Source organism: Dryas octopetala, chromosome 7 (assembly GCF_963921425.1).
Source record: "Dryas octopetala chromosome 7, drDryOcto1.1, whole genome shotgun sequence".
NCBI classification, from domain to species: domain Eukaryota; kingdom Viridiplantae; phylum Streptophyta; class Magnoliopsida; order Rosales; family Rosaceae; genus Dryas; species Dryas octopetala.
The window spans coordinates 2795349-2930775 of record NC_141372.1 but is presented as its reverse complement, the minus strand read 5'-3'; the positions used below and the strand labels follow the sequence as shown (position 1 = coordinate 2930775).

General features: G+C 36.6%; 25 protein-coding genes across 27 annotated transcripts in view; 11 read left to right on the top strand and 14 right to left on the bottom strand.

The window, feature by feature from the left end:
- The window catches only part of LOC147278473 (hybrid signal transduction histidine kinase M-like protein), a 1511-nt gene extending 528 nt beyond the window's left edge, over window positions 1-983 (bottom strand). Inside the window, exons 1-2 of the mRNA XM_086250052.1 lie at window positions 504-983; window positions 1-59 (exon numbers count right to left, since the gene is read on the bottom strand). The exon at window positions 1-59 is cut by the window's left edge and continues 528 nt beyond it. Of these exons, the coding sequence (XP_086106178.1) occupies window positions 1-59; window positions 504-781 (337 nt within the window). The 5' untranslated portion in view covers window positions 782-983. The remainder of the gene's footprint in view (window positions 60-503) is intronic.
- A 1933-nt stretch (window positions 984-2916) lies between these two features.
- Window positions 2917-5135, bottom strand: GH9A4 (glycosyl hydrolase 9A4). The gene is made up of 7 exons (XM_086250181.1): window positions 4923-5135; window positions 4583-4795; window positions 4267-4467; window positions 3982-4059; window positions 3718-3867; window positions 3510-3618; window positions 2917-3407 (listed from the first exon to the last, which is right to left on the bottom strand). The coding sequence occupies exons 1-7, from the start codon at window positions 5133-5135 to the stop codon at window positions 2917-2919; spliced, it is 1455 nt and encodes a 484-aa protein (XP_086106307.1).
- A 1085-nt stretch (window positions 5136-6220) lies between these two features.
- Window positions 6221-10669, bottom strand: FAP2 (Chalcone-flavanone isomerase family protein). Of its 2 annotated transcripts, XM_086250433.1 has the most exons (11): window positions 10399-10669; window positions 9172-9786; window positions 8855-9062; window positions 8588-8663; window positions 8389-8491; window positions 8038-8106; window positions 7434-7470; window positions 7270-7344; window positions 7139-7190; window positions 6838-6882; window positions 6221-6695 (listed from the first exon to the last, which is right to left on the bottom strand). In XM_086250433.1, exons 2-11 carry the CDS (start codon window positions 9687-9689, stop codon window positions 6598-6600), a joined length of 1281 nt encoding a protein of 426 aa, XP_086106559.1. In that variant the 5' UTR covers window positions 9690-9786; window positions 10399-10669; the 3' UTR covers window positions 6221-6597. The 2 variants fall into 2 exon arrangements, with proteins under 2 accessions (XP_086106559.1, XP_086106560.1); XM_086250434.1 differs by lacking the exon at window positions 8038-8106.
- A 3248-nt stretch (window positions 10670-13917) lies between these two features.
- LOC147278470 (G protein alpha subunit 1) lies at window positions 13918-19490 on the bottom strand. The gene is made up of 14 exons (XM_086249546.1): window positions 19044-19490; window positions 18275-18449; window positions 18091-18163; window positions 17708-17745; window positions 17537-17626; window positions 17291-17362; window positions 16962-17069; window positions 16714-16815; window positions 16513-16568; window positions 16195-16329; window positions 15505-15598; window positions 15317-15376; window positions 15152-15231; window positions 13918-14261 (listed from the first exon to the last, which is right to left on the bottom strand). Exons 2-14 carry the CDS (start codon window positions 18359-18361, stop codon window positions 14084-14086), a joined length of 1173 nt encoding a protein of 390 aa, XP_086105672.1. The 5' UTR covers window positions 18362-18449; window positions 19044-19490; the 3' UTR covers window positions 13918-14083.
- Window positions 19491-20477: 987 nt separating this feature from the next.
- Window positions 20478-22397, bottom strand: LOC147278469 (uncharacterized). The gene is made up of 4 exons (XM_086251535.1): window positions 21497-22397; window positions 21147-21242; window positions 20970-21037; window positions 20478-20769 (listed from the first exon to the last, which is right to left on the bottom strand). Exons 1-4 carry the CDS (start codon window positions 22124-22126, stop codon window positions 20652-20654), a joined length of 912 nt encoding a protein of 303 aa, XP_086107661.1. The 5' UTR covers window positions 22127-22397; the 3' UTR covers window positions 20478-20651.
- A 3157-nt stretch (window positions 22398-25554) lies between these two features.
- Window positions 25555-27617, top strand: ARSK1 (root-specific kinase 1). Its single transcript, XM_086249767.1, has 5 exons — window positions 25555-25962; window positions 26180-26315; window positions 26414-26553; window positions 26691-26814; window positions 27054-27617. The coding sequence occupies exons 1-5, from the start codon at window positions 25555-25557 to the stop codon at window positions 27503-27505; spliced, it is 1260 nt and encodes a 419-aa protein (XP_086105893.1). The 3' UTR covers window positions 27506-27617.
- Window positions 27618-28665: 1048 nt separating this feature from the next.
- GCR1 (G-protein-coupled receptor 1) lies at window positions 28666-32054 on the top strand. The gene is made up of 9 exons (XM_086249768.1): window positions 28666-28894; window positions 29324-29355; window positions 29450-29619; window positions 29887-29981; window positions 30469-30570; window positions 30665-30721; window positions 31078-31221; window positions 31353-31423; window positions 31584-32054. The coding sequence occupies exons 1-9, from the start codon at window positions 28712-28714 to the stop codon at window positions 31687-31689; spliced, it is 960 nt and encodes a 319-aa protein (XP_086105894.1). The 5' UTR covers window positions 28666-28711; the 3' UTR covers window positions 31690-32054.
- Window positions 32055-32116: 62 nt separating this feature from the next.
- Window positions 32117-33095, bottom strand: COPT5 (copper transporter 5). Its single transcript, XM_086249770.1, has one exon. The coding sequence runs from the start codon at window positions 32716-32718 to the stop codon at window positions 32269-32271; it is 450 nt and encodes a 149-aa protein (XP_086105896.1). The 5' UTR covers window positions 32719-33095; the 3' UTR covers window positions 32117-32268.
- Window positions 33096-36657: 3562 nt separating this feature from the next.
- LOC147278465 (uncharacterized) lies at window positions 36658-37645 on the bottom strand. Its single transcript, XM_086251812.1, has one exon. The coding sequence runs from the start codon at window positions 37407-37409 to the stop codon at window positions 37023-37025; it is 387 nt and encodes a 128-aa protein (XP_086107938.1). The 5' UTR covers window positions 37410-37645; the 3' UTR covers window positions 36658-37022.
- A 5158-nt stretch (window positions 37646-42803) lies between these two features.
- CID7 (CTC-interacting domain 7) lies at window positions 42804-47646 on the top strand. Its single transcript, XM_086250684.1, has 6 exons — window positions 42804-42996; window positions 43883-44731; window positions 45100-45553; window positions 45657-45727; window positions 46230-46354; window positions 46938-47646. Exons 2-6 carry the CDS (start codon window positions 43961-43963, stop codon window positions 47239-47241), a joined length of 1725 nt encoding a protein of 574 aa, XP_086106810.1. The 5' UTR covers window positions 42804-42996; window positions 43883-43960; the 3' UTR covers window positions 47242-47646.
- A 480-nt stretch (window positions 47647-48126) lies between these two features.
- On the top strand, window positions 48127-51293 carry LOC147278463 (Tetratricopeptide repeat (TPR)-like superfamily protein). The gene has a single exon (XM_086250683.1). It carries the CDS (start codon window positions 48149-48151, stop codon window positions 51200-51202), a length of 3054 nt encoding a protein of 1017 aa, XP_086106809.1. The 5' UTR covers window positions 48127-48148; the 3' UTR covers window positions 51203-51293.
- A 653-nt stretch (window positions 51294-51946) lies between these two features.
- DCL3 (dicer-like 3) lies at window positions 51947-61898 on the top strand. The gene is made up of 25 exons (XM_086251392.1): window positions 51947-52204; window positions 52327-52507; window positions 52695-52808; window positions 53563-53697; window positions 53809-53878; window positions 54036-54100; window positions 54194-54325; window positions 54427-54579; window positions 54963-55092; window positions 55576-55681; window positions 55760-55952; window positions 56048-56208; window positions 56391-56609; window positions 56707-57011; window positions 57389-57660; window positions 57738-58270; window positions 58348-58436; window positions 58557-58783; window positions 58875-59084; window positions 59185-59661; window positions 59914-60183; window positions 60344-60670; window positions 60760-61006; window positions 61151-61262; window positions 61355-61898. The coding sequence occupies exons 1-25, from the start codon at window positions 52086-52088 to the stop codon at window positions 61554-61556; spliced, it is 5049 nt and encodes a 1682-aa protein (XP_086107518.1). The 5' UTR covers window positions 51947-52085; the 3' UTR covers window positions 61557-61898.
- A 246-nt stretch (window positions 61899-62144) lies between these two features.
- On the bottom strand, window positions 62145-66917 carry LOC147278461 (uncharacterized). Its single transcript, XM_086250739.1, has 10 exons — window positions 66017-66917; window positions 65808-65899; window positions 65607-65709; window positions 65121-65383; window positions 64835-64966; window positions 64434-64556; window positions 64111-64239; window positions 63432-63649; window positions 63138-63291; window positions 62145-63060 (listed from the first exon to the last, which is right to left on the bottom strand). Exons 1-10 carry the CDS (start codon window positions 66228-66230, stop codon window positions 62842-62844), a joined length of 1647 nt encoding a protein of 548 aa, XP_086106865.1. The 5' UTR covers window positions 66231-66917; the 3' UTR covers window positions 62145-62841.
- A 4124-nt stretch (window positions 66918-71041) lies between these two features.
- On the top strand, window positions 71042-73269 carry LOC147278460 (uncharacterized). Its single transcript, XM_086250180.1, has 4 exons — window positions 71042-72170; window positions 72364-72667; window positions 72872-72993; window positions 73262-73269. The coding sequence occupies exons 1-4, from the start codon at window positions 71042-71044 to the stop codon at window positions 73267-73269; spliced, it is 1563 nt and encodes a 520-aa protein (XP_086106306.1).
- A 1364-nt stretch (window positions 73270-74633) lies between these two features.
- On the top strand, window positions 74634-75265 carry LOC147278459 (uncharacterized). Its single transcript, XM_086250179.1, has 2 exons — window positions 74634-75147; window positions 75258-75265. The coding sequence occupies exons 1-2, from the start codon at window positions 74637-74639 to the stop codon at window positions 75263-75265; spliced, it is 519 nt and encodes a 172-aa protein (XP_086106305.1). The 5' UTR covers window positions 74634-74636.
- Window positions 75266-75269: 4 nt separating this feature from the next.
- LOC147278458 (replication protein A 70 kDa DNA-binding subunit B-like) lies at window positions 75270-80582 on the top strand. Its single transcript, XM_086250178.1, has 10 exons — window positions 75270-75413; window positions 76236-76509; window positions 76646-76745; window positions 76829-76953; window positions 77043-77124; window positions 77212-77344; window positions 78468-78631; window positions 79092-79592; window positions 79714-79842; window positions 80432-80582. Exons 1-10 carry the CDS (start codon window positions 75270-75272, stop codon window positions 80580-80582), a joined length of 1803 nt encoding a protein of 600 aa, XP_086106304.1.
- Window positions 80583-81302: 720 nt separating this feature from the next.
- On the bottom strand, window positions 81303-85468 carry LOC147278457 (3beta-hydroxysteroid-dehydrogenase/decarboxylase). The gene is made up of 12 exons (XM_086250741.1): window positions 85063-85468; window positions 84870-84959; window positions 84652-84785; window positions 84345-84515; window positions 83786-83911; window positions 83504-83583; window positions 83015-83213; window positions 82719-82824; window positions 82379-82553; window positions 82102-82258; window positions 81848-81914; window positions 81303-81743 (listed from the first exon to the last, which is right to left on the bottom strand). Exons 1-12 carry the CDS (start codon window positions 85292-85294, stop codon window positions 81598-81600), a joined length of 1683 nt encoding a protein of 560 aa, XP_086106867.1. The 5' UTR covers window positions 85295-85468; the 3' UTR covers window positions 81303-81597.
- A 1058-nt stretch (window positions 85469-86526) lies between these two features.
- Window positions 86527-90408, top strand: LOC147278456 (sterile alpha motif (SAM) domain-containing protein). The gene is made up of 10 exons (XM_086250176.1): window positions 86527-87240; window positions 87328-87474; window positions 87573-87959; window positions 88127-88190; window positions 88351-88568; window positions 88673-88786; window positions 88930-89035; window positions 89269-89480; window positions 89784-89887; window positions 90241-90408. Exons 1-10 carry the CDS (start codon window positions 86527-86529, stop codon window positions 90383-90385), a joined length of 2211 nt encoding a protein of 736 aa, XP_086106302.1. The 3' UTR covers window positions 90386-90408.
- Window positions 90409-91606: 1198 nt separating this feature from the next.
- Window positions 91607-94386, top strand: KCS10 (3-ketoacyl-CoA synthase 10). The gene is made up of 3 exons (XM_086250071.1): window positions 91607-92059; window positions 92631-93259; window positions 93583-94386. Exons 1-3 carry the CDS (start codon window positions 91628-91630, stop codon window positions 94148-94150), a joined length of 1629 nt encoding a protein of 542 aa, XP_086106197.1. The 5' UTR covers window positions 91607-91627; the 3' UTR covers window positions 94151-94386.
- A 5281-nt stretch (window positions 94387-99667) lies between these two features.
- On the top strand, window positions 99668-102650 carry LOC147278454 (putative flavin-containing monooxygenase 1). The gene is made up of 5 exons (XM_086250580.1): window positions 99668-100153; window positions 100478-100718; window positions 101085-101263; window positions 101370-101719; window positions 101959-102650. The coding sequence occupies exons 1-5, from the start codon at window positions 99668-99670 to the stop codon at window positions 102302-102304; spliced, it is 1602 nt and encodes a 533-aa protein (XP_086106706.1). The 3' UTR covers window positions 102305-102650.
- Window positions 102651-102787: 137 nt separating this feature from the next.
- On the bottom strand, window positions 102788-108762 carry LOC147278453 (hydroxyproline-rich glycoprotein family protein). The gene is made up of 2 exons (XM_086250581.1): window positions 103669-108762; window positions 102788-103041 (listed from the first exon to the last, which is right to left on the bottom strand). Exons 1-2 carry the CDS (start codon window positions 104976-104978, stop codon window positions 102993-102995), a joined length of 1359 nt encoding a protein of 452 aa, XP_086106707.1. The 5' UTR covers window positions 104979-108762; the 3' UTR covers window positions 102788-102992.
- Window positions 108763-115518: 6756 nt separating this feature from the next.
- LOC147278452 (initiation factor 4F subunit (DUF1350)) lies at window positions 115519-118753 on the bottom strand. Its single transcript, XM_086250762.1, has 9 exons — window positions 118350-118753; window positions 118067-118270; window positions 117903-117960; window positions 117719-117781; window positions 117554-117629; window positions 116892-117007; window positions 116463-116552; window positions 116245-116376; window positions 115519-115961 (listed from the first exon to the last, which is right to left on the bottom strand). The coding sequence occupies exons 1-9, from the start codon at window positions 118697-118699 to the stop codon at window positions 115827-115829; spliced, it is 1224 nt and encodes a 407-aa protein (XP_086106888.1). The 5' UTR covers window positions 118700-118753; the 3' UTR covers window positions 115519-115826.
- A 460-nt stretch (window positions 118754-119213) lies between these two features.
- AIP2 (RING/U-box superfamily protein) lies at window positions 119214-120608 on the bottom strand. Its single transcript, XM_086251067.1, has 3 exons — window positions 120149-120608; window positions 119631-120064; window positions 119214-119558 (listed from the first exon to the last, which is right to left on the bottom strand). The coding sequence occupies exons 1-3, from the start codon at window positions 120516-120518 to the stop codon at window positions 119409-119411; spliced, it is 954 nt and encodes a 317-aa protein (XP_086107193.1). The 5' UTR covers window positions 120519-120608; the 3' UTR covers window positions 119214-119408.
- Window positions 120609-121258: 650 nt separating this feature from the next.
- Window positions 121259-123895, bottom strand: LOC147278450 (F-box family protein). 2 transcript variants are annotated; one of them, XM_086251773.1, is made up of 3 exons: window positions 123272-123895; window positions 122822-122900; window positions 121259-122616 (listed from the first exon to the last, which is right to left on the bottom strand). In XM_086251773.1, exon 3 carries the CDS (start codon window positions 122586-122588, stop codon window positions 121344-121346), a length of 1245 nt encoding a protein of 414 aa, XP_086107899.1. In that variant the 5' UTR covers window positions 122589-122616; window positions 122822-122900; window positions 123272-123895; the 3' UTR covers window positions 121259-121343. The 2 variants fall into 2 exon arrangements, with proteins under 2 accessions (XP_086107899.1, XP_086107898.1); XM_086251772.1 differs by lacking the exon at window positions 122822-122900 and having other exon boundaries at window positions 121260-122616; window positions 123272-123893.
- Window positions 123896-124688: 793 nt separating this feature from the next.
- LOC147278449 (ubiquitin carboxyl-terminal hydrolase 18-like) lies at window positions 124689-129574 on the bottom strand. The gene is made up of 11 exons (XM_086250840.1): window positions 128877-129574; window positions 128369-128522; window positions 128188-128276; window positions 127939-128024; window positions 127677-127839; window positions 127435-127558; window positions 127042-127199; window positions 126711-126795; window positions 125930-126142; window positions 125692-125753; window positions 124689-125526 (listed from the first exon to the last, which is right to left on the bottom strand). The coding sequence occupies exons 1-11, from the start codon at window positions 129134-129136 to the stop codon at window positions 124929-124931; spliced, it is 1992 nt and encodes a 663-aa protein (XP_086106966.1). The 5' UTR covers window positions 129137-129574; the 3' UTR covers window positions 124689-124928.
- Between the last annotated feature and the right edge of the window lie 5853 nt (window positions 129575-135427).

Sequence of the window (135427 nt, the reverse complement as noted above, 5' to 3'; positions counted from 1 at the left end):
CCTCTGCCAGACTTGTGAAGGACTTGGATTTGTAGTTGTAGAATTTCGAGATGCCTCTCCTGCATTAACCCATTTAATTTTCATTTCATCAGTCAATTGGCCCAATACAATAATCTTCATCTTCATGTTCATCCACGATATATGCCCTTTAGTAATGGCATACCAGCTCATATTACGTAATCAGTAATACAACAGGCCCCCATCTCATAAAAAAAAAATATATATATATATGTAGAAATTAATAAGTTATTCAACCTATGCAAATTCGAGGATTTAATTTGAAACAATATTGATTTCAAAACCAATCTTCGCTCGTATTTAATTAAGAGAATCAATACCTAATAAGTAATAACCCAAATTAAGCAATTATTTTAATGAATTATATCGTTTTCTTTGCTGTGATCCGGAGAAAACCCAGGAGAGAAATGAAAAAAAAAAAAAAAAAAAAAAACGAAATCTGAAAAGATTGGAGAATGGAGATGACTCTGGTTTTAAGTTGTAACCTCATAGGTAAGACCTCCTCCAAGGCGTTCATCATTTCCAAAGAACCTTTATACGAGCTCTGAGCCTCGTCCCCACAAACCTCGCCGTCATCCGAAGACGGTGTCCCCGACACATCGCTGTTGTTCCCGATCGACGACGACGACGAAGAAGAGACCGCCTCCTCGCCGACGGGGACTCTTCGGTCGTCGGGCGACTCGAAAAGCATCCCAAATCCGTGTGCGAAGCCAGAGGAGGATACGATGCCGATCCTGGTGTTGCCATCCAATGCGATCGACATGATCGCTGCTAAAAGGTTGTAGACAGAGAGAGGGAGAGAGAGAGAGGTCGGTAAGTTGGTATTGTAATGGAGGATCGATCAAGATGAGCCGCAGATCTTTTGGTGTTGTCCAGAGAACACAACTAGATTTGCCGGAGGAGAGATATATCGTATGGTATTTATGTTTATTTATTCGTCCATCTATTCTTTGTTTATTTCTTCTAATTGTAGCTTTAGGTGATTCAGTGGATAATAATTGATTAATTAGTATTGATTACAGGATAATGGACTTAAATAATCTGTTCTACACTTCTACTTTATTAGTGAATATATGACGGTACTGCGAAGCCAGCAAAGACTCGGCCTTATCCTTATTGCTTCCCCCGCTGGACGTACCTTACAATATTTGCAATGAGCTGTTATCTGCTGCACCCTTCCCATCATATTTAACTTACAACCTTTTTTGTTTTGGTTTTTTGGAAAGTCTACTTAAAATGGTATCCTCATTCCAATTAGATGAATGTTAGTAATAGTGAGTCGTGACACACATCATACCTGCACGAATGAATAACCATTTTACGTGATATGTGATATATGCAGTATGCTATAGTAGTATATAATTAATGGTTAATTTGATCATAAAACAATTTTAATTTTCATAGATACTATGATAGAGAGACTCTTTCATAAGATATACCCCAATAAAATATGTCTCATAAAAGATTTAATCTGTTATAATAGGATGATGTATAAAAACTAAAAAGAATAAAAAACCAAAAATTAAAATTAACATGTATAAAATAGTAATTGATTTATAAGAAAACTAGCTCCAATATATATGTAAAAAAACCAAACATTTTTCTTAAGAAGAAGGCATTTTCAACATTACAAGAACATTGGTGTGCCATGAAGAATACCATTGAGTTGCTATGTACACGGGTTTTTAAAATTTTTTTAAATAATGGGTGAATTGATTTTTCATTACATTAGAAAAAATTGAACACCTTATTAATTATAGATTCTAACTCACTTTTCTTTACATAAGAATGCCAACCTCGACAAAAAAAGAACTGCCTAACGGCCCTAACAGTTTTTACCGCGTGCATGGGCATTAAAGGATACACGTGGAATAATCTAGAGGGTTAGAGGGAGGAGATATGACACGTGGCATTATTGGAAGAAAGTTTTTAGGCCTCGTGAGTGGGAGGGCTTATCCGGATGAGTGGGAACCACCCACCATCTTGAACCCACTTTGGAATTTCGGATAAGATCATTGTCTGCCCATCTCTGGCTTTTGGCCGGGTATTTCTCTTTATGACTAGGCATCACTCAGCCGACCTAATTAACTGGTTTAATTGGAGTCAAAGCTAGCTGATAAAGGATCGGCGAACACGTGGCAAGCAGATAATCCAATGATCAGAAAGCAAGCCGTGCTTTTTCTCATAAACCTAAAACAAACATGATAAATATCAATCCGCCACATGCATCTTGCTACTTGTTTAAGTCATTATCCCCACCGACCACTCACATTGTCTCTGACTCTCTAGGCTAATCGTTTTCAAATCACATTGTTGAATCCACAAGTAAATTTGATTCGATCACACTCCAGCTAACACGTTCTTTTTCATCAAATTAAGAACGAAAATGCCACGTTGATAAAAAACGAGTTCCACAAATAGTTCATATACAGTTTACAACATTACACACATAAAAGCAAATAAAAAAAATTAAATTATCAATTAATTATTGATTTAGTAATATATTCTTTAAAAATATTAAAATGGTTGTCGAATTTGAGACCCCTCTCACGTTATAAAAAGAAATACACTTAATCAATAACTAGTTTCTATCATGTATGTAATTTCATATTTGACATTTCATTTTATACTATAGCAACAAAATTTTGTGCTTTAAAACTTTTTTTCATCTTAGTGAATAAGTTAGTTTATATTAATACATAGGACAAAATAATGATATGTATCCATACATAGAAATGATATTCCTTCCATTAACTAATGAATCAAAGCTATACACATCTCATTGAGAGAGAGAGAGAGGCTGACATGCATTCCATGCATAAAGCCCATTATTACGAAGCAATTAAGCAAATGTCATATACGTACACAATTACACATATATGCATGCAGTAGTTGCAGTTAGGCAGTATGCTTGGCTGCAAGCTTTGCCAGGGGTGCAACTGCGAGTGAATTGATGTACGTGCATGGCTCAGTGTACTCCCCTAACCAACGCTTGTCCTTGAAGTTATCGAACCTGTCCGGTCCACCCATAATGGCACCAGTCAGCTCATTAGGGTTCGGTGCATCCTTGTGGAAAAACCCGAAGCTCATGGGGCAGCTCACCGACTTGCCTGCTTGGTCCATCGGGATCGAAGCGCCTCTGTGGTGCGGTTGTTGCGGCGGGTTGACTCCGAACCCGACCATGTACGACCTTCCATTAGGGTTTGCCCCTAACAAGTAATCCATCTGTTGCTTTGCAAAGTTAAGTAGGTGAGCCGAATCATAGACTTTGCCTCCACAATTAATTTTCTGGTTGTGTTGGGCCAGCAAGTCGCCGTAGACGAGGAACAACATAGCCGTTCCAGTGACGTATTGGCTGTTGGCTCCATTTCTTATGTGAATCATACCAGCTGATCGATTATTATGTTGTCAGATTATTCATTTCAATAACAAGTAAAATCCACCAACTATTTAAAAATGTATAATTTTAGAGTGACAATATAATATTTTACCTGGAGTGGTTTTAATTTGGTTGTAAGGGCTGTCAGGAATGTTTGAGCAGATATAATTGTCAGCCTGAGTCTTGAAGTTTACTAAGCTCTTTTCTCCTTCAAAATACAGCTTCAATATTGGGAAAAATATATGTATTAATTTCTATAACCAAGTAATTAAGACTAATTAATTAATTAAGTTAATTAGGTAAATGTACGTATTTTATACCTTGGTGAGAAGGATTTGAGCACCAGCATATTTAAGGTCCCAGCTAAACTCAGCAACAGGAGCGCTGATGGCTTCTTCTTCAATGTACTTCAAATACATGGGCTTCCTTGTGGCATAATATAACCATGTGGCGGCCCACAATAGCTCATCCTATACATGCATTTGATCCAACCCAACAACCATTAACGTACGTACTAATTTCAAATTAATAAATTCTACTTTAACGTATATAATAAATCAAATTATTAGACACAAGAAAATTACATTGAAGCCCGAGCATGAGCAGTAGAAAGGGCATTCTCCGTCGAAAGTTCCTTTATGCGCTTTAGCCAATTGAAAAAGCTACATACAAAACAAAAATATGAAAAGAATAATTAGAAGATATATATATTTCACCTAGCTAAGCACACAAGAAATCAATTAATAAATGAAATCAAAATTAACATATACAGGGATGCTTTAATTGAGGATGTTCTAGTTTAAAAAATAATAATAGTAATATCGACAACGTAATTTAATGATGAGGAGAGTTGATATATGTATAATTACGAGTTTGGCTTTGTTGAGGAGACTACGAGCATAGGCACGGTCTGTGCCTCTAAATACAATTGAAGAAGCAGCCATGGCTGCTGCAGTTTCGGCAGCAAGTTCTGTCCCGGGTGTTTTGTCATCGATCTGCAACACAGTTCTCGGTGTCTGCATATCTTCTGGTCTCGCCCAACATACATGGTCCTGCTGAGGGTCTCCCACCTTCAAATAAATACAATATGCATCAGCACGTACTAAATTACTAATTATATATATATAGTTCAAAATTAAATATATATTAATTGAGTAAATTAATACCATATTGGTAATTTTGTACCTGAACGTACAATCGGTTCTTTTTGGAACTGGCTTTCAAGAAATAATCCGTGCCCCATTTGATGGCAGCTCGAACGTTTTCCAATTCTCCAGTCGCCGCCAGCTCGTTGTTGTAAAAGAGGGCGGCCCATGAAAGAGTTGTAACCGTGAAAGCCATCGGAAAACCATACTTCACGTTGTCGCCGGCATCATAATATCCTCCGGCAAGGTCCACCTGCATGCATTAATTAACTATCACAAACATGTACGTACGTTTATATACATTCATTATTCAAATACCTTACATGTTACATGTAAGGTAACATGTGACATATATATATATATATTTCATAGTTTCATACGTTTGCGAGTTTTCCATCGTCAAGTGCCGAGTCTCCTCTCCAAGCAGGTCTATGATTGGGAGGGAGTTTTCCGGATCTCTGTGCCTCGAGGAAAATAATGGACTTTGTGAGGGCTTCTTGGTAATTAAAATTGTGACCGTGAACGGCAACCAGAAGACCTTGAAAGAGAGCAAGCCATGCCACGATGGCGGCAGCTTTTACATGCGTGCCCATGTATTATCGACCAAGCTGGATCGATCAAAAGGAAGATCAATTTCTAAATTGATTCAAACCCAATTAATCAAACCTATTAATGAAAACCTAATGATCGATATCTGCATTTGCATGCATGCGCTGCATTAATAATCATATAAATTTAGCAAAGGGAGAAAAATTAAGTGGTTGTGTTTAATTTTCTGTTTGGAGGTTTACTTGTTTTAGAAAGCACGTATAATTAGATATGAGGTGGTGGATATAGCTATAGTTTTGTGTTGATGGCGGGTAAACGTGGGGTTGGAAACCATTTTGATATGAGTTTTACTGTAATCACAAGTTGATGTACATATAACATGATGGACGGCAAATGTTTACCAAAAAAAAAAAAAGAGATGTCCTCGCGAACTCTAAACTTATCATAGTTAATCCGAACTCTTGGTCCCTTTTCCTCTGTAAAACACCTTGAGTAGTGATTACAGTCTTGCTTGGTAACCATATAACCAAGAATCGGCAGAGGCCAAGCAATTTCAAGCAGTTGACGAAGTTAATGTATTTCCAACTTGGATCTCAAAGTTGTTTCTTATTTCTAATTGACCCATGTAGTGGTGATTCAAATAAGAATGATATTCTTGAAAACAGGATCATTCGTAAACTCACTGAATTAAGGAAGATCAGTGGGTTCACGAATCCCACATCAAAAACTTGAGGAAACAATGAGTGGAGAGCTTAAAAACAATCTACAGCAGTGGCCTGGCCCACCCTCCGAACTTATGTTAAAGGATTTATTTAAGTTCTTCAGCCCAATTTTTGGCCCAAAAAAAATAAAAGTTCTTAGGCCCAATTGACTTTGGGTCACAAGCTTTGTTTAGGTTTTGGGCCACAAACTGTTTTATTTATTGGTAACAAATGATGTTGTGACAATTGGTAACAAATGTGTTGTGAATATATTAGACAAGTGAAACTGAATTGGAGAATTTGGAGGGATGTCAAAACTAGTGAATAGATAGATCTACACGCTCTTGCAAAGAAAACCATTTGGGGATAGTATGCCTTTTTTCAATTTTTAATGCCAAAATATTCGTATGCTATTTATACAATTGTACTTTTAAGTAGCTACATTTGGAATATAATTATATAAGGGAATGAGAGAACCACACTTTCCCGTGTTGAAAGATTACAAAAGAAATCTGATAGGGACTACCATCTCTAACATATGCAAATCCCCAGCAAATAGCTACAACAAATTGCAGACTGGTATGCTAATAATGTCCTAATATCCCGTGAGACCCCAACCAAGGCCTTAAAATGTTTGCAGCAGACTCACTGTAATGCTTTCCGGTCACATTGACATCTTTGGCGGCCGACGCTGTTGAGCTTAAGTGCATGCAAACTGAAAATACAGCTAAATAATCAGCAGTTCAACACATCAGTGACCACTTGGCCATTGAAAAAGTGAGGCAATGGAGACAAATGAACCATTTCAGCAACTTCTAATAATATTAACAACGTTTCTGCCAATCTCTTCTTTCGTTTGCTCTGACACGGGAACATCTCCAAGGTACATATCAAAGAAAGCCCCTGAAAGTACAATTGTCCATTAGATATTTATCCCCAGAAAAGTATATGATTCGATCCTACTTCACGTTTCATGGAGAGATATAAAACTGTAACAAGGAGAACAATGAAATAAACAAATGGATAAAAAGGAGAATTCACTTACTGCACAGATCCTTGCTGTGGACTGCTCCAATCTGATTACCTCCAACTGCAAAATCAATGTTGCACCATTAATATATGAAATCCAAAATTTCATACAAAATGCTAAGCATAATTTTGAACTGGTAAATTCGAGCATTAGCAGCAAAGTAGAAAAGAAAGGGAATAGAACTGGGAAGCAGGGGAGGGCTCTGGGGTCTTTTCAAGCTGTATACTTTACGCTTGAATTGAAGTCATCATGGTTACTTCATGACACAAGTATTGGTATCAAGCATATATAAACGTTCAAAGCAATCACCACTCACTTTTAGTAATTAATTTTCCATCAGCTGTTCGTTGGAAATCAATTGTTGTTCCCTGAAATATTTCAAAGAGTTATATGTAATTCAGTGATCACTTGATATAGAAAAGAAATGCAAGAGTACTATAGTATCACCGCTGGCAACGGAATATCTTGTGTGAAGTTTGAACTAAAAGTTCTTAGGCAATGATAGTCGGTCACTGGGTTTGTCTGGCAAAAGAGTCAACAAAAATGACAAGAATTAGCAAATACCAGATCAGAAACACAAATAAGAGATTCTAGAAAGGGAGATGATTTACCTTTGCTAATCGGGCTCGAAGGGATTTCTCAAAGGCACTGCATCAAGTATCATTAAAAGCACATAAATGAGAATCACTAAATTTCAATTTTCAGCATTGTTGTAACATGTATATTAACCATAGCAAGGAAGGAACAAATCTAACTCAGCTGAAGCTCAGTTAGGTACCATGGTAAATTAACTTGCAGTATCAGTCTTTGGCTTCGGATAGTGAATGAGATAAGAACTTGTAAAAATTCTAGCCCATACATCTAATGCCTATATTTATCCCACAGTACAGCAGGCTAAGCCATTCAAATTCAACTCAACTCACAAATTTTCTCAGACACCACCCATTTCATGATTTCCAGTTAAGCTCATCCAAGGCACTATGAAATATGGAGCTAGCACAATGCTAACCAAAATGGTATCATAACAATGATGATCTGGGACAGGAGAAGCTATGCACACTCAGCTAACCGAGCTATTAATGTTTAATAACAGAAATAAGTTTTTGAGGAATTATAGTGACAAATCTCAAGATAGTTCTATGTCTCGATTATAATAAAGGCATCCAAACCCATGTAAGTACCCACGGCTAAGTCGTGAACAGAAATATAACTTACTCTTTCACAGTATTGATTTTCATCCCATTGCAGTTTACCACAAGCCTAACTGTCATGTCAATATCCTCTCTGTAGGCCAAAAGAAAAGGCAAAAGTGACAAAAAGTTTAACCAAATCCAGGAAACTGAGTAGCAGAGCCATGAAAATCAATTGAATAAATTGACCATTAGCATGACTCCTTATATGCCAACTCAGGTTTGGAAAGAAATTAGAAAAAAAAAAAAAATATATATATATATAGTAATAATTGGAAACTCCTCTTCTCTCTAGTTGATAATTCTTATCAACCTTAAAAAATGTACATGAAAAATAGACAAAAATACGTGGGGTTTAGCATGACAGTGTAAGTACCTGAGAAGATCCTCATAAAAATCTTGGCGTTTGTTTAGTTCATCAGCTGAAATAGAAGAATATTTTGGACCCAATTTCTTGCAGACAGAGTAAGGATGAATATCTATATAAAAAGAATAAATAAATAATACACCGAGTAAGATAATGGATGTGAAAAATATTGCAGATTTGAAAGTGATAAGAAATACTAATAACTTACAAAAACCAAACGCATAGACCTTCAGAGATTTTATTTTAATTATTGTCATTGTTCTGGATCCAGTTCCCACAAGGACCTGATATGGATTTACACAATGTCAATAATATATTACATAATTGAGATTATGTGAACATTAAACACATAGCTGGCTCTGCCTATTGCACAAAACTGCAAAGCTAGCTCTATAAGTTATGCTTCCATGATAGTTTTTGCACATGCACACACACTCACACAAATAGAAACAAAGATAGGGTTCCATGTGATAACCTCTGAATTTAAACTGGAATTATTCACTCCAGTTAAAATATTGTCCAAAACTGTAGGAAACTCGATGCCAGTTCTAGGCTCCACTGCATGCCTTCTCCAGTTCAAGTTAGTAAGAGGTAGACCTGCACATCCTTGACTGCCAACCTCACAAGGCCTTTGATCCATGACACCAGCATTATCCAATGGAACAGCCAGCACCTTTGAAGATCTGGTGGAAGATAACAAAGAATAGAGTTTTCTAGTCAATATCAAAAACAGAACCCGGGAAAAATTTTGCACTTTAATCTGCTTACTTTGTGAAAGATTTAATAACTTACAAGTTTTCTATAGGTGGTACAAGTGCAGCAGCTAAGGAGAGCATGTGATATGAATGTAGCTTTTCAGATTCTCTGTTTAGGAGTTGCATTACAAAAGCCGAAATCTTTCCAAAAACCACCGGGTTGGTGGCAGATTCTCCTTTTGATCCAAAACTGAAGTGAAATCCTTTAAGCTTTTGTCTACTAGAAGTAATATGTTTAACTTGGGAAGAAGATTTGGAGCTTCCAGGTTTAGAACCATGCACATTACCCGCTATCTCCCTAGTAACATTTGTAGTGGGTCCACTAGTGAGGAAAAATAGAAAAGCACCAGCAAGCTTAGAAATGCGATTAAATGCTCCTTCAAGAGCTAAGCTTCCAGGGACGTGAAAGTGTCTACACTGGTGGAATGAATTGTCCATAAATGAACTGATCTGTGAAAACACATGACCCCCAAAACTATGCAAAATGAGAGGCTCCACAGGGAAGTTGTGCGGAGACCCTTCATCAAGATCAATACCAAACCAATTATTCTTCATGTTTTGTTATGTCCTACAATTGTACCAGAACTGGCACTTAAAACGTCCCCAACAGGAAATTGAGTGAAAGATATCAATCAAGACACATACGTTACACCTGCACAAAGTCACAATGAAAAAATTCTATCATTTCAGATTATTGAAAAGCATTTACAGGGCAGGTCAGAAAAGAAAACATCCGTACATAACAATGCTATAAGATACAGTATGAATACAACATTAAAAAGAAACGTTACGTCCAGTTTAGAAATGTTGTTTTGGGGGTTAATATAGCTTAAAAATACTTTACATCAACTTCATATTGATTCGTATATGATGCAAAGAATTCGATATGAAATGGGTCCAATTCGTAATTCAAGACCCCTTAAAAAATCGACTTTGCTCCTCATGACAACAATTTGAAATCCAGCTGAAACCCAAAATTATATGAAAATGCAACGTAAATATCACAGCTTTTCTTTTAAATAAATTTCTGTGATCCCATAGACGAAACGAAACAAACTCTACCAATTCACCTCTTTTTTATCCTTCAAAATAATTAAAGAAAATTGAAAAGAAAAGGGAATGCATGAAAATGGATTTGGAAAGCACTTTTTTTTGGCATTCCCTTTTGCTTCCTGTTCTGTTTCCTTTTCCTCATTATTCTCAAGAACCAAACAGAAAGTAAAAGCCCGGGAAAGAAAAAAGAAAAAGGAAACGAGAAAATTACCTGAGATTGCAATAAGCGAACTTCGAGGGCCAGATCAATTGGCTTCAATCTGATCTTTTGAGCTTTATGCATTAGAATGCTGGGTTTTTGTTTTTCTGTGTAATTTCCTGAATGTAGTTTAGAATTTCGGAGAGAGAAAGGAATATGCTTCGGGTATGAAACGGGAACAAGTCACAGTTGTTTCAAAAGCTTTCTTGGGTCAAAAATGGAAAACAAGAAAAGAGAGAAAATATTTTTGGCATATTAAATTGGCCTTTCCCAGTTTATTTGGGTAAAGCCACAAGGCTCTTTTCACGCTTTTTATATATATATAAACAAAACAATTTGCGCAAGTTTTCAGGTGGACGGCAAATAATAAACTAGACCTGGCAAAACTTCTCACGACCCGTTAATACGACCCGAAACGACCCGCAAATTTGCGGGTTTGGGTTGGAGCTTAATGGGTCGTGTCAAAATCGTGTTGACCCGATAACAACCCGTTAAGATAACGGGTCGTGTCAGTGCCAACCCGCGAAATCCATTAGACCCGTTAAGAATAAAGGGTATTTAAGTAATTTTATACACTTAACTAAAAAAAGCCCTAACCTAATTCAGCAATCACTAATCTATCTGATCAACACTCAGCCGCCCCTCCTCCCTGACTCACTCACTCTCTCTCTCTCTCTCACACACACACAAACTCTCAATCTCTCTTTTGGTAACTCTCAATCTCTCTTTCAGTATCTCGACAAACCCATAAGGCACTCAGGCCTCAAGCTCTCAGCCTCTCACTAATCTCTCACTAGAGCTCGGATCGAAGGCTTCGTAACCCGTCGAAGGTCTGGAGGTGACAGTTTGAGAAGAAGAGCGTGGGCTTGAAACAGAGCAGCTGTGAGTCTGGAGGCAACATCATCTGATATGTAGCAGATTCAAACTGAGCTACAAACGCCACAGTGACCCAAGGTGGGAGCTAGAGAGCATGACTTGAATTGCTTAATCGATCTACAATTAATTTGATGTGAAGTATGAGCAGCATGTGGATTATGGTCGATCGTTCTCAAGTAAAAGGTGTGTGAAAAAATTAAAGTTCCATACACTGACATCTTCCTCCAAACTAGATTGCTCATTAATTATATATAATTAAAGGCCTTGCTAGTTGCCAGCTCCTTTCCTCTGATGGATTGTACCAATGAGTTCATTCGTTTGGTAGCAATTAAATATTGCATATCTATTATTTTGGGATGTAATTTCTTGCTTTTTGAAATATATATTAATTATAATTTTATTTAAAAAATATTAATTTTCTTAACGGGTTGAATGGGTCGGGTCGTGTTCACCCGTTCTAATTCGTGTCGTGTTCGTGTTGGGATTTTTGTCACCCATTGCTTAACGGGTCGTATCGTGTCAACCGTTAAGCTTAATGGGTCGTGTTGTGTTTGACCCGAACCCGCCAAACACGACCCGTTTGCCAGGTCTAAAATAAACTATGAGATTGTGAAATGACGATTGTATCCTTTAGTTTAGGTGTCAAAGTTGTCTTCAACCTTTTCGTCTTTTCGTACACGGGTGTTCAAATCCCAGTCGGCAGAGGACTTGGGGTAGGCCAGTTGGCCAAGCAGTTGTGCTGCCCCCCCCACCTCACCGGGTTTCGATCCCCCCCTCCCCCCTCTAGACTTCTTTCCTTGCCTCCCTTTGTAACCAAAAAAAAAAATCCCAGTCGGCAGGGTTGACGGAGATCCTTTATAATAAAAAAGGGAATACAAATAGTATTATATATAGAGACGCTTGGATTTCACAGAAATATCTTCAAGAATCAAAACTTAGGTTTATTTGCCAAAAAATATATATATACAAGAGAGAGAGGAATTTGCATGTGCCGGGGATACCCTCTCTCTCTCTCTCCCTTTCTCTCTCTCTCTTCTCCTTCTTCTTTCTTTGTGACACCCTGTGTGTCACAGTGACACACAGGGAGGCAAGTTATTTTCATATACAAGAAAAGTCTTTTTCGATTGTTTTACCTGAAATTTTGGTTATTTTTTCAAGAGCTAATTAGGCTCGGAGACTGAAGGTATTTTAAAATCTATAAAAAAATAAATTTTTTAAATTATAATAAAATTATTTTAATTTATAATAAAGTCTTTTTAATTTACAAGAAAATCTTTATAATTCATAATAAAATCATTCCTTGATTTGAAGGATATTTTCACTGATTTGAAAGGTATTTTCTTTTCTAAGGTGTAGAATAGGCTTTGTAGAGACTACATGTTAGCCCAAAATTTCGGAATTAAAACATAACATAAAGCCGTCAAAAAAGAAAAATAAAATGAGTTGATTAAAAATCCTAAATTACTACCAGTTTTAGTCTAAAACATACTTATAAAATGAACTGAAATCTAAATATCTATTGTTTCAATTAGTCATGTGTCTTGCACATGTCTTATAATCATAGTTAATTTATTCTACTCACCAAGTTGAGTTGACTAAAATACTCATAACTTCAAGCCATATATTAATATTATTTGTGGAAGTCACATTATATACAAATTTGAAATAAAATAAATATACAGATATGATATTGCAACAAATAATAGTTTGGAGCACCTAATTAGAACAATAGCCAAAGTTCAGATACCAAAGTCAAAACAAATCCACAAAATAGGTTAACCTCTAAGATTTTTTAATTAAATAAGTGTAATGACAAATAGTGAGTATGAAACGGACCATGAATTCAAACATTTTAAGGGATTGTTTGAGAGTGCTTATGTAAAAAACATTTTCTCTCAATAGTGCTTTTATTAGAAGTACTTTCGTTAATAGCACATAGATTTTTTAATTAAAAATCAAAGCACTTCTTAATTGTACTTGGAAGCGTTTTTTGAGAAAGGTATGTGATTTTTTAAGTGATAGCTTCTACATAAAACGCTTCTATGTGTTTTTTATAACTCAAAAGCATACTTTTAACTTATTTTGTCGGATCCAAAAGCAAAGTTAAACAATTTTTTATTTTTTTTAGATTTAGGAAGAAGGAGAATCAAACTTGGGTGCAGAGGGACAAACTCTACGACCCTTCCAACTGTACTCCCATCAACTGAAAAATTAAACAATCCCTTAAATTGAATTCATTCTTTATGCTCAAGTACTAACAATATAAGTCAAAAAAAATTAATGACGTTTCTCATTATTTTGTTGAAGAAATTTTATAAAAATCTGGAAAGTTTGATGGTTAATTTGTAGTTCCAGCTTCTCAGGATTTCTCTGGTGGGTTTTTCTTTTGGGTCTTTTGGCCAACTAATTAGAATCAATTTGGTCGGAATCTACCTACAATGTGCTAGAATCTTATTACTTTTGACAAGTACCACATATGACACCGACCGACTTTTTCTTGTTTTATTAATGACATGGACCGACTTATTAGGTCATTCACTAACTTATTAGGTCTATGTCATACACTAATGTCGTGATAACTAAAAAAGAACATTTTTCAAAACAAAAGAACACCCATGAATATTGAATCATATCATTCATATGATATCATTTCTTGAAAGGCTCAACAATCATTTTTATATATTTTAACATGTGTCTGACACTCATAAATGGGACAGGATTTAATTGAAAATTAAATGCTAAAAATCAAGGAATCTGAGTGTTCAAAATGTGATGTTCTTCAAAATACAAACTGTCTCCCCCAGAAAAACTGGTCCCCTGGTCACAATAAACCGGCCTCGAACAGATTTCTACGTCTCAAGGTCTCATCCACAAGCTTGAATGTCTTCTTCACAAGCTTTTGATCAAGGGCAGTGGTTCTGTAGATCTTGAACACCCGGTCTACACGGTCTGGGGCAGTGCTCTGAAAATACAATTCCTCGAATTTTTTCTTCACAAACCTGAATACAAACATTTACGATGTTTATATATAACTTTTTATGACAGATTTCCAATGCTTATATATAAAGACAAAGAAATTCCAGGAAACCAACCAAGCATTCTGTAAACATTGCCATCTAGTTTCACAAACTTCTCCCACTAAATACTTTTAACTAGCCCAGCAAACCATGAGGCTGTCACCCTCACGTAGAATTATTTGGAACCCCATGCAAATTTCGTACATAGAATTTTTTAACGTGGCTTTTTTACATTTTATCTACAACTTTGGGCTCGATCTCACTTCACCACAAAAAAAAAAAGTTGTGCCAATTTACCACATAAATTAAAAATTTGTTGCAATGTACCACTTCTAACTCATTTTGTCTTGATTTTTATTAAAAATACGGGTGTTTTGGTCTGTTTCAAGTTCTTACTGTTAGAAAAAAAAAATTTTTTTTTTATACTTTACCCACTTTGACACAATAGAAAATTAACTTGAAAAGACCAAAACACCTTTATTTTCAAGGGAAATTTAGATGAAATGAGCCCAAAGTGATACATTGAACAAATTTTTAATTCAGGTGGTAAATTGACACAATGTTTTTTTTAGGTGGTGAAGTGAAATCGAGTTCAAAATTCAGGTGGGTAAAGTGTAATAAATCCTTTTAAGTTTGGGAAAAATAAAAGTAGGTCCAGGCTTGGAACACTAATAATTGAGTAGATTTGTCCATTATATTGTGTGCATCAACTACAGTCTCTATAGAATGAAATCAGTTGCAGTATGGTGAAGCTTTCAGCCAGCTATAGAGGCCACATTTTGGCAACAATTTGGAAAAAGGACAAATAGGTGGCGTTTAGTAGTTTTCTTCCTTTCATTTAAGCAAAGAACCATAAAGATGTAGATGCTTACTCGTATGCATGCTCAATTTCTTGTTTTCCTGTCGAAACTGGCTGGTAATCTTTGAACCACTCACACACGTTAAGTGGCACCTACATAATGAAAAAATATCAGCGACCCATACAAATGTTAGTTTGTTGCCAATGAATAACAGTACACTGATCTACTGATTCTTACTTTTAGAACCTTCTTCTCGAATATATCAAACTTGTTTAAAAACAGCATGAAGGACGTTTTCTGCACCCAAAAGGAAAGGGGAAAAGAGAGCACGAAATGTAAAAGAGCCAACTTGGGTTAGAGAAAAAGATGTCTCCGCAGCCACACATACGACACACGAGCATAAAGAACGTAGAAGAAAAGAAAACCTCAAAACACGGTTGCTTCAGGACCCAGTCAAAAAGTTCCTTTGTCTCCATCATTCGATTCTTGCTTTCATCCTCAAAGAGTGTTTGATCGTACCTGAAATGCAATTGTCAATGCAAGACTACTTCGGCTAGACAGGTATTTGACATTCTTATGCTGTCATGCTAGATGCTAACAGATAGCAGTGGCAATTTGTGCATTGTCAAGACTGTTAACAATTGTGAGAGTCATTCCTTTTATTTTCCCCACCCCCATTAATGGACTAGTAAAAAACTAGAAACAAAACAACCTTTACCGCCAGCATTGGCAGTTACTATGACTAATTTCATTATTGTCAATGGTTTATTCGTGGTACAAAGGAACTTTCTTAAGAGGTTTAACATTTTGACAATCCCTTGAAATAGCAGATAGTTCTTCAATGCACTTAGTAAGTTTATTCAAGAACTTGACATCCAAACAAAAATTGTTATCCCAAGGCAGCCAAAAATTCAGTCCTCCCTTGACCCTTTCCTCCCTACACCCTAAAAAGTTTTAAAAATAAAAATAAATGGCATCCACAATCAAGACATGGTCAGATATCTCTGAAAAGAATGATCATTGATTAATCAAAGATCAGGATCAATTACTACCATTCTGCACACATATGATGAAATAGTAGGTAATAGAAATTTTGAAAGCAATGATGATCTTACTCGCTAACAGCAGCACAAAATATTACAGCCGTCACACCTTCAAATAGATGGATCCATTTCCTCCTCTCGTTTCTCTGGCCTCCAACATCAAAGAGTCTATATACTTCACCACTTTTCTTATTTTCACCAACAGGGCTGCCAATCATAACCATTACTGAGTTATTTCTTTATGCATCATACTAAAACATGCACAGGTTACAAGAAAATCATGAACTAAATTGTGTTCTAAGGACATCCTTAAGTTGAATTTTGTATTAGTTCAAAAATCAGCTGATTTAGGACAGATGAGTGGCAAGGTTAGAAATAATAAATAATTACCTGAACTGGATCTCTACAACACCAGTTGTACGAACTCTTGCATAAAGAACATCCTCCTGCAATACCGAAACATGATATACAGTTTTAACTTTTCCACATTAGTGTATTTAGAAGTTCACATAGGAACCAACATATGTATTAATTTTTCTTGGACCTTCTTCATTAAGGAAACAATCAGTTACTATTTTGAACTTTAAGTACCTTGGTTGGAATGTAATTTACATCAGCTAATCTTTGGAGATTTTCCATAAAATAGTGGGCACAATCAGGAACTTGGAGTTCATTACCACGAGCATATGTTTCCTACAATTACAGAGTAGGGGTGCGTCACTTAGAAAATTGGACAAAAGACAAAAGCATATGTGCTAAATAAATGCCTTTAAAGAACTGGGAATCTAGGATTGATGTCAAACAATTGGCATATGTCATTTACATGAAGTAACAGCTACCTGAATTGCATCATCTTTCCAAAGAGTCTCTATGTCCTGTGCAAGCTCTTTAGTGAGATGCGGATAATCCAATCTGCCACCAATCTTTGACAGTTTCTCTCCAATTTCCTGATAAAGAATGCAAATTCTACTCAACATACAAGCAGTTCTATTCAAGCACAAGATTGAGCAAGCAAGAATCTTGAAAGAACAGCAAATGCATATATTGATCCTAGAGATAATCATATGTTAAAAATGCTTAAACCAAATTCCTTCAACTATTGTTAACTAAATAAAAAGACAAACCCTAGGGAGGCAATGTAATAAAAAATGAAAGGAAGAGCTCAAACCTTATTTTCACTGGATATTTCATATTTTTCTTTTTCATTCAGAGCGAGCTCCTTTGACCCATCATACAATATCTATTCAACCAGAAAATGCATACATTAAACAGAAGAATTACATTCATCTTCTTTTGCTCTGAATATAGGGGTTTGCAAGGACACTATGTTTTCTGCTATAAAGAGCTGACAGTAATACTCCTTGTATTATGCAGAAAGGGAAATAACCAACACACCCTTTCAAGTATTGCGTACTTTTATGGTCTGATACACATTGGCATGGATGACTGAGATGTAGCTCTTGAGCTCTGCCTCATCAAATCCAGTTTGAAACAAAAGCTTTATCTGAAAATAGGTCACGTGTTAATAAAAATATAATACTTTTAATGTTAGTACACAGGATGAGAAACATATACAATGTCTTGCCTGCTTAAAAATTGTGGACTTCCCTGACTCCCCAGCACCTAAAAACAAAAACAAAAAACGATCATGTTACTTGTAGAATTGAGAAATCTTTTATTATTGATAAAATAGAATTAAAATTAAAATGTGTGAAATGAACAAGGTGTAAACACAGCTGGTGCTATGCAAACCTTTTAATGCATAACAAGAAATACATAAGAAATTATATATGTTACTTCCCTTAAATTGGGAAGCATCAGCACATCATTGGTACAAGACACCTCTATGCTGCCCTCAGTTGTAAAAATGCAAGTTTTCACCCATAACAAGCTCAAACTAGTAAGCACGTCATTGCTGTGCATGTAAAATCATAACACATAAAAAGAACCCCATTAAATTATGTGTACCTAGTAAGAGAAGTTTCTGGACATGTTTTTCAGCCTTCGTTTCTTGTTCAATTCGCCTTTCAATTTCTGCAGTCTGGAAATGCATGCATTGATAGATTAGAGCCTAATAGAAAAGTGCAAAGTTACACTGATAACACTTGGTTAACAGTCGAACGAAGTTTGTATTCTATCATGCAGAATCCACCTGTTCATTCTCTTCATTGTCTGCTTCATTGTAATGCCGGTTTCTGCTACAGAGTAAGCCCATATTTTCTATTACAATAGACAGCATAGAAGATGCACAAGTCAAGCTCCACAACGTCTTAAATGTATCTTCAATTCCCTTCTGAAATGCTCATGCATAATGAGTTCAAATGAACCTAATCACAAAGCTAGATGTCAGGGAGTAATAAAGATGAGCTCGACCTCCCTGAATATACAAAACATGGGCTGAATGACCCAAAACACAACATGACAATTAGGAGACAATGCCGCATCAACACAGACAATAATAGGACATAATTTCTAGTGAAACTAAGTTAGTCTAAACTAGAAAAACATGATGTAAAGTTGCAAACCACAATGTTGTAGATGATTAGTGGGCAAATATAAAACGCCCAGATTTGTATTTGGTCTTTCACACTTCCCATAAATTAATAGACATTTTTCTTTTAAGAATTTAGCTGGACACCACTGCCTACTCGAACAAATAAAGAATGAAACTCACATTTCCAACAAATGAAAGAAAAAAAGGTAACCCATTAAAAAAACTCACTACAAAAACAACCCAAAATGTTATTCAATCAAACCCAGTTACTAACTTAAGAAATAAAAAAAAGAATTAAGCTCTCGATCTAGTGCTGTGAGATCAAAAACAGAGATCTGTTCCCAAAAACTTACCCACGGAAAAAAAAAAAAAAAAAAAAAAAAAAAAGGAAACAGAAGACAAATTAGTAAGAGCTCAAGTGAGTTACCTGAAAAGAAAAGGCCTTTCTGGGCTATGGTGTAGTCAGTGATAGCAGGAGATTCAGCTGAATCGCTGAATAAGAAGCTTTTGTATTGTTGTTAAACGAAGATAATAAATAGTGTGTTTTGGTGTGTAATTGTCAAGTATTTAATAAAAAAGTATAATTGAAGGAAACCAATGTGGGTTTGTGCAAAATTGTGGATGTATACAAATGTATGAATAGTTATGACAAAGCGAAATGGGTATCGAAGTGTTGGCTAAATCTGGAAACAGAAAAAAAAAAAAAAAAAGAAAAGAAACAGCGCCGAAAGCTGCAAAGCCTGGTGTTGATTCTTCTCTCTTCTTCACTTTCAGTCAAAGTTTAGAAAAGACAGACCCAATAAACAAAAAATATTAATTTATATATTTATATGTTATAATTTGTATAGAATATTGGTATTATCGTCTTGGGACAATACACGGTCTGTGTCTGTGACCATGGACTACATACGCTGTTGACTGGCCGTACTACTAACTCTGCTCTCTCTATATTTTAGGAGTTTAGAAAGGAAGGACTGATAAGCAAAGCAAGCTTTGCCAGTTGCCCCCAAATGGTGGGTCATAAATCCATGGATGCTACTCTGTACTTGTCGTTAGATTGGTAGTCATGTTTGGAAAATGCTTTAGAATCTAATTATTTTTCCAACTTTCCAACTCATAGTCATTTGTGAGATGCATAATTTTGTACTTCGGTTTAGAACCTATGAAAGATACATCTCATACCATGCCTTAAAGTTTTTTTTTTTTTTTTTTTTGGCCAATGGGTAAAATTCATTAATGCCTTAAAGTATTTGAAAAAGAAAAAAAGTTGGATTTTATATTATCTCCCGTCAATTTGCTTATTTTTACTTCCATTTATAAAATGCGACCGAGACATTGATGAACTTGTCTAGTTCACCCATGGCATTGGTGTACCGTCATCATATTATGTAATGAGTCTCATGTAATTGTTATTAAAACACGGGTTTGGAATTTTCAGATTCTTTTTGTTATTTTAATAATGCATTTATAAATCTCAATCCAATTTCTATCATCTGAATGTATTATAAAAATAATATTGATGAAATTATAAATAATGTAGCCCAAACTGTAATTGGATTCTTTGGATGGTAGAGACTACATACAAGTGAGCCCGTAGTGGGGAAGGTACAAGTCCATTGGGGTCACATAAAGGGTTACTAATTGGGCTTTGGTTTTTTGGGCCTCTATAATTTTTTATTCTTTTGGTGATCAGGAATAAAGGTTTGCGGGCTTTGGGTTTTGGAGACTTCTACAACCTCTATAAAGTTTGTTAGAAAAAATCTACTTAAAATACTGGCTATCAATTGAGAGAGAAGCCTATATGTGAACAAAAGATATACAAAATATTGTGGGAATCACAATCTATGAGAAAGAAATTAAGAAAAATAAGTTAGGAAAAGAGTTGATTGCATAGCATCTTCTATGTATGCAATAATGCATCACATATAATCTCAGCCTCCAGGATGATTGCAAAAAAAAAAAAAAAACAACACACACACACACACTCAAATTAATATAGCACAACAACAGTTTCAAGTACTCAAGATAATCATGATCATGAGGACTTGCATAAGAAATTTTTTACAATGTTGTTGAACTCTATGGGATTTTCAACTTGGGGTACATGCGATGTCTTCTTTATCACTTCCAGTCTTGCTTTTGTTCCAAGAAGCCTGCAATCAGAAGCTAATTAATTAAGAACCTTGATCATTTTAATTGCTCACCATAGCAACTAATTAAGTACGTAATATTTCACGCTACGTAATTCCGATATTATCAAATAACTAATTAAGAAGATCTCTAAATAATTCAAATGGTTATTCCTCAAAAGAAAAGAAAATAAATTGAGGTTGATGGAAGGGGGGGAACGTACTCCTTGAGTTCAGTAGCCATCTCCAAAGGAAATATCTTGTCACTCTCTCCCCATACTATGAAGACCTCCTACACCCAAATCGCAATTAATACAAAAATAAAAATAAGAAATAAAAATGAGTTCATTTCTAACCATAATATATAATATTAAAGCACATAATGGATTGATAGATAATACCTTAGGAAGAGGAGAAATGTTTGGCGTGTCTTCTCTGCCAATCGTTATTCCCTTTAGAAGTTCCATCTTCTCCTTCCTTTTATCTGAGTACAATTTCTGCATCCATATATAATAAACCATCTCCTATATCATCATTGTTATCTTCATCAAATTAATGAGTTTGTAAAAAGATGTTATCACAAGCTACCACTTTCTTAACAAAATATTATACATCTATCCACACCTTTGGAATTATGTACCATGAAAATATCTAGAGGCTTGGCTATCCAAGAATCGAATCATTGGCGTCCTTAAAAGTTGATAACAAATTAACAATGACTATAAATAAATCTTAATTAATGAAGTTTTACCTGTACGACGTGTTTCATGAAAATATCGGGAACCCTGTGAAGTGGCCTGAACATGGCGAGAGCGATCAACGTATGCAACTGTTTGGCGGTTGCAGGCAGCATAAGGTCCTCAATTTTGTCCAAGCCGGCTCTCTTCAACAGCGCCGCCGAATCCTTGAGCCTCATATTAACCCCCGAGCTCGCAATCACCACCTTCTCCACTCTCTCCGGCCACAACCTCGCCACGTGGTACGCCACGAACCCTCCATAACTGGTCCCCACCACGCTGAACCTCTCCGCCCCCAGCTTCTCCAGAAGCTTCGCGACCGACACCGCCTGGAAAACCTCCGACCGCTCCGAGGATTTGGTGGTGGACTCGCCGAAGAAGACGAGGTCGGGGACGTAGACGTTGAAGTGAGGGGCGAAGAATAGGACCTGCTTGCGCCACTGCCACATGGCAAGTGGGCCGAAGCCGTGGATTAGGACCAGAGAGGGTTTTTGGGGGTTGGGCTTGGTGGGCCCCCAGAAATGGATGGTGGTTTCGTCGTCATCGTCCACTCGGAGGGATTGCTGTGAGAGGCCGCAGGCGGCGAAGCAACGACGGATGTAGATGGCGTACAAGGAGATCGGGCTCAGAAACGACGGTAGCATTTTGGTTCTCTAGTTGGGTTGTTGTGGAATAGAGTCTAGAGAGTAGGCATGGAATGAGACCTTGCTTTTGATGATGAAAGAGACTTGAGACTTCAGTTTTTTCTGTTTTGAGGTTTGTTTGGTGCGAGGCGTATGACCTGGGTTTTTACACATATGCCAATTATTGAGGTACGTCTCACATTATTATTACCTAACAAAAATAATTATTGAGGTACGTCTCACATCATATGTTAATTTTTGACGAAAATTCTAAATTGCAATATGAGATCGACCCAATTAATAGTTAATTTGGAGGAATAGGTGTAAAGAGTATTCCAAAATTAAATTAAGAAGGTGAATAATGCGTGTGGATGTGCTGGGTTGGTTTGGTTGGTTCTTTTGGAGATGGTGATGACCCACTCGACCAAACTTTCACCAACCGCGTATGCTTAATTGTTTAAATTAAATGATTTCTCAAGCCATTAAAATGTACGTGTAGTGAGCCAGCGGTGCATCTTGGCATGGCCTATATATATATATAATATGGTCACATATTTACATCCAACTGTCCTTGTATGATCATCTGTGATGACTGTAGTTTCCAATTAAATTGGGAGGCCGGACAACAAGCTTCCTCGTGATCATCTGTGATGACACTGCTTTTTATAAGTGTTTATAATCAGTAATGTTTTTGTTGGAAGAAGCGTTTTTGCTCATAAGTACATATAAATTTTTATATAAAATTCAAATGCTTCATGCAAAATCACTTGTAAGTACTTTTTGAGAAAATACATATTCACTTACAAATGTTTTTATAATCCATAAATATTTTTATTTATTTATGTCAAACACAACTAAAAGTACTTTTACTAACTCCATATATAGTACTACTGTTGCATGCATTTAATCAAATTAAAGACCAACACGCAATGCATATATTACGCATGCATTCACTATACCTTATACTAACTCTCCTTCCTCAAAAATTAATTCATGTATAACTTTTTTTTTTTTGAGAAAAATTCATGTATAACTTAAAAATAATTAATTAAATCCAATCAATATATACAAGTAGATCGAATTGGTGCATTGCATGCATTCATTGCTCAAAATCTCTTTGGTGGTTTGCAAGGGCCGGCCCTTCAATATTAATGTTGAGTATATCTTTTCAACGACTTCTATTAAGACCCGGAAGCTAGCTCCTCTCGATCTGCAACACCACAAATTATATATATGCACTAGTGCTTCGTTCAAGTTGAAGTCAAAGAAAGGGCTACGTAGTTTTTTTTGTTTTTTGGCCAAGAAAGGGATACGTAGTTTAATTAATCAGCATTTCAAAAAATATCAAGAATTAATGTGAGGTCATGCATAGCTAGTGTGGTAGTGTGTACAAAAATATAAGAACCCTGCCAGTTAGCTCAGCCTCTATGGCTCTATCTGAATTAATACTTTATTTCTCGCCAATTAATAAATATAGAATGGAATGAAAGAGAATTAATATTGATAAATTAAAGGAGTATTTTGGTCGTGATAGGCGTACGTGTAAGCAAATAATTTTGAACTCGATCTCATCAGTCATCACCTAGGCTAGCTCCTCTATATCTCATAAGTCATAACATGATGTACATTAGCTTATAAAAAAGTCAAAAAGTTAGATGATCTTTAGTATTCCGATCTGCCCAACCATTGATTTTCTTCCGAACATCGAGGAAGGAGACATTATTTCTACTTAAAAACAAGTCACTAAATTAAGCCTCACCAAAAAAAAAAGTCACTAAACATGACAAACTAAAAGTTTGGTTTGTCTTCGACCAAAAAAAAAGTTGTGTTTGTTTGACACGTGGCAATCGTCCAGTTATGAGTAATTTATCAAAATGAGAGATGATTTAAACTTATGATCTCTTTTAATAAAGGAAAACATCAATTAATTAGTTGGTTCTCATTAATTGATGAGTTTTTCTTATTTATTGTTATTTAAAAAAAAAAAAGAATCAAACTTAAGACATCTTTAAAATTGTAAAAGAAATATTAATACATCAATAACTAGTTAATCCACCTAGTAGCTAGGTTACTTACTACTTAAAAGAAATAAAAGATCAAGCAAAATGCTACTCATAATTTTAGAAGAAAATGCTACTCAAATGCACATAAGAGAAGGGGTTGGGGGAAAGTTTTTTTATTTTTATTTTTTTACTACAAAGTACAAACCCATGTTTCATATTTTCAACCCAAGTAGTTGTTGACCACCTGAACGCCAACCGCAATGGTCAAAGGAAAAAAGAAGAGTTGAGATATTAATTACACTGCATATGCATCATGCATGATATGCTACACCATGTCACGTACGTTTCATGAATAACTATCATTTTCCAAACTATGCAAGCGTACGTGGTGTTTGATAAAATTTCCATGAGTTAAGTACGCAGTTTTAGCTAGCTAGGTAGATTGATTTGTCCACCCCCTCCTCCCTTTTGACCTGCAATCAACTCTTGGGTGCCCTCTCGCTTTCACATGCTTTATCATTCAACATTGAACATACTATGAGATCAGTACGTGGCTTGGAGTATAATTAACATAATCCATATATATAACGTATTCAGAGTTGGTTTATATATATCTAGTGAAAAATCCGAGTTCTCAAATTTGAATTCTCCTTCTAAAAAAAACAGATTTCAATTCTAGCTCTGGCCAAAAAAGAAATCATATTTTAATTCCTTTCATGTTTACCACTATACAACTTGGTTACGTTTTATATATATCGTTATATATATGTGCGTTTCCAGTTAAGCCAAAAGACAGGTTCAAGTCCTAGTTAGAGAAATTTTCCTTGTATGCCATTGACGATATACATACTTGGGATGAATTGTACATTGATATCAACAGGTCGATGTCTACTTGTCCAGTTGGCAAAACCTGATATTGACCTTTTAATTAATCAAAATAATTCAGCACAGGCAGACTTACCTACCCTAAAACAGATAATTATAAGTGAATAAAAAACTATAGTCATATTCTTAGTAAATCATATGATATATCCTCTTTTCTTTCTTAGTGGATTGCCTCAATTTTACACATTTAAGGGTTTTCTAAAAAAAAAAATTCTTTTCTAAAGTATTGGAAATTTAAAAGGAGCTTTAATTTAGAAATTAATCTACAGCTGGTTTGGTGACTTGGTCTTGTACGTAGTTTGTATAGTTAATAAAGTCAAGAGGTAGGCAAGATATAGAACTTCTTAATAGAACTGTTGTAGTGTTGTATATAAGAATATTATCCCTGTGTATATACAAGCACAAATACAGAAGCATCTGCAGGACCACTTTACATAGTTGGTGAGGTAAATTATGAAGTATGAGGTCTCTCAGCAGCCTTTAATTCATACATAAGTACTTCCTGATCATCAGAAGAGACATATTAATTAATTTCTACATTAATCCTGTCGTCTTCTCATGATGACTCTTGAGAAGATGACATGGAAATGTATCATCCCAGGGTGTTACAGAGCTGCAGAGAGCCGGTTGCAGCAGCCAGAATATTCTACAAGACAAGTCCTGAAACAAACCCCTTCGCTGCAGAAAAGGCTATCCATCTCAGATGTAAGCTTAAGTGATCCCAGCTCGGCACTCTTTGCCGATGAGCTCTCCAATTCTCTCGTCGGCCTCAACCTTCATGTATTTTCATTAGCAGAGCTTGGAGTTGTGACCAGTAGTTTCTCATGGAGTAATATGCTTGGTGAAGGTGGGTTTGGACCAGTGTACAAGGGGTTTGTTGATGACAAGCTTAGGCCTGGATTGAAGGCTCAGCCTGTAGCTGTCAAACTTTTAGACTTGGATGGCTTGCAAGGCCATAGGGAGTGGCTGGTTTGTACATGTTTCCTATCTACTGCACAACCACTTGTACACGTTTCAAATGACCAACACATACATGTTACATTTTTTTATATATATACATGTTACTAGACACTGATTCAAGACCCGACATTCATACATGCATGATTCCATCTAATCAACGGTCCTGATTCAAAGTTTGGTGAAAATTATATGTCATATTTTAATTGTATTGAGTCTCTTATTGTAGGCAGAACTTATCTTTCTTGGACAGCTGAGGCATCCCAATCTTGTTAAGCTGATTGGATATTGTTGTGAAGAGGAGCACAGGCTTCTGGTCTATGAATACATGGCAAGAGGAAGCTTAGAAAACCAACTCTTCAGAAGTGAGTTACTTTCCATTTTTCTTGAAAATTTGTTTTAATCATCAGCTGCCAAGTTTATTCAAGGAGTTAATTGGAGTGCTTTCTCTCCCAATAATCAGGTTATTCTGCTTCTCTGCCGTGGTCAACAAGAATGAAAATTGCTGTTGGAGCTGCTAAAGGCCTAGCCTTCCTCCATGAAGCAGATCACAAACCTGTCATATTCAGAGATTTCAAAACTTCAAATATTCTGCTGGACTCTGTAAGTAACAGTGCGCAAAACTTCATATTTTGCAGATTGATATATGAATAATATGATCTGTGTCACTGAATTCTGTGATCCAAAGCAAACCCAGTATGAAATTGGGAAAATTAAATTTGAATTTATTTCCCTTTCAGGATTATACAGCTAAACTTTCAGATTTTGGGTTAGCAAAGGATGGTCCAGAAGGAGAAGACACACATGTAACCACACGTATAATAGGAACACAGGGGTATGTAGCTCCTGAATACATCATGTCAGGTAATTAAACCAATTCAAATTCAAGCTTGTTGGGCAGAGATATATAGACTCTCTTAATTAAGTTCATAACTAAGAGTACACTTATAGCACGTACATCATGTAACATATATACAAACAGTAAGATACTAATTAAGATGCTATACTCTAATAGTACGTGGAAAAGTGACCAGTGAAGATTTAGGGCTTAAATGTGTGTTTATATAACATATAGTGTCTCACAATTCAACACCTAAATTCAGGTCACTTGACAACCAAGAGTGATGTGTACAGCTTTGGGGTGGTTCTGTTGGAGCTGCTGACGGGTAAACGGTCAATGGATAGGAACCGCCCGGTTCGTGAACAGAGCCTTGTAGAATGGGCAAGGCCTCTCTTGAAAGACCCAAGAAAGCTGGACAGGATTATAGACCCGAGACTGGAGGGACAATATTCCACCAGGGGAGCTCGCAAGGCAGCTGCATTGGCTTACACTTGCTTGAGCTACCAGCCAAAAGCTAGGCCCATAATGAGTCATGTGGTCAACATCTTGGAGACTCTTCAGGACTTCAATGAAGGCTTAATTGTTGGACCATTTGTTTACGTAGTCCCAAATGAGGATAGTAGTAGTAGTAGTAGCATACAATTTGAACAAACCAGCACAAGAAATAAGGATCAAGAAAATGCAGACTACTATTGTGGATACAGTCCCCTATAAGGTGAAATTTTTTTTAATAAGACGGTCATATATGTTATATGACTATATCTCTTTCTTCATGTGTCAAAATATAGAAATAGAGCCTGGCCAAAAAAAAAAAATATAGAAATAGATACATTACACGTATAATACCTCCATGTAATTCTGTGGGTTCGGGTTTCATAATGGTGTTGTGCCATTGTATTTTGCAAACTAGTATTACAATAAGGAAAAAGCATATGTGATCATATCATGGTGATTAATGATTGATTTGACCTGAGAATAGACAGAAACCAACCATATATCTTAATCAAGGCAGAATTCCAAGTTCCGACACCAATATATAAATCAAGAACGCAGCCCCAATAATATTAGGAACTTCAACAACCACCAGAAAGAAATTTTTTCCCCCAACTTCATTGACTTTAAAGTGTTCACTATAATATAAAAATGCTCATGTCCATTCATGACATGTATTAAATGAACAATGAAAACAAAATGAACAACCAAGAATTGTTTAGAACTAATGGGTTTCTTCTAAAAGGAGAGGATAATCAGGAGAAAGTGAAAAATGGGTTAACAACCATTTAGTGACATTGGCAATACATTTGCTAAAGTTTTCCATAAAGTAACTTTAACAAAGAGAGGTCACACCAAAGTTGGTATTCCCCTTTATCCCATAAAAAGAAAAAGACAAAAAAAAGAAATTGGTATATATTCTCATTAAGTATAAAATTGTAATTACCTCATGACTAGGAAAATAGATTGTAATACATAATGTGAGTAGCTTTTAGTTTTAAAAAAATGTCATGTGCATGGTTTTTGAAAGCAAAAGTAATTGTTGCAAGAAAATTGAAATTGACACATGCACTAATTAGCAACATGAAACATGCAGGATGCAAATTGATAGCACTCTAACAAATAAAATTAAAAACGTTGTTAAATTCGTGAACTCTTCGCCTGTAAGATTCGAACCCAGGCGGAGAAATAACTTTACTAAAGCAAAGCAGACGATTGCCTTAACCACTCGACCAAAGCGACTACTGGTCCGGCACGCGGTTTGATTCAGAGATAATATACGCGAAGTTTTGAAATTGTATATTCAATTATTCACACACTGGTGCTGACTGCCGAGTATTGACTGTATTGGCGCGATTCAATCACAACGATTACAATTTACAAGCAAAGCATAGAGAGTCAGAGAGAGAGAAAGAGAGACATATAAAAATGGCGGCGACGGGACAAGTCGCCGGAGGTCTGACGGCGTACGATCGCCGCGTGTTGACGGCGGTCAATGCCGGAGCGGCGAGCCTCTCCTTTGTCGGCTCGGGCTTCATAGTTCTCTGCTACGTCCTCTTCAAAGAGCTCCGCAAGTTCTCCTTCAAGCTCGTCTTCTATCTCGCCCTCTCCGTACGCCTCTCTCGAACTTTGCCTGTAAATTTAAAATTGCGTGTAGTCTTAGATCTAATTGCTCGCTTGTTTGGTGCCCTGTGGTGCTTTTCATTTTTGGAAACTTGAGCTTTGCTGAATGTGAGGAAATTGAATCAAACTTGTAGCAATTTGCATTAAATTACTTAAAATTGTTAGAAAACATGTACAATGTCTTAGCGTTCTTGTGCTTTGGTAACTTGAGCTTGAAGGATTTAATATAGCTTTTCCAAACACTTAGGGCTTTGATCTTACCAAGATTCGATTCGTTCTAGTGTTCGACATGGTTGGGTTTGCTTCCAATACATGAGTGCAGTCAGATAGTAAATTGGCAGCAGAAGGAAACCATTCTATTGTTATTGTTATTGTTAAGAATATATATGCTCATGTGTTGCATATTTTGGACTGCAGGATATGCTTTGTAGCTTCTTCAGCATGGTTGGGTATGCTTCCAATACATGAGTGCAGTCAGATAATAGATTATTTTATCTGATTCTGGCTTTTAAGTTGCAGAGAGTGAATTGCTCTTTTGTGCAGGGATCCATCCAGAGGATTTTTCTGTTACTCGCATGGTTTTACCACTCATTTCTTCTGTGTAGCATCTTTCCTATGGACTACGACGATTGCTTTTACCCTTCACCGTACTGTTGTTAAACACAAAACAGATGTTGAAGATTTGGAGGCAATGTTTCATTTGTATGTTTGGGGTATGACCTTTTCATGTGTTGCAAGAAAATCTCTCTTTTACTTCCAGTGCTATAGAAAAGTTAGCTTCTTCTTCTGTTCCTGCTGTAAGAGAGAGCTCAAGGGTTTTAGAGCAAAGGAGTTATTTTGTCAATGATAGGTTCTGTTTTCATGCTCAAATTTCTGTCTTTACGCATTCATGCTATTAGCTATATAATTTGTGAAGCTCTCGATAAGAAAAAGAATAATTTGGGAAGCTCATTTGTATTTGGTTGCTTTATTTTTTGCAGGGACGTCACTCGTTATGACTGTCCTGCGCTCTATCGGTAATAATCACGGCCACGTAGCTTCATGGTGTTGGTCACAATCAGGGCGTACAGGAAAGGTAAGTACATAGTACCTATTGACTGCAGGAATGTTGCCTGGAGGTTGTATGTTTGTTTAGTTTTCCAGACTATGGCAATTTCTAGAGTTATTCTGCGCAATTAGTTGGTTCCACAAGAACTCCTTGAACTCATAGAGTAGTTACATATTTTACTAGTGTAGTGCACCTTGCTTATATGCCTAATCATGTATTATATAAATGAAGTAGAGTGGAAGTGAGGAATTCTTGATGATGTCTGGGAGAACATTTTAATGTTTACATTACTGCTGGTAGATTCTAAAACAAGCTATGCAACTTTCAGCATCATTTGTATAATATGAAACCAACAGTCCATTTATATAATACTATGCAAATTTCAGCATCATTTGTATCTAATATAGGTCGAGTCATTATTGCGCAGTTGGCCTAGTTGGAGTTCTGTCTATAGCTGCCTGATGTTATTGATTTCTTGCTTGCTGTTCTCTAATATTTCCATTCATTCTTACAGGCAGTTCACTTTATAACATTTTATATGCCACTCTGGGGTGCAATTCTTTACAATGGTTTTACATACTTTCAAGTGATACGCATGCTGAACAACGCAAGGCGTGTATGTATTCCAGTTATCATTTGTTTTTTCAGACAAATAATTTCCACTCACTTGTACACTTGTTGAAATCATAGTTCTTCTGTGGATATTATAGATGGCAGTTGGCATGTCAGACCGGGCTTACCAATCAGACTCCAGAGCAGAAATGAAGGTATACTGCTTTGCAACTGGTTTGCTAGGGTCAGACTAGGAAGTTCCCAAATATATAGGCATAGAAATGAGGAAATAGATTGTGCGAAATGGATATCTATTTCTGTTTCTGTAGCTTCTGTTGTTAGTAGTCCTATGTAAATGTATGTTATATCATTTACATGATGTCCTATGGCAGTTGGCATGCTATATCATTCTTTTCTTAATTTGTGTCAGCTTAAGTAGTATTTTGCTTTTGTGGATGATGATTGTTATGTCTAAATGAAACGGATTCCGGTTGGAAATGCATTTTTAATAATAAAGATGTTGTACTTCCTATCTTAATTCATGGCCATTGCTTTTATTTTCATCCAACAGGCTTTGAACCGGTGGGGATACTATCCGCTCATCCTGATAGGATCATGGGCTTTTGGCACAATCAACCGCATTCATGACTTTATTGAACCAGGCCATAAAATATTTTGGCTCACAGTTCTTGATGTTGGGACAGCTGCACTTATGGTAATTTACTAATTTTCAGTGGCAATAAATGTAATTTTCAATGGTAATTTACAACTTAATGAGGTCTAATTTACTAAATTTTTTGCTTATTCTTGATTCTGAATTTAATTATGTTTATCTACTTGCCAAAGGGCTTGTTCAACTCAATAGCCTATGGCTTGAACTCCTCTGTGCGGCGGGCAATATATGAAAGATTGGATCTGTAAGTCACAATTGCATTTTGTTGTTGTCCATTTTATTAATTTGTCAAAGCCAGTAGGAAATATTTGGCTTTATTTGTCATGACTGCTCAGTCTCTGATTTCGGGTTCAGGATCCATTATTCTTATGTGAATGGTTGTGTTTGCGAATTTCTTTTACTAGGTTTTTGCCAGACAGGCTTCAAAGATGGTTCCTCAACAGTTCAAAGTTTGGAAACCAACAGCAAGAGAGTGAATTAGTGGCACTGAACATTGAAGATCAGCACTAGCAAGTAGGACATATTTTACTGCCGTTGACAATTTTTTCAACATTTTCTCATTGAATTTGACCAGGGATGATACTAAGAAACAAAAGAGGACACACACAGCGATGTACATCAGTGCAAGCTGCAAAGTCCATTGCGCTCGTTCGTTTCTCCATGGCAATGCCAATGTGACTAACATCTTCAAACTCTACTTAGATGGGTTGTTTTGAATAGGCTCTTGTGTAGAAGTTGTGACTATGCGAATATGGATCTGTTAAGCTGTACAATTTACCTGTAGAGAAAAGACTGGACTGATCTTTGATTAGGAATTTTTTGTTGTCCCGAATTTTTGATTGCTATGTATAATCTGATTCATTTTCGGAGTTTTAATCATTATTAGTTCTTAAAGGCTGAGAGACCAAAAAGAAGCCCAACAAAAAGGAGTAGAAGCTATCGCGAACACAAAGCAAAGCAATTCAAATTGTCGAGCGAACAATTACAGATTCACAGATTCATGCATGGTAAATCAGCAATGCAACATTAAATTCACATATCACAGCAGCAAATATTATATCTGATTCTATAAAATCTAATTCGAAGAATTCAAGCACAAGCGCAAGGATTGTCAACCGCAAGCGCCACTTCCTCATCTCCACTCCTAAAAAGCAAGTAACCAATCGCCAGCCCCAAAACGGTAGCCACGAACACGCCTCCGTTGAACGACATGATCGCCAGCATCAGCAGGTACCCGATCGCCGCGTTCACGCCGAAAAGCACGGCTCCGGCGAGCTTACCGGCTGAAAACTTGCCTCCGGCGCCGGCAAGCTTCGATTGCAGTAGAGGAGTCTCGATCGGCGCCGCCGCGGACGAGGAGGACTTTCCGGCCGAGGCGGCGCGCTTGAGGCGCACGCGCAGGTCCTCCAGGTACTGGTAGAAGGCCGAGGCGAGGAGGCAGGCGAGTAGCGTGAGGGAGTAGCTCGTCCACGAGGTGGTGCGCCACGAGTTGATCAGGAGAGTCACCTCCGTGCTCCAGTAGAAAGTCATGTGCATCATCTTCGCTGCTCCGCCGAGATTTTGACGAGAATTTCAGACTCTGGTGGATGGAGATTGAGGATGGCGTTGGAGAAGATGACTTGCGAAGACGGGTAGGAATAATATTTTCTCTTTTCTCTTAGGTATTCTATTCTTTGTCTATAGTCGATTGGTGAATTTGGTGTACTGCAACAACCTTTTTTTGAGTACGATGGTGATGTACTTCACGGGAACGCCCTCGAATGTTGTCGTTTTTACGGTTTTGTCTCGCTGGAAATCTGTGGGCCGTTTTATTTCTTGCCTGTTTATTGGTCTTGATTCATTCTGATTAACAGTGTTTGAAAGGGGTTCGTTTTGGAATTTAGAAGATATGAGCCAGCCAGCTTCGTTTGGAACCAAATTAGTTGGACGATTCCACGGAAAACCAGTGAAGCTGATTTTGACTAGTTGTTGCTTGTTGGTAGACGGCTTTAAAAAAAATCAGTAAATAATTAATTAGTCCAATTTTTTAAGTTTATTTTAATATAACAATTATTTCATATATTTAGCGTTTTATTTATTGATTTATTGTCTCCTACATGATATTTAAAATCATGACTTACTTCAATAAAAAAGATTGGATAAGTCTATTGTTTTTGTTAAATCCGTCCACATTATAAAATTAAGGCATAAATTTAATTTAGACACATAACTATATATGTTATTTCAACGGGGTCCACGAATTTTCAAATATTTCAAATATACACCTGATTTATTATATAAATTAAAAAATAAAATTTCGTCCATCAATTTATTGAGATATCAGTTAAATGTCAGCTTGCTTTTTGCTAACGGGGATTAATTGGCGACGTGGCACCAACTCAGCATACATTTCCCGCCAAATGAGCAACACATGTCCACTTGACACGGGCCCACACACCCATCACCTCTTTTCCGCTCGTCGAACGCTCTCCTGACTATTTAGTCTCCAAAAAATTTCACATTTTCTCCCAAATTCGAATATAAATCTCTTACTTGTGTTCAACGAGCGAGAAAGAGATGATGAGTTTGTGGACCAGTGTCAGGGGTTAGGTGGACCTGTGTCGCTCATTTGGCGGGAAATGAGCGACACAGGTCCACCTAACCCCTGACACGGGTCCACATAACCTCTGACACGGGCCCACAAACTCTCTCTCTCTCTATTATTATTAAATTGTGGACCCGTGTCGCTCATTTGGCGGGAAATGTTTGCTGAGATAGCGCCACGTCGCCAATTAATCCCGGTCAGCAAAAGTCAAGCTATCATTTAACTGATCTCTCAACGAATCAATGAACATAAATTCATTTTTCAATTTAGATAATAGATCGGATGTATATTTGAAATATTTTAAGTTCATGGACCTCGTTGAAATAGCTTATATAGTTATGTATCTAAATTGAATTTATGCCTAAAATTAAAGGTTTTATTTTATAAGACCAAACTCTTGGCAGCTGAACCCATCGCTCATTCAAAATTGAAGCCAAATTATATTAACAACCTCCATTTGAACCGTTTTGTGCATAAAATTTTCATTTGGCCTTAAAAAAAATCTCATTTTGGTGAGGAAAGATTTTTATTATACAAAATCGTTGATGGCAGTTTTGTGGATATGCGGAATATGGGACCTTTACAACGGTGATGATGGAGAATGCAGTACAAGGATTAAGGATGGTAAAGATGTACTGCATTATGCATGCAGTAGACAGTACGCACGCAATAATACAATGCAGCATGCAAAAGCCAATTGCCAATTTGCCATGTGCCTTCCAGTCTAAACCGAAACAAGGTCCAAAACCAAACAAATAAAAATTTGGGTGCATAGTAGGCAATTCTACTACTCTTCTAACTACCCTACCAATTTTTAAAAATAGCAAACATTTTTTTATAAACCAAATTAGAGAAAATTGAGAAAATATTTTTTTGCCATAAGCAAATGGCATTATGGCAACATGAAATGCGAAGGAAACTACCAAAGCTCAATTAGGTAAACTCATGATAACTGATGGAACTAATAAAGTCTTAAAGTAGAAATTTCACAAGTGGTCCACTTATTATTTACTTTGTCCCATGTTGGTTAACGGTTTTTTTGTGCCACATTCATTTACGAACTAACTGGCGTTGCTACTATAGTCTATTATGTCAAAATATCTCAAACAAACATCAATTTTGGTCACGTGGGGCACACATGGAGGGGCAAAATGGTGATTTCATATCCCCTTCTATCTACTCTCTCTCCCTAGTGGCAAATATCAACTAATTTGTGGATGAAGATGGCAAAAATAAAAAAATTGTGGACCAACACAGAACAAAATGAATAATATGGACCATTTTTGAAATTTCCTCAAATCATAATGTCCTATGTCCACATTGTGTTTATGTATATATCATTTTAGCATCCATCGTTATCATGCAACCACTCATCAATATTTATTTTTCATTATTAAGTGAAATGGCATGGCCCATTTGTCAATAGTGGAATGCCATAATTTATAATAACAATAATGTTATTCTCATATTTAGACGTTCGAATGTTATAAATTCTTTAATTTACTCGAGACCTAATCCCTTAGTCATAAGCTTCAGAATCTTAATTCTAAACGCTAAACTAAACCTTATTTATAAACCCTAAATCTTATTTATATACTATGCACTCCATTTATGTACTATAAATCTCATTTTTATACTTTAAACTAAATCAAGAACAACGTTGTAATTTTACGCTCATTAGTAATAAAAAAAAAAAGAATAGACAAATTGGTATTTTTCAATACGCCAAAATACATGATATCATCAAGTGGTTGGGCTTAGTGACTAAAGTGGGATATAATTTCAAAAGTCATTAACCTTTATGAAAAAAAAAATTTACATTAACCATTATGTAATATTAAAATATTTTATTAATTTAAATATAATTTACTATATTTTAAAATATATAATCATTGTTTACAATTTAGATTTTACGACATAAAATGTAAGCAATAATCAAAGTTACTTCGACCTTGATTTTAGCATTTTATTATATTTTTGGCGGGGCATGAAAACCATGGTCCATTCTCATGCTAAAACCATCAAAGTGACAACTCGCGTATACGGTATGCCTATCTTAATATAATTTCTATTTTTTTTTTTTCAAACCTAAGTTTTCCATGCTTTGATCATGGTAATAAGCTCCATGAAGCACCAATTACCCTTTCGGATAAATCATACACCCTGCCCCCAAACAATTTGCAATATATTCTGTAATCGAATCCAATAATTTAAAACCAAATAAATAACTTAAACAACAAAGTGCAGACAAGGACAAGAATATTTCAACATTTTAGAGTGTCATTACTCATTCGGAGTTTAAAAACCATCTTACTATGGCACTGAAACACTAATATTGCAATTAATTAAGATGAGAAGTGGGTCCCTGGAATGGGATATATGAAGGTGACGTGGTACTTTTCTACTGTCAAGAAGTGGCATGGGTAGTATACTGTCAATGTTATGCGTCTCTGAGTTTCTCATACATGTCGTTCCCCCTTAACCTTTTGTCTCCACATCAACCACGTTTAGTTGTTTCAATTCTTCATCAAATAATGCTCTACAAGCCTACAAACCACCATTTATCGACAGGACCCACATCGAAAAGCTCAACCATCCTACTCAGATATTTTTTTCATTTTAAGATTTTTCCTGTTCCATAATGTTACATAATCAGTGATTATGAAAGTGACATTCTATGTTTTGAAATATTTTTCTAACACATCGGTGGACATTTATGTGGAGTGTGGAGTGAGAAATTCTTAAGCACAACTAATGCATGTGCTACACGTATACCTGTTACATCTAAGAATTTCTCTATCATCTTAATAATCATGAAACAAAAATACACAAAGTGATAGTATTCACATTGGCGCCAAACTCTTTGTAATTGCCTGAACAACTTCAAGGAAGTGAATAATGATCACTAGAATGCTAGCTTTTTCATTTAGTGCATATAAGCCTCATTATTTACCAAAACCCAATAAACAAATTATGCAATTTAACACTTGATTGAAGTTCCACCATTCAAAATAGAGAAGAAGAAGAAGAAGGAGAAGAAGAAGAAAAAAAGAATTTGTACATTTAGATTGATGTCAAGGGGAAAAGGAAAACTCTTCAACTATCATCCACTCAATCACAACGTCAAATAAACCAAGAATTAATATTAACCCAGTAATTAATCAAGTTAAATATAACTTAATCACCTATTCCAACCCGCAAACTAACTTAATTTCCTTACTCTGAGTCCACCTCCATCTCCATGTCCACCATCTGAATCTCAATCCCCCTGCGCTTCTGCTATAGTCACGAAGCAGCTCTTCGATCTCCCAAGTGGGCGACAAGCAGCGCCCAAAGCCTCCTTCCTCGGCGAGTCCAGAGTCCGCCGCAAAAGCTGCTTCATCGCCGATATCAAATCCTCCGTCGGATTGGTCGGCGGGCTCGACTTCCGAAACTGCTGGCAAAACTTGACGTGGCGCTTCATGGCCTCGTCGTCGCTGATATCCTCCCTCGCCGCCGACCTCGACGTCTCGTCCTTGACCGCCTCCGCGCAGAGCCCGCAAATCCACCGCCCCTGGTGCCTCTCCTTCACGCGAGCTATATAGCCCCGCGTGCACTCCTCCGTCAATCCGCAGCAGAAGCATTTCACCAACTCCACGGTCTCCATTTTCACACAAAATTGGGAATTTGAAGACTTTACCGTTTGGGTTTTGCACTCTTAAAACCCAATGGAATTTGAATTTTGAAGAACCAGAGATGTAATAATGTTTACGGTTACACAATTGATGCGATTTTCTCTTCTTTCTCTAAATTTATGGCCGCCGATTGATCGATTCTTAACAGCAAAAACCAAAGCATCCAAGAATTTGGAGAATTCAGAGCCGTGATTGCCTCTCGGTTTTCCTAAACCAAATCCTACACGATATAGAATTTTTGTGTATATTCCCTAAACATTGGCGCTTTGGAGGCGCTGTAATGTTCCAGTGCTTCTCTCCCCACCCGACATCTTCACACGTGTGTTGTTTTGATTAGGTGTTGCGCTGAGCGCTTGATTGTGGGCATTCGATTCAGTGCTCCATTTAGTGTTACTACCTCTGCCAGCTGTCATCGAGATAACCTGTTGCGGGTCGTCCAAGCCAAACGTGGTGTTTTGCGGCTTCCGCCACGCGCTCTCGCATGCGTGTGTGGCGAGATTGAGTTTGCTCGGTTATTGGCATGGCTTCCAGGCCCTCCACCATGTTCAGTGGGCCACATTTGCGTAAAGGTGCGGGCCCGATAAATTGATTGCTCTCTCTCTCCCTAATTACTGTGATTAAGCAAATCACGGTTCAAATTTAAAAACCAAAAATAAAAAAGCAAAACACAGTTTTCACGTGCGAGATAATGGAGGAGGATTCCATATTCATTTGTTTATTCATTATTTTATTATATTTTAATTTTGATCATCAAATAGAAAGTAAATAGAGAAAAAAAAGAAAAGAAATAGGAGAGTTAATGACCAAGATTAAAAATATGGTAAGAAAATGAGATTTCTCATCTATTTGCTTACTCATTTTTTTATAATACTTTAATTTTAGTTTTCAAAGAGAGAATAAAAAAAGAAAAAATAAGAAAGTTAATAACCAAAATTAAAAACATGCTAAAAAAATGAATAAACAAATGAGTATAGAATCCTAGTTCCGAGATAATTATGTCTCTTGAGCCAGTATTGGTATATTGGTATCTCCCCAACTTGTCTATATTTAGAGTTTAAGTATTTCAGACAAAACAAAAAAAATCAAGCATTTTTCACGAATATTCACAATTTGAGTAAAAACTTGTATATTGTGTAGTTTTCTTTGGGTAATACTAGAGAGCAAATTTGCTCACCACATAGTTAGCATCATCACCCTACTCAAAATCCGACACGTGTCTAATTGAATGATCATTGTTAAGTTTTTATAATAAATGCATTTAAGCAATAATTATGATCAAATGGAAAGAGTTAATTACACTTATACCCCTGAGGTTTATCGTTTTTACATATACACTTTTTGGGATTTTAACAATTACACATACACCCCTTGAGATTTCAAAACTATTGCATATAACCCCCTATAGTGAGACGAAAAATGATAAGAAATTATGCAAAAAGGCATACTAAGGGATGAAATGGCTTAATAAGATTACTCAAAATGTAAGGTCCAACCTCAATACAAATATTTTCTTTTTTATTTATTTTTTTTTCTTATAGGGGGTTATATGTAATAATTTTGAAACCTCAGGGGGTGTATGTATAATTTTTAAAACCTCAGGGAGTGTATGTGAAAAGACGATAAACTTCAGAAAGTGTAAGTGTAATTAACTCTCAAATAAAAATACCTATAATAATATATATAAAATAAATAAAAAGAACCCCACCCCCACACAGTTACCACCCAAGTTGACCCAACCTAGCTGGCGGGTTCAACATTTAACCGCCGGCGCCGGAAAACCTCCCTTATATTTCTCTCTCTCTTTTCGTCTCTCTTTCCTTCTCTTTCTCTATGGCATTACTTTGATATTGTAAAACCCATATTCTGTATGCATATCAATTCATTAACTGCTAGTTAATTTGAGGGTTGTGTATGTATAAACTCTTAAAAAGAGATATAGCAGCAACCATTTTAAGTGATTGAGAGAGAGGGAAAGAGACGAAAAGCAGAGAAAGAGAGAGAGATGAAGGTTGGTTTTATGTGCCGTCGCCGAGAGGCGGTAGGGGGTCGCCGGTGTTTGATTGGTCGGCTGTGAGGGGGGTGGGGCGGTTGGCTGGCGTGGGTGGGTGACTGTGTGGGGTGGGGTTTTTCGTGTGGGAGATGAGTGGTCGCTGAAAAGAGAGGAGGGAGGGCTGGGGTTGCAGAATGGGTATGAGATTTTTTTTTTTAACTTTAAATCAATTGAATAAGTTTTTGGGAAGACAAATAAAACTTTTTCTATTATTTAATTCTTTATTTTTCTCATAATTAACTATGGTTAATTGATAATACAAATGTTACATTCAAAAAAGATTATAGGATATAACCGATATATCGTTATGTGGTATAATTAATTTAATGTGTAAGGGTATTATTCGACTATGTGTTTGTATTAATAGGGTATAATATTAATAACATCTACCTATATTATAACACATAGATTAATTATACTACATATCAATATATCAATTATACATAATAATTTTTTCATATAAAAATATAAGTAGTGATACTCACCGCCAAATTAAGGTGGTGAGCAAATTTGCTCTTGTAATACTATTACTATTTACTCATCAGTATTCATTAGGTTATACATTTCACTTTTCAAATTTCAAATGAATATTCTAGAATTTTACTGTAATCACTACTCGACAATAAATGCCAATAGAACAATCGTTTATTGGGTTGTTTATTTTTTCTTTTAGTCATAGTATTTATTTCAATTGTATAATTTTTATATTTGTAACTCATTTAGTATAATATTAACAAAGACATCACACTCCATATTTCCAATTGAGAATCGAGCTAGATGAGGTAGGTGATCCGCATGCCGAGTAAGCTATGATTCCTAGGGGTGGGTTCGGATTGGTAACTGAACCGAAACCCCTAAATCAAAGATTGAACCGAACCCTTTCGGTAAGCCTCTATGGCAATCAAGACCAAGACCAGCAAGCCAGTAAACCGATGTCCGGTCAACTGAAGAATTCGGTTGGCTCGGCTCGGTCATGGGCCTAGACCGAACACATGTTGGGCCATGTTTTGGGCCACATTTTGAGCCATTTTTGGGCCTTGACTCCATTCACTAATTTAGTATAATATATTAATATTATGGTTTAGGGTATTTTTAATTAGTTTATATATATGTATATATATATATATATAAAAACATATAAATTAAAATTATAGGGGTTTATAAATTTATATATGTTTTATATAAATTATAGAAATGTATAAAAATGAATTATGTAAATGATTTGTTAAGTATATTTAGTTCGGTTTGGTTCGGTTTACCGACGGTTTAGGGATATAGGAACCAGGACCAAGTCTGAACCTCCCTATTCGGTAGTCAAACCGAACTTCTGGTACAGTTTTATTTCGGTACGGTTTTTTTCAATATCGGTTGGGCCGGTTTCGAGCTCGGTCTCGGTTTTTCGGTCAACCCGACCCAGCCCTAATGATTTATATCAAATATGGTATATCTTCTAAAATCTCCCATATTTAATGTTCTTTGACTCTCGTATATCTTATAGTTGAAACCAAAATGATAATTCTTGGGGTAAAATGATCCTCACTTACTCTAAAATGCATTAATTTGGGAAGAAGGTATACCATGGTGTGGTAATTACCTAAAGGAGCCCTAGTCCTAGTTGGACTATGAGATGACTGACCTAGTGACCTCATATAAAAGGCCCTAAACCCTAGACCCTTCCACTTTCAAGCAACAGTTCCTAAGCACCTAAACTCTTATCAAATTCACCACAACACTCTAATGAAGCACTACATACCTTCAAGCACTAAATAGGTTTTTTTGGCTTCAAATGTGGGTAAAGATGATGTACTATGACTCATTCATGTACATTGATATGATTTATCAATATTTTGGAGTACTAAATAGGGTTTTCTTGGCTTAAAACGTGGGCAAAGCTCATTTTTATGTGCCCATGATCTGTCATGACTTGCTAAATATTATGTTTAATAATGGGTAGGAGTTTACATAAAAATCTAGATAGAGTAAGAAGACTGAAATGCTACTCACGTGCCAATTACATCAATTTTCTATCAATTAAAACAGGGCTAATGATTTGTACTTAGTTTATATCATATATGTTTTGTTTTCAACTAGCATCTATGCTTTATTTTTTATTTTTTATTTATTAACAATTGTTGTCTATGAGTTATAAAATCATGACCACCTTCGATCAAACTTTAAAGGACGACTGGGTGACATGATTTTTTTAATTTAATTAATCAAGGTACATGAGAGAATGAAAATTGAACTCAAGACCTATTTTGATAAATAAGTGCCATCCTCTAAACCAAGTGGTTCTTTTATTAAAAGTTATTGAGTTATACCTTGATACTTAAGACATGTAAGAATTTAACAAAACCATGGACTGTTTTTGCCTTGTTGGTTTGTCTCTTGATGTACTTATTAAGAAGTAAATATATTATATAAAAAATAACTAAATATATCAATTTCCAGAAAACTAGAACAAGTAATAAATACAGATGCCCAAATACCAATTAAGGCAAAAAAAAAAAAAAATTTGTGATTATCAAATTTTTCAAAAAATGTGTGTTATCTCTTTTATTGAGGCCATGGTCAAGGTGTTCAATTGATTAAAGTAGATAGAAAAATGATAGAAACGAGAGAAAGTAAGAGAAGAAAAAATATAAAAGCAAAATTATTTAAAACTGTTTTCATTTCTATTTTTAGAAATTACTTCATTTCTCTCCATATTTCTATTTCTATTGTGATTATCAATATTTTTGTCTAACTTTTGCGTCACATTCTCTTTTATTTTTCGTTAAAAAAGTAAAAGATTAAAACTTTATCAATCATCATGTTACTTTATTTTCGGAGACATATATATTATAATAATTAGGATAAAATACTGTAATTTTGGTCATAAGGATAAATTAACTCTAAAATTTTATAATAAATTCATCGTTTTAGACTACAATTTACGTATATGAAGTTAGAATAACTAGTAATAGCAAGTTACGAATCATAAATTCAGGCTATTCAGGCACTCGAGTTGGGGTAAAATGTTTAAAAAAGACAAGTGGAAAATATATTTCAAGCAAAAAATGCTTTAGAAAAAAAAAAAAAAAAGGAATTTTGGGCAAGAATAAAAAATACAAAAAAATAATAATAAACAAATGGTAAAATATTCAACGAAAAAAGTTGTGCTCACCCTTCCCAAATCCAATTACGTCAAACAAATATTAGAGAGAGAGAGAGAGAGAGAGAGAGAGAGAGAGAGGTCAAATCGAGTGGCGAAGGGGTTGGGTGTCTTTTACATTTTTTGTGGTGGTGGTAGTATTAGCAATTAGCCCCATAGAGAGGTTTCGAACAAAAAACAGACAGACACAGACACAGAGAAGAAGAGGGAGATAGGCCTGAAAGCTGAAGATACTACTGGACACAGACTCCCTGAGCTTCAACCCTAATCTAAAGCCCCAATCTTTGATTATCTTTCTATCTCTCTCTCTCGTCCTAAGCTCAGCCGATGGATCCCTTCGATTTGATACGAAAAGGTATACTCATGTTTCTTCATTCACCGGATCTTTCACTTTTTCTACTAAATTTTCCAACTTTACTATCGTTTTTGTTGTATTCATTTCTGGGTTTCTTTAATTTTACTATTATTATTGATGTTGCATTTATTGAGATCTATTAAATTCGATTGCTTGACTAACTGAGGCTTTGGTTTTAGGGCGTAGTTGTGTTGGTTTTTTTTATGTTTATTTGTTAATCTTGATTTTATTTAGATTTTGTTGTGAAAATGGGTGGTCGATGTCCAAATTAGGGCTTAATTTAATGAGCTTAGAATATAATTAATGTCTTTGATTTGTGTTATCCTATTTACGTTTTCTCTGAAAGTTAATGTTTTTTTTTGTTATTTAAATTATTTAATCATGAGGTGAATTTTAGGGTTTTAAGCATTTTTGTATGAAACTTTATCCTTTTGACAGAATTGAGTCTTTATTTATCCGCAGTGTTGATTTTTGTGTATCTCTTATGCATAATTTGCACTTATAAATGGGATAAGCTTATCATCTTTTATCTCATGAAGCATTTGGCACTTACCCAGAATCCACTAAAAATGATTAGCTTTTAGCTCATTTCAGTAGTGAACATAATTTTAGTTTGTATTTTTCTAGAGTGAAGGATATTAGTATGTTTTTGACTATTTTTTTTAATATATTAAAACACCAACTGAATTGTTTTAATTTTTCTTTTCCCTTTTTCCTTTTTATTTTCTTTTGTCTTCATGTGTTCTTTCAACTGACTGTGTTTTATTGGTGGAAGTATTTTTGGTTTGATTGTGATTGACTCACTGAATTACGAGTGGGTTTGTCTTGAAATGGAATTTTTTTGGTCAATTGACTAATTATAATGCTCAATGAAACTGTTTTGCAGGGTTTGGTTGAAGCTTAACAAAAATCGAGTTGTTCTTTCATTCAAAAGCTGGTCTAACCTTTTCTATTTCAGTAAATAATGAGCTTGTCCAAGAAAGGGTCCTTTACAAACGACACAAAGCCAAGCACTGCAAACAAGGCAATCACTTTAAATCCAAATGCAGCAGAGTTCATTCCCTTTGCCCTCAGATCTTCATCATCTGGAAGCACCAGCACAGCTCATGCGGCAGCAAAGTTTTCTTCCTCTGGAACATTTGGGAAAGCAGTACTAGATCGATCAGAGTCCAATGCTTCGAATAATTCTGATGACGAGGCCCACCAATACTGGCGTCACCAGCTCCCTGATGATATTACCCCTGACTTTAAGGTCATGGGAGAAGATGAGTCACAAGGTCTTGGGAACCTCTCTTTGGCAGGTTTGTCCTTACACGATGATGGTGAAGCAACACAATTTCCTGCTTCTACAGGCAGTGGATACTTATTAAATGAGTCACATATTAATGGTAATAGCTTTTCTGATAAGTTAAGAATTGCTACTTCTCCCTATGGGGATGATCTGTCCTCAGCCAGTTTCCTGCATATGTCACCTAAGCCTTGGGATAAGCAGATTCTGAACAGTAATCATCTTGTTAGTAATGGCCAGGAGGGATCTCCTTATGATGGAATTTCTACACATGGGTTCATGAATGATATGCTGGGTGAGCATGCAGTTGTGGATGATACTGATATTAACCCTGCGGAGTTTTTGGCTTCACAGTTCCCTGGCTTTTCTGCTCAGAGTCTTGCAGAAGTTTACTTTGCCAATGGCTGTGACTTAAACCTGACTATTGAGATGTTGACTCAGTTGGAGGTATGCTTGTTTTTATGTATTTATCTATTTTACAGATAATTTAACTGCAGTCAAATTGAGGTAGCTTGCATGTCTTTTTTAGATTGAAGATATTGGGACAGTGAAAGGCGGCTTATTGATATAATATACTTCCAATTTTCCAGTTTTGCTGTTAGATTGGATTCTGATCAGCAAATATGTGTGTCTATATTTGAAGTTCATCATTGTGATTTTGAAAAATCAAGTCAAAGAAAACATATTTGTCAAACCCTTCAGTGCCTTGTCTTTCCATAATTCTATCCTTTATTTTAGTTGATTCTGTAGAGGCTATATGTTAGTATCATTACTTGTGAATTAAGGTGTATGATGGATATTTGTTTTGTATGTAGCTTCAAGTTGATGGTGGTTTTAATGATAATCTGAACTCAAAGACCTTGGCAGCTCCTGATCTTAATGCAATGGACTTTCCTGCACTTACTACAACAGATAGTCAGCATAATCATCCAAAATATGCTGGAGATAATGATCTCCAGCAAAGTGGCAATCCTTATCGATCTTCTGACAAGGACAACATGCTTTTGTTCAAGTCTAGCTCGTCCTTTCCATCTAGAGGTGCAATAGATTTTGCTTCAGCTGTCAGGAAATTGGCGACTCAGGATTCTGGTGGATGGAAGTATGAGAGAAATGGTTCTGCTGATGCCACTATTGGCTCAAGTAGACGTTCTCATCTTTCAACTAGCAGTTACAATACTGGGCATGGAAGAAACATCTACAGTGACAGGTCGCAGAATCGTGGATCAGCTCGGACTGCTCCTGTTTGGCTTGAAACTGGAGATTCTGTTGGTAATGTTCCTTGGTCAACCAAATTTTTTTTGTTTATGTCCATTCAGTTGTGGGACAAATGCCTTCTCGATTTATATTTGCCTTAACATTGTTGAGATGACAGCAAATATGTATTCTGACCTGCGGGAGGAAGCTCGTGACCATGCACGCCTGCGTAATGCATACTTTGAGCAGGTTTGTCCTAAAAGCTTGTCAAATGGTCTTTTGCTGTAAAACGACAGTCCTTTTTTCCATGTATTTCTTATTTTATGTTAACAGTGAAGCCTTGAATTGGCTTATAAATGCATTGATGCAGGATATGGACATCTGGGTAGACTTAAATTTTAACTTGATCAACTCTATTGAGTTTACCAACAGATCCGTTTGGCTAAGTCTTATGTGAACCTTAAAAAGGAAAAATACATGGTCAAGGAACTAACTGCAGTGGTACATGGCGGGTGTACACCTTCCATTGGTTTGAAGCATGCGTGTTTTTAACCAATAGGTATTGGTGGGAGTGTTTTTCCTATATGATACCGCCATGCTGGTGGGCCACTGCAGTTCCATGTTTTTCTTTCTATTATGCATGCTGAATGCTGAGCCACTTGTGGGTTCAAGTCCAATCCTTGTTACTAATTTTTTAACCTAATGTGGCTGTTAAATCAAATTTACCCTAATTGTTTCCATTTAAAAACAGGCACGGCAAGCATACCTTGTTGGAAACAAGGCTCTAGCGAAGGAGCTGAGTGTTAAAGGACAGCTGCACAACATGCATATGAAGACAGCTCATGGAAAAGCTCAAGAATCTATATATCGTCAGAGGTTTGTTGTCCCCCACTGTTCGTGGTTGGTCTGGGCCATAAACGATGTCCCGAGTATTTATGGAACTTTGGTTTACCATGTTTTCTGTCATTCACCTGTTCATGTCCAAAGGGGGTGGCTGGATTCTGTCTTTTGGCATCTTTCCATTTTTCCGTTAGCTCCTGTTTTCTGAATCTCTCTCTCTCTCTCTCTCTCTCATGGACTCATTCCATAATGCAATGATAAGATTGGACTTTCTTTTCCTCTCTTGGTGTAGAATAAATCCATTTTATATTGAAGGCAGATGAAGCTTCTATGTGTCTGATTAGCATCTTTGAACTTTGATTTTGACCTGAAAATGCTTGTATATAAGCATTGCAGCTGCCGCCTGTTCTGGGCCTGTCTGAGACAACCTGGCACAAGCGACTAGCTTGTTGAACAAAGTGATACTTAGTCATACAGGACATGAGTTTGACAACAGATTTAGCACTGTTTGACTACTTTTGGCATTGACCTCCAATAAACCTTAGTTGTCATGTTTTTGTGTTTTTCTTATAAGTTAACTGTTGCCTTTTTTGCTGTTCTCTACTGTTTTCAAAAACAGGAACCCAGTTGCTCCAGAGATGCAGGGCAATGGAAGAGCACAGGAGAGGATGATAGACCTGCATGGGCTGCATGTAAATGAAGCCCTTCACGTGCTTAAGCATGAGCTGAGTGTGTTGAGGAGCACCGCCAGAGCAGCAGAGGCGGGTCTTCAGGTTTATATATGTGTTGGAACAGGCCACCACACGAGGGGTTCCCGCACACCGGCAAGGCTCCCAATTGCTGTACAGAGATACCTACTTGAAGAAGAGGGCCTTAACTACACTGAGCCACAGGCAGGGCTGCTACGAGTTCTGTTATACTGAGCCAGGAAGATGACAGTGTGAGGTATAGGAGTTATTTAACACAGCAAAGTCCACGAAGTCATAGTCATCATAGCCATTCTTGTATCTGTATATGGGAAGGAATCAAGATTAGTCCAAGTCCGAAAAAAGAAAAAAAAAAAGGAAAAAGGGAAAAATGAAGAGAAATTGGGAAGTAAGAGGGAAAAACATAACAAAAGAAAGGAGAAAGTGTATCAGTAAGATCGACCAGTTGACAGAGGCATTACGTTCGCGTAGCCAAAAGTGAACCTACGTTAGCAGAAGTGCAACTTTTTTCTTTTTCGTTAATTTTGTATCTTAAATTTTTATTTCTTTGTTAAATTTCTTTTTGATTCAGATGTAACTGATAGAATTGAATTACATGATAGAACAATTCACCTTGCCAAATATCCCCTGAGCCAATCGTGGGTAGGATATTAACACGACTCGCCAAATCCTGAATGACTCTCGGCCAATTCTTCACCTATTTTATGAATTATAGTATATGTGATTCAAATCGTTCTTAATAATGGAGAATTTTTATTTTCCCATAGCGAGATGGTGAAAAAGTTAAACCGGTCAACAAAGTAAAAAATTATATGTATGACACGTAGAGTGAAAAAGTTAAACTGATCAACATTTAAAAGTAAAAAATTATATGCATGACATGTAGTGCTTGTAATTTGTATTGTAGAATTAAATACTATGCACCATAAATACAAACTATTGTTTTGGGTATGAAGTTTGAACTATGAAGCAATAGGTGGGAGTTTGACTCTTAAAGTTGACCAGTACCTGAAGTCAAATAAATACTTGGACTTCAAACTCACAGAAGTTCTAGTTGTGCCCATTTAACCAGAATCTTGAAACTTGAGTTGTGGAGGGAAGCAGACAATGCACCTAAGAAATAATGCAGTTGCAAGCCAACCTCCGACCCAAATGCATGTTTCTCTCTACTAACACTCCCTACCCACAAACTCTGTTCCCTCTCTTCAACTTCTCCTCTCTCTCCAATCCCATTTCTCCCTCTACCCATCTCTCACAACCCTTCTCTTCATCTTCTTCTTCTTCTTCCTCTTCATCTCAATGGTTCTCCATCCTCCGCACCGCCATTGCCACCGCCGATTTGAAGCTTGGCCAGCGTGCGCACGCGCTTATCATAACCTCCGGCAAAGACCCAGATCATTTTTTAACCAACAATCTCATCACCGTCTACTCCAAATGTGGGTCCCTCTCATGCGCCCGCCGTCTGTTCGATAAAACTCCCGTTCGAGACCTTGTCACCTGGAATTCCATTCTAGCAGCCTATGCGCAAGCTGCTGCGTGCTCTGAGCTTCACAATGTTCAAGAGGGTCTTAATCTTTTCCGCCGTCTTCGCGAGTCTGTTGTTTTTACTAGTCGACTGACTTTGGCACCGGTCTTAAAGCTGTGTTTGCTCTCAGGGCACGTATGTGCTTCCGAGGCTGTTCATGGCTATGCTGTTAAAATTGGATTGGAATGGGATGTGTTTGTTTATGGTGCTCTTGTGAACATATATTCGAAACTCGGACGAATTAAGGAGGCTCGTGCTTTGTTTGATGGGATGCTGGATAGGGATGTGGTGTTGTGGAATACAATGCTCAAGGCATATTTAGAAATGGGTCTTGAGAAGGAAGGATTTTCTTTCTTCTCTGAGTTTCATAGGAGTGGATTACGTCCTGACGATGTTAGTGTGCGTTCTGTTCTTAGTAGGATTCATAAAGTTGATTCTGATGAAGGCAAGAGGCACATGGAGCAGGTTCAAGCATATGCGACAAAATTGTTTTTGTATGATTCTAATTCGGACATATATTCGTGGAACAAAAGGTTGTCTGAGTATAATCAAGCTGGTGACGATTGGGCTGCTATAGACTGTTTCAGAAATTTGATTGGATCAAAAGTACAGTATGACAGTGTGACATTAGTTATTATTCTATCTGCTGTTGCACGTACCAATGATTTGGAGTTGGGGCAACAGATTCATGGTGTTGCTTTGAAATCAGGTTTTGATTCTGTTACTTCTGTTGCAAATAGCCTTATCAACATGTATTCAAAGGCTTGTTCTGTTTATTTTGCGAGAAAAGTGTTCAATCAAATGAAACAAGTGGATTTAATTTCATGGAACTCAATGGTATCTTGTTGTGCGCAAAGTGGTTTAGGAGAGGAGTCGGTAAAACTATTCATAGGTTTATTACATGATGGTCTGAGACCTGATCAGTTTACAATCACAAGTGTTTTAAGGGCAAGCTCTTCGCTTGAAGAAGGGTTGTATGTCAGTAAACAGATTCATGTTCATGCAATAAAAACCGGAATCATTGCTGACAGTTATGTTTCAACGGCTCTTATTGATGTTTATTCTAGAAATGGAAAGATGGAGGAGGCAGAGGTCCTTCTAGGAAACAAACTTAAATTTGATCTGGCATCTTGGAATGCAATGATGTTTGGGTATATAATGAGTAAGGACAGTCACAAAGCATTGGAACTTATGAGGATGATGCATGAGGGTGGAGAGAGGATAGATGAGATTACTTTGGCAACTGTGACTAAGGCCACTAGTTGCCTGGTAGCGTTGGGGCCAGGGAAGCAAATTCATGCTCATGCCATAAAAACAGGGTTTTCTTTGGATTTATGCGTTAACAGCGGTATTCTAGATATGTATATTAAATGTGGAGACATGGAAAGTGCGCACACAGTTTTTAATGACATCCCTGCACCTGATGGTGTTGCATGGACAACCATGATCTCAGGATGCGTAGAAAATGGAGATGAAGAACGCTCTCTTTCTATATACCATCAGATGAGGCAGTCGGGAGTTCAGCCTGATGAGTATACCTTTGCTACCCTTGTCAAAGCCAGCTCTTGTCTGACAGCCCTGGAACAAGGGAAACAGATACATGCAGATGTGATAAAGTTGGATTTTTTGTTGGACCCTTTTGTTGCAACATCACTTGTTGACATGTATGCCAAGTGTGGTAACATAGAAGATGCATATTGTTTATTCAGAAGGATGGATGTTACGAACGTTGCCCTGTGGAATGCCATGTTGGTGGGTTTAGCTCAACATGGAAATGCTGAAGAAGCACTAAACCTTTTCAGGGTCATGAAATCTAATGACATTGAGCCTGATAGAGTTACTTTCATCGGAGTTCTTTCTGCTTGTAGCCATTCTGGTTTAGTTTCTGAAGCTTATGAGCATTTTTCTTCAATGCAAAAAGATTATGGCGTTGAACCTGAAATTGAGCATTACTCTTGTCTAGTTGATGCCCTTGGCCGTGCAGGGCGTGTTCAAGAGGCAGAAAAGCTGATAGCATCAATGCCCTTTGAAGCTTCTGCTTCAATGTATAGAGCCTTGCTTGGTGCTTGTAGGGTTAAAGGGGACACAGAAGCAGGAAAACGAGTAGCAGAACAGCTCTTGGCCATGGAGCCATCTGACTCATCCGCTTACGTTCTTTTATCCAATATCTATGCTGCGGCAAACCAGTGGGATGTTGTGAAAGATGCTAGAGAAATGATGAAGAAGAAGAATGTAAAGAAAGATCCAGGATTCAGCTGGGTAGATGTGAAGAACAAGGTCCATTTGTTTGTGGTAGATGATAAATCCCATCCAGAAGCTGATTTGATATATGACAAGGTAGAGGAGTTGATGAAACAGATTGGCGAAGAAGGGTATGTCCCTGATACAGAGTTTGTGCTGGTTGATGTTGAAGAAGAGGAAAAAGAGCGTTCTCTGTATTACCACAGTGAGAAGCTAGCAATAGCTTATGCACTCGTTAGCACTCCTCCGTCCTCAACCATTCGGGTGATTAAAAACCTTAGAGTTTGTGGAGATTGCCACAATGCAGTCAAATACATATCCAAGGTTTCTCAACGAGAAATTGTGTTGAGAGATGCAAATCGCTTCCATCGTTTCAGGGATGGAAGCTGCTCTTGTGGTGATTACTGGTGACTGCTGACATTATAAAATAACATTCCATTTCATTTTTTTTTTAAAAATAATTATTCAATCATTTTGTAACATAGAAACAAGCCATACATGATACAACCACCCAACCCAAGTACCTTTTTGCATTTTCAGTTCCTTCCATATCAAATAGTTTGTAATTTGTAAAAGTAGATTACAAAAATCGAATGCCTAATTTATTCGTCACTCGAGCCAACAAAAAATACATGTAACATTACTTTGTAGTTTGTACAACTGGTATTAATTAAAAGATGGTGGTTGGTTCCAAAGTCCCAATCAAAAGAATCAGAATTCATTGACTCATAGATACTCATTGTTATAATGTTATTCTTTAGGAATTGACACTTTGTTTTTTTTTTTTTTTGGCCAATACACTTTGTTATTTTATTTACCAAAAAAAAGAGTGAAACCTTTTTTTTTTTTTTTGGGCAGGATTTCCTGTTACTCTTTACTACGATTTTATTTCCGAACCCTGTTCGGTCTCCACCTTCTAAGCGGTTGTCGTCATCACGTGCCAACTAAAGCGTCGGACACCGTGCCTCAAGAAACGACATCGTATAGATAAAACAGACACACATGACTGGGGCGTAGTTTCCACGCTAAATACCGCAGCTGGGCTTAGAAACCCATACGAGCGCCACGACTTAGCTTTCTCAGCGTCTCCGAACTCCGAAGACGCAAGTGTCGTTACAACGTACTTATGTGATTGTGTGTTTTTGTTTTTGGACTCCCCGAGACTTCTCGTTTATACACAGCAAGTGTGGCAGTGTGAAGTCAGAGACTGAGAGCAAGAAACTAAGAAAGGCAAGATATTTATGTGTTAGGGCTTTCAGGCTTCAAGTGTTCTTCACCTTCCCCTCTTTTTGCAATGCATTTACCAGAAGAACGCCGTGATCTCAAACGCAGCTTTGATGACATTCAATCCAAACCCTTTGATCATGTTCCTGATCAAGAACCAAAATCTTCCCAGGACTTCAATCCCAGAAGGTACCTTTGTCTCTCTCTGTCTTTCTTTTTAAAGACATTCTTGTGCATGCTATTTTTGTTCCTTACAATAACTTTGACAAATGTGCGTTTTCTTGGGTGTGCATAATTGTGTGTGTTTTTAGGTATCAGTCAAAGGTATATGAGGTTGCAAGGAGGAGAAACACCATAGCAGTGTTGGAGACAGGTGCTGGGAAGACTATGATAGCTGTGATGCTCATCAGTGACATCGGTCAAGCTGTCAAGTCAAGTGGTGTCAAAAAATTAATTATATTCTTAGCTCCAACTGTGCATCTTGTTCATCAGGTTTACTCACTTATTTTCTCTCTCCTTTTTTACAGTTACCCTTTTAAGATTTCTTTTACATTTATGTGGGCATTCCATAGTTTTTTTTTTATTAAAGTATTTTTTTCGTGACTAATGCGCCCCTGTAGGAACTCTCATCATTGATTGTCTCACAACTTGTTGAAATTGAATAGTTTTGTGTTTGCAGCAATTTGAATTTATTAAAATTCACACAAATTTTGGAGTGGGAGAGTATTATGGAGCCATGGGGGTTGATGGATGGACTATGGAGTGCTGGGAAAAGGAAAAAAATAAGCATGATGTAAGTCTTTTTTCCTTTTGTTTTTTTTTTTTTGAAAAGTTAATCAGCATGTAAGTTTACTGTTTGGAGAGCTTGAGTCATGATTATGATAATATGTATGAGGTATAAGTTCATGCTTGTATTTGAGTGGTTCTTATCTTTGCTCCCTAATGACATGCCAATCATTATTGCACTTTTTGCACTGCCCTCTCTGTCGAAGTAACGCATTCATTTTTATTTCTCTTTTATCCCTTTTAAATATTGCTGATAATGTAAGAAGCTATTTAATTCTTTACTTTGCTTCTTGTTTTTGTTTTTTTTCTTAGTTGTTTCACATTGCATCTTATAAAAAAAAATGTTTTATTTAACTTAGTTCTTTTTTTTTTTATCTAGTCATAGAAATCACTTCATTGTGTCCCCTCCTTTTGGTAAGAAATTGGATTTTCCTTCTGAAGTCATGTAGGTCTAATTTGCCATGATTCCTTTTCCTGGTCCTTCTGTCGCCTGCCGGTAGCCTTTCTGCACGATTATTGAGTTGTTATTTGCTTTACCCATTGTTGGCGCCTCATTTATTTGGTTTTTAGCATAGCGAGATCTACATTAAAAGGTGAAGAAAACAATCAGCAGGTGATCTTGTCCAAACTAGCATTTTCAAAATATTTTACATTCATGGGCCGGTTGTAAATGATTGTTAGAATCCTTGTAACAAAATAGTACTCTCAAGTTTTTGCGATGATGTTGAATTAGTGCATATCTGTTCTTATTTTTCTTGTAGGTACTGGTTATGACACCCCAGATTCTTCTGGATGCCTTAAGGAAGGCATTCTTGAGTATAGAAGCAGTATGCCTGATGATTATCGATGAGTGCCATCGGGCTACTGGAAACCATCCATATACAAAGATAATGAAGGTTAAATTTATTGTTGTATAATATTCTTCATTTTCTTTGTTGTTATGCATTGTCCTTTATTTCTTTTATAACCAAGGATCATCATGACAATTGTTGTCTGTTGCGGTGAAGGAATTCTTTCACAAGTCTGATAACAAGCCAAAGATTTTTGGAATGACGGCATCACCTGTAATTAAAAAAGGTAATACGTTGTATTGCTTATCATTTCTGCTCGCTCTTTTTTCATTGAATTGCTGTGTTTTTGGTATATCCAGAGGCTCGTTGTTTGCATGTCCATCATTGAGTCCAAACCTATAAATCTTATTATGTGCATATTTAAATATAACTTTATGCATTAGGTGTCTCATCCACAATGGACTGTGAGGGTCAATTATCAGAACTTGAAAGCACTTTGGCTTGCAAGGTATACAGAGTTTTCTCAATGTGATCACTATGCACGTATCATTTGTTAAACTCAGTTACTGATATTTTAATGTTTTGAAATTTTCTTACACAGATTTATACTATTGAGGACAAAACAGAGATGGAAGTATATGTCTCCTCTGCAAAAGAAACTTGTAGATTTTATGACAAAGCATGGTTTCCGAGTTTGGATTTGAAAGAAAAGATGGAAGCCTCTTGGTCCAAGGTATTCCTGCCTTATATGTATATATGTGCATGTTGACAAATTTTGTTGGCCTTCTTTTTTGTAGCAAACTTGTGTGGATACTAACAAAACTTTATGGACAGATTGATGCTTCATTGTTAAAGTTGCAAGAGTCAGTAGAAAGTAATTTCAAAGATGCAGATGATAAAATTAAGACACTCCGAAAAGGATTGTCTAATGACTATGCAAACATCTTGTATTGCCTTGACGACCTTGGTCTTATATGCACTTATGAGGTATGATTTTAAGTATAACCTATTGAGGAAAGATGGTTGTTGCATAATAGTCAAAGAAATGATCTGTTTTCACCCTTGGACTAGTTTTCCTTTCACTTCATACAAATTCCAGCAGGTCTAATTGCATGCATGATTAGTCTTAATGAAGAGTTACTTCTGATATACATGGTTTGGCACTTTTGCCCATTATTAAGGATCAGGACTGTTTATTTTAAGACTCTGATTATATGTTGTAAACTTGTATTCCATTATATGGCAATATACTGAGATATATTTTCAGACATGAATTCACGTGAAAGGTCATTTTGGCCTCTTCCAATTCTACTTTCTTTATGGTTTTCTGGTTCAGATTATAAGTATATATAACCTTAATTCTTTTGTAGGCTGTTAAGGTCTGTCTAGAGAATGCTCCTAATTGCAAAGAAGAGTGTGAACTCTATAGAGAAAGTTCTTTGCAGTGCAGATATTTTCTCGAAGAAGTGCTTGGCATAATTAGGGAATCATTTCTACATGGTATGCCATTCTTTAGCTTTCTTTCTAGTCTTAGCCACTTTTAGAGTACACAGGTCCAATTTTATATATTAAATTATAAATTAAGGATTTGCTATAATGTGCTGAAACTCTCTCTCTCTCTCTCTTCTGTCTGTCCGTCTGTTTCTTACTCACCTGCCTCCTTCTGTTCTAAATTTCTGACTATGGATTAGCATAAGATCATAAGGTGTAATCTATCAGGAGCAGGAAATGGCTATTCTTCTATAATATTGTTCTTAACACAACTTTTGTGGTTGTTTTGGTTGTCGGTTCAATTAATAAGAACTTAAACAGTATGCTCTTTTCTGAGAGCGTTTTATGGTTGAGATTCTTGAGAATAGATGCATAATGCCATTATTTCTGATGCACTTTCTGTAGCTAGATTGCCTGTATATGATGCTAATAACTTCATATTCTGTTTTAGATAATGCATCTGTTAACCGTGTTATTTCCTTTTCCTTTCAGGTGTTGAAAATTTTTTGGATTTTGGGTTTGACTATTCGAAGGCAGTAGATTTTGGATATATATCTCCCAAATTAAATGAACTTGCTCAACTTTTCCATTCATTTGGGTAAGAAAATGACTTTATTGGTCAAATCTTATTCATATCATTGCAAAGTTGATTAATCATTATGATTTTTGGTTGCAGAGGATCTAGGGAAGTACTGTGCCTCATATTTGTCGATAGAATTGTCACAGCCAAAGTGATTGAAAGATTCATGAAGAAAGTTATCTCTTTATCTCATTTTACGGTTTCCTATTTGACTGGAAGTAATTCATCAGTTGACGTTCTGGCATCGAAAACACAAAAGGAGATTTTGGAATTATTCAGCTCTGTAGGGGTATATGATCATTTATATTGTAGGGAAGGAATTGACTTATGAGAAGTTTTGAGATTTGAAAACCTAATACTCAATTGCTAACCCCTTCTGAATAGGTCAACTTATTATTTGCTACCGATGTAGTTGAGGAGGGAATTCATGTGCCAAACTGCTCCTATGTGATACGTTTTGACCTGCCAAAGACAGTGCGTAGTCATGTCCAGTCCAGGGGACAGGCTCGGCAGAGTAACTCTCAATTCGTCATTATGCTGGAGAGGTGGGTCTTCTCTTTATTGTTTCACTTTATCAGCATGTAAACAGATATATGTAGTGCAGTCCGGAAAAAAAAACCAGATGTATGCAGTTTATCTCCAGTGAGTTGAAGCTTTCTCCATGAATGCCTTTATTGCGTGTTTTCTCAACTGTGTATTGTTATTTGACTATATACATATAGTACAGGGGAAACAAGGAACAGAGGGATGAATTATATAAGATCATCAGGAGCGAGTACTTGACGACAGATACAGCTATAAATAGAGATCCTGAAGCGTGCGTGTTGGAAGCATGTACTACTGAGGAAACAAATGCATATATTGTGGATGCCACCGGAGCATCAGTGACAGCAGATTCTAGTGTCAGTCTCATACATAAATATTGTGAAACGCTACCTAGTGATAAGTATGCGTGTGTTGCCTCTTCAGTATCTGTTGGAATTACTGCTTAGTATTTTGTCCTATTACTTATTGCACCCTTATTTGATTACTGTGTAACTTAGGTACTTCAATTCAAGGCCAAGTTTTCATTATTCATATCTTGGAGGGTCTTATGAGTGTACGATTACGTTGCCTCCAAATGCGGCTTTCCAAACATTAGTTGGTCCTGCATGCAGGAAGTCTTCTTTATCAAAGCAGCTTGTATGCTTGGAAGCATGTAAGAAGCTACATCAAATGGGTGCCCTGAATGATCATCTTCACCCGTCCATTGATGAGCCTTCAAAGAATGATCATCTTCTACCTTCCATTGATGAGCCTTCAAAGAATGATCTCAGTGAAAAAAGCGAAGAGGCTGCTCCTGGTGCAGGCATTTTTCTTCTCTTTTTTTTCTTTTGGATAGGAAACATAATGATGGTATAAGTACGATAGAAAAAGGAAATGAAATCAAAGTGGACCAGCAGTCGAAAAAAACTGAAAGAACTACCCACAACCAACAGAAAACAAGCTTCTAAAAACAAACAACAGAAGGCCAACAAAGAAAGAACAACTAGAAAACCCCATTCTCAAAACAACTGCTCCCCAATCTAGATCTATATTTAAATTTAAACCAGGTTTATCTATTTGTCTTACTACATCTTGATCTTTGTTTAGGCACTCCATCTTGTATGTGCTGAGGCATTTTATGTTTCTACTTTTCTCTTCTTCTTTTTATCATGTTTAATATGTTGTATTTGGTCTTTAAAGGAACAACTAAAAGGAAGGAACTACATGGTACAACTTGCATTCGCGCATTATCTGGAACTTGGGGAGAAAAACTTGATGGTGCCATTTTTCAGGCTTATAAATTTGACTTCTCCTGTGAAATTGTTAGCGAGTTGTATTCTGGATTTATTCTTCTGATCGGGTCAAAGCTTGCTGATGATGTGGGGAATATTGAATTGGAACTTTACCTGATTTCAAAGACAGTCAAGTCTTCTGTTTCTTGCTGTGGGCAAGTTCATTTGGATGGAGAACAGGTACAATATAAGCTTTTTAAGTCATATATGGTTCCTTTTCGCTGAAGTACTTACTGTAACTATTATTTTCTTAACAGCTGGCAAAAGCAAAGTGCTTTCAGAAATTTTTCTTTAATGGTTTGTTTGGGAGATTATTTCATGGAACCAAATCAGCTGGAAAACATAGAGAATTTTTACCTGAGAAAGAAACAAGAAGCCTTTGGAGCCCATCATACATGTATTTGCTTCTTCCATTTGAGACATTGAAAGAAAATACAGAATCTTGGAGAATAAATTGGAGAGGGATCAATTCTTGTGTTTCTGTGGTAGAATTCTTCAAGAGAAACTCATTGTTTGGTGTTCAGCAGTGTAATGGTGACACAGAGAATTTATTGCCAAGTATTCCAAGCTCATCTGATACTGAGTGCAACAGTGCACAGATAGTCCACTTTGCTAATTGTTCTGTTGATCTAAAAGATCTAAAAAATATGGTGGTAGTGGCTATCCACACTGGAAGAATCTACTCTGTCGCTGAGATTTTAAGTAACACTTCTGCTGAGAGTCCATTTGATGGAAAGAAAGACTCTGTCCCATCGAAGTATACTACCTATGCCGAATACTTCAAAAAAAAGTAAGTGATTTCATACCTCGTATGATGTTTTATAAATATTACCTTACAGTTTTTATAATAATGCTAGTTCTATTTAGGTACGGGATTGTGCTCAGGTATCCGGGTCGGCCTCTGTTGCAATTGAAGCAAAGTCATAATCCACACAACCTTCTTGTGAACTTTAATGGTGACGGTTTGTTGATTTGCATGCTTGAGATTTTAGTAATATGTCATCTTCTTATTTGTTATGCTCACAATATGTAGATTTTCAATCATATCTTTAAATTTTTTTATGAAATCTGGGCAGGTGGTAGTGGTAAGACATCGCAATCCGACCTTGATATTGAAAAGCAACGTATGTATGCTTATATGCCGCCTGAGCTTCTTGTCAATATTGGTGTCCCAAGAGACGTTTTAAAGTCATTTTATTTACTACCATCATTGATCCACCGTTTGGAATCCTTGATGTTAGCCAGCCAACTTAGAGAAGAGATTAATTGTCATTCTGGCAGCTTTCAGATCTCAAGCTCATTGGTGCGTCATCTATCTGGGTTTGAATACTTGGGATTTGTCTCTTTTCTAATGAAGTAATATGCTTGATCTAGCTAATAGTTTTTATAATTAGATTCTGGAAGCAATTACAACACTTAGATGCAATGAAGATTTTTCTATGGAGCGTTTGGAATTGCTTGGGGATTCAGTTTTAAAGTATGTTATGAGCTGCCACCTTTTTCTCAAATATCCCAAAAAACATGAAGGACAATTAACTAATTGGCGCACGCGGGCTGTTTGTAACTCCAACCTACATAAATTGGGAATAAATCGCAGATTACAGGTAATTGCCCTTTTATATGGTATCTATGGCTTACATTTATTTAATCCGTTACTCATGTTCAAGTTCCTTTCATAAGAGCTTTGCAATTCTTATTTGATAGGGGTATATACGTGATGGTGCATTTGATCCACGTCGTTGGGTTGCTCCGGGACAAATTTCATTACGGCCTGTTCCTTGTAATTGTGGAGTGGATACTTTAGAAGTGCCGGTAGATAGCAAATTCCAAACTGAAGACCCCAAAGTTGTGGTTGGAAAGTGCTGTGATAAGGGTCATAGATGGATGGGTTCAAAAACAATCTCCGATTGTGTCGAAGCCCTTATAGGAGCGTACTATGTTGGTGGTGGATTGTCTGCTGCAGTTCATCTGATGAAGTGGCTCCGTCTGGACGCAGAACTTGAGCCCTCCCTTGTCGCTGAAGCAATTACTACTGCATCTCTTCATTCTTACAGCCCAAAAGCAAATGAGATTGCAGTCCTTGAGTCAAAGCTTTGTTATGAATTTTCTACCAAGGGTCTCTTACGGGAGGCCATAACACATGCATCTGATCAAGAATCAGGAGTTAGCTACTGTTACGAGGTAGATGAGAGTCCTCTTCTGAGTTACCCTCGATTGACTTTTTCCTTTTTCAAAAGAAGAGTAAGGTTCTAGAGCAATAAGAAGGAAATTTTATTGTGAACTTGAACCGGTAATCAACCAAATAATTTGCTAAGAATATGAATTTATTACAAATAAATTTCTTTTTCCATAAAAGTAACACATGACCAAATATAGAACAAACAGAGAGAGTTCCACATATTTCCTTTTCTTAACTTCTTGAATTTTCAACAGAGACTAGAATTTCTTGGTGATTCTGTGTTGGACCTGCTTATCACATGGCATCTCTATCAGAGCTACACAGATATTGATCCAGGCGAGTTAACTGACTTGCGGTCAGCTTCTGTTAGTAATGAAAATTTTGCTCAAGTTGCTGTGAGACATAACCTTCAACAGCATCTACGACATTGCTCGGGGTTACTTCTAAGTCAAATAACAGAATATGTGAAGTCTCTTTCTGATCCTGACAACGGTATCATGCTCCAAGCCACAAAAGGTCCCAAGGTAGGCTCTTGACTGTTAAACTTCCCATTAGCTTGATACTTTCTTATATAGAGATGGTTTCCCATTCAAATCCGCCCTCTCACAAATATCATAAATGATAAAATTTATCCTTACTTTGTTGTGGTTATTATTTTTGTAATCATAAGGAGTGTCTCTGCAGGCTCTTGGAGACCTGGTGGAAAGTATTGCAGGGGCAATACTAATTGATACCAAGCTTAATCTTGACGAAGTGTGGAGAATATTTAAACCATTATTATCTCCAATTGTGACTCCTGATAAACTTGAGCTGCCTCCACTGCGTGAATTAATTGAATTATGTGACTTTCTGGGGTACTTTATAAAAGAAAATTGTATAAAGAAGGGTGAAACGATTCATGCGGAGCTTAGGCTACAGCTGAAGGATGTCCTGTTGATTGGGGAGGGGTATGATCGGACTAAAAAAGCTGCAAAAGGAGAAGCAGCTCGTCGTCTTTTGAAGGAACTTGAGGTTTGTTAATGAGTACAGTTTGCTGATATTTTGCATATCTCTGATTGTGTTTAACCTTTTTAAGGCGGTAAAACTTTTTTATGTAACAGAAAAGAGGTATTTTGTACTCCCTTTGCTCCAAGAAGAGAAAACTGGGTTGTGACCAAGCAGGTGATTCATCTCCCCTTGACATCAACCACAACGTCTGCAGCCAAGTAACTGATGAAGATTCTTTGGAGCTAATGACCCGTAAAAAGCAACGGACAACTGAAATGCATATGCCTGTCGAAACAACTGGATTTTTTGCATCGCCAGACGATGGTGGAAAAGCCTGTAGTCCCGAAAATGCCACCCCAGGTTTGCACCATCTATTTGCTCTTCACATTTTTTGTTATTTATATTTTTTTAAAAACTGTAGAAATTAGAATAAGAGCTTGGCTATTATCCTGTGTTATTATCAAGCATTAATTCTAATTTATGTTTTGGGGTTCTTTTATGCAGTTATTAAAGCAATCAACATGAAGAAAGGAGGACCACGAACCACTCTTTACGAGTTGTGCAAGCGACTACAGTGGCCGATGCCTTCCTTTGAATCAACAGAAACCAAATCAAGGTTAGCCCATATGCAAATTCTGCAAATCTAAAAATATATCCTTTTTTTGTTCTTTTTGTATTGTGACCTGATGAATGTCCTTGCTCTTATAGAACTCCAATCGATTTTGGTGATGGCTCAAGCAAGAACTTTAGCAGTTTTGTATCGAAAATAACCTTGTACATACCCAACTTGGGCAACATGGAATGCACAGGAGATGCCAGAGCTGATAAGAAGAGTTCACAAGATTCTGCATCAGTTGTCATGCTTTATGAGCTTGAACGTCAGGGTAAACTTATCATTGGCGGATCATAAGATATCTCCTGCTTATGCATGCCAGTGTTATAATTGAAGAAATGGGAGGGTGGTGGTACTTTTTAAATCTACCATCCCAATCCTCTTTCTTAATATGGAGCAATGAGGATGTGGTTGGCTGGTCAGAAAACTTAACCTCAATGTAAAAGTATTTGAAAACAGCAAAAACAAATTAAATAAGTTAAATAAAGTATTTTATGCATCATGATTTCGCATGAATAGCTGATGCTTTATTTATTTATTTATTTTTGTATTCAATGTTTTTTAATTTTTGGGTTAAGTCAGATACTCAGATATTTGAATGACAATAGCATATGCCGCATGCGCAATTTGGAGATGAAACCGCTACTTACCTTTATACGACACAAAATACAGCCTTGTCTTTAACTCGAATGCTTTTCGTTTTCATAATGTAAAAGGTAGCCACGACATGTCGTAGGGTGACCACTTCTTTTTTTTTTTTTTGGGCCACTAGGGTGACCACTTCTTTTTAGTAAAGCAAAAGCAGTCAATTCGAATGCCCATCAGGCATCAGTTGTAAGCCGGAGATAAAAAGCCAATCAGCTGTAAGATGCCTTCCGTTGACCATGCAACACTTTCTTTACAAAAAAAAAAAACAAATCTCAAGGGCTCATCCAACTAATTATTGGTATTTCTGTCCCAAAATTAAAGAAAAAAAGGAAGCAAAGCACCAAGCCTAGTGTAAACGAGAATTAATCTTTTTTATTTGGGTATATTAAACGAGAATAAATTTAGTAACCATAACTAGTCTTGAATCCATACACATCATAACCTCAATGACTGCAAATTAAAAAAAAAAAAAAACTAACTTGGTACCGGCAAAAAGAATCTAGAAACTAGAGAGAAGCTCTCAACTCTGAAGTTACTTTCTGGATTTAACTTTTGAAAATTACTGTTTTAACCATTCAACGCTGTTTTCATTGTACCAACTACAAGGCATTTAAAAGTTGGTGTAGCCAGGCAGTGACACTTGTTACATGGGGGTATATGTATCAGTGATATATTTTGATCAATAAGAACATGTTGGGGTATTTCACTCATCCAAAACTTGTTATGCACACATAAGTTATATATCAGAAACGGTACTCCTATAATACAAGTGGAAAATGTGAAACTCTTCCAAAGGTTGAAATTTGAATCTGTGGTCTTCGAGTTCCAAGCCAAGTCCTTCGTTTGAGCTTCTTCAAGGGTCAACATGGCAAAAACATGCTCTCTTGACTAGGAGCATGTGAGGGTGAAGGCATTTAACGCGGGTAAGATGATCTTACGCTCTGATCAAGAGCTCATATACATTGCTGTTGTTGTCTCCGTTAACACGCTTCAACATTTCAAAACTTTTACAACTGCCTAGAAAGTCAATCCGTTTGAAAATGGCATAACTACGTTCTGCCGTTTCTTTACTGGCGTACACTGATCGGAGCCGATCAGCATGCCTTGAGTCAGTGTGAATTGCAGCCTCTATTTCATGGACTGACATGCTCTCCTGCAACATAAATACACATGAGACCTCTTCATAAAGCCACAACAATGAATACAGGGAGGGGAAGGTCTTATTCTTACCTGATAGAATGCATAGATATGATCTAACACCTGCAGGCATGTAAACCCATTATTGCTGAAAAATATTCTAGAAGATGGCCCCATCTCAGCAAATCGGTCAACAGGAAACAGTATGGTAAGAAAATGGTTTTTGAATATCAACTCAGATTTCTCACTGCAGACAAATACACGAAAAGAGAATTATTGTGAGATGCACATCAATTGGATAAAAAGATTGATATAATATTTAGCTGATTATTATTATTATTATTTTTTGATGGGGGTGGGGTGGGAAGGAAGAGAGAAATCAATAACCTTTCCTTGAGAGGCCTAGTTAAGTTTGCAAATGAAGCTTCTGAATCCTTGCCATCACCTTCTGCATCAAAGAATACAGATCTATGATGTTCATTAACATCTTCACCACTGAAATTCTCAGTGTAGATAGAAGCCGTTGAAGTTGGCTCTGATATTGACCAGCAGATTGAATCCAGAAGGCTGCTAGGGGTTATTGGACGCATTGGGGTTTGACAAGTCTGCAAGAACAACAGAGCACATAAATTAAATGGTATTGATGTACTATAAAACTATTATTTAGCAACACATGTAATCAGTTCATCGATGCTGTTAACATTAAGCAGGTGCTAGAAACTCTTCATGAGTAAATTCCCCAGCACGATCCCTCACCCTCATGCCACTGAGCAAAGAACAAAAATCATGGGAAGAATGGTCACTGAATCACTGTTGGGTCATTTTCAATATCTAAGAATCTAGTCCCCACAAATTCTCAGACATAAAAATCTCTTCATTGTAGACTACAGAAGATTTTACCCAAGTAAATTGTATCTTCTCATTTGTGTGTTACAGTCCAACTTAAGCTGATGGTGTCATGACCACCAAAGTTGAGGACAGGCAGAGAAAACAGAATAAAACTTAAGCAGTTATCATATTTAACTAAAGAAGAAGCATATATTGATGAAACACCACAGAAAATTACCTGCATACGAAGACCCCGGCGATTTCTGACCCCTGTTTTAGCAGAATTCACAATCTGTTGTCTCTTTTCATGGTTTGCTTTATTTCTATAGGCCTGAGCATCTTCAGGGACATTATGCTCATTTGTTTCCTAGTAAATCAATAAAAATAATATATCTAACATACCAACTAGGAAATACCAAAATCATATAACTACATATTTAAAAATGATCTCTCTTAAATAATATTGAAAGGCATTCACCACACAACAGGCACGAGTGGTAATTAAGAGAGTTAAGAATCATGCCAAATATAACCTTTTCAGAAAAATGTGTGGAGAGATACCTCATCTGCAATGCCATTCTGCAAATCTTCAAGTATCATACCAACTTGCCTGGCCAAATCTGCAGACATGTGCACAAGCCTATGCACATACTTCTCCTTGGCTGTTTTCAAAACCCACAGCGGCTGAGACACATCAAACACCAGATTAACTTTATTTTGATAAGAGAAATATACAAAGCACTCCCTAATCTCTAATGCTTTAAAACTGTAAGTGGTGTCATCAGTTGCCCACAATATAGGGAAGAAGAATATGAAGACAGCCAAACATTATTATAGGAGGAAAATCAAAACATTCAAGAGGGTCAAAACACTTCATGCCTCAAAAATATATATTCTCTCAATAAAACCTATAGTGCACACAGTGCTGATTAAAAAAGACAAGAATGCCTTGCATGACTCACTGTAACGATATTGCTAGAGTGGCCGAGATATTTACTGCTAGAAGACCCTTCACACACTACATGACTTGCTCTGCAACCAACAAACCATTGATCAACGAATGTGGCACCCTCCCTACCAGCAGCCTCAATAACCTACCAAACAGATCAAACGATTTTGAGAAAAGCTCCATGGCAACTTTACAAACTGAAAGAGGGGTCACCATTATCTAGATATGGAAAGTGCATGTCACTGGAAAATTGTGTTTAAAAGAAAACAAGTAACTTTTGCTTAGAAATTCAACTTTACCTTGTTCCTCAGTTCAGATGAAATGTCTAAGTCAACATACATGCAGTGACCCGATAGAGTAGAGTCAGTACTTCTGTTAGATTCTCTTCCAGAAAAGGGTAGATGTGGTTCTTCAATCGTCCCCAATTGCTTGGTTCCATGAACACCAACAGGAATACAAGATTTTTCCGTACGATTAAAACCAACAAGCCTATTTAATTCATCCAAACGCATACCATTCTCTCCAAAACTCTTGATACTGTAAAGTGATTCACGCAGCCTCACTGCAACAGACAAAAGCAACTGGATTTATACTAATCAAGTAACACATACCAGTTGAGACACCAGAGCTCCCTTTGATTTCTCATCATAAAAATGCATTAAACAAAATTCAGCCACTAAAATAAGATTGGGTTTTCGTCAAACCAATGCAGAAAAGACGCATTAAAGTAAAAATATAGAAATATCAAAAATAAAGGTAACATGTGTTCATATAGTCACTCTTACCATTCTTCCTGACACTATCCACAAACCATCCAATCGTAACAATAGAGAGGCCATTTCTTGATCCATGCTTCAAAGCATGCTCAAACTTGCGTCCACCAAAGCTGTAACATTTGTTAAAGATTGCACAAAAGAAGCTACAAGTAATACAATTTTGAAAAAAAAAAAAATTTCCGCCAGAAAAGAAAAGAAAAGAAAGGATATTTGGACCACCAAATGGGTACATTGAGGATGTAAGTGTGGGCTATACTGGCCACCTAATCTCTCGGTTGCTTCCATGACTTGTTTCCTTGCTTCTGCAAAAACAAGAATGACAAATATGAGCAGCTACATTGTTTAACAGTAACACTTCTTTAACAAGTCACATAGAAAAATTAACAAGTAGAAACTCAAAAGGCTTGTTCTTTATTTACCTTTGGATAGACCAGTAACGCATATAACAAGGCCGGCAAAGGGTGCGCCTGATCGGACCACTGGCTCTGACCCAATAGAGGATGCGGCCGGAGACGATGGCTCAAATGGTTGCAGAGCTTTAAAAGAGGGCAATGGAGATGATGACCCAACAGATAGCCTAGAGCAACCTTTGCTCTTTACCACTTCCACTCTACCACCACCACCACCACCCATTTCAATCAACCATTAACCACCAGGTCCACCACTCAGTTCTCTGTTCAAGTTTTTGAGAAAAATTTACAGAAGAAATGTTACAGACACAGAGAGCATACGCATACCATGAAATTGAGAAACTCAGCCAAATCTCAAAAGGGTAACCAAAACAAAGAGAAAAGAACAAGAATTGATTGGTGGGCGGGAAATAAAGGTTTTGAATAATCTAATGATTGATCAAACTCAATCACTGAAGAGATGATTCTCATGACCCAGAAACAAAAATTGAAAACAAAACAAGGGGAAGCGTTTTCAGAAGCAGAGGAATAAGAATCTTATTGGAAAGGGAGGAATGAGTAAACAAACAAAGTAGCAGAGAGAGGAGAGAGTCGGAGAGAAAAAGAGTAAGAGATTCAGAGGGGCTGCAGACAAAGAGTGAATTTTGAAGATGGGATAGTAAATTCGCTTTCTTCGGGCTTGTGAATCACTGAATGCAAAGGTTTGGAGAGCGAAGAAAGCGATTTCTATTTTTTGAAGGACGTGCTGTGCCTGTGTGTGTATGAGTTTTGAGTACTTTATTGCCTTTTTGGCAAAATGGGTTCGAGAAAAAAGTGAAACAAACGGGAATTGCAATGCAAGCAAGCAAGCAAATTCAAGGTACCAACTCAGAGAGAGCCAGGACACGGGCACTCGGTCAAAAGCTTGTTTTGTTTCCTGAATTGGGCCTGTGTTTTTTCTGAAACTCCAAGTGTGCCATCCTTCTCTGTATGGGTTTGGGTCTCCCAAGTAATCGGCCCACCCGTTGTGGGGCCACTACTGACGACTTTACCAAAGTGATCATCATTATTTGCCATTATTGTATATCCTATATGTTATATTGTCGAAAAAAACATTGTTATTTCTATGTTGTAGTAATACGATAACATCCTTGAAGAGAGAAATTGAGACAAAATAAAAGAAAGAACCAATGAAAAAAAGGAAAGATGTCATGTGGTATCCCATAGGGGGATAAATAAGTTCTTTATATTGTCAAATATTTTATTATTGTGATTACCATTATTTGTGATTATTGTATATCCAATATGTTATATTATCGAAAAAATTTTACTTATTTTTATATCGTAATAATATGACATCCATTGAAGAGATAAAGACAAAAGAAGAAAGAGAACTAATAAAAAAAAAAAAAGAGAAATATCATGTGATATCACATAAGGATAGTTAGTTTTTCTTTATATTGTCAAATATGTTATCATTGTAACCGAACTGCTAGGCATGCACTCGTTCTCGGAATTTCATGTGTGAATTGGAGATGGTCCTACTTGATTGTCTGATTAATTAACTTGGGATGCTATGCAGCTATAAGCCTATAACTACATAAATAAAGCTTCTTTATTAAAAAAAGAAAATTGTTTGATAAAATAACATTTCCTTTAGTTTGTTCCAAATGTTTTTTTCTAAGGTTAATATGCCACATCAAACGGGTGGACTTATATATCAACATGACATCTACTGAAAAAGGACGGTAGGTGTTAATAAATGCCTGCATGTCCCAACCACAACAACCAAAGGAAGCAGTCCAAAGGTACAGATTACAATGTTATATAAAAAAAACATGACTAGTAAATAAAGTAGTAGTTTCTCAAGTTCAAATCACATCTTATAAAGTAGTAAAAAAATCATTGATGGCACTAAGTGATGGTTGGTCCACAAATATTTGAAGAGAATTCCCTCTGTTTTAACCTATTAGTGGTGGATGTGAAAATTTAGTGTATAAAAAGGTCCTGCACAATGCACAGTGTTGCCACAGTTGAAACTTGAAAGAAACATTTGTGGTGACTCAGTGGTCACGCAAGTTGTTGTTATTATTATTTTTTGAGGTCCTTTTCAATGATAATTGACACTTAATGGTCACATAAACGTTGACCCAAATTCTTAATTTCGTAATTGTGAAATGAATTGATGTGAACTAAATGCAAAGATGTAACGTGCAACCAATAAAGCCATCAGTTGTGTCCATTTACATATAAATAGTAATATGGTTGACTCAATGTGAACTATTAATAAATGAGCAATTAGTCATGTCATTTTAATTTGTTTATAGTTTATTTCTAATCATGGACGATGAACTTAAACAAAGGAAAGAGAGAGTCTGGAAATTCTCTATTTACTAAAACGCGATCCAGTCGCAACACTGTTCACACTGTTCATAGCCTGTTCATCGTGAAAGTTCGGTTTTGCCCTTCTAGCAGCCTTAATTTTCCCATCCTTCGCCTTTTGAGTTTTGGCCTTTTCTTCGGCCCTTTTTTGTCATTGCGTCTGTCTCTGGTTGTAGCCCATATTGTTTCGAAATATTTACATTCCTTGCCATTGCTTTGTTTGTCTGCGGTATGCTCTCACAGGGGTCTTTTTTTTTGATCTGTTTGCCATTATGAGAATAGGCCAGATGGGCCTGCCCTTTGTGGTCATTCGTCTCTTCTTGCTTTATCTGGGTTCATGGTTAGTGTTTCAACCAGATGAACCAACTCATGTGGAGGCTTTCATCCCAGCTTCATGTATTCCTCCGGTTGTGATTCGAACTGGGTCGCACCTTCATTTATTTCTGTGGTTCTGATTCGAAGTGGATCAACAATCTGGTTTGGTTTATTTTGTCGTTTGATGTGTTGGTCTGGTTCAGTATTTCAAGCAGGTTATGGGATTAATCCATCGCATCGGAGAGGTGAGCCACAAGTTTTTTAGGGTTTTTTTTATTTTTTTTCCTTTTGTCAAATCTCACTGACAGCTTCACTGTTTCAGCTTCGTCTGGCTTTTCGATTGCCGTTCGTTTCTTTTTCGGGTGGTGTGATTCAGATCGGTCCCTTCGTTTCTATCTACTCCTTATCAGATAAGTTTCATCTTTCTCTCATCTCATTTTTTCATATCATTCTGCCCCTGTTTGCTTACCCTGTCTTCGCTGGGTCTCTGTTTGCATTTTGCATATCATCACTCTGGGTGTGTGCTTGCATTTATTCTTCAATATTGAAATATAGACTTTTCTTTATTCTTATTTGTTTATTTCTATTAGTGTTTTATCTCTGCTTCCTATTTTCCCCTTCTGTTGTGTCCCAGTTTTAGCTCCCCTTTTCAATTCTTTATCTTCACAAAAATTTATGTGCTCCATCAAAAAAAAAATTTATGCGCTTATTTAATTGTTCTCTTCATTTAATTCTTCCATAATCAACTCTCTTCTGCGACAAAATTAATTGAGTACCAATTTTATTACCTATCTACCTGGGTACACAGATGTCAACTTTCATCACTATGCATATCTTCATTGTATCTACTTATCCCATGCAATGAACACTAATTACACTTCCCATTAGATTATCTGACTATCTTTCTGTTTTTCGGCCTGTACTTTTTCTCCTGGATTTGTGCGCCTTAATTTTATTCGTTTCATTGTTTTGCTTTATGCTGACGCATACGAGGATGTTTAAATCTTATCAAATATTCCTTTCTGTATACGTTGTTGATTTTTTCTCATATCATACATATTCCGATCAAACATTCTTATTTATGTCGCTCAGCATTTTTTCTTATTCTGAATCAGTGTGTTTTTTGCATTTTTGCCAAAAAATACATTAACATTTATGCCCGCACTGTAATTTTTTACATTTTTTTGAATGTTTGCCTTTCAAATAAATCAATTCAAATTCTCTCCCTTATACTTTTATGTTTATACTTTTCACATCTTTTATTTTTCTTATATCTAAGTTTAGCTTTGTTTTTTTCAGATTGCTTCATTTTTAACATTCATACATATGTTTTCTAGGTACTCTTCTGTTGGTTGTTTCAGCTTCAACTTGACCCTGCGCTGTTGTTGCATTTGATCTTGCTGCGCAGAAGGTTAGCTTTTCGCATCTATTCTTTAAATATGTTGATTGTGCATCTGTTATTTGTCATGTTAAATATCTTCTGCTCATGGATGAACATCATTTTCCTTTGATTGGTTGTTATATATATGTTCTTTTCAGATTGCAATTGATTTATATATGTCTCTTTTTTTCCTCCAGCTATTTATTCATTCCTTGAAGGTTTTTTCTTTTGATGTGATGAATAAAAAGTCTAGGGTTCGTACTAGATTACTCATGTTAGGCAAAGTTGACTGTCCTGATGTTTCAACTGCTGTCGAACTTCCCACTGAGAATGTCTCTGATGTTCTTTCTATCACTGCCTGTGAATTAAATTCTCCAACTCATAGGAAAAAACACAAGTCTATTAGGAATGCAACTTTAACGCATATTAACACAATTCAGCCAACTACACATCAGGTCCCTTTGGAACAATTAGACTCTAATTCTGATATTGTGTCCTATAATCTAAATGTTCTTCATTCTGAACTTCCGCCCATGAGCTCCACATCGAATGAAAACAGTGCGGATCGCAGCTGTAAGAGTCAATCATTTTATCAGAAGAAAAGACAGAGTATGTTTAATTTTTGATTAAAATTAATTTCAACATTTCTACATTATTGTCCTATCAATGATGATATGCATTGATACTCTTTCTTTCTTTCTTTCATGCTTCTTCTTTCCATAGGAGTCATTCACAAGTATGTGGATTTTGGAGATAAAGATTATAAGTGCATTTACTGTGATGCACTTTTTTGGCTCACTGAATCCATTGCTAAAAAATCTACAGACAGACAGCCTTTGTTTAGTCTTTGTTGTTTGCAAGGGAAAGTTAAACTTCCAATTACCAAACCAACCCCTAACTTTTTAGACAATTTACTTGATGCAAGAAAAGGCCAAAGAAGCTCTGTATTTAGGGACAATATTAGGGCATACAATTCTATGTTTGCATTCACTTCAATGGGAGCCAAAATTGATCATTCAATTAACAATAGGCCAGGTCCTTACATTTTTAAAATTAGTGGGCATGTTCATCATTTAATGGGGTCATTGTTACCGCCGGAAGGCGATTCTCCAAAGTTTGCCCAGCTCTATGTCTATGACACCTATAATGAAGTTATGAATCGCCTTAATGCAGTTAATTCTAAACAAAATAATTCAAATCTTGATCCAAAAGTTGTAGAAGGCCTTATCAAAATGTTTGACCAATCAAATGAGTTAGTGAAATTCTTTAGAACAGTCAGGGATAAATTAGAAAGCAATTCTATTACTGATGTCAAAGTAAGAATATTAGGAAAGCAGTTAGATCATGATAAACAATATGAAAGCCCAACATCTGATGAAATTGCTGGTCTCATAGTGGGAGATATTGGTCTCTTTGATTCAAACAGAGATATTGTCATAGAAAATCAAAATGGAGAGTTGAAACGAATAACAAAATTAAATCCAAAATTCATGTCTTTACAATATCCTATTCTATTTCCTCATGGTGAAGATGGTTATAGCCCTAATATTAAATGGAATCCTAATTTTAAAGGTCATCAGCCAAAAACAGGAAGGGTACCTATGAGAGCCTTTATAGCTTATCAAATTCAGGAGAGGCAATTTGAATTTAGCACACTCTTAAAAGGTGGTAGATTGTTTCAACAATTTTTAGTGGATGCCTATGCAACTCTTGAAGAGGATCGATTAGATTTTATTAGAAAAAATCAAAAAAACCTCAGGACTGAAGTTTATAAAGGCATTTATGATGCAATTTTAATGGGTCATACAAATGCCAATGATCTAGGACAGCGAGTTATATTGCCAACATCACACACTGGCAGTGCTAGATATATGATTAATAATTATCAAGATGCTATGGCAATTTGTAGGCATTATGGCAATCCCGATCTTTTTATTACTTTTACTTCCAATGTCAAGTGGCCTGAAATTGTTAGAGAACTTCTTAGAAAACCTGGCTGTAAACCAGAGGATAGGCCTGACATCATTGCCAGAATGTTCAAAATCAAATTGGATGATATGGTTAGTTACATCAAATCAGGACAACCTTTCGGACCACTTGCAGCAGGTGAATTTCATCAACAAAATTTGTTCTTTGCTGGCTTTCTTCCTTTTAAAAATACAAAATTAATCAATCCTGTCTTTTTTTCCCTGTCTCTCACATCAAACAGAAGTTCATACAATTGAATTTCAAAAGAGAGGATTGCCTCATTGTCACCTCCTCATTTGGTTAGAACACATTTTCAAATCATCATCTGCAGCAGATATTGACTCGATAATCTCAGCTGAATTACCAGACAAAACTTTGGATCCAACACTTTATCATATTGTAGATCAGTTCATGATCCATGGTCCATGTGGTCATTTAAATCCTAATTCCCCTTGCATGCGAGGAGGAAAGTGCTCTAAATTTTTCCCAAAGCAATACAAAACTGAAACTGTTTTTGAAACCAATGGCTTTCCTACATATAGGCGTCGTGATAATCCTAATAGCTTTGTCCTCAAAAATGGAATAAAGGTTGATAACAGTTTTATAGTGCCTTACAATTCAGAATTGTTATTAAGGTATAACGCTCATATAAATGTTGAATTGTGTTGTCAATCAATGCTTATCAAATATTTATTCAAATACATCAACAAAGGTTCAGATAGGGCTAGGGTCATAATTGAAAACAAGCCACAGGATGAAATATTATCCTATCTTAACTGTAGATATATATCACCATATGAAGCTGCATGGAGATTATTTCAATTCCCTATTCACTGTAGACAACCTGCCGTTGAACGATTGCCTATACATCTGCCTTTAGAGCAAAATGTCATCTTCAGTGAAGATCAATCACTTCATTCGATTCTTGATCGTGAAGCAATTCAGGATACAATGTTAACCGGTTGGTTTCAAGCAAACAAAAATTTTCCTCAAGCACAAAACTTATGTTATTCAGAATTTCCTTCTAAATTCGTATGGAATTCCCGCGATAAGATTTGGACACCTAGGAAAAAAGGCAAATGTATAGGCAGAATAGCTTATGTACACCCTGCAGCCGGAGAATTGTACTACTTCAGAATGCTTTTAAATTCCCATAAAGGTGCCTTTGATTTTGATGATATAAAAACTCTTCATGGCATTAAACACCCATCATATCAGTCTGTATGTAGGTCTCTAGGTCTGTTAGGGGATGATAAAGAATGGATTGAAGCCTTAGAAAATGTTCTCAGCACAGCATCATGCACTGAATTAAGGCAATTATTTGTTACAATAATTTTGTTTTGTGATGTAGCAAATCCTGCACTCATTTTCGATGCTCATTGGCATAATATGTGTGATGACATGTTATATAATCTTAGAAAAACATTTTGTATGCCTAATCTCATTGTGCCACCATCTGAATTAAAAAATTCACTTCTCTATGAGCTAGAACAACTGTTTAATGCATCATGTAGCAGCTTAAAAGATCATGATCTTCCAATTCCTGATGAACAAAGCATGTTACAAATTAGGAATAAATTGTTGAGAGAAGAATTAAATTATGATCTTCATCAGTTAGCCAACGAACATTCTATTCTAATCACTCAACTCAACAAAGAACAAAGACAAGTGTATGATTCTGTTATAACTGCCATAAATGAAAAAAAATATGGTTTGTTTTTTGTTTATGGGCACGGGGGAACTGGAAAAACTTTTTTGTGGCACACAATCATTAATAAAATTAGATCTGAAGGTCAAATTGTTCTAGCTGTTGCTTCATCAGGTATTGCATCCTTGCTGTTACCTGGAGGCAGAACAGCTCATTCTAGATTTCAAATTCCTCTCAATCTCACTGATTCTTCCATATGTCCAATCAAAAAACAGACTCATCTTGCTAAATTAATTGAAAAGGCTGCCTTAGTTGTTTGGGATGAAGCACCTATGAATCATAGGGATTGTTTTGAAGCACTAGACAAATCACTATGTGATATTCTATCGCATTTACATAATTCAGGTCAGACTATGCCATTTGGTGGGAAACCTTTTTTACTGGGGGGTGATTTTAGGCAAATACTACCAGTCATTCCATCTGGAACAAGGGAAGAAATAGTACATGCCACTCTTAACAGTTCATACCTATGGCCTTCTTTCAAAATTTTTTGTTTAAAAGAAAATATGAGGCTATCAAAAGAGGGGTTAAACAATGAAGAAAAAACAAAACTTGCAGACTTTGCTGCTTGGATACTCAAAATTGGTGATGGTCAAATATGTGATATAAATGATCCAACAGATGAAGAGGTATCATGGGTAGAAATTCCTGCAGATTTATTGATTGAGTCATACACAGATCCAATTGACTCCATTTTTTTTGCAACATATCCAGACTTTCTTAGCCACTTTGACAATTATGCTTACTTAAGAGAAAGAGCCATTATCACGCCTAAGAATTCTACTGTTACTGAGATCAATAACTATGCTATAGATTTATTACCTGGAGAAGCCAGAACTTATTTAAGTTCTGATTCTCTATCCTCTTCATCTGGAAATTTAGAAAATCTTAGCATAATGTATCCCACAGAATTCCTTAATCAGCTTGAATTCAATGGCTTGCCTCCACATAGTGTAGCTTTAAAAATAGGCATGCCCATCATGTTATTAAGGAATTTAAACCAATCTTCAGGGCTATGTAACGGAACTAGATTGGTTATAACCCAAATGACTAATAGAGTTATTGAGGCAAAGATACTGACTGGTAGCAACATTGGTCATAAATTTTTTATACCTAGAATCAGCCTTACAGCAACAGAAAAAAAATGGCCTTTCACTTTTAAAAGACGTCAATTCCCAATTAGACCAAGTTATGCAATGACCATAAATAAGAGCCAAGGACAATCCCTTAAAACAGTTGGTTTATATCTTCCCCAGCCTGTCTTTACCCATGGACAATTGTATGTCGCATTGTCAAGGGTTACATCAAGGGAAGGGCTTAAAATTATTATAGACAACAATGGAGAAATGCCAAATAATTACACTAAAAACATTGTCTATAAAGACATTCTCCAAAATTTAGTTTCAGGTTTAAACTTCTCTCTATGCATATCTAAACATCTCTATTTATTTTATATCTATACTCACTTACCAAAGTTTATTTCTTCTTTTACTGACACCAAATATATAATATTTCAGGCCTTTGATGCGATGAATATCACTCCAGTCAGAAGCTTGCAGCCCCATCAAGACAAACTCAAAATTAGGGTTCGAATTTGCAGGATCTGGAGGCCAAAGGTTTTTGGATCTGATCATCAATTCGCTGGTTTAGAATGCATATTGGTTGATGCAATGGTAAATCAACTGTTCTCATTACTTATTTTACTGATATTGTTGTTCCTTTAAATAAATCTCATTTTCAAAAATCAAATATCTTCACTTAAATATGGATCAAACATACTTCCCAAACACCATTTCTCAATGCAGAGACACCTTTCAAAAACTGTTTTCCTCCTAAAAAATATTAATTAACTCAGTAACAATATTTTTTTTCAAACCATTACATATGAACAATACCCTGCTCAACAACAATACTGCAACAACCACCTTATACTGCTCACAGTATATAAATATCTAAACAAAATTAAACCGCTCCTACTAGCCCCAATTTTAAGAAATCAAAATTACAACACATAATTAAACCACAATTTCAATCTTTCAAATAGGAAAAATCATATCTGTATATATATTTTTTTAACCACCTATCATCTCTCCAATTTGCAGCCATTCATTCATATCTTTACACAATTGTTTCAGGTCTTTGCGCCCACAATTATCTGCTAAAAAACACTTATACAACCCTTTTACAAATTCTCTGCAGATATTAAATATTCATATAACCAACTCTTTTTTTAAATAGTAAATGCTACCTTTGTTAAATGATCAAAATTCATATGCTCTATATGTATGATAGTCAGTCTAATAAACTTCATATAGTATGAGTATCATTTAGTATACCCTGCAGATAACCTATACAAACCAATCAATTTGATCCTCCATTTTCTCACATTTCAATATCATAATTCATTTGCTGTCTGCATTTTAAAAATTTATCTGTTTTCTTGATTCTTCCAATTCTACCATGATTAACTAAATGTATTTTTCTACTAAATCAAGGGAGATGCGATTCAAGCAACAGTCAAAGAAATTGACTATGATTGTGTTGCTCCAAAGATGCAGTCTGGAGCTGCCTATGACATCAGCTGCTTTCACACAATCAAGAGCAGATCAGTCTACAAAGTCGTTCCTCATGCTGCTGCTATCATTTTTAACGAGAGAACCATATTCAAGCAATTGACAATTGTTCAACCAAACATTCCAGCACACCGTTTTCACCTCATGGATTACAGCCAACTATCCACACGCATAAATACAACCACAATTCTAACAGGTGCTCAACGCAAAACACACTTTTTCCCATTATTTTCATTAATTTTATTTATTCTCTTACACCAATCAAATTATGATCACACACTTCTCTTATGCACCTTAAACATCTGCCTGTGATTTTTCCATGTATTTGGAAGATGTGATGGGGCGCATAACTGCAATACAACATCTGGAACAAAAAATGATTGACAAAACAAGGTTGGAGAGCAAATGTGAGGTGTATATAGAAAACATAAGGTACAACCATTAACCAAATCTTTACAAATTTAACACTTTTACAATCGACATTAAAACATTTTGTCCTCAATTTGTTTTTTCAGGCATCAGACAATGAGAATCACACTTTGGAGCGATGCAGCAAACAACTTTGACCATGCAGCTATTGAACAGTTGCCACCACCAATTTTTATTGTTTTCACAAGCGTGAAGGTGAAAGAATATCAAGGTAACTCATAACTTTTCCCGACTTCCTGTTATTTGCATCTCCAATATTCATTACAAAACTTCTTTCATTTTTCTGTTACCTATCCGCAGGAAAACCTGTTCTTAGCAGCACCAACTCAACCCTCTATTTCATCAATCCACCAATACCAGAGCTTCAATCCTACAAGATTGCGTAAGATTTTTCAAACCTTTTCAACATACCAATTCAACTTTTCTAATATAACTCTTTCATTCGATATTTTTTACCACAACAATTCAGTTTCAAAGATGATCCAGTGGCCATCAAAGTGATTCCACCTTCAGCGATGGCACAACTACCTTACCAACAATTAAAAGAGAGTAAAAGGGTGGATGTGGCAGAATTAAATATACTTGACCCAGATCTGCACAAGGTGATCCACACTCACAACAAACTACTATTACCCATCTGCATTTTTTAAATTGTTTTCATTATCAACCACATTATTTCAATGATTTCACATTTTTCACATTATTACTATAATATACCCTTTCAAAATACAATAGCCTACAAACCTTTACTGCTTTCTCATATTTAACACTCTTCACATCTCTCCTTCCCTTTCTGAAATATGAGGTATCTAAACATTTGCTCATAACCTAACTGCAATACTTCATATTAGTTGTACTCTAACATACTATATACCAACCATCTTCAAAATAACAAACATTTATACCATACAAACTTTATCAACCCAAGCATTCTATACTTGCACCAAATCCACTTTACCAAACAATGTTTATACAAACTTATATGTACCAATTAACAATAAATATTCATACCAATTAACAACCAGCTAACAACTAAAACACTTATAAAATAATTATAACGTAGATATTAGTAACTTGAACATGAGCATCGACAAAAGATCAAATAATTACAATTATCCGGCCTGCCTACCGCATGATCACCTTTCATATTTTTACATATTAGTAACTTAAACATAAGCATCGACAAAAGATCAAATAATTACAATTATCCAGCCTGCCTACCACATGATCACCTTTCATATTTTTGTAAAACCTCTATTGCACAATTAACTATAAAATAATTATAAGTATTCAGAAAATGTTTTGACTAATTCAATTTGTTTTTACTATATTCAGTCATGCCAAAAACTTTGTAAGCATTGTCCAAAGACTCAAACATTTGTATACGATTAAAACTATTTACTTTCATGGTTCATATGATATGCTAAACAAAAGTTTTATTCACCTTATTTTGTATTTCAACCTTTTATAACCTTAGATATCTCTCAATTAACAAAAACGACCAAAACTCAAAATCTACTCTCAATTCAACCACTATCAGATTGTTTCTTTTTTCTTATAGAGTTCAAATAATATATTTGGGCAGCCTACTTTCCTGATTGCATCATCATTATCATTTCTTCTCATCTTTATAAAAAATTTATTATCTCAAGTCATCCATTTCAAATCTTTCATTTCATTTAAACTTCTTCAATACCCTAACCACTTATTTCCAACAACTTATAGGACAAGCTGATTATCTGCCGTGCAACCATTACACGGTTTAACACAAATGCTGGGTGGTGGTACAGAGCATGTCCAACTTGCCACAAGCAGGTCAAGCCTTCACCTCAAAGTGATGAACTCATTTGTCCAAGACACGGCACCCTCACCACACTTCCTATCCCTTGGTAACCAATTTTTTTTTCTTTCTTTTTATGTTTGGCAAACAATTATAAACTATATACTTTATACACTTTAACCACTGTGTATAGTTCTCACCTGTACATAACATACATTCTTTAAAAATACCATGCATCCTACATTTTAAAATTATTTATATTTACCATGCATAATGCACATCCATACTCCCTATTTTCATTACTAACAAAACCCTTAGGACACACCTTAAATAATTAAACCATATAATCACTTTTGCACATACACTTCATCTCTCTTAACAAATAAATGTAATATTACCAGAATACAAAGCTAGCAAGTTTAAAACCTGACAACATTCTTGCAACTACAATCAATCAAATACCAAAAAAACACATGTATATACCACATAATACGTTATCTTCAACCTTCTTATACTGTCTCAACTTACATTCTTCAATTCAGAAATACCAACTCACAATACAATTGCAGGTTCAAAGTCAGTTTTGCGATTGCAGACGCAAGTAACACAACCAGTGTTATCATAATTGGAGAGGCCGCTGAGCAACTTTTTGGAATCTCATGCTTCGGATTAGTTGTTGAGCAGGGATTCAATGACCAGAGTCAATTCCCAGATCATATACTTCGACTCAGAGGCCAAACTAAAAATTTTCAAATCAGGTTTGGAGGCATGAAAACAGATTTCAAAAGAAATGACCTTTTGATCCATGCTGTTTTTGATGATGAAACCCAGATCCTTGAACAACCCTCTCTTCCAACCGATCAACAAATGGTTGTGCATGCAACGGAACAAACCAACCAAAAAACCCTTCTTTCCACTCCATCACCTGCTTCAAAAAAATTCCCACCAAAAACACTTTCTGGTTCAACAAGGGCTTTCAGAAAATACCCCACTCTCCCATCACCCAAAAAAGCTGCAGTCAAAAGAGCTCTTTTCACTTCTCTGACCAACGTAAGAAAAAAATTCAAGAGGTACCTAATTTATAAAACCTTTAACCCCTCATGCTAATACTATTCAAATTATAACACATTTTTTTTGAATTCTAACATGCATTCCTTTTTTTCCTGTTCTTCCAAAAACCGTCGCTGACAGAGAAGCAACAATTCAAGAAATCATCAGCAGAGATACAGCTAAGAATGCAGCACCCACAGAGGATATTTTGGGCTCAGATGACATCCCTCTCATGGCTTTAAAAAAAAAAACAACCAAAATCATGGCCAGGTATAATCCATACTCATACACTGAAATTGACAGATCATATAATACTTCACTACTATTTTTACTGCATCCACCATTGACTCATACTTTCAATTACACTTATTAAAACCTCATGAATTAGAATTTCTTACTTTGAAGAACTATGTACAGTTTTTATCTCGCATACAATTATCTTTTATAAAGCAATATCGCTTTTATCAATCTCAATAAGCAAATCTTACAATGCATTCCTTTCAGTTTATATAGCACTTCTCCACATTTTTTTCCCTCTTTTCTATATCTCAATTTAACATATTCCCTTCTTTTGTTCTCTACTCTCAAATATCAGAATCATTCAATATTACCAAACATATATTGTTAGATGCATTCTTCAATTGGTTCATCTTATACATATTGCAGTCAACCTTCAATTCTAACATTCTTTCTTTCATCCTGATTGTTAGATAATGATATATAATTTCATTTACCTAAAATCAAATCACAAAACAAACAAACAACGCAATTAACATCTGTTATTCATTCCTTTTTTTCTTTCACTTTAACCTGAGATCTTCCAATTTCTAACACTTTCTATGGTTAACCAAAAATGCAGCACAGCAGATAAAGTCCTCCCAACAAAGGACAATAAAAGAGACAAAAGCCCCACAGCAAAGGAAGAAAATAAACATGCCCAACATCTCCCCCTCCAACAAACCACCGCTCATGACAAAGCAAAGGACCACGGCTCACCAAGCACAATTTGACCCCTTCTCAAATGACCACAAATACCTCTTTTGAACAATCAACGATTACATATTAGTTTCTCTTTTGTTTAAACTAACACTCATTTCTTTCATGCATTGTAATATTTTTTGAAACCTGTTTGCACTTTTAAGATATGATCAATATCTTAAAACAACAAACAGGCAAGCCTTTGCCCACATCTAAACACATCCTATAAAAGGCACTTATATTTTGAATCATGTGAACCCCAACGACTCATACTATATTTTCAAACCTCATAACTATTTTAACATATCATTAACATCTTAACAAACCAAACACACGTCTCCTCAAAACATTTTATCACTTCTTATTACCCGCAGCAACGCGCGGGCATTAATTCTAGTTTTCACTAGAATAATATTTGCTGAGTTCATGTGGGAGAGAATTTTCATGACAGCTTAAAGCTTGGAAAGTGACATTATATAGTGAAGGGTGTTGTCTTAGTAGCAACCTCCCTCAGCCACTACAGACCAAAATGCTGCACTGTTCAGCAGTCTTCCCAGGACATTATCAACTAGTGCATCCACCAAAATAATGAACAGGAAGTCGATGGAGATGTCAACCAAGCAACAAGAAACTATTTATTATATTGGGTAAAGAAAGTTTGAGATGACAATTGAGTTTAGAACTTTAGAGTCGTGTTATTTCGGGTTTGAGTCATGACAATCGTTTCACGTGTAGCTTTCAGGAAGGAAAAGTATCAAAAGTATTTTCAGGTACTATCTCCATTGAAGTAAAAGATGATGGAGCAATACACAAAATGAGCATACAATGTAGTTAAAAGAATTAGTCAGAGATTAATCAAATGGAATCAGTTTTTTCTTTTCTTAGGAAAAGAAGGGGGAGGGTTTGAAAAAAGATAAAATAGAAAATAGAAAGAGAAGTGAAATATATAGGACACATGCAATCGCATCTTTCTTTATGAACTCTCATATAAGCCGTACCAGCATCACCATGACAAGATGCAGGCAGCCCTATGGTAACTATCAGCAGTCACTCAATCTTCTTGGATTGACAGAATTTTTTGACAATATCAGATTTCAATCTGCATCCACGAGAGAAAGTTTCTAGAACCATGGCATCAATTCTTTGTTCCTCCTTCTCATAAACGTAGAAAACTACAAAGGAAAGGGGAACTCCTGGAACGATAAGAGAGCAAAGAAACTGAGTTAAGGTGGAGCTGAAAGAAACTTTTTAATGCCTTAACTACCAAAGAAATAAAATGGTTTGATGTGAGAGAGACCTATAACAAATAAGCTCCGAAGTGAAATGGCTCCAAGGAAGCTAAGAACCAATAGGGAGAGAGCAACCTACAACATCACCAGTAAATATAAAGTAAAAGTCAGAAAATAAAATAAAAAACGATTATAACACTCAATTTTAATTGCATATATGAACCTAGTAATGCATCAATGCAATTCTTGAACTTATACACTATCAAAAGAATAGATAACTGGAACCAAAAAAAGGTGGCAAACAACAGAGACTAGTAAATACCTTAAGGAACAATATCCCATCATTTCCCTTGCCGAGAGATTTTAAAGCTACAACAGATGCATTCCACGATGAGGCAACTGAGCTGGCAATTTGTTGCGACGTCTCTTCTGATAAGTGGAAATGTGATGAATGAAGCTTCTCAACTTTATATCCTAATCTGGAGCAGTGAAAGTTTATTTGTAGTTAGTGGTTAGCTTCACTTCATATTGAGAGCTGAGCAAAATAGCATTCACACTAGACAACATATGAACACATGCAAGAAGGGCATAGGCCATACATCTTTTCCGGTAAAATGCCATTGATGATCACGAATATCGATGCTGCCAGGAGGAGCTTTGAAAGCACAGTAATAATTGTAAATTCAGAAGCAATGAAGCTGTAGTAGATTGCAATGAAAACTAATAACACCTTGAATGTCTGTTTTTTATCCTTCCAGAGTAATGTGTCAGCAACTGTAAAAAGCAACAGCAGCAAAGGCATTACTTCATTAAGTCAAGATATGGGTGCATGTATAATGAATTTCGCTCATGCGAAGTCAGTCATAAGGATGCCATTATGCCTGTTTCTGGTGACCTAATAAAAAGCATCAAAGTACGATGATAGAAACTGATGATTACCCCTTCCATTTCCAAGGTACAATGAAGCTTTAGATGGCCCTTCTCTTTTAGGTTGATGTTCAGCTCTCAAATGTGGGTATGACTCGATTGTCCTCTTAAGACCCTCCTGCAGAAAATAAATATCACATTGTCACAATAAATATCCTCGTGAAGTTTTAAAAATGATTTAGTTGAATTTGATAATTGCTGATTAAAGGTGGATAGGTATACAATGTGGATATGGTTGGATGTTCCAGTGAAAATTCTATTAAATTAACCCAAGGACTTATAACTCTTTCTATGAAACATTATAGAACCTGAAGTGATATGATGGGTGTGTAGCCAATTTGATCATGCGCTTTTGAACATTTAAAAGATCTGCTGCAAGAGAGGAGTCTAATTCTTGAAGGGGTCAACTGCGGAACCTTCATCCCATATGGGCCAAACAGCTTATATGTCCACTCCACCACGTGTGCAATTGGCATCATAACAAAGGCAGGGATTTTTATTCTTGGCCTGCAAACAACATTCATTCAGGGAAAATAAAAGAGAATGGGCATTGAACAATCACTATACTCTTCAATCCCAACTAGAGAGAGGAGAAAAATTGAAACCAAGAAACAGAAATTTCACTATTTCAGGTTATTCCTTCTTTTTTTTTTTTCTCAAGGAAAAACAATAGAATTAAAAACCAGGTATTTAAGAATGTGTTTAGGATGCCAATACATCATTCATATAGTAGGGATTGAGGAGTATAGTAATTACATCCCAGGTGTGCTTAAAGTGAAAGGAGTTAGAAAAAGTACCTTTCATAGCCAAGACCTTCTAGAATAAGTGAGACAAACTCCCAAAACTTGATAGGTTCCATATTGGTTATAAAATATGCCTGCAAAAGCAGTCTCCTTTTAGCTAGATTGCCAAAACATGCATATGCCTCTATACACAAGGATGGTGACAATTCCTTTAGGCCTCTATACCAAATTTATCTATTTTTAACCCCCCCCCCCCTCCCTCCCTCACTCACTCATAAATACCACAGAAGAAAAAAAAAATTGAATTCAGTGGAAGAAAATTAGTGTTAATGGTACCTGTCCCGCAGCTTTATCTGCAACCGTCCCTTCTGATGCCAGAGCGCGTTCTGCACATATATGGGCATGTGCCACATTTTCAACGTATGTGAAATCATAAATGTTATTGCCATCTCCGATAATGAACTGATCATTTGAAAAGAGAAACGAAAAAAACGAGTGTCAGATATTGTTGAAGAAAGTCTTTTAATAATGGTGGAAGGAAGATGCATGTGTAAATATGTGTGTTTGTTAAACTCACCATTCCTCAACCCAAAATTCATCTAGTGGACAACCATTGGAAGGTCCACAAGGAAAAAAATATTTTATTTTTCTGTCTTTCCCCACTAAAACCAAGAAACAGAGATTTAACTACATAACAAGAGCAGTTTTACTGCATCTCTTAATGTTGCTTGACACTTAGGTCACAACCTCAATCTCTATGTTATATTCATCATTTCTAAAAATTGATCAAATTTCATAGACTAAGCAATTATCTGTAGCATGTGTATAGATTTGTGTGAAATCATAGGGGGGAGGGAACTACCTACCAAGGAACAAGGGCCACCAACTTACTTACCTTGGATTTCCCTGCCCTTGCGGCATCAACTAAAGATGGAACGAGCAACCTGTCACCAGGTCCAAAAATGCTGCTAGGGCGTATGCAGCATGTTAGAAGCCCATTAACACCATTTGCCTTGATTACTAAGGCTTCTCCTTGGGCTTTAGTTGCCGAATATGAATCATTGTGCTGAATTACAAGACAATTTAGAATTAATTAAAAGACATCGAGAAATAAATTCTTGCATTATTAGGGCTTATTATCAATAATCGTCGATTTAAAGAGGGCTAATGCCTGGACCCTAGTGGAGTAAATGAGTGAGTACCTTAGTTGGGTATGGCAATGACTCATCCCCATTAAAAATTCCATGAACCCCATCAAAGACAACGCTAGGAGAGCTAGTATAGATGAGTCTCTTTACTTTTAGCTCAGTACAAGCATCGATTACATTCTTAGTTCCTGCAAAGCATAGTTCAATAGAAACATTACAGAAAGACCCAACAGTCAAAACTCCAAAGCAAAAATCGCATTCTCATTCTTCACCTTCCACATTGACAGAGTGGTGGAGCTGGTGATTGTTGATGGACGAATTAGGAGCCGCCATGTGGTACACAACCTCAGCACCTTCACAAGCTACACAGATTGAATGCAAAACATGCTAAGGTTAAGTAAATTACTAATTTGTCGCCAGAAATATAATTAAGGATTGAAAAAAAAAAAAAAAAAAAAAACTGACCTTTTAGAACTTGGTCCTTCTGGCGGAGGTCGATGGATGTGTACAGGGCACGGCCAGAGCTTAAAGCTTCGGCGAGAATTGAATTTTCCTCGGAAGGTTCCAGATCAATGGTGGGGCCCAAGTCGGCGATTCTGACCCGGAACAAGTCGTAACGGATCAGCATCTGAACCAAGTGGCGAGCAGCGAAGCCTCGACCTCCGGTCACCACGCACCACCTCTCATCCCCAGCCATTGTATACGGAAATAGCAACAAGTGGGTGATTGATGAAGTGAAGCTGATAAGGAGGGTTTCGAATTTCGGCGTCTGATGGATCTGAGAGTGGGAGTGAGAGTGTCTGAGTATGTGAGAGTAAGAGACGCAGAAGGTGACAGAAGAAATTACGGGAGAAGAGATGGAAAATCAGAGGAATCTGGTTGACGATTGACGGTTGACGATGATGATCCACCCAAATCGGCCCAAAAAGCAACTTTTAATTTCTTTAGTCTTGGCCCAAAAATATAAACGGGCCTTGGAAGCTAGCCCAATAACAGCTACGATAATGATTCAATGCAAATTGTAATGGGGGATTCTAAATGTACCCACCAAATGCTTTTCCTACCCCCAAAATTATCAATTTTACCAATAATTGACAAAAAAAGAAAGCCGCACCACTCCTCCCTCCTCTCTCTCCCACGCAAGTCACCTCTTGGTCAAAAAGAGTAGGAAAGAGAAGGGGAAAGAGGAAGAGTACAAAGAGAGAAAAAGAGACGGGGAACCATTCATCAATGAGGGTGATGGGCCAGTTGACGGAGTGTGTGGGTGAAAGGAATGAAGGGAGAGTGGTGGGGCTTGACTCTTGAGTGCGTGGGGTGTAATATTTTGTGGGTTAAATTTCACTTTTAATCTTTGTAATTTGAGTTAAGTTTTATTTTGGTTCTTATAATTTTAATTGTTTTGATTTTTATCTTATAGTTTACAAATTATTTATAATTTAAGAACACATTAGTATTTTTGTCCATTAATTTATTAAATTGGTCATTAAATCGTTAATAATATGTAAAGTATATGACTAAAATTGAAATGGTTTGTAAAGTATATGACCGAAAGCAAAACAAATTTGACGTTTTGATGAACAAAAATACTAACATGTCATTAAATTGCAATAATTTGTAAACTACAAAAATCAAAGTGAAACTTAACTCAAACTACAAGACCAAAACTGAACTCTAGCCTATTTGTGAGAAAAAATTTAAGTGGTGGGAAAAGCATTTGGTGGGTACATTTAGAATCCCTAATTGCAAATCGGTTCATTTTCCCTCCCTTTCGTTTGTTCCAAACAAATTTCAAATAGCTTCCGCAAAAACCATTCCTTTCCTCCTTGTATATTACAGACAGTCTACAGTTTACAGACAATCAATCAATCTCTTCAGAGTGAGAGTAGAGGTAACCAGAGATTCAGAGAAGACTCAGCGGAAGACCCAAACATGGCCTCCAAGTCCAATTCCAAGTCCACCCAACGCCACAACAACAACAACAACCAGAAGCCTCTCTCTTCGGTCAGATTCAACTCCATAGACTTCGACGACGACGACGATTTCCAGGTTCCTCTCACCCAAACAGCCACAGCTCCCAAGCCCTTCAAGAAACTGAAGCGCTCCACACCCATCAGCTCCGGCAAGGAAAACGTTCCTCCCCATTGTTTCAACAGCAAAGACTCAATTTTGGGTCAAACCCAGGGTTTCGAATCCACGCCTGTCGAAGATTTCAGCTTGGATTCCATACCCGCAAGCTTCGACTGTGGTACCCACGATGGCGGTAATGTCGCTTGTTCTTCTTCTGCGTGCGTTGATGAGAAAAAGGAAAAGGGATTGAAACCAATTGGGGGTTATCTGTGCAATTCAATAGAGTCTAAATTAATGAAGCGTCCAGTTGATTGCGGTTTTGATTATGGTAATGGCAACTCGCCGAACGAGGATTTTGGGGAGCTTGATGTGCTGCTCAAGCTGTGCAATCGAGTAGGAGAGGGAGGGAGTGTTAGTGTCAATGGCATGGAGGAAGGGGATGGAATTGTTGAGGATGAAAATGGAGGTTTGGTTCAATGTCCTCTATGTGGGATTGATATTTCGGATTTGAGCAACGAAGAGCGACAGGCCCACAGCAATGGTTGTCTTGACAAACAGGAAATTCAAGCTCAAGATGTAAGTATAAAGTATCCAGCTTTATCAAGATTTCCTCTTTTGATTGATACTAAATGCTAATTGTAGTGTATGGTATTTCATTTGAAGCAGGTTCTTCTTCTTGATGACCAAAAGGGACCTCAAGTTTCAGGGCAAGTTCTTGAGTGGTTACGCAGCCTGGGCTTAGCAAAGTACGAGGATGTTTTTATTCAAGAAGAGATTGATTGGGACACCCTACAATGGCTCACAGAAGAGGTATATAATATAACATATACTTGTCACTTGATTGAGATTGAGATTGCTTTGTTATTGGATTGAATTTTTCTCTTAATTGACTTTGTTTCCCTATTAAGGATTTATTCAGCATAGGCATTACGGCACTTGGTCCGCGTAAGAAGATTATTCATGCACTTACTCAACTTAGAGAGGGGACTAATCGTGGAATTGAAGCACAACCAAGAAAAAGGAGCGCAGATGGAGTCGAGAGGCTCAATGATGCTTTGGAAGGACCAGTTGATGATACTAGTAAAACAGCTGCAAACAAGTTAATTACAGATTATTTTCCAGGCTCTACTACTGCTAGAAAGCAAGTTTGCACCACCTCTAAAGAACAGCATAGGGCAGAAAAACGCCAGTCAGGTTCTGGTCATAAACGTGGTGTAGTTAAAAATCATGCCACAAATAGGAAACTGAGGGATGTTCCCTCGTGGTGTTGCATACCAGGAACATCATTTCGAGTGGTAAGTCACCTTGCAAAGGATTGTGAGTGTTTCCGTTATATCAGATCAAGGACAGATATATTTCACTTTTTTAATACTTCTATAGTGATAAGTCATGGTGCTTTCATCTTTGTTTATAATCATGAGGCAGGTATTTTTGCTAAGTTCATTCGTCTTAACATTTGCAGGATGCTTTCAAATTTCTTAGACGGGATTGTTCTCATTGGTTTCTCACTCACTTTCATATGGACCGTAAGAAATCTTTTTCTTTTTTTGGTTAAATATGATGTTGCCTGTTAGTCTGGAAATGTAGCCCAGTTGGAGTGATGGCAACTACTACCTAGGGCTGATTATTTGCAGTCATTTGTAGTCAAGGTTTTCTAGTTTGATACAATTGCATTTGTTGCTGCAGATTATCAAGGTCTAACGAAGTCCTTCTGTCATGGAAAGATTTATTGCTCCTCCATCACAGCTAAGCTTGTAAATATGAAGATTGGCATTCCATGGGACAATATACAAGTTGTACCCCTTGACCAAAAAATCAATATTGCAGGCATTGATGTGACCTGCTTGGATGCAAACCATTGTCCTGGTTCCATAATTATACTTTTTGAACCACCAAACGGGAAGGTGTGGTCCAAATTTACATCTTAATCCACTCCATAATAGTCCTGTATTTTTTATCTTTTCCTATCTTCTTTTGGGATTATAATCCTGGTTCTTTGTGTATCTAGGCTGTTCTACATACAGGGGACTTTCGCTTTAGTGAGGATGCAGCAAGCATGTCCTTTTTGCGAACAAGTTCTATCCATACTCTCATCCTTGATACCACATACTGTAGCCCACAGGTAAGTCTGACACATGAATTAAGGCATTATGTCATAAGTAATTGGCTAGTAATTGCCAAAATGTCAGTTTTGGACAAGTATTTTACATCATATGAATCTAGAAACGAATTGAAGTTTACTCCCATGCCATGATTTTTTTGCAGTATGACTTTCCAAAGCAGGAGGCTGTAATACAGTTCGTCATTGATGCCATTCAAGCTGAAACTTTCAACCGTAAAACTCTATTTCTGATTGGCAGCTACACTATTGGTAGAGTTCTCTACTTCTCTCTTCTCTTGCTCCCTTCCTACCCATGAACCTTCCTGGTTGGCTAGCATTTGTTTTTGTTTATGAATTATACCTTGCATCTGTTTTCATATTTATTGCTCTTTATCATTAAATACATTACTTCACAAAGTGGTAATTATATTTTCATTATATCTTTAACCAGTTTACTCATCTCTTCCCCCTCATCCATGTGTTGTATTTCCATTTTGCAAAAGGAAAGGAGCGACTTTATTTGGAGGTTGCTCGTGTGCTCCGGAAAAAGATTTATGTCAATGCAGGAAAGCTGCATATTTTAAAATGTTTGGGGTTTCCTGAGGAGGATATGCAGTGGTTTACATTAAATGAACAGGAAAGCCATATTCATGTGGTGCCTATGTGGACACTTGCAAGCTTCAAGCGACTGAAGCATATATCCAATCAATATTCGGTGAGGGGTTAACATTTCATTAATATGTTTGACCTTGGTATGTAGATATGCCCTGACAATGTGTTTCTTAAGTATAAATTATCTATTAGATGTATAACGAAAGTTTCGATGAAGTCTGAACTTGGGATTAAGATATTTGACTCTCTAGGGTTTGTGAAGTAGTATCTTATCGTGAATTTCCTGACTAGATTATACCCTTTTCATGAATTCAAATTCCGCGATTTAGATGGTTAAAAAGAATTTGTGGAGTGAAGTGCAGCAGTGATTACTGTTTTGACTAATTCCTTTGTGCTTAACTGTCAGAGTCGATTCAGCCTTATTGTTGCTTTCTCTCCAACTGGTTGGACTTTTGGTAAAGGAAAGAAGAATTCTCCAGGGAGAAGGTGGCAGCAGGGTACCATTATAAGGTGATATTTTCTTCTCCACTACAATACTGTATTGCCATATATGGTACTCTTGATATATCTAGGTCATTGCACATTCCTATTCTTCTGGTCAATTTCGTGAATATTCAACTGGTAATGCACTAATAAGCATTCCTGGTCCGGAGCCCTGTCGTATAAGTCAAATTTTATTGATTGCTCAACCATATTAAACAAAATGTAATAATCACTCCCCGATAAAGATGGTGTGGATTTTGAAAACCCCACAGCAAAATTTTGGGTTTTTGTCAAACTATGTTGTAGGCTTATAGCTATTGCATGTGATTTTAGCTTTTACAGTGAAACATGAATTGAATGCATGTTCCTTTGTACTCCAGGTATGAGGTGCCATACAGCGAGCATTCCAGCTTTACAGAACTCAGACAGTTTGTGAAGCTTGTATCTCCCATAGACATAATACCAAGTGTGAACAATGATGGCCCAGATTCGGCCAATGCCATGATTTCTCTTTTGTCGTCTTAATTTTCCAGTCCAAATGCTTAGAATCTTACCATCGTAACATATGATATGGTATAGATCTGTCTGTAATGAAAATGAGATTCCCTTAAAGCCTCAGCTCGCATGTGTAAATTTGTAATAAAGAGGCTGATAATAGTAACCCCTGTAGTTTCATGAACAAGGCAACCTGCAAAGTATGTTGTCACTGCTACTTATGCAAAATGACCAACTGACTTTGCTCATTGAACAGTACTAAACGTGAATAGATGAATCCTTTAACTGTGGTCATATTCAAGAATTATTTGGTATGTCTAACACCTACGTCTGAATCTGATAAAAATATTCGCTGTTATGTGATGAGTTTTTCATGAATTATATTAGAAATTTACGCCATATGAAGAAATTGTTTGTTGTCAAGCAATTTCTTGGGCAGTAAGCATCTTGAGCAATTGATACTAAATTGATGGACATGTTTCCCAATTTAGTAAATCATCTTGAGCAAAATTTATTCCATGTGCACGACGCAATGCACCAGACAACATGACGTGGGTTCTTAACTCCTTATTGAAGCTGCGATTAGGTCGACTGAAAATTAATTTCTTCCATGCAATCATTGTATATAATTAATTGATTTCTAACCTTCAATTTCTCATATGTTAGTTGTATGATCACTTATTGTTCACCGATATTGAATGGTTTTAGGGAAAAAAGTTTTTCCTATATATAAATCATATTCCTCTCTCTCTCTCTCTCTTGTTTCTCCGGGAGTCTTGTAAGTAGTAACTAGTTCTAGTATTCTACTGTACGTGATTTCATTCCCGAGGATAAACTGAAGCCAACCTAGGTAAATATAGTTGAGTGATGGTGTTAGCTGAACTATAACAAGACAGGTGAAGCCAGCTAATGGATTGAAGCCAAATCTCTTCAACTACCTCCTTTAATTTCTTGTGGTTTTTACCCTATACTTAATAGCCTCACAGGAAACGCAAGAAAGTGTGACACCCTCACTTACATCATCCATCACCAAAATCAATTAATTTCCACAAGATGAAAACAGAGAGAGAGACTCCCATTGGAATATTTTCAGGCACCCAATTTTCCTTCAATTAATGAAAGAATTTAAGGCACTTCAAAGCACCCCAACTAATCCCTCTCATGTAGTTGGATCGAGTTGGTGCTTGCTTTAACTATTTGCCACCCACCACCTTTCATGATCATCATATATTTAAGCCCCTCACACCCCCTCATCTCTTTCAATAGACAACAATGCCAACAATCCCATCCAACATGGCCAGTGAACGAGATCTCTTATCCACAGAGATTGTCAACCGTGGCATTGAGGCCTCGGGCCCCAATGCCGGGTCTCAGACTTTCTCAGTGCGTGTCCGGCGGCGGCTGCCGGACTTTCTTCAATCCGTGAATCTCAAGTACGTGAAGTTGGGTTACCACCACCTCATAAACCATGCCATATACTTGGCCACCATTCCTGTGCTGGTGCTGGTTTTCAGTGCTGAGGTTGAGAGTCTCAGTAGAGAGGAGTTGTGGAAGAAGCTCTGGGATGATACACGTTATGATCTTGCAACCGTGCTTGGTTTCTTTGGTGTGTTTGTGTTCACTCTGTCTGTCTACTTCATGTCGCGCCCTCGCTCCATCTACCTTATCGATTTTGCGTGTTTTCGCCCCCATGACGATCTAAAGGTACGTAGGTCTTTGTTTTTGCTTTGACTTTTGAATCCAAGTTCTGTACTACAAATCTAAACTCATTATTGTTTATATTCAGTTATAAAACTTAGAGATGGAAGAGAATATTTAGGCCCCTAATCAAATGTTTAGATTAAAGATCCAACAAAAATAAGATAAGCAGAGAGAGTTAGATCTGTCACACTTTAGCTCATTCAGTAAGATTACGTGTATTGTTAATTTGACTTTCACAATATCACTCTCAACATCTTCCCATCCATAATTTTTTTTAATTATCCATTATCATAATGACAAGTTATAATCTTTAAAATTCTTTTCTTGTTGGGTTCTTATATTTATGATCTGGGAACATTCCTGATCATCAGAATATTTGACTAATTTCCTACTAGAAGTTAGCTTTGTTTTTTTCAAATATAAGATTGGAAAACATAAAAACTTTTAACTGCAATAGGGAAATCTAATACATTTTCTAGATATCTGAGACAAATGAATTTATGGGTGCTAGTGCAATTTGTGCTTAATTTCTCAAGAACAATCTATGAACTCTTCCACTTGATGCTATGTTCAGGTGTCCAGGGAGCAATTCATAGAGGTAGCAAGAAAATCAGGCAAGTTCGACGAGGCAAGCCTCGAATTCCAGAAGAGAATTCTGAACTCATCAGGCTTAGGCGACGAGACCTACATCCCAAAGTCTGTGATCATGTCCACAGACAACAGCGCGACCATGAAAGAAGGTCGCGCTGAAGCCTCAACCGTGATGTTTGGGGCACTGGACGAGCTCTTCGAAAAGACCAGGGTCCGTCCCAAGGACGTTGGGGTCCTAGTGGTTAATTGCAGCATCTTCAACCCCACCCCATCGCTCTCGGCCATGATTATAAACCACTACAAGATGAGGGGCAACATTTTGAGCTACAATCTGGGGGGCATGGGGTGCAGTGCTGGGATCATAGCCGTTGATTTGGCCAGGGACATGCTTCAGGCGAACCCCAACAACTATGCTGTGGTGGTGAGCACTGAGATGGTGGGTTATAATTGGTATCCGGGTCGGGACCGGTCCATGCTCATTCCCAACTGCTACTTTCGCATGGGTTGCTCTGCCGTGCTGCTTTCAAATCGCCGCCGTGACTACCATCGTGCCAAGTACCGCCTTGAACATGTTGTTCGTACCCATAAAGGTGCTGACGACCGTAGCTTCAGGTTTGGTTTCGATTTTTCATTCTCTTAATTGCTTGCTTTAACAAATTGGGATGGTTTTGTTTGTTAAGTAATTATGTTTTAGCATCACAAATGCAGCACAGATCCTCTATTAGATATATATATATATATATATAGCACTAACGTGGCATAAAAAAAATGTGACATTAGCTAGCATTAGGGTTCAAATCCACTAGTGTGTGTTTGTTTGAGTTTTAGTATTATAAATTCAGGGTGATCGAGCAAAAGAGGAAATTGATTTAATTAATTTGTAACACTTTTTGGGTGTTACATTCATGAATTTGTAACAACATGTAATGCAACAGGTGTGTATACCAAGAAGAAGATGAGCAAAGACTGAAGGGACTTAAGATCAGCAAAGATCTAATGGAAATTGGTGGTGACGCTCTGAAAACCAACATCACCACTCTGGGACCTCTGGTGCTCCCAATCTCAGAGCAGCTCCTCTTCTTCGCGACATTGGTTTCGAGGCACTTGTTTTCTAGCAATTCTGGTTCACAACCCTCTTTATCAGCAACCAAGAGACCATACATTCCAGATTTCAAGCTGGCGTTCGAGCGCTTCTGCGTGCACGCCGCAAGCAAGACTGTGCTGGACGAGCTGCAGAGAAACCTGGAGCTCAGCGACGAAAACATGGAGGCCTCCAGGATGACACTGCACCGCTTTGGCAACACCTCCAGCAGCAGCATTTGGTATGAGTTGGCTTATTTGGAGGCAAAAGAGAAGGTGAAAAGAGGAGACCGGGTTTGGCAGTTGGCGTTCGGGTCGGGTTTCAAGTGCAACAGCCTGGTTTGGCGCTCCATGCGCCGGGTTAGGAAGCCTGCCACCAATCCCTGGCTTGACTGCATTCAAACCTACCCAGTTCAAAACTGATCTCTAGCTAAGCTAAGGATTATTCAAGATTGAAGAGGGGCTTGTATTGTATTATATATTCCTTTGAGAATTAACAAAGGTACGTGGAGATCGAGGCCTAATTTGTTTGGATAATAGTGTTCATTTAATGACTATAAGATTCCCTTTTCATTTTATTTGCTTCTTTTATTTGATGCTAAGTCTTTGTATTGTATATAGTTTGAAAGTATTTGAATTAGGCTTTCACTTTCACACTTTTTTTAAGAATCAGTATTATTTGCATTCCTGCAAACAAGTGCAGATAGGGATATATAGTATTTTCTCCAACCTTGAATTATTGCAATAATACTTCCTTGTGATGCCTACTTTTTTGGTTACAACGTACGTACATATGATGTCCACTTTTATACAAGTGGAATTTCTAGCAATACTCAAAATTATAGGCCTCGATCGAAACCCAAACCGTAAAAGATTTTAGAATTTGGCACGAAAGTACTGAGCCACTAAGTTTGTGTTAGCATAAAATTGGGCCACACATTCATGGCAATCATGTTCTTGATTTCCCATACTCAACAAACTCATGAGACCATGCCAAAAGCACCTCTTTGAAGTCTAAAACCTCCCACATATCAGAGTATATATAAAATGGAACTTTATTTTGAGGCCTACTTACCACTTCAATTTAACGTACACACAGCATCATGGCAACTCAAAATTTGGTGATGATCATCTTAATTGTAACCACCATTTTAGCACTTGGTGCAAGAGCACAAAATGAGAGCACTGATGATACAATGAGGCTGGTGACTCATGACGCCGTAACGTTAACCATAAATGAGGTGACCAACACAAAAAAATTCTTGGAGTTGCTTCCAAGGCTCAAGATTGTACGGGCTTTCGAGTACTCGGACTCGCCCGAGCTCGTTAGCTGCGTGTGGGGTCTGAGTGACCGCTTGAGCGACGCGCGTAGTCTGCTCAAGCGGTTGCGACGTCTTACAAAGGCAGATCCAACCATGTATCCAGATTTGAGTTCGCTGAAGAGACTGGTGAATCGCATGGGAAGCTTCCAGAACACGTGTCAATATGCTCTGGGAGGTCTTGATAGGATGATAATGGTACTGCTGAACCGGAAGCTAAACGGCATCGTCCAGCTTTCCGAGGACGTGATGAATCACGTCTCTCGGCTCCCACTCAAGTGATCAATCATGATGATCATCATCTATATATGAATGAATGCACTTATCCATCACAATATTAATTACATTATATAAATCTAGACATTAAATTTGGTTTTTAAGTGCTTGATCCCCCGCATTTTCATTCAATAAAAAAAAGATAATATCCTCTTAAATGGCTATTAATGGCTGTCTCTCTAATTAAAGTTGGGCGTTGAACAATTAATTAGCAGTTAGGTGTCAACTTACAATTAGTTGAGAATTCAATTTCCCAAGAATAGCTTCCCATTCTTCTACCAGACTACCACCTTGTGATCATACTTTAAAAGAGGTGGGATACAACTGTGTAAATTTAATATGAGAATGATGATATACAAAATGATCAACTAAGATGATTTTTGAACCAGATAAAGTTCTGACCATTTGTTAGATAAAAAAGAAGGAATGGATCTTGTAGAATTCTCAAGAAATTTTTTGATTTTTTCTGAAAGCAGATGAATAAACATTTGCTTTTTACGTTCTGTGAATAGCTGAAATATTGAGGAATATTCAGAAAAGTATTTAGGGAATCGGTCTAATTCTATGATAGTTATATTATTTTTCTTGTGTAAGTACATTACATGAGTGTAGACTATTTTTAAGGTAAAAATAACAATTTTCGTATGGATAATTATATTCGAGATGAGATTCGGTTTTTATTTTTACTTTTTACAGGATAATGTTAGATACACCACATTCTTCTTCGGTGTAACATAAGTTTTAGTGATCCAAAACCAAAGGTATGAGATCCCCGGTCCGTTGGACTTTAATCTGGTTTTACCTCAAAAATAGTTTTATCTCTTGCCCACGTAGACTTGGATCTTGCTTTCGAGTCCAGGCCCAATATATATATGGGTCACCACTCTGTAGGTCATATGTTCTAGTTGAGGACAAGAGACCCACGTTTATTTCTAATTCTAGCTGAGCGTGTCTTCTTCTTTTGGGCTTCCCTCATAAGTCATAATACCAAAACAATCACATTAGCGAATTTTTCATGTAAAAAAAAAAAAAAATGGAAGACAAAGAATAATAATATGTTGAATATTCTATTTGATTTTGACCCAAGAAGTCCTGTGGTTGTGTTTCATGCTCATTCTTGGACCTTGAATCTAGAAAATTTTAAATTAACAAAGACCAAAGCTCCATCGATCATTTTGAAAAGAAGCAAAGGATTTTAAAAACTTAGTTGGCAAGTGCTCAAAACCAAAAATTAAATACGTTATTTTCGCTGACTTCAATTTAATATTTATAATTTCTGAATTACTAAGTCAAATTACCCGCAAGGCCCGCCATCAACCAGCAACCCAAAAATGTGATGTACGTGAAAAATACCCAAATTCTAGGTATTTTCAACTTTTCAAGTCAAATACTTCTTTATTTTTGCTAATTAATTTACAAAAGAAAACGTAAACTTCGATCACTGAAAAGAAAAGGTTCTTCTTGATCGCATGGTCGCCTGTACCAGATAAGACCAATTATATATGGTTGTTGAGGATCAAAGATAAATTAAATTTTCTTGGCCAAAAAAAAAAAAGATAAATTAAATTTCTCTTGGAAAATTCAATAAAAGGGACGCATAGTCCCCCACCTTTTTTGTTTTTTTCCCAATTTGAAACTTCATTAAAAAGTAAGAAACAGTACAAAGAGATAATAACAAAACAAACAATAAAGTATCAGCACCAGACTACCAACTAAATGATACCAAAGTCCCTCCACCTTAATTAGTGTATATATGATGTATGGCTGAGAGTAATATGTACATTAAGAAAATAAAACCTTACATAATAAAATATAAAATTTTAACTCACTTCACTCATAATTAATTGGTTTTGAATTAAATGCTCAAATGTCTTTAAAATTATTATAAGTAACAACTAACAAAAGATCATAATTCTCTTAAAAAGATGTGCTGGTTCTTTAAGAAAAATATGAATGCTAGAATGATTCTATATAAATAATGTTGAGAGATTCTAAATCATACAAGTGTAATCAATTAATTATTGGTGTAGTAGCATTTTTCCACAATACTCAGAAAGTTTTATTTTGAAATTTTCTTTCCCCATTTAAAAAAAAAAAAAAAGAAGTCAAAATCTTTAGTAGAGGTAGGAAAATGTTCTTTTGCAATAGAATACGAGGTGTTATATTTGTCTTTTTAAAGCAGCAAATATTGTCATATTTATAATTTTTTGAACGTTGATGAGTTGACTTTTTTTTACAGAGTCATATTGCCTAATTTATAACAGTGTCATATTCACTGTTAAAATATGGGGTAGAGGTGTCAAACAGGTCGGGTCGGGCTAGTCCGAGCACGACATGGCATGGTACGATTAAATAGGTTAGGTCGGGCCAAAGTTTTTAACTCATCAGACATGACACGAGCATGACACGAGCACGGGCACAAAATGGGCCCGAATTAGGCACGACTATTTTAACACTATTTTTTTCATTTTTAGAATTTTTCTACAAAAATATTCAAGTTTTATAAAAAATAATATTAATATTTAATTATAAATAAAAAATATATCATAAGATTAGTTTTATCATTCTAAAAAATAAAAATAAAAAAAAGTATGTAGGCCGACCCGTTTAAGACACGACATGAGCACAAATGGCCCGTAGGCCGTAGGTTGTGCAGGATTTAAGTCTTAATTATATAGGCCAGTTCGAACACAACACGAAAGTATGATGGGCTCAACTTAAACGGCCCTGCCCGGCCAGGCCCGGCATGTATGACATCTCTATGTGGGGGCATGACGTAAGTACGGTAAATAAATGATATTTGTACGTGGTTAGGTGCGTTGACATGTGTGGGGGCAAGGCAGCGTGCATTGTGCAACACGCGGTGTAATAGATTTTATATTGCCTTGAGTATTTGTGGCATGTGGTCTTCGCCGCGGCAAATTATTCGTACTCGCTTGTCGCTACTACTAATTAAGAACAATTGGTTTAAATTAAATGCTATGATTTGACATATAGATTAAGTTTAGTACTCAACGCGCGTAATATTGATATTGATTAGTGCTTAGTAGTTGCTTACTAATAAAAAAATCAATCATTACATATGAACCCTTGCTATGAGCCTTTTAGTGCATGAACTTCTAACATATATCACTTAGACAAGAAGAGTGGAAGTTCTGGAACTACCATAATATCAATTAATTTCAGTGGACTCAGATCTCCAACTATACGTGCATTGACATTTGGTTCATCATGCAAAACACCAAGTTCAACACATGCATCATCAACTTGTATATCTATGGACCATGCATGGGAACACAAGAAGTCAAGTCAGTCTTGTGCATGATATGTGCTAAAGTGCTAACTAATCCATATATAAATAGCTCTATGTCTCCCAGATTTTGATTAATTAATTTTCTTCTTTAAGAATTTTAAAATGAAAAATAATAGAAATTAATATATACAAGCCACGGTAAATAACAATCGAGAAATGACACCAACGTACAATAAGTAAAGGATTAAGTTTATGAATGTAACTCAATAGATCTCAAATTCAAATTTTAACGTGAATAATATGTGAGGGATTAATATTTTATACACGGACAGTAGAGTTTTTTAATGAAAAAAAAAAGAAAAGAATTGGTTGTTTCATCGATCTATATGTACAATTTTAAAAATATAAATTTATAATTAAATTTAAAAGATAATATATGTGGTGTCTGAAAGTACATCTATATATAGTAACTCGAGAAATAAACTTAAACACTAAAACCTTGAGTGTGAAAGTGAACACTCGGTCTCTATATTTTACGAGAATTTTTTCTATGTAAGTGATACATATATCGTCATGTGATGTAACTAATTCAAGATGTAAGAGTATTGTTAGACGATATATTTATTTTTGTAAGATATAATATTAATAACAACCATTCATATTATGATATATATATTAATTATACTATGTACCTGTATATGGATTACACTAAAAAATCTCTCATAATTTACAACTTCCCACAACTAAGTGAATTTTACCAACTGGTTTTTTTTTTTTTTTTTTTCCGGCCGGTTACCAACTGGGTTTTAAAGATACATGTATACATATAAAATAACATAGAAATTATAGAGCCCAATGTGCTACTAATCTACACCAACAACATTTATAATATATATATTACAATTGATGGTCGTATATATATGATTAACTAATTAAGGTTAGGAGAAGAACAGGTCATCCTTTTATCCCTATAAATAGGCCTCCATTCAAGAGTACCCTCCACATGCATAAATCCATTACAAACTCATAGTAATCTCTAGCCAGCCAGCTTAAACGTACATTATTGTCCAACCTAGCAAGCTATACACCAATATGGCTGCTCTTCACAACAAGCAAACCCACCTTCTTCACTCAGTGTCCAAAGTAGGTATCCTTGGGGCTGGTATTAGCGGAATTGCAGCCGCCAAACAGCTTTCAGGTTACAGTCCAGTGGTCTTTGAGGCCACTGATTCAATTGGGGGTGTTTGGAAACACTGCTCTTACAATTCCACCAAACTCCAAACCCCTCGTTGTGATTTCGAGTTCTCTGACTACCCTTGGGCTAAAAGAGACAACTCATCCTTCCCTTCCCATGTAGAGGTCTTAGACTACTTGTATGGCTATGCCACCCACTTTGACCTCTTGAAGTACGTCAAGTTCAACTCAAGGGTGGTGGAAATACGTTATGTTGGTGATAGTAACATCGAAACCACCCAATTCCCGGTGAAGTCGAATCCCGGAGAGTATGGGAGTCTTTTGAATGGCCATCCTGTTTGGGAGGTCGCTGTTCAGTTGTCCAATGATTCAAACACCGTTCAGGTTGATTTTCTAAGTATTGGGTTTTACACCACTTTTATCATCTTCATGCATATGCTTCTTGTTTTTTCTCATAAAGTTTTGCATGAGTACTGATATTGTAAAGGTCAATGGTTACTATACATTATAGTGCTCTTTTCCCATTCTAAAATGATAAAATTAATTTTATCATATATATTTATTACATCTTTCATGTTCACATAAAACATATTTATCAACAATGTGGTTAACAAATGTTACATTAATGACACGTAAATACCGTAAACTTTGATTTATATAGTTTTGAGGTTTTGACTGATTAAATGCTTAATGTTCCTACTTTTGCAGTGGTATGGTTTCGAGTTTATAGTAGTGTGCATTGGGAAATATGGAGACATGCCAAGAATGCCAAGTTTCCCGCTCAACAAAGGTCAAGAAGTATTTCAAGGGAAAGTCATGCACTCCATGGATTACTCTAAGCTTGACCAAGAAGAGGTTCGTGAGCTACTCAAGGGGAAGAAGGTTGCTGTTATTGGCTACAAGAAGTCAGCAATTGATTTGGCAATGGAGTGCGCAGAGGCAAACCAAGGTATATATAATACAAATAAAACCTAATCCTAATAGACCAAATCATATAAATAATTAATTCTAAAAAATATAAATATAAATATTAATTGAATCATTTTCTATGCTATTAATTTCCACTAAGGGGGACAGAATGGTCAAGCTAACTCTCAGTATGAAAAGTGATACCAGCAACATATTAAACTCTGTTGACCACACGCTATCAGCACCAACCTTTAATAATTAACCAATCCTACATCACTGATCAACCTTAATGTGTGCTCCGCACCATTAATCAAACATAAATTGTATATGCCTTGGTTAAATTTAAATCCTCTGTCAAAAATTGACATTTTTTGTTTGCTTCCTTTCATTGTGGTGGGGTTAAAAGGACCAGATGGGCAAGCATGCACAATGGTGATAAGGACTTTGCATTGGACTGTTCCATCTTATTGGATATGGGGTTTGCCATTTTTCTTGTTTTATTCAACAAGGTCTTCTCAATTCATCCATGAAAGGCCAAACCAGAACTTGTTCAAAGCCCTCTTCTGCCTTCTTTTATCGCCTATGGTAAATTCACATTTCTCACTCATTTTCTCACCAACTATAATGTATTATATATATTGTTCAAAACCATCATTACTCAAACTATATATTGGCACTCATTTATAAACAGAGGATGGCAATTTCCAAGTTCATAGAGTCGTACTTAATGTGGAAGCTTCCCCTTGTGAAGTACGGACTAAAACCAGAACACCCATTTGTGGAGGACTATGCTTCTTGCCAGATGGCTATTTTGCCCGAGAATTTCTTCGCGGAGGCAGACAAGGGTAAGATAGTGTTCAAAATGGCATCAAAGTGGTGGTTTTGGAACAGAGGAATTGAGTTTGAAGACAACACCAAATTGGAGGCTGATGTTGTGCTTCTTGCTTCTGGTTATGATGGGAAGAAGAAGCTCCAAACTTTGTTGCCAGAGCCTTTTCGCAGTCTCACAGTTGACTGTTCTGGGATCATGCCCTTGTACAGGTAGCCCGTACCCCCATACAAAATCAACTTCGAGTATTATAATTAGACAATTTGGTATGTTATATTGTTAATATCAACTATTCGAATGTGCAGTATTAAAGTGACACTGGAAATGTCAACTTATATATATGTTTTAAAATCAAACCCTTACAAATCTTAATTAATTAAATTACAAGTGGTAATATGTACATAATCTCTATTATTAATTTATATGAATGATTGCACATGCTCTCTCTCAGGGGTACAATCCATCCACTGATTCCCAACATGGCATTTGTGGGGTTCATAGAGAGCGTTTCCAATTTGCACACAGCAGAGCTGCGGTGCAAATGGCTAGCGAGAGCAGTTGACAATGAATTCAAGCTTCCCACTGTGAAAGAAATGCTTGGACAGATAAGCAGAGAGATGGAGGTGATGAAGAAGACGACTCGGTTTTACAAGAGACACTGCATTTCCACTTTCAGTATCAACCACAGCGATGAGATATGTGAAGAGATGGGATGGGATTCTTGGAGAAAAAGTAACTGGTTTGAAGAGGCCTTCAGCCCTTATAACAGCCGAGACTACAATGAAGAAGAGGATTAAATGAATCTTATATTGATTATTTTTAGGCTTTAGGCTTATCCCATAAGCTGATCTAAGCATTTCTTTTCTCATATGCATATTATTCATAAGCTGTGTTAAGTTCTTTGATCCATAAAGTAATAAAATAATGCGATTGAATATATATGATTTTAGAGAACTTTTTCTTGCAATTGAGTCAAGCAAGGAATGGGTAAGCTTTTGCAATTGACCCACAAGACCTATTAGGCAATTGCAGGGTTCAACTTAAATCCAAACAAACTCTGCTTAAAGAAAAGAGTAGCACTGGAAAAGTCAAATGTTCCCTGATTTCATAATTGTTATATGTATAAGCAGACAAAATTCCCAAGTTTTATTTTTTTAATAGATTTTTGGCTGTCCATGAAGCTGCAGGCCATAGCAGATAGCAGGGTTATATGAAGCACATCCCTGAAACTAAAAATATTGGGATTGACAGAGGAAAAAACTATGTAAAAGTTCTCAATATATATCAAGCTGGGAAAGGAGAAAAAGCATACTCTCCTCTCTTCCTTCATTATTTTCCCCTATGGCCTGCCTAGTTAATACTTTTTGCAAGCCTTTTATTATATCCTCAAGATGAAAAGGAAACAAAAAAAAGTATTTAAAGAATTAATAACACAAAAAGAGCCAAAGATTTGATTTAACAAAAAAATATCAATCCTTGTCATGCTCAAGCTAACCACTCTCCATCAATACCTTCAATTTCTCCAATGTCCATGCTGTATGTCACAAAATTACAGGGGAAAACAGGGCAAGAAAAATGAATTAGTAAACTTATCAAATGCCTTAAATCATTGTACAGACAGGCAATAAAGTAAATTTTCTTCTGCAAAGCAAACTAACTAATAAGTAAAAAGAATAAACTGACGCAGCCTTTATAGAAAAGGCCATGATAATCTGACATGGGCATGTATGCAGACCTAAAATTTTTGTTCTACCAAAACTCTGTTGGGCTTGGGCCTCCCCATCAAACTCAAGGAAAAGGAAAAAAGAAATAAATAAATCAAATTGAATTGAATTATTGAACTCACACACTATCAAGTCTCAACTCAACACAGCTCTCTCAGCTGTATTGATCAAGCTGACAAAAAAGGAAAAAGAAGCTGCCATCCCACTAATGAGTAATGACAACAAAGATTATGGCAATTGGTGAGGTTAAAATATTCAATTACTAATTTTCAGTAAAAGACAAAACAAAACAGATTCAAATGATGCAATTACTCAAAATATATGAACTTTCAGAAAAAACAAGGATGCCCCTTATGGTACAGTACAGAATAAGCCATGGAACAAAAAACATTTTCTAAATCTTTTTTTTTTTCTGAAATTTGTTTTTGGTTTCTTACCAAGGCAAGGCAGGATCTTGGAAATAGTCTTCTGAGTAGTAATCATTCAAATGCTGTTGAAAGCAGCTCTCATTTGCATTCAACCAGGCTGGAAATTCCATGGCTTCGTCAAATGGATGATGGTACCCATCATCATCTTCAGCCTTCACTTCTGGCCCCCCACCAAGTTCCATGGTCTTCAAGAACTTAAACCACCATGCTGACGTTACCAAATTCATGGTGTCATTCCACTCCATCTCATGCTGCTCCCCTATTGATCTGATCTCTGCCATCTCCTCATCATCCATTGCAGCATGCAACCCCAGTCCTCCATCACTAATTGTGACACCACCACAGTCAATGACATCAGCAGCCGCAGGGGCCCCCACTTCCATCATCTGTGATAATGTTGCAGCTGAGCCAGGAATTTCCTGATCAGTAGCAACAGAAAGGCTGGGGGAAGAAGATGATGATGGAGATGAAGCTGAGATTGAGGCTGAGGTTGAGGTTGAGTAAAATGGTGGACTGTTGCTGTTGTGGTAAAGAGTACTAGTATGTATGTTGTTGAAATCTTGGAAATTGAGGTTCAGGCCAAGGGTCTGGTTTGGAAGTGGGAAATCTAGATTTTCAGAAAAAGGTGGAGGGGCAATTGTGGAAGCAGTCCAGGAAAATTGATTTGGAACGGAGGGATATTGATGATGATGAGGAGGAAAATTGGATGAATAGGGAAGATTTTCAAGATAATTAGCTGTGCTTGATGGGTATATTCTAGGATTTCTCCTAGATTTAATCCTTCCTTCTGGTTCAAAACAAGGGTGGGATAGTTGAGGCTGCAGTACTTGTTGTGATTGTGGTGTTTGTTGTTCTTGTTCTTGTTCTTGATGTTGTTGCTGCTGCTGTTGACTGGCTTGTTTCATAGCTGCCCTATGAAACTTGAGGGCAGTGACAATCTCTCTCCTAGCCTCAGCCATATTCAAGAGCCTTTCTTGGTAAGGCCTGCTGGTGTGGAGTCTCCTCCTTACTTGTTTTTTGTGTTGTTGAGGCTGATGATGGGGTAGCTGCTGTTGTTGTGTATGTTGCTGTTGTTGGGTACTTTCACTAAAACCTTCACCAAATTTGGTCAAGTTTTGGCCATCAGGGTCAGCACCACAGTACTCTTGGTCTTTGGGGTTGTTCATGGGGTCTTTGGTTCTTGAAGAGGTGAGTTGTTTCACAAGGCTACGGATGTAAGCACCAGAAAGATGATGAGGCTCCTCTTTAAGCTTACTGAGTTTATCTATTTCCATTAATTGTTTAGTCTCTTGCTTTGAGGAACGATTCTGCTGCCTCATCTCTCTCTCTCTCTCTCTCTCTCTCTCTCTCTCTAGCTCTCAATTTGGCTGTGAATGGAATTCAGAAAGAGGTGGGTGGGTTGGGAGAATCATGGGTTTTCCTAAATTCTGAAGAACAAAGTACACACTATGCAGATAAGCACAGGTTGATCCGGAGAAGGGCCTCTTGGATGTTATAAATAGCTGGGGACAGTCTAGGGTTTTTAAATTTTTTTGGATTTTTCCCTGATTTGGCAAACCTCATTTGTTACCGTTTTATTACCCGCTTTAAATGGGTAGTTAGGAAGGTTGGCCTTAATAAAAGTTACCCTCTTTTATGCAACAGTAATTGCCACTAAAGATAACACATATGTTGGCCTCTTTTTGTTCAATACAACCTTCTTTTACCCTGCCTCCATTCAAAATAAGAACATACTAGCTAATCCCTAGTTCTAACTTTCATAAAGTTTGCTTACTTAAAAAAAAGACTATATATAGTCTTATCACACTTATATATGCAAAATCAAAGTAGTAATAAGTCTTAACTTAAGTGACATGAAATGATAGCAAATTAAGTAGCCATGAGATAATTCAATTGGCGTGAATTGAGTGAGATATATAGCGTGATATGGAGAAACAATTCTGTCAATAGAAATTCTGCAATTATAACAACATGCTTAAAATTATAGTAAGCATGTCTATTCTCACTAAATCAGTACTTAAATACAGTCAGAAACCAAGTCCAAATGATGGTAAATAAATGAAGCCTAATAGAACAAACTCTACTGTGATAACTTCAACCATATCATTGTGCAGTGATATTTGCCGTGTACAATTAGGACATTATTCCACACAGCCTACTCACCGAAAATATTTATTTTCTTAAATTTGACTTTTGGATATTTTGGAAGATTGGTCATAAAACTGATAACAGATGGAGTAGACTTGGCATGCATGCAACATAAGGACATAAATTCACCAAATATGTAAACCACCTCTCTACACTTGTTGTATAACGTGTGCTAATAAATATGTCTAAGCAGGAAAAAGAAAACACAAATTTCATTGATGTAGCAGTAATTTCCTTTACATACATGCATACATATGTGTATGTAAGTAAAGGGGGATTATAATTTTCTGATTTACTGGTAATTACGCAAGACTCAGAGGACATTTCAGGCATAAAACAATTTGACGGGTATTCTAGTGTCTTGTCTGCATATAAAATTGGACCAGGCTCTAAAAACGTCAGCAACAGCCTACAAAGAGACTGACAGAAGAATCTCCATTACTGTTGTAAGCTTCTATTATAAATTCCAATTTTAGTGAGAAAAAGGAAACCATCCAAATTTTCTGTTTAAACAAGTTGTTCAACATGATTTGAGTTTGTTCATGAAACAAAGAACTTGGACCTTTTGGCTTTTGGCTTTTGCAAAGGCATTACACAGCATGTTAAAGACAGAAATGCTCCATACCGCCCTCCCTCCCTCTCTCTCTCCCTCCAATCCTTTCCCTCAAATTATTAGCTCTTCTTTTTTATCTCTTTGTTACTTCCTTTTCTAATCAATTTTTTAACTGCCATTCTTTTCTCTCATTGGTGGTGACAGAGGCATGGCTTCTGTGTCTCATAGCAGAGTTTACAGGCAGCAATCACAGTGAAAATGAAGCCTAAAGAAGATAATTCACTTACTTGCGTATGCCTAAACAATCAACCATACAACTTAGAATTAATAAAACTGAACTAAAATCAAGATTCATATATATTTTAAAATTTTCAAACTGACAACCTCTGTTCTCAACACTGTGGTGTGGATGAGGAGCAAATTTTTCAGCACTAGCAGTTATAATTGTTGAGACAATATCCCTAAGGGAAAATCCTCAATATCTGTTCAAATACTTCTAGGTACCATTTGACTCTGTCACAAATGTCTGCTTAGGCCATTATATGCAGAACATCACGCAAGTATGCAACATTGTAAACAGATATTGGGGAATGCAAGTTTCATCTTAAGACTGAAAACCCATATTTGCCTTATTTATGCTTTCTTAACCAGCAATTGTCAATTGAGTGATTGCATAAATTAAGAGATGAATCCAACAATAACAATGTTCAATGTATCAAATTTTCATAAAGTTGAGTTCCTATGCTAATGCTAGCATAGTAAACCAGGTGATTATATCTGATTAATAGTCTTTTTAAATGAGATGCAACTTGTAAGAGTCTTCAAGTAGTGTGCTTCATGTACCAGATGTGTAAAGGACAAGATGGTATGATTCATGTGACATGACAACTCAATTTCAGAATTAACATAAGTTTTGTAAGTATTACTTGTTTTTTTCTCTGCATCTAGCTCAAAATTGTTTCTTCAATAAGCTTCTCTTAGCTACCATGAAAATAGAGGCCATGTTTGGATGTCTAGGATTGGATATGATAGATTAAATTACTAAATTAAAGGCATATCGGATGAAAAAATAGATACTAACTTCTAACTTTTGTCAAAGTTGAAGAAAGAAGATGAATTATTCATGAGGGAAACTTATCCCTTTCAATCCCCACAAATTAGCGGGATATCAACTCCTTTTAACTAATCTATCTTCTTTCTTCAACTTAGGCCAAATTTATTAGTTAGTCTCCGTTTCTTCGTTCAAGATACCTTAAATTTAGTCAGCTAACCTATCCAATCCAATTCTAAACACCAAACGAGGGCATAATGTATGCCATCACTAACTTAACTCCCTATATTTAGAGAGTTACGGCAATGTCATTCCACCATTTACAGAGTTAAGTCCATCCTACACCACCATTTTATTTCATTTGCTCTGCTGCTATTAGCCAGTAATGCCATAAACGTAGAAATCTTTACTTGTACCAAAAGACAGGGTTACAATTACTGAATTTTTATTATTATTTCTACATAATTGTTTAGTTTATTTCATGTGTGGAACACAAGTTGTCTTGCCGTCAAACATCTAACAAACATATGGCAGAATGGATGAGAGTGCAACATATGATAAGCTACGCAAGCACTCACGTCATTAATTAAAAAAATATGTACAAGCCTACCATTTTCTCAAACAAAAAGCAAATATTGAACCGATCACTAGCAAATGTAGAATAAGTAAAACCACTAAATGAAGTTAAAACAATACCTCAAGTCCTAAACTTTAACAAAAGAAAGCACTAGAAAGAGTCGATAGAAGCCATACATACAAACTAACTTGATCTTGGAGCAATTTTTCAGTAGATGCTTAACCAAAAACATATTCTAATAGGCTGAGCAGAAGGATCAAACATATGCTTAACCATACAGAAAACATAGAATGCAAATTTCACATTAAAACCTGTGCAACTTAGAATGACAATATAAGATGAGAATTTACATGTGTACAAAGGGACATAATAAATGGATAAAAATGTGGAATAAAATACCAATAAATAAATGCATATATATATATATATAATGATTAAGAAGATATGAGAGAGAGAGAGAGAGAAACAGGCCTTTTTCTTATTTTTCTGCGGTGTCTGTGGATAACATCAAAGCTGAATGGATGGATGGATGGATGGATATGGGGTTTTGTTAACTGATGAGTGATGAGAGTGGGTTTTTCTGATAAAACCAAAACCAAAGCAGCCAGCTTCCACCAATCCCTTGCTTAGTTGCTTAGCAGAAGGTGCAGGTGTGTGTGTGTGTGTGTGTGTCTTCAAGATAAAATATCAAACAGATGGCTTTTGACGAATCACATTCACCCACCAAACCCAACCGCCCTCTTTCTGATCTCTCTTTTTCCCTTTGGATTCCATTCACACTGCACCCCCCTCTCTCTCTCTCTCTCTCTCTCTCTCTCTCTCTGCGTGTGAAAAAATAAAACGTCTTCAGTATTGACTTCATTTCACTCCTTTTGAGTTTTTTACACCACCAAAGATAACTCGGCGCCTGCACCATTCATTCCACTCAACTTCGTCTGTACTCAGACCCTTCTCTCTCTTACCTCATTTTATTTTTAGGAGAAAGTAAATACATAAACTGAATTAGGTAGGAACCGTGACTTGGATAATTAATGTACCTACTTGTACGTAATAGTGAACAAGACTCTACCAGAGGAGAGCTAGCCCATCTCCTAAATAGTACATTATAGGCCCACATACAATTCCTCCCCTCCATATTTGAGTGAATTTCATAGTTTCTTAGTTTGAAATTCACTAATTTAAGTGCTTGTCGAATAATCAAGGAATAAAATTTCGGGTTTCGAGGAAATTTCGATAGAAATTTTGATGGAAATTTCGACGGAAATTTCGAAGATTTTTAAATTTCGACAAAAATTTGACGGAAATGATGGAAATTGATATCAAAATATGGAAATTTTGAATGAAACTTTACCATATGTTTATTTATCATATTATCTACTAAATTGATAAAAAATATTGAAGAAACCAAATTATATAGTAGGTTTCATGTGATATAAGATAAATATAATGCACGCTGGAGACAAATACTGTTAAATAAAATTAGTATAAAATAAAATTAGTATATTATCTATACTCTATAATATATACACTAAACCCTATATATTTTATAATCTATATTCTATATTGTTTAGGATATGATATATGATACTAGGGTTTAAGCCCTTTAGGGTACTTTAAATTATTTTTTATATAAAAATATATTATAGTTTACTAGTTTAGGATTTAAAAATAACTAAACGAAACTCCAAAACGGGCGAACAAAACTCCAAACTATTTTTTTTTTTCACAATTAACCCAAAGGCCCCAAACCCCAAACAACCCTAAACTTTTTTTTTTTCTTTTTTTTCTTTTTTTTTTCTTTTTTTTCTTGCCTTCCTTTCCCTTTCCTTTCTTTTCCCTCGAGGCTCCACTGCTTCAGCAACCTGCAACCCCCATTCTTCATTTCTTCTTCTTCTTCTCTCTCTCTCTCTCTCTCTCTCTCTCTCTCTCTCTCTCTCTGCATCTCCCCCCGCCGTCGCCCCCTGCCCTTGCCCCGTCGCCCCTCTGTCGTCGCCCCCTGCCCTCGCCCCGTCGCCCGCGTCGCCTCTCTCCCCCTCTGCCGTCGCCTCTCTCTCCCTCGATCTCCCCCTGCCGCCGCCTGCCGCCACCCCTCTTTCTCCCTCGATCTCCCCCCTGCCACCTCTCCATTTTTCTGCAAAAAGCCAAAAACCCAGCTCCAAAACCAGAATACCAGATCTCAAATTCAATGGGTTATGGCGAAATTTCGACGATTTTGGCGAAATTTCGATAATTTCGACAATTTCGACGAAATCATCCCGAAATTTTAGCAAATATGGGTTTCGATTTCGACACCCCTAAAAATCGAAATTTTCGGCGAAATTTCGCCGAAAACTTCGAAATTTAACACCCTGGGAATAATTAATAGAGCAAATTGCCTTTTACACTCTTACGCTTCCTTTGATTCGTGAAATTGAGACTTAAGAATGAGAAAATAATTTCATTTTTATGTTTGGTAAGTACAACCATGAAAAAGTGATTCTTGTTCTATGAGAAAATGATGCTCCAAAAAGGAAATAAATGAAAACTGTATCTAGCTTGAGTTTACATTGAATGATGCTATTTAGCCTCAACTTTTTTATTTCTATCCCCAACACTTTAGTGAGAATATAACTTCTAATTCTACTTTGATGTAAATTGACTTTTAAGGACATAACATTAAATTAAAAAAACAAAAACAATTAACTTAAAACCTACACCCAACATCAACTATCCACTCATCCTCTCCACTCAACTCTTCAACAAAACTCTAATCTCACTACAACACTTTCCATATCGATGCAAATAAGTGTAAGATTGATGGATGGATGCTCAAATTGTTGTTTGAGAGACTTCAAATAAGTTATTTTCATCATTCCTTTGAGCTTTAACATAAAAAAATACTTTTTTTTTTAATTTGGAATTGCTACCTGTTCGACACTGGTGTGCCGAATATATTTTAAGTCGTTTGGCAATAACCCACTGAACACTAAACAATGTATTTGGTAGTCAACTATTGAACGATCTTATAAAATTTTAAAAATAAATTATTCAGCGTTGTTGCACCGAACCTACACATGTTCGGTTGTGCAAGACAGAATATCAATGATTAAATGGTTATGATTCAAATTATTCCAATCCAAACACGAATTATATAACAAATAATTTACATTAAAAGTCCTAAATCTAAGATTTGATTCATTAAAGATTTAATTGGGTGTGGTGTTGATTCTTGGTGGTGGTGTAGTCGGATCTCATGCTTTAGCAGTGGTGGTGGTGGTGGAGATCTAATTGGTGTTTATGTTGGATATAGAAAGCATAATAGGTTAAGTGTGGTGTTAGATTTTAGGAAAGGTATTTTGGAAAAATTTATTGACTATATTAATAAATTTTTGTAATTTTTAATTTTAATTAGGTGTAAATAATGTGTTGTGAATAAAAAAAAAATTGAGTGTGAATAGCAACACAAGTTTACATTTTTATATCACATGCGAAAATATTAATTACAAATTTTCAAGAAACATTTTCCTTATTATTTGGAATGCCAGGTTATCACTGCCACAGTGCCACTTTTTACTGTTAATCTTATGAATGCTATTCATTTTTTAGTATGAGTTTAGCGAGAAAAGCTTATCTACATAGCTACATGTGTATATATTTATTTATTTCTCTCTAATTACGTGTTCTGTCCATAAAAATTTTATTAAATTTTGCATTGAATTTTTCTTTTTCAGGAAGAGAGGATTAAGGATGGTGGTGCGATTCATTTCCAGCTTAAAGAATCATGGGACCGCCTGCAAATACTGACGGACATGATGTGACGGGTCGTAATCAAACGGCTATTTGCCACTGAGAGTGCTGTGCTGACACTGATGTGCCACGTGGGCTGAGGTTCAAGGCTCCAATCAGAGCGACTTTGCCACGTGGGAAGAAACGAAAGGAACCAAAAATAGGCAGAGCAAACGTCCCTGGCCCACCCGGCCGAAAAAGCCTGAGCCTTCAATTAATAACCCAATTTACCATCATGCATAAACAAAAATGAAAAGATTCTTTTAACCGCTTCACAAAATAAATGGATACTATTGGGTGTCAAATTGTAATAATTTTTTATTTTAATTATTAAAATATTTATATTATTTTATTTTAGATACTAAATTTTAGTTTAGATTTTTTTTTAAACATAATTATACCGAATTATAACTATTTAACAGTCATAATTCTTTCATTGATTTGTTAATTTTTCAATATTTGCAAAATTTAAACTTTAATATTTAGTTTTTTAGTTATAGGATTTCATCATTCAATTTTAAATCAAAACATTAAATTTTTATAAATTTTGAATTTTTATGAATTTGAAACAATTACATTCGTGACTATTCCACAGTCACAACTATATAGCAAACCAATTTATAACCTAATTCAAAATGTTTTACTCTAAGATAATACCTAAACTAACAAAAACTTATGTCTTGCTGCTTTGCTGAAAAACTATTAATATTTGGTATTTAATTCTAATTTTTTATACTTTTTTTATTAGTTTTAAAAATATTAATAGGATTTATTTTGGGAGTGCTTTAGGTGCATTGTCTTTAGTTTTCATGTTAGAGTTTAGGGTTTTTTTTCGGCTCTAAGAGTCATACTTAGATTTAATTGTGAGAGTCACATTTTCAAATCAGTCACAACTAAATCTAAAGACAATCACAACTTAATTGTGATAGTCACAATTTTAGATCTAGTTGTGACTAATTAGATTAATTATTTTAAAAAAATATATATGACAATATAGTATAAATTAGGATTAAAGCAATAATTTTACACAGTAGTTGACTTAGGCTTAGTTTGAGATTGCTGTGAGAAAAAACAGCTGTGAAGTAAAGCAGCTGTGAAGTAAAGTCAGCTGTGAAATAAAGCAGTTGAGTGTTTGGTAAACTATATTTTTCAAAAGTGTTGTAAGTACAAAAAGCAGTATGAAGGTGTTTGGTAAATTGTAATGTAAAACTGCTGTGGCTATTTATAATTACTAAAATAAGGATATTATGGGTAAAATAAAATTTTCATTGTTGCTATGATTCACTGCAGCTTTCAAAAGCACCTACGAACTTGCTTTCTATTTTTGCTGTGGGGAGTTGAGAATTGTGGGGCAAAACACTTTTTCATTTTTTTACCAAACACCAAAACTGTTGTGAGTGATTGAGAATTGTCATTCATAACAGCTTTTGGGTCCTCCACAACAATCCCAAATGGGGCCTTAGTATAATGGTGGGAAATGTTGTATTCCTCTTATTCAAGAGGGGTTCGAATCCCCTTTATGTCAAATGTTAATTTATCTTTTTTGTGTAATGAGTATAGCTTGGCCGGAAAAAGGTGGCCGAAGGTCTGTCGAAAAACAGTGGCCGGAGGTCATTCATGTTGCTGATGAGGGAAGGGTAGATTTGTACTTTTCACAATGGCATAGCAAGTAAATATAAAATTGTTGAAGGCTTTTAAATTTTATTAAGGTTTGACTATTCAACTAGTATCTAATCTAAAATGGTATTTGATTTTGCTACCTAAATCAAAAAGTTATTGAAGTTTAGTAGTTAAAATCAATGGACTTTTTATTTTTCGATTATCATTTAAATTAATTAGGTCATTAGCATTGTTTAATAGCACATTCAATTTTTCACGTTTTCTAGATAATGTGGAATAATGTCATATTATGACTATGAATATATATATATATATATTTGTTGATTTCAGCTCGATGAGTGTACGATCAAGATCTTAATTTGAAAATATAACATTGTTAAACTGCTTAATAAAAGATATTACTTATACAGTTAGACTTGGTTTGCTAAAAAAGAAAAACAGCTCTTCTTCAAAGCATCCCAGTTGATTCTTTTTTCTTTGTTGATTAAATGCTATTGAGAGAGATAAGTACGAACTTCGAATGTAAGGATAAATGTTTTTAACCCTCATGCTACAAATATCCACATTTATCAATTAATTATCATATAAGAGGATTACTCCATCTGCAGATATACTATAAATCTTTGGGTTTTTAATTAAATGTGTCTATAATTAATTCTTTTGGGGTTTGTAATTAATTTTCTTATATGAATAATGGTTTATCTATCACATGAATAATAGAAGTAAAAAAAGTCTAGTAAAATTGGAAGTGGCATTAAATGTGGTAAAATTGGAAGTAGTCATTTAATGGGGCCAAGGGACCTCTGAGAGGATGCAGGCCAGGGTAGCCCCTCACACACTTTGCTGAATGCAGATCTCCTATTTAAACCCCCAACTTGTATGGTCATTTTCCGCTATAAGTGGGGGTGGCGGTGGACCATCAAATTTAGATCTGAATCTGCCACCAACAACACACACTACTACTAGCTACTCTCTCTCTCTCTCTGTGTCTCTCACAGACTGTGTCACTAATTGAAAGAGAGAGCTAGAGAGAGAGAGAGAGAGAGTTTCTAGAAAGAACTGATCGGTCATCAGATAAAAAAAGCTTCAAAATTCAAAGGAACTGCCTTAGCTTTGGTTATGGTACAGAAGGACAAGTTGCAACCAATAAAAACCAAGGAAAACCAATCCTCCATGGCTTCAACCTCACGCTACGTACCTATGGTTATGGTTATGGCCCAAACTATGATTATGAGGTCCACAACAAAACAGACCATATATGCATGCATGCAGTCAGTCAGTCCATTCTTCCAACTTCCATATAGATTCATGTTTATCTACTTATATCCATATCATCGTTATCATCATGATCAAATTGTGATGACAACAAGTCATGAAAACAGTAATAATAATAATATGCTCTTGTTTTAGATGACTGAAGAGGATGAATTATTATGATTAAATGCGAGCACATGATAAGGGGTTGTTGGTCACATGCATGCAAAAGTAACAGTAGGTGCATGCACAATTAAAACAAACAACGGGCTGCCCATGAGATTATGAGAATGCATATATATGTACACAAGATTTTTTTCCTGGCATGATATATATTCTTGATGAATATATATCAGAAGAAAAAAAGAAAATGATATTCTAAATCTTACAACAGCAGCTACCCTTTCACCCAGTCTATAAAAGTCAATTTTATCGGATATATACCTTGAATGGCAAGAGTTCAAAATATCATGAACTCTTTGCTTCTGGAACAGTACCTAACATATACATAATATTATTTTTTGTTTTTTTGTATTTTTAAACCATTTAAAGTCATATATCTTGGTAAAACTTGTGACCCAGAAGAAAGACTTGACTTTGTAAGAGTAAAAGATGCACATAATATGTGTTCGCACGAAAGGAAAATGCAACTTTTTTTTTTTTGTAAAGGAAATCTTAGATGAAAGTTCACTTGAATGGACACCTTGGCTTTCAAAGTATACTCTAGTTTAAGAGAGGAAGCTGCAAAATATACATTATCTCACTATACACAGCATTGCGAGTCGCCTACCATGAAAAAGAGCTTGGTTTATCCTAGCAGGCCAACACCAATAAAGATTTCCATCTAACTGGTCTATTACCAAAGATTCCATTCCATGGCAGTGATTATAGTTTACTGGTTAATCTATGCTTTCATTATTACGCGTACGAAAGTACAGAGGCCATACTGGCCTTAGTGTTTGATTTACAGAAACTTACTAACTGGGATTCTGGGGGAGATCGATCTGTCTGATTCCCAATGCAAAAATGAAAGACTTTAGCGTAACATGAACTTTACTACATACAAACTGCAAGACTCAATCAGTAACCAAACATCCTATACAAGCGGGCTACAAACTTTCTGTTGCACTCTTTGTGCTAATCGCATGAACTCTAACTCGGCATAAGTCCAACATAACTTTCTTTGAAACTTTAGCACCTCAATCTTCAAAGCGTCTGAACCAGTCAATTATAGTTCTGGATAGGACTCTAATGTCATTTACTGAAAGAGTTTTAAGACCCTGAGCAATAGCATCTGCTGGAGTGTACAAGTAACCTACTTGCCACTTAGGCTCCTGGTCAGGCCAAATAAAAAAGAAAACATTAGCTTTAAAACTATTTATGTCTAACGTTTTTCTTTTTCTTTTTCTTTTATTAAATTGTTGAATATGGGTGAGTGAGTTGTTAAGAGATTGGAAAGATTGGAAAGGTTGTCTTATTTAGCTTTTGAAATGTGTAAATGAATGACATTGACTAAACTACCAGCCTCACTCAAAATTGTGGATTCTGCAAAAGATGGCAAATTTTACAGAAGCAAAAACATTAAAAAACTAAAATAAAATTGAGAATTAAGTTCACCTGTATGCATGGTGTGATATGGTTACCACTTAATTCGACCTTTTCTAGTGTCCCACCAATAGATTCCACACGAGGCTTCAATGTCTCTTCAAGAACATCTGTCTCATCAATTGCGTCAAAATTGAACTTCACCTAAAACACAAACAATACTTAAACCAGGGAATAAATCATTGTCATCCATTTCATCATGATTCAGAATAGTGGGACATCATGCATACCAGCAGTGTGTGTTTGACCTTGTATGAGCTCTTAAAGAAATCACGATTTTCAGAGGGTGTTGGCTTAAATTCCGATATCCCTTGGGTTACCTGACAAAAAGATTATGACTTTTTATAGAATCGTTGCGCCTAAAATCCACAGAATTACAATCCAATATGAAGTGCTGAAGCACAAGGGAATGAGTTCTGCCAAGCCAACTAAAAACTACCACAAAACTAGGTTTTATAGTTATGCACTGCGCGAATCTTCTATCGATGCATGACAAGGTCGCTATAGATTAAATGCACCCAAAAGAATCCTCATCTACTAGAATAGTTCAATTCAAGGGCCCATTGCAAATCGAGTGAGGCAGACCAATGATTCATGCAGGCAATGGGATTAGCTGCCTAATGTATTCTCTCAGAAGTACCATAAATATATTAAAATACCTCATTTAGCACCGAAGGCAACTGGTCAACAAATTTAGTCAGTGAACTTAGAGTTTCCTGCTCATTGTCGGGTAGCATTGCTCCAGCTGCATCAACCAGCGCCTTCCATGCATCTCCTAGATATAGGCATTGGTGAAAAGTGGGAGCATGAAAAAGAAACATATGTATCACACACACAACCCATGACATAGTATACCACTCAAATTCTGTAATCAGTTTAAAGGAATTTAAAGGACTGGAAGAAAAATAGAAAAACAGGATGGTCAATGGCTTACCAGAGGATATAACATCAGAGAATAATTAGGATTCAGTACTTACGCTAATGAACCAATAGATACTAAACCATAAAAATAAAGTATCAACATCCAATTTGGCTCTAACATGACAAATCAAAGTAGATGAGATTGAACTAAGGTACCTAAATTCTTTTCATTTGTCACATTTCAATGCAACCATATGGACTGCAATGATAGTAAATAGAAATAAGTTCATATTTCTCCAAGAAAAGAACATCATCCTTGAGTCATCCACAAATAAGGTACTGTGACTAGCTCACAAAGGGGAAAGTAAGATGAAATCCTATAAGCCAATATGAAATCCATATCGCAAAACTAGAAAAAACAATAAAAACTGAATCAGGTCTAAGCAAGTCAGGGAGCTACCTGAGGCCGTTCTAGCCATTGAAGGAACTGGAGATGATTCTACAATAGGCACCATTTGATTAACCAAAGGTCCCAGCTGCATAATATATAGCATTTTCAATTTTTAGGATACTATATATCATAAATTTTAATATATGATAGGAAGCAGGCACAAATATGAATTACCTGCTCAAAGTAAGGCACAGCCTCTGTTGCTGGTCTGTTGTTGTATGAGATTATGGCATTGGCCTTACCACACAGGAGACAACAATATTTCTTGTCAAACTCAATAAATTTCTTGAATCACTTAAGATGAAACAACACTCCTCAGTGAACAACTTATGAAGAGGGCTTGTAAAACAAACCAAACCTTTGGGACTTTATCAGAGAAATAGGACCCTGCGAGTACTTGGAGAAGTGCACCATTGCTACAAATCATTAAAACCACATAGATATATGTCACTGCTAGAGCACCCAATGCTGCCATTGCCATGAATTGATGATGAACTTTGAAGTCACTCTCAACTGAATTACCTGTGCCCAACAGAAAAAAGGGGCAGGTCAGCAAGTTGGGCAGGTGATAGATTGGCATGGGGCAATCCAGAGGCTAAGATGGTGTCCAAGCAGGCATGGAATCTCTCATAGACTTGTTGGGTAGCTTGGACGTGGTCAAAGGTCACATTGTAGGGTACTGATATAACAAGAAACCCATCCTTTGCCAAAAGCTCAGTTAAATAGCTACAAGCACAACAATGAATTCACATGAATCCAGGGACTCAACAATAAAATTATAAAAACAAAATCAAAGAGTTGGGACCTGTAGGTGAGTTCGGGAACAGCTCCGATGAAGGCACCACCCAAGAACTTGATGATAGCACGTGGCTTCTTGCCAGGGGGTGGAGGAATCACCAAACAAGAATCGGTGCGAGAGTAGATTCTGTTGGTGGAGTTATTTTTGGTGGAGGTGCCTGGACCCACATACCCATTGGCAGCCATCTGAATCTTGGTGGGGGTTGAGGCTGAGCCACCTGCGAGTACCACTGCTCTGGTACTCCATTTCCCACGACGCCCGAAGAAGCAACCATGACTATTGATTTGGGTTCTGCTTCCAAATTTGGTGGCCAAGTGGGAAGAAGAGGAGGAGGAGAAACAAGTGGCCACTTCCATAGCAAACGCAAATGGGTTTTGGTGCTGCTAATTAATACATATATGAGGGATAAACCAAAACCAAAACCAAAACCAGTAATCTATATTTTATTTTATGTCCAACGGTTGTGCCACGCTTTCATAAAATTGACTTTTTTCGACCACCACAATATTTTATTATTTTACATCCAAATTGCCATTAATATATAGTTATATAGATCTCATTCCCATGTCCCGTAGGTCCACCATTTTATTTGGGCTCGTTTTGTTTGTTTCCCTCATTTGTTGGCTTTAATCTTGTAGCCCAAAAGAAATGCCCACGACGTCGATTAAATCTGATTGACTCGGATGGTTGTATTGTAGAATTTTTTTCCGATTCCATTAAATTCTGAATTTATTTGTTAATCAAGTAATGGACATTCAATGGATTTAATTAACATTACCACTGAGCTGGGGGACTCATTGTGCTAGATTGAAAAGGATTGGGCAATGGGAACCCATTGTGCTTGGCATAATCTATGAGGGTACAAGTTGGTACAACACAAAACAAAGCCCTGAAGAAATGTCTAAAGCCAATAGCTCGAATACAACACTCAAGTTCTACGTCTGAAATACAAGTTACAACCCAGTTGGACGGATAGCCATGCGAATTTGATGCAATGAATAAATAATCATAAGTAGAGCTCACTGCTGCAAAGTGAGAAATTATAGAAGCAACCAAATTTGTCTTCTAAACATACATGTATTCACCACCTCGAACCGCATTTGCAGCGCCTTTTCTTTCTTCTTCAGCCTCCTTCTCCCGCTCCTTCCAGCTCTCATACGCATCATCATCCGTCTGCAACTCATGCCTACATATTGGGCAAGAATTGTGCTCATCCTGCCAAAAACAACGTCGTTTTAGTTCCTCAAAATTAACACCCAATGAGAAAAATGAAGATAAAATAATTACCAGCCATGGCTTGAGGCAGGGAGGGTGGAAAGTGTGCTTGCAAGGCAACTCCTGCATCTTGTCACCGACCACCAAGTTGTCTTTACAAATGGCGCAGTCGGCGTCTTCTCCGAGCTTCTTCAGGACTTCCTCTGTAGTCGTAATCACCGGCAGATTGGCCACCACCTGTTTGCTAGCGGGCGGGACTCTCGGCGCCGCCCTCAGATCCTCCAGAAGCCCCGCTGGCAAAACGCTGTCGAGGTTGTCGATCAGAGATTGGAGCAGATTCACCGCGCTTTCCGAGTTGTTGTCGTCGTTTTCGAGTTCAATCGGGTTCTGCCCCGAAGACTCCGCCGTGAAAAGCGAGGCGGCGGAGGCCAACAGGTTCGACTGCACCAGCCACTGCGGCTGCGGTGGCTCACGATCCACCGTCAAATGCCCCTCAAAAAGATAACCTTAGAAAAAAAAAAAACTAAATTAGTAAAGAAATTGAAATGGGGTTTCTGTAATTCGAAGAGGGATAGACAGAAATCTGAGACCTTGATTCGATGGGGTTTGGGAGAGCTGGGGAGGATCGTCTTCTTGATGAACGAATTGTTTGGCGTCGGCAACGCAAGCGAGCAAGTGGGCCTTCTCGGAAGGATCGGAGACCAGGGATTGGGCCAGCTGGAAAAGGCCGAGCCCGGCGGCCCAGAAACCCGGCGACGTGTACCGGGTCTTCAAGACCGTCGCGACCCGGCAAATCAAGGAGTAAAACGATTTGCGAAGCGCGGGGGAAGCAGAGGAATAGCGGTCGCGGAGCAGCGAATTGAGGGAGGCGACGGCGGCTTCGAACTTTTGTTTCTTGGACACGTCCTTCTGCAACTCCTCCAATCTCTGTTTCAAACTCTTTTCGTCTTCAAACTCCATCTTCTTCTTCTTCTCTCTGTCTGATTTTGACTGATTTCAATAATTCAATTGAATCGGTTCCTATTTTCTCTTTATATTTCTCGACCTTTGCTTGGCGAGGAGGTCACCAAACGGAGGTCCGAAACTAATACCCTCCACACCGTCCCATGATTTCTTTCTCTTTCACCCAATCATCTCCCGCCACGTCACTACGTTGCCTCGTTTCTCATTCGCTCATTGAACGACACCAGTACGTAGCAAAAGAGTAAAAAACGACACCAGTAATGACATTGTTCTGTTCACTTGTTTGTCCCTTCCTCTCGTTCTTGTCCCTGTCGTTTATGAGGGAAAATTACATTTTTGCCCTTGCAGTTTCGTTCATGTTCTAAGGCCTTTCTAGTTGTGATTGTGCCAATTTTGTCTCATCTAATTTTCTAATAATTACAATTCAAGTGCATATCTTTAATCTCAAAGATTGGTTTGGGCAGTGCTATATGCACACCCTATTTTCTAAGTACACACTCCTTTTCTTTCTTTTTGTCCTTTATTATCTTTTTATATTGGGTTAAATTTATAATTTTAAAAATTTAATGGAGGGGTGTGTACTGTGTAGTGAGAGGAAGTGAAGTGTGTATATGGCAGCACTCATTTGTTTTTGTTTACAAACAAGAAGGGAAATTCACTAGAGCATTAAAGGATGGTTTGGTGCACCGGATTGGACTAAATAATCCAAACAATTTAATCAATTTCCATTGGCTAAAATGCTTAAACAATGCATATAGAATTTAAGACACATGCTAAGAGAATAAGAAGACAACGAAAAAAAAAAAGAGAGGAGAGGACTCTTCATACAGAAGCCTCAATCCTTGGCTCAAATGAGAAAGCAGACATGAACTCTATGGCTTCACCATCGACAAAACATTTGGGCAACTCAACCCATTCATTGTCCCCCAAGTCACACAGAACACAGCTAGAAATCTCGGCAGAGCTTAAGCAGATCAATATCTGGTCACCAGCCCCAACACAGTTTATATCCACATCCTTGCCATACCACTCATGTGACATTGCTGGAGGCATTGCAGCAACTTGTTGCCAAGATCGAACATCTTCATCATAGCACCACACCCGAAGGCTTGCGCTTTCGAAGAATTCCGACAAAAGAACCACCAACATTCTGCCACCACACTCCACTAAGTCAATGGAGTACTCGAAGAAGACCGGCAATAGCCTGGGGTACTCGGAGAAGCACTTGGAGGTCAGATTGCAAGCCACAACTGACCCTGAGGAGCTGAGGAAATAGACTATCTCCTCACCATCTTTGCTAGTGATAACTGATGAGTATTGCTTGGATGGGCTTCTTTGCATGCTGGTTGCCACTACATTTCCAGCCTTGCTGAGGAAGTACACAGGATTGTCATCGTTTGAGTCGAATTCAGTAGAATCATCATCAGACTTTTTACACAACGCGATCTCTTCTTCCCAGCAACCAATGCTTGAGTTATAGACTCTGAATGACAGTTTTGGAAGTTCACCAAAGACTACAACAAGGTTGTAAGAGGACCGGTCATAGTTGGAACATGAATTCATGACAATGGCATGGAAGGTGAGATTTTGCAGGGTTGGATCGAGTGGAAGGTGTTCGTTGCAAGACCCTGTCACGGGATTGCACACAATGAAGTTGCCCGATGAATTGCGGAAACAGACCAAGCCACCAGAGGCCGAAACAGGCATGGAATTGCAGTTGGAGTTTTGCTGGAGGAGAGGTGGGTGATTAAGCTTTTTCCAACTTCTTTCAGCAGAGTCAAAGACAATGGACCGATTGAGAAGGGGATCGACCATGAAAAACCATGGATCCCGAGAAGGAATTTGGGAGCAGGCAAGCTTGAAACTGGAAGAAGATGCAACTGATTTCCATCTTTTGCACACTGAAGTAAGGCGGAAGAATGCAGAGGTTGGTAGCCATGAAAGGACCCTTTCAAGAAGGTCTTCATTGAGCTCATCCATGAAAAAGGTACTTGAAATTGAATTATCTTCTTCTTGGGATTTTCTCTTCCGAGTCATCATAAAAGCTGGGCAATTGTCCTTCTCCATCAACTAGAAATCAGTGAGAAAAACACAACTGCAATAACAAAAGGGATGATAGTGTTACTTGTGAAACTTGTATCTATGCCCATCAGATAGAACCACAGAAACAAAAGTAAGGCTCAAATTAAGTACATACACAACAATGTAATGGGAAACAATATAATCTAGGGAATAAAAATTCCAACTTTGAAGATATGACGGAAAATCTGAGGATAGTAATCATAGTCAAAAATACTCACAAGCAAGCAATCAGAGATGGGGATGAATTGAGCTTGTTGAAACAAAGAGGGATTGGAAACACCCATGAGAAAATGCAATCTGGGTCGTCAAAAAGACCACAATTGAGAAAGGTAAATTTGTTAAAGACAGAAATCAAATGGATAAGGAGGACAAGTAAAGGAACAAGAAATGAAGCTCAAATTTCAGAGCCAGCAGATGAAATTGGACAAGTTGGTATCCACAATTAATAGATCTCGACTATATGTGTTAAACTTGGAGCAGAAGAAGCTTTGGAGTAACTAGAAACAAAATAGACCAATGATTCAAATGGTCACATTTACACAGACCCACGCACACAAATACACAATAGCTGAAGAAACATGAGCAAGAATATATGCTTAAAAGTACAAGACAGACACAATGAACAAGAAGAAGACAAAAAGAGAAGATGAACAGAGGAGAAAATGTACCTCGTGCTTCAGTGCTTGTGCTCCGTGAGGTTGAATGGAAGACAGCGAGAGTGATATGCTTGAGTAGCTGAGGCAGTGAGGCTGGTGGGTCTCTTTGGCTTTCTTTAAAATGGTTGATAAGAAAAAAAAGAAAGAGAGAAAGAGAGAAAAAGAGAAAAAGCTGGGTAAGGAGGAAGGGAGGTGGGAAGCTTCCTGCGAAGCTCTTTTTGTAGGGGTTGACACTTTGTTAGAGACTCAGTACACAGAGAGAGCGCACACACACATACACATACACACACACACACACGAGGGGTATATTATAAAGAAAGAGGCGTATTGCTTTTTCATACTAGGCAGTAGGCATTGCTAGGAATACTAACACACAGTGTGAAAGTAGCTAGAGTGAGGTAGTTGACTCTGCACTCTTCTCTTGGCCTTGGATTCCAAAGCCCAAACAAAAACTGTGGCATTTGTTATCACTTTAGTCGTCTTTTTCCGAGTTTTTAACACAAAAGAAAGAAAAAGAGCATCGGAGCGAGCATGGTTTCAAAGCCAAAATGACATGGCTTTGGGTTGGATTAGAATACAATACATTGTCAAAGGGCTCAAAGTGGTTGATGGGTGCTGACCTTTGCAGTTTGCAAAGCAAAAGCCAAAAACTGGGTTTGGTGCTTCCGTGTGCCTCGTTAAGGAATCTGGGTCCTCCCACTCGTGAACAAATGCTTGTCTGCAAAGTCAATGCCCAGATTCTTCGAGGCCCAGAGCCAAGCAATTTTCAAACAAGAATACAAGAATATAAGACAAACCAGCCAAAGCCGCTGATTGCGATCTATTTTATACTTTCTTTGTTTCTTTATTCACTTTTTTTCTCGCCAAACAAACAACAATGTTGGTTCCTCAAAGTCCAAGGTCTCCAAGGCCCCCATCGCAGAGATCTCGATGCGTTCACTTCACCAGGCTCGGGTCTCCAAGTGGGCTGCCTTCAACAAATTTTAAAGTCCATGTTTCCCCACTGCACCTGGATTAACCCTAAAAATAACGTATTTAATATTCTAAATAAACCATTTTTAATTAATTATTTTCTTAATGGACCAGAATACCAGATTAATATCATCAATAATTTTAATTCATTATTTAACTTTATTCAAATCACATTCAAATGATTAATAATTTAACTTTATTGACCTAAAATCTCTGCACTCCGTTAAACTAATAAATTAGACTTTATTGTTTCATGTCACTAATTAACCCAAATTCCATTAGCAGCGTTATCTTTCCCTCCATTTTTAACTTCATGGCTTTGTCTCATTCTTAAACAAGGTACAAACTAAAAGTTTCAAGAAGACTATGAAAAAGCTTCATGTTCTGTCAACCAAAATTAAAAAAGAAAAAGAAGGAAAATACTATATGTTCCAGGCTCCAGCATAGTCCGTAGATAAGACGAATTGAAAATACTGATAGAAAAAGGAATTCCTCTTCCAACTCATTATGCTCCTTCGGTTACATTCTGTCACCTTAATGAAGACTTAAACTAAAGTGTTAAACAGAGTCTGAGATTTCTGCAAATAATGAAACCCCAGAGAAAAATTCCCAGCTCAATCTTTTTCCTTTGGTGATGAGGGGGTCATTAAAGAATTATGAACAAAATAATAATTGTTAAGCGAACCACCTTAATTATTTAACCGTCATCAATTTTTTCTAATCTATGGAATCCGTTCCCATTCACGCCAGAATGTTCAACTGGAGAAGAAGGGATTTTGTCTGCATAAGTTGGCCCATTACTCCTGCAAATTTCAATCTCCTCTGCAACGAATGAACTCGACTCACAATTATCAATATCCATATCTTCCGAATTCTCTTTTACAGCTTCACGGTCTGAACAAGAGAGATCCTTCTCCAAGCATGCAGATACCTCACCATTAGCTACATCCATACCAATTGGATCTCCTCTTACCGTATCTAAATCCAATGCATCAGAAGGAACCTTCTCACAAATAGAAATCTCCCTTGAAACAGATGGACTTGACCCGGAATCAACCGTACCATTTTCAAAGATGTGGACCTCTTTTGAATCAGATAACGGAGACTTGAGACTTGCAACATCTGTATCATCAGAATGTTCTCTTACAGAACCAGAATGCTGGGTGGGATCTGCAGACTCCATAGTTGAACATTCAACAAGTTCTTTTGGGCAAGGCTCTACTTCAACATTGACCATATTCTCCTCTTTCTTTGGAGGTTCAAGGGTCTTTAGACAAGATGATCGAGCCTGCACCCTGTGCAACAACAGGCAAATAAAATCATTTAATGCTTCTCAAGAGAAATGTGATGCGCAATGTCAGTTTGAGCCCTGAGTCCACAGTCCACACAGCACATTCTTCCCAGCTACTGGATAATATTAAGTTTGAGAATGACATGCAAAAGTACACACAGATACACACCTGCTATATAAAAGCATATAGGCTCCTTGAGAAAGAACCTCTTCCAAATTAACAGTCGCAACCTGAAAAAAGTAACATAATAAGCCAGAGGAAGCTGGTTGCTTGGATATCCACAAAAACCATTAACAAAGATCAATAGTTATCCACACATTACAACTATCTGAGAGACTGAGAGAGAGAGAGAGAGAGAGAGAGAGAGAGAGAGAGAGAGAGAGAGAGAGAGAGAGAGAGAAATCACCTTACAATCATCAATTCTGTACCACTTTCCACGGAAATCCTTGGTATAACAGATGTAATGACCAAAAAATGAAGCATTCATCATATCCACATGGACAACAACAGCATAAAGCTTGTAAACATCTGAACCATCTCCCACTTCACTCATGTAGGGGCTGAGATCTAAAGTTTCCGGGAACGTTACTCTCTTGTTAATTTTCCCAAACCTCCCACTCTGAAATGTTTGCAACATATCAATTCAGTAATGACCAGAGTAATCATAGATAAGCATAAGTTCAATTATCAATCAATCACTCAAGAATTTGATCAGTATATTAAATAAAACTAAAAAAAACCAACCCTACAAGCATCAGCCAAGGTCACGGAAACAGTGTTCTTACTTATGGAACGTACAGTCTTACCATACCTAAGCATCTGTAATTAACACAAGGAATTCCTAGATATGCATCACAGTTTGTAAAACAACCATTTCCATCTGATAGCGAAGGTTATTATAAACATAAATTGATCATCTAACCAGAACCACAAGTCTCAAGTTCATCTGTTGAGTATAAATATAACTAAAGTACTATTGATTATTGATTTCTTGTCTAAACTACAAATAAATAGGACTTGGTAAGAACTACAAAATAACTCATTGCTCTGGACCCAAATCCAATGTTATGAACACACTGTAATTCCAACTGAAATCAATTAGCATTATTCAAGAAGTTCAACTTTAAGTGGAATATGAGTTCAAACAATTAACCATGCAACAAGTATAAGAAGAGTATAGGTGAAACCTGGAATCTTTTCAAGGCAATTGTGAGAATATTTGGAGCGCGTTTAACAGTAAGACGCTTCCAAGCCTTGACATAGTCATTGCACCTGTTAAGACCAACAATATATCATATCTCATAAGAGACCATACAATGGGAAATAAAAAATACTCAATCTAGAACTAAAAAAAGGTAATAATATAATAATGAATGGAAATGACAACGATACAAGTACAATTCATTCACAAGTAGATTTACTCAAAAAAATGAAATGAGAACTCCATCAATGTATCATGAATTCAAACATCCAAAAGCAGATCATGTATCCCTAATAAGAATGGGGAAGCAATCATACCCATCACATTTATACATATTCTCTCCATGAAGCCACTCCTTGACAGTAAATTGGTCTAGGCATTCCTCTAATGACGAAGCATCCCCGTGAATTTCAACAGTTAAATCCATCATATTTTCATATTGGTTTGATATATTATGGCAATTTGTACAAATCACCTAGAAACATTTCAAAAAGAGAAAACATGTTAGAAGGAAACTGACGGGGCAAAAATACAACTATAAGAAATAACTCAATTTAGAACCGAGCCACTTCTTTCTTTGTTTCTTTTCTAAAGTTATAACTATAAGAATCAGAATAAGTACATGCAATTGTAAGTAACTTAGCGCTATAAGTACTGAAATCATAGAGTTCAAAAGAAAAATCAAAGCACTCGACCAGAATATGTATAACCTGAGATTGTAGCTGACCACCAAATATACGTTGAATTATAGTTGTCTCTTGAGAGCTAGGATGAACTGCTTTCTCACCACCAAACTCATCAAGACACACCGACTGCATTGTATCAATGGCAAACCTACAAAAAAACACAATAAACTTCAATACAATTTGACAACCATCATACACCAAAAGGATTCACAAAAACTTTTCACAATGTATTCAATGTAACAACCATCAGAATATACAAAGATTACCTCATGAGTTCATGAGCATCTTCCTGTCTCCCATAGCCAAGATTACCACCAATATTAGGTAATCTAGAGATAATATTTGTTGGTGAAAAGGCCTGCAAACTTTGGCTTGTTCTTTCAAGATGGGTTTGAAATTCACAAAGAAAACACCAGTCTTCGCGTATGCCTGAAAAACAAAAACAAAAACAAAATGAATACCTATTTAATAAGTGAGGAATTGTATAAGCACCTATATACTAAAAGCTGAATGGGTTTAAGAAGATACATTCTCTGCGATGGCCCTTCTCTAATAAGTAGGCAACAAGTGGTCGGGTAGATGAAAGACATTGTAGAACCACGTTGGCAAAGCAACTGAAAAATAAAACGGAATTAGAAACATAAACAAATTTGCAGGTAGAACACGTATAAGAGTGTCAACGTGGTGTGTGCATGCGACGGGCATTTGTACATCTATGGACATGAAAGCACCCAATTGATGATATTATAATGAAACATATATAAGGTAAACAAAAACCTGTTTCCGCAATTTAAGAGTCCACAGGGAGGAAATCCGGGCTTGTTCCAATTGAAAAGTTCAACAAATTCCTCATAGGGAAAAAGAATCTGAAAAGTGTATTAAGTGTTGGTTAATCCAATAAGAATTACAGAGATATGCAAGCAGCGCTTTCTTATTAAAAATAAAAAAAACAAGTTACCTCTTTTGGCTTCTTGATACGTTTAGAGATTCCATGAGAAGGAACAACAAGTGCAATTCCAGAAGTTTTAAATCTGCGATTACTCAACGTGTTTTGATTTGCGCATTCTGTCTTATGCCCCGATTTCCAATGTTTTTCTTGGCACTTTGCCGAGCTGAGAAAATAAATAAAGGGATAAATTTTAAAATTTGGACATGAGAATAAAGACTTGTGAGAATTGTCTACCATCTAAGAACCAACTGAACAGTGAATACCACGACATGATGGACACAGAACAGCTAACCGTATGAAATACCTTTGGCAACGTAAAATTTCAGCAAAACCTGAACCTTTACCCATAATTCATTAAAAAGGGGCAAAAATTACCATAATTACTCCTAAAAAAGAAAGTAAAGCAAAAAAACCCACACTATGAGGCGTGAGCCAACCTACCAAGACGCAATCTTTATATACAAAGATTTGAACGCATAAAACCTAGTATATAAATTGTAAAGAAGAAAAACCGTACCAGTATCTAACGGCTTTGCAGCGAGAGCACTTCTTGGGACCCGAATTTCCACAGACGACGCAAACCGGATCGTCCATGAGGGCGCCCGGCATTGGGGTCCGATCACTGTGGTCTCCTCCTCCTTCGAAATTGGCGTCGACCTCAAAGTACTTCGAGGCCGTGTTCTTGACCAAGTGCAGCAATCCAAACGCTATTATAAACACCGTAAATATGAATTGAAGGAACCAGTTCAGATCCAAACTCACTCCCGCGACATGCATCTACGCCTCCCCAGCTTCGATCTTCGATTCCTCGCCGATCCCTTCCCTTCTCATCGATAATATATACAGTGATTACCAAAATTCAGAGCTCAATTTACTGTTTTTCTCGCTCTACCTCCCTCGCCCACTCGGAAATTAGGGTTTTCTTCTGAAGCAACCCAGAGGGAATGGTAAATTCGGTGAAAGATTAGGGTTTTAATCAATCCTATAATTTAGAGCTGTAACACGACAAAGGGAGCTAATAAATTTGTATATATAGAGACCACAGTCTCTCTCCCTCTCTATGTTTCTAGATTTTGGGTCAAGTTACAGTAATTTTGAGCAAAAAAATTTAAAAAAAAAATACATATATATGCCTTTCCTTTATCGATCTCTTTCCCTCTCCTTTCTCTCTTTTCTTCTCTCTCCCGCTGTTTCAGTGTTTCTCAAGGTTCGCTGCTAGAAGAGACGAGAGACACAGTGAGTTTTGAGGAATTTCCTTATTTTAATGTATATTTATAAACAATAAATGCAAAAATAAAAATAGAAAGGTTGGGGTTTTCTTTTCTTTTCTCGCACGAAAATAAATAGTACTGGGATTTTATGGATCATGTCCGCGTGATCTGGTCACGTGCTGTGACGCAAGTGAAAATCACCGCCAATGAAGTGAACCACATTGATGAGTCAGGGACAATGACTTCAGTTCTTGTCGTGGAACTTAGCTTGCACATTGGTTTGGGGCCCACGTGAAAGTACCTGATTCGTAATCTTTGAAGACTTGCCGTTTCAAGGCATAAGTTCATTGTTTCTGTTTGCAGCTTTTTTACTAATATGGCAAAAAGCAAACGTGAGGTTTTGATTGAATTCTTGATTGAAGAATTTTTTATTTTTTATTTTATTTCGGAAAAGATAATTGAATTTGGGTGTAGCCGTGTAGGGGTAAAGTTTTACGGCTCTTTCAATTTGATTATCTAACAATTGCATTTTTTATCCAACATATGCTCTCATTATGCTAGCTATAACAAAATCATTTGTTGCTGCATTAAAGAAAAAATTGCATTTTAAAATTGAACTAGGATTTTATGAAGGTATGTGTGGCATTGTGTTAAGATCAAATGATCAATGAAACTAGATTGTTAAATTGATATTCGAATATTGTTAAAAGGTTGAAAGAACGAAAACCATCTATTCTTTTCAAAAATTAAAAATAATGATTTTTTTTGGTATACAAATTGAATATAATTTTAAAATCCAATCTAAGATAGCTTGAAAAAGTGTCAATAAATAAACAAATATTAAAGATAACACTCACACCTCACATTAGGTATAGTGTATAATCAATGAACAAGAATATCAATTAAGTCTTCATAATGTGTCGATATATATTGTATCTTACTTAGTTGCTTCTTTAAAATATGAATAACAAATCAACACTTAATCATAAATTTGTCTTCACAATTAAGATTTTCCATCTACTTGTCTCAGAAGATACCACCACTTTTATTATAAAAAAACCAGCGATGGGGACTTATTCTCAAGATATAGCATAAATCAAAGCAACCACTTTTCCATAAATGCTGCAAACTAATACCATATAATCGATTAATTGGGACTACACTAAAGATTGACTTAGCACGAAGAAGTAAAAACATTAAACAAAGCCTCTTCAGCTCTGAGACTATTCATTATGCCTAACGCTTGGTAAATCTAAGCAACTTGCATTATTATATTTTTGGACTTTGCATGAGAAGGGTGTTTGGGCCTCTGCTCCCACAAGGCCACACCTTATTGGGCCTGATTAATTTTTTCGGGCTTCATTACCCATAAAGTGAGTTACTTTCTCATAAGGCTGTTAGCCTGTTGGGCTTGGATAAGGTCTTCTAACTTAGGGAGACTTGGACAATATTAGGCCCAATAGCAAGTAACCTTTAGATGAGAGAGAATCCATGGAAAAAGTGGATTCATTTATTTTAAAATTTGGATGGAACGATATATCAGTGTGATTACAAGTTATTGAGCTTTGTTAATGAAACAATTATTAAGAATTAAAGTTGGTTTTGAATCTTTTATTTGCTAATAGCATTGGGTTTGTTTCATATGAGAAGGGAAATGAACCCAACTAATTAATGGCTTTCTTATTTTCCATTTTCATTGATAGTGGTCCATTAGAAGATTAGAAGATCCCACGGCCCGACACTTATTTAGTTTTTGGCCATAATATTCTCTGCCCAACATTGTGATAGAATTAGAGCATCCAACCCAAAACCAATTGGCAATGGGTGGAGAGGCCCAAGACTTATAAGCACATATGCTAAGCCTTAGTTTTCCGATGTGGGACATTGCTCCACATTACTCTCAACACGCCCCCGCACGTGTGGCGATATTTTGAGCCTTACACGTGAACAAATTATATTGGGTGACGTGGGAGCACGTGTGGCCGTTGGGCCTTACACGCGAATAACCAAGCTCTGATACCATGATAGAATTAGAGCATCCAACCCAAAACCAATTAGCAATGGGTGGAGAGGCCCAAGACTTATAAGCACATATGCTAAGTCTTAGTTTTTCGATGTGGGACATTGCTCCACATTACTCTCAACACATTGAAGATTAAATATATATATATATAACATATTCCTCCGCAAAATGCTATAAAGAGAGAACTAGAAAAGGGGACCTTTTTGTTAAACAATCCTATTTAATGAATCTTCTTAATTTTGTCAAAATTAGTAAATTGTGTGTGCCATAAGTACACAACTCAGCTCAATTCAATACGAGCACGTGCCATTCTAAAACTTGCGACATTAATGCATATTGGTACGAATAGGTGCAAAATTTTGTTAATGGTTCACAAAATAAAATAAAAAGGCTACTTTCATAGTGCACTTAACATTTCGATAAACAAACAAACAATAATATAAATAAATAAAAAGTAAGCTATCATTGTTTTATTTATGAAGGAAAAATTGTGGTCTCCCTGACAACAAAAAGCTTACCCATAAAATACTAGTAAGTAGTATGAAATGACAATGACATGCATTTTATCTTCTTCCTTGGCAGTAGGTTTACCTTTTCAAAGGACAAAGCCTAGGGTTGGGATGTGGAGAGTTAAGCAAGAAAACCCGGAGTGGTGTTGTCCACTACTCAATACCCAATAATACCCGATAATACCCAATGCCCATCTACATTGGCTGTTTGGCTGGCCACATATAACTTCAGCCCAAGGGCCTGTTGTCCCCATCTACATGGAAAAGTGACAAATAACAATAATATAACATGCATGTTTTATCAACAATTTTGAATTATTTTTTCTTATTTTTTGTGACGTAGGTAAGTGCATTAACTTGTTAGCTAGCTAAGCTAAGGCTTTTTTTTTTTTGTCAGGGAGTTGTCTATGTATCATGTGATGACAAATACATCCAATTAAGGTTGGTTGTTGTTTATTGGGTAATTATACTCCGCAGTTTGTGGATTGTGTTTGGTCTGGTGGTTTTTCCAAACCTCCTTCAGCTCTCAAATCTGGGATTGGAGATCGATCATTCATATTAGCAATGAATACTGATATATTGTACCATCAATAATGTTAAATATCTCAATTTAAATTTTGAATGATGTATTGTTAAACATGTTAGTATTTTATTTGTTGTAAAATGAATAATTCTTATAATGAACTATTTATGAATTAATGAAATACTAATAAATTATTTGACATCTAAATTTAAGATGCTTAACACTAGGGCTCGTACAATTCATAGTTACTCAATCAATCATTTTTGTCCTTTGCACAAGGATTGTGAATTCTGACTCCAGACTCCAGTACTAGTACTGCCACAACACAAACACACCTCCAACTTCACAATGGTTGACCTCAATTGAATTCGGACCGGACCCTAACCACTCTCTAACTTCTAACTAGTAACTACAATGTATATTTAAATCATGTGGGCTCTATTTATATGTGAAAAATAGTAAAAAAAAAATGAAGAAATGAAAAATAGAGAACAAAAAGGGTCAATTTTGCCTCGTACAATAATTGGTTTTTTGTTTTTGTTTTATATTTTCCCGAATAGTAGCAATGCCAGTGTATATGATTGATGACAGATTGAGATTTGATTAATGGATTAGTTAGCTGTCTCAAAAAAGTGCGCACTAATGCAGAAGGCATGTGGGTCCCGCAACCAGCGTGGCCCACTTGGTGGCTGTAGAGTGTGGGGTCCCACGGCACAACCTGTGATTTGCTGATGGGTGACGAGTGTGCCTCGTCAGTCACGATAATTCTTTTTCGGTCACTGTCACTGCAGCAAATCCCCTGCGACTGCTGAGTCTCTGAAAACGTTTGTTTAATTCTTTAATTGCATGGATCCGAGATTAAATGTACGTGTTCCAATCAAGTGCGTGAGCGTCCACCAGCCGACCATGGGACTGCAGTCGCAAACTTATAGAAGATAGATGAAAATGAATTAGCAACTTAGAAAAGTATAGTATAGTTCTAGTCCAGTAGTCCATGCATGATGAGTATGTACTATATATAATACTATATGGAATAAGTTTCTTAGTAACCAAACAATGTGTATGCATGTGCTGCAATTTTGACACGAGAATATTGATACTATTTATCAAGTTTTAATTTATTAGACCGACCAAACTAAGGAGGGACAGATGGCAGCAAATTAACTATTGGTAAAACCCAACTTGACACAATTTATGGTGGATTGCATGTTGGGCTTTGCGCAAACCCACCAGCCAGTGTTATAATATAGAGTGTATTTTAATTAGGGCACATGTTGCGGTCTGTCTTTGTGCAGAATGAGCACCAATCCCTTTGCCCTATTACATATATAAATTTGCAGAGCAACAAAAAATCGAGTGGCCAATTACTGCACAACACACCATAAAAATATATACAAATATATATCCTACAAATGTCAATGCAAATTACCATAAGATATAGTTTAATATATGGGGGTTAGTGGTCCAATTTTTGCTGTTTTAATTCATAATCAATTAAGCAGAATCCGCTAAAACATTGCTAGCTAGCTCTTATAAACCCAGTCCCAGTGAAATGCGCATGAAATATATCACATTGACTCTTGTATATGTTTAATTAATTAATTAATCAATCCCTGTGTTAGGGGAGGCTGTCTCCAGCAATCATTTCGAAACCTCACTATTTCTCTGCATAAATTTAATTTTCATGCCACTCATTTTATCTTGTGAATAAGACCTTAATATATTGATTTCCTTTTTATTTTTTTCTGTGTTATTTATTTACACGTAAAGGAGGGGCTTTCTTTAAGGCGCAGTAAGCTAAGGGTACTCTTTTTTTTTTAAGGGATTAAAGCTAAGGGTACTCTGAATATATCTATACGAATTTACGAAGCAAGATGGTCCCTTAATCAATTGTTTTATTCTAGTTAATTAAAGTCTATGATAGAGTACAAAAACAATTAAAACGTTCATTGAACGTGTTCGCCATAAACAACATTTTCTTTTAGTTTATGGAGCCATAAACTAAAACAACATTGATCGGTTTTGCTTTTTATATACAATTTATTATGTAATTGTCAGATAATCTTATACTATATATTATTGTTATTATCTAATATCTATATCATTAAGAAAAACTTACTTGTTGATGTTTAATATATCTCAACTGTTTTTAAGCTAATTTGATAATAAATTTTAGAATAAAGGATATTATAATAATTGTACTGTGATAACCTCATCCTCTCAATCTCAATCAAGTCGCTATTTTCCCCTTCCCTTGGTTCCCTATACTTCAATTCTTTATTCTGCTTAATTATAATTTACATGTTGCATTTGTTGTAAGTTGATCATACAATCATCAGTTCATCACTAGTTCTTCAATTTATTATCATTCTTACTTAACTTGATTGCGATATCTTAAACATTAATTTATGTTAAATTTGCATAATGGATGATTCAAATTTAGAACCCACTCAGCATTAAATTGTCGTTTAATGAAAACATTTGTGTACATCGGGTCCAGCAAACGCTCAACCTTTCTTTTCCTTTTTTTTTTTTTTTTTTTCTGCAAAGCAATGAAATAAAATTAAGTCTTTAACCACTATTTAGGGTAAATCAATTAATTAGTTTGAGCATAAAGCTTTGGTTATAAATAAGAAGATTCCTGACCACCTTTCCCTCCGCTTTCCTGTAATGTTCAGTGTACGTATTAATATAATCCAATGAACACATACACACGTACACATAGCTTTGTCAACTGTCAACCTCCCAGCCAGCGCGTCATCTACACGCGCCGTCCACATATGTCACCTAGGAAAAGGCGGG

Excerpts from the sequence above, each read along its gene's own strand:
- GH9A4 (XM_086250181.1), bottom strand. The coding sequence starts at position 5,135 with ATGGGCACGCATGTAAAAGCTGCCGCCATCGTGGCATGGCTTGCTCTC. Across the intron at positions 4,796-4,922 it reads ACGATGGAAAACTCGCAAAC|GTGGACCTTGCCGGAGGATA; the intron begins GTATGAAACTAT and ends TAATGCATGCAG. Across the intron at positions 4,468-4,582 it reads AGAACCGATTGTACGTTCAG|GTGGGAGACCCTCAGCAGGA; the intron begins GTACAAAATTAC and ends ATTTATTTGAAG.
- FAP2 (XM_086250433.1), bottom strand. The coding sequence starts at position 9,689 with ATGAAGAATAATTGGTTTGGTATTGATCTTGATGAAGGGTCTCCGCAC. Across the intron at positions 7,471-8,037 it reads AAAATCAATACTGTGAAAGA|TGCCTTTGAGAAATCCCTTC; the intron begins GTAAGTTATATT and ends TACTTGATGCAG. Across the intron at positions 7,345-7,433 it reads TTCGAGCCCGATTAGCAAAG|ACAAACCCAGTGACCGACTA; the intron begins GTAAATCATCTC and ends CTCTTTTGCCAG.
- LOC147278470 (XM_086249546.1), bottom strand. The coding sequence starts at position 18,361 with ATGCTGTCTATTGTAATAGAAAATATGGGCTTACTCTGTAGCAGAAAC. Across the intron at positions 18,164-18,274 it reads ACAATGAAGAGAATGAACAG|ACTGCAGAAATTGAAAGGCG; the intron begins GTGGATTCTGCA and ends ATGCATTTCCAG. Across the intron at positions 16,569-16,713 it reads TAAATTACATTCCAACCAAG|GAGGATGTTCTTTATGCAAG; the intron begins GTACTTAAAGTT and ends TCGGTATTGCAG.
- LOC147278469 (XM_086251535.1), bottom strand. The coding sequence starts at position 22,126 with ATGCTACCGTCGTTTCTGAGCCCGATCTCCTTGTACGCCATCTACATC. Across the intron at positions 21,243-21,496 it reads TCATGAAACACGTCGTACAG|AAATTGTACTCAGATAAAAG; the intron begins GTAAAACTTCAT and ends ATATGGATGCAG. Across the intron at positions 21,038-21,146 it reads ACATTTCTCCTCTTCCTAAG|GAGGTCTTCATAGTATGGGG; the intron begins GTATTATCTATC and ends ATTTGGGTGTAG.
- ARSK1 (XM_086249767.1), top strand. The coding sequence starts at position 25,555 with ATGACTCTTGAGAAGATGACATGGAAATGTATCATCCCAGGGTGTTAC. Across the intron at positions 25,963-26,179 it reads AAGGCCATAGGGAGTGGCTG|GCAGAACTTATCTTTCTTGG; the intron begins GTTTGTACATGT and ends CTCTTATTGTAG. Across the intron at positions 26,554-26,690 it reads CAAATATTCTGCTGGACTCT|GATTATACAGCTAAACTTTC; the intron begins GTAAGTAACAGT and ends TTTCCCTTTCAG.
- GCR1 (XM_086249768.1), top strand. The coding sequence starts at position 28,712 with ATGGCGGCGACGGGACAAGTCGCCGGAGGTCTGACGGCGTACGATCGC. Across the intron at positions 28,895-29,323 it reads TCTTCTATCTCGCCCTCTCC|GATATGCTTTGTAGCTTCTT; the intron begins GTACGCCTCTCT and ends TTTGGACTGCAG. Across the intron at positions 30,722-31,077 it reads ACTCCAGAGCAGAAATGAAG|GCTTTGAACCGGTGGGGATA; the intron begins GTATACTGCTTT and ends TTCATCCAACAG.
- COPT5 (XM_086249770.1), bottom strand. The coding sequence starts at position 32,718 with ATGATGCACATGACTTTCTACTGGAGCACGGAGGTGACTCTCCTGATC.
- LOC147278465 (XM_086251812.1), bottom strand. The coding sequence starts at position 37,409 with ATGGAGACCGTGGAGTTGGTGAAATGCTTCTGCTGCGGATTGACGGAG.
- CID7 (XM_086250684.1), top strand. The coding sequence starts at position 43,961 with ATGAGCTTGTCCAAGAAAGGGTCCTTTACAAACGACACAAAGCCAAGC. Across the intron at positions 44,732-45,099 it reads AGATGTTGACTCAGTTGGAG|CTTCAAGTTGATGGTGGTTT; the intron begins GTATGCTTGTTT and ends TTTTGTATGTAG. Across the intron at positions 45,728-46,229 it reads GTAATGCATACTTTGAGCAG|GCACGGCAAGCATACCTTGT; the intron begins GTTTGTCCTAAA and ends ATTTAAAAACAG.
- LOC147278463 (XM_086250683.1), top strand. The coding sequence starts at position 48,149 with ATGCAGTTGCAAGCCAACCTCCGACCCAAATGCATGTTTCTCTCTACT.
- DCL3 (XM_086251392.1), top strand. The coding sequence starts at position 52,086 with ATGCATTTACCAGAAGAACGCCGTGATCTCAAACGCAGCTTTGATGAC. Across the intron at positions 57,012-57,388 it reads AGAGGCTGCTCCTGGTGCAG|GAACAACTAAAAGGAAGGAA; the intron begins GCATTTTTCTTC and ends TGGTCTTTAAAG. Across the intron at positions 59,085-59,184 it reads GAATAAATCGCAGATTACAG|GGGTATATACGTGATGGTGC; the intron begins GTAATTGCCCTT and ends CTTATTTGATAG.
- LOC147278461 (XM_086250739.1), bottom strand. The coding sequence starts at position 66,230 with ATGGGTGGTGGTGGTGGTGGTAGAGTGGAAGTGGTAAAGAGCAAAGGT. Across the intron at positions 65,384-65,606 it reads GGATAGTGTCAGGAAGAATG|TGAGGCTGCGTGAATCACTT; the intron begins GTAAGAGTGACT and ends TGTCTGTTGCAG. Across the intron at positions 63,061-63,137 it reads ATATCTATGCATTCTATCAG|GAGAGCATGTCAGTCCATGA; the intron begins GTAAGAATAAGA and ends TTTATGTTGCAG.
- LOC147278460 (XM_086250180.1), top strand. The coding sequence starts at position 71,042 with ATGTTTGCATTCACTTCAATGGGAGCCAAAATTGATCATTCAATTAAC. Across the intron at positions 72,171-72,363 it reads TTTCGGACCACTTGCAGCAG|CAGATATTGACTCGATAATC; the intron begins GTGAATTTCATC and ends CATCATCTGCAG. Across the intron at positions 72,668-72,871 it reads AATTCAGAATTGTTATTAAG|ACAACCTGCCGTTGAACGAT; the intron begins GTATAACGCTCA and ends TATTCACTGTAG.
- LOC147278459 (XM_086250179.1), top strand. The coding sequence starts at position 74,637 with ATGTATCCCACAGAATTCCTTAATCAGCTTGAATTCAATGGCTTGCCT.
- LOC147278458 (XM_086250178.1), top strand. The coding sequence starts at position 75,270 with ATGAATATCACTCCAGTCAGAAGCTTGCAGCCCCATCAAGACAAACTC. Across the intron at positions 75,414-76,235 it reads GCATATTGGTTGATGCAATG|GGAGATGCGATTCAAGCAAC; the intron begins GTAAATCAACTG and ends TACTAAATCAAG. Across the intron at positions 76,954-77,042 it reads GAAGGTGAAAGAATATCAAG|GAAAACCTGTTCTTAGCAGC; the intron begins GTAACTCATAAC and ends ACCTATCCGCAG.
- LOC147278457 (XM_086250741.1), bottom strand. The coding sequence starts at position 85,294 with ATGGCTGGGGATGAGAGGTGGTGCGTGGTGACCGGAGGTCGAGGCTTC. Across the intron at positions 82,825-83,014 it reads CACCCATCATATCACTTCAG|GAGGGTCTTAAGAGGACAAT; the intron begins GTTCTATAATGT and ends TATTTTCTGCAG. Across the intron at positions 82,554-82,718 it reads GTACCTTGGAAATGGAAGGG|TTGCTGACACATTACTCTGG; the intron begins GTAATCATCAGT and ends TGCTTTTTACAG.
- LOC147278456 (XM_086250176.1), top strand. The coding sequence starts at position 86,527 with ATGGCCTCCAAGTCCAATTCCAAGTCCACCCAACGCCACAACAACAAC. Across the intron at positions 87,241-87,327 it reads AGGAAATTCAAGCTCAAGAT|CAGGTTCTTCTTCTTGATGA; the intron begins GTAAGTATAAAG and ends TTTCATTTGAAG. Across the intron at positions 87,475-87,572 it reads TACAATGGCTCACAGAAGAG|GATTTATTCAGCATAGGCAT; the intron begins GTATATAATATA and ends TTCCCTATTAAG.
- KCS10 (XM_086250071.1), top strand. The coding sequence starts at position 91,628 with ATGCCAACAATCCCATCCAACATGGCCAGTGAACGAGATCTCTTATCC. Across the intron at positions 92,060-92,630 it reads GCCCCCATGACGATCTAAAG|GTGTCCAGGGAGCAATTCAT; the intron begins GTACGTAGGTCT and ends TGCTATGTTCAG. Across the intron at positions 93,260-93,582 it reads GCTGACGACCGTAGCTTCAG|GTGTGTATACCAAGAAGAAG; the intron begins GTTTGGTTTCGA and ends GTAATGCAACAG.
- LOC147278454 (XM_086250580.1), top strand. The coding sequence starts at position 99,668 with ATGGCTGCTCTTCACAACAAGCAAACCCACCTTCTTCACTCAGTGTCC. Across the intron at positions 101,264-101,369 it reads GCCTTCTTTTATCGCCTATG|AGGATGGCAATTTCCAAGTT; the intron begins GTAAATTCACAT and ends ATTTATAAACAG. Across the intron at positions 101,720-101,958 it reads GGGATCATGCCCTTGTACAG|GGGTACAATCCATCCACTGA; the intron begins GTAGCCCGTACC and ends GCTCTCTCTCAG.
- LOC147278453 (XM_086250581.1), bottom strand. The coding sequence starts at position 104,978 with ATGAGGCAGCAGAATCGTTCCTCAAAGCAAGAGACTAAACAATTAATG. Across the intron at positions 103,042-103,668 it reads CAAGATCCTGCCTTGCCTTG|CATGGACATTGGAGAAATTG; the intron begins GTAAGAAACCAA and ends TGTGACATACAG.
- LOC147278452 (XM_086250762.1), bottom strand. The coding sequence starts at position 118,699 with ATGGAAGTGGCCACTTGTTTCTCCTCCTCCTCTTCTTCCCACTTGGCC. Across the intron at positions 116,377-116,462 it reads AGGTCAAACACACACTGCTG|GTGAAGTTCAATTTTGACGC; the intron begins GTATGCATGATG and ends TTTGTGTTTTAG. Across the intron at positions 115,962-116,244 it reads ATATCACACCATGCATACAG|GAGCCTAAGTGGCAAGTAGG; the intron begins GTGAACTTAATT and ends TGGCCTGACCAG.
- AIP2 (XM_086251067.1), bottom strand. The coding sequence starts at position 120,518 with ATGGAGTTTGAAGACGAAAAGAGTTTGAAACAGAGATTGGAGGAGTTG. Across the intron at positions 120,065-120,148 it reads CCAAACCCCATCGAATCAAG|GTTATCTTTTTGAGGGGCAT; the intron begins GTCTCAGATTTC and ends TTTTTTTCTAAG. Across the intron at positions 119,559-119,630 it reads CCTGCCTCAAGCCATGGCTG|GATGAGCACAATTCTTGCCC; the intron begins GTAATTATTTTA and ends TGTTTTTGGCAG.
- LOC147278450 (XM_086251773.1), bottom strand. The coding sequence starts at position 122,588 with ATGGAGAAGGACAATTGCCCAGCTTTTATGATGACTCGGAAGAGAAAA.
- LOC147278449 (XM_086250840.1), bottom strand. The coding sequence starts at position 129,136 with ATGCATGTCGCGGGAGTGAGTTTGGATCTGAACTGGTTCCTTCAATTC. Across the intron at positions 126,796-127,041 it reads AATATGTATAAATGTGATGG|GTGCAATGACTATGTCAAGG; the intron begins GTATGATTGCTT and ends TGGTCTTAACAG. Across the intron at positions 126,143-126,710 it reads TTGCCTTGAAAAGATTCCAG|AGTGGGAGGTTTGGGAAAAT; the intron begins GTTTCACCTATA and ends CAAACATTTCAG.